This window comes from Perna viridis, chromosome 1 (assembly GCF_037379345.1).
Source record: "Perna viridis isolate PV_CMFRI_1.1 ecotype Kerala chromosome 1, ASM3737934v1, whole genome shotgun sequence".
Taxonomy (NCBI): domain Eukaryota; kingdom Metazoa; phylum Mollusca; class Bivalvia; order Mytilida; family Mytilidae; genus Perna; species Perna viridis.
The window spans coordinates 45341505-45485683 of record NC_142445.1 but is presented as its reverse complement, the minus strand read 5'-3'; the positions used below and the strand labels follow the sequence as shown (position 1 = coordinate 45485683).

General features: G+C 33.3%; 8 protein-coding genes and 3 long non-coding RNA genes across 13 annotated transcripts; 4 read left to right on the top strand and 7 right to left on the bottom strand.

Moving 5' to 3' along the window:
- The first annotated feature begins 3228 nt into the window (after nt 1–3228).
- Nucleotides 3229–7444, top strand: LOC148628975 (uncharacterized). The gene is made up of 2 exons (XR_015914651.1): nt 3229–3366; nt 6858–7444. It is a non-coding gene; the product is annotated as an uncharacterized LOC148628975 (long non-coding RNA).
- On the bottom strand, nt 7356–9882 carry LOC148628974 (growth arrest and DNA damage-inducible protein GADD45 beta-like). The gene is made up of 5 exons (XM_088541696.1): nt 9536–9882; nt 9004–9108; nt 8674–8797; nt 8125–8335; nt 7356–7725 (listed from the first exon to the last, which is right to left on the bottom strand). The coding sequence occupies exons 1-4, from the start codon at nt 9577–9579 to the stop codon at nt 8156–8158; spliced, it is 453 nt and encodes a 150-aa protein (XP_088397822.1). The 5' UTR covers nt 9580–9882; the 3' UTR covers nt 7356–7725; nt 8125–8155.
- A 12629-nt stretch (nt 9883–22511) lies between these two features.
- Nucleotides 22512–25632, bottom strand: LOC148628973 (growth arrest and DNA damage-inducible protein GADD45 beta-like). Its single transcript, XM_088541712.1, has 4 exons — nt 24210–25632; nt 23720–23939; nt 23251–23466; nt 22512–22983 (listed from the first exon to the last, which is right to left on the bottom strand). Exons 1-3 carry the CDS (start codon nt 24251–24253, stop codon nt 23284–23286), a joined length of 447 nt encoding a protein of 148 aa, XP_088397838.1. The 5' UTR covers nt 24254–25632; the 3' UTR covers nt 22512–22983; nt 23251–23283.
- Nucleotides 25633–27615: 1983 nt separating this feature from the next.
- LOC148628972 (growth arrest and DNA damage-inducible protein GADD45 beta-like) lies at nt 27616–29453 on the bottom strand. Its single transcript, XM_088541720.1, has 4 exons — nt 29294–29453; nt 28761–28980; nt 28320–28527; nt 27616–28113 (listed from the first exon to the last, which is right to left on the bottom strand). The coding sequence occupies exons 1-3, from the start codon at nt 29335–29337 to the stop codon at nt 28354–28356; spliced, it is 438 nt and encodes a 145-aa protein (XP_088397846.1). The 5' UTR covers nt 29338–29453; the 3' UTR covers nt 27616–28113; nt 28320–28353.
- Nucleotides 29454–48016: 18563 nt separating this feature from the next.
- Nucleotides 48017–52567, bottom strand: LOC148628971 (growth arrest and DNA damage-inducible protein GADD45 gamma-like). Of its 2 annotated transcripts, XR_015914633.1 has the most exons (6): nt 52398–52567; nt 51520–51624; nt 51191–51305; nt 50825–51020; nt 49407–49478; nt 48017–48515 (listed from the first exon to the last, which is right to left on the bottom strand). XR_015914633.1 is itself a non-coding variant. In XM_088541671.1 (5 exons), the coding sequence occupies exons 1-4, from the start codon at nt 52439–52441 to the stop codon at nt 50859–50861; spliced, it is 426 nt and encodes a 141-aa protein (XP_088397797.1). In that variant the 5' UTR covers nt 52442–52566; the 3' UTR covers nt 48017–48515; nt 50825–50858. The 2 variants fall into 2 exon arrangements, 1 of the variants encoding a protein (XP_088397797.1); XM_088541671.1 differs by lacking the exon at nt 49407–49478 and having other exon boundaries at nt 52398–52566.
- A 13956-nt stretch (nt 52568–66523) lies between these two features.
- LOC148628970 (uncharacterized) lies at nt 66524–67862 on the bottom strand. The gene is made up of 3 exons (XR_015914636.1): nt 67714–67862; nt 67316–67436; nt 66524–66730 (listed from the first exon to the last, which is right to left on the bottom strand). It is a non-coding gene; the product is annotated as an uncharacterized LOC148628970 (long non-coding RNA).
- An 18011-nt stretch (nt 67863–85873) lies between these two features.
- On the bottom strand, nt 85874–88180 carry LOC148628969 (growth arrest and DNA damage-inducible protein GADD45 alpha-like). Its single transcript, XM_088541649.1, has 5 exons — nt 88026–88180; nt 87643–87747; nt 87264–87378; nt 86942–87125; nt 85874–86644 (listed from the first exon to the last, which is right to left on the bottom strand). Exons 1-4 carry the CDS (start codon nt 88067–88069, stop codon nt 86979–86981), a joined length of 411 nt encoding a protein of 136 aa, XP_088397775.1. The 5' UTR covers nt 88070–88180; the 3' UTR covers nt 85874–86644; nt 86942–86978.
- A 2073-nt stretch (nt 88181–90253) lies between these two features.
- Nucleotides 90254–95295, top strand: LOC148628968 (uncharacterized). The gene is made up of 3 exons (XR_015914631.1): nt 90254–90485; nt 91496–91761; nt 93270–95295. It is a non-coding gene; the product is annotated as an uncharacterized LOC148628968 (long non-coding RNA).
- Nucleotides 95295–97142, bottom strand: LOC148628967 (growth arrest and DNA damage-inducible protein GADD45 gamma-like). The gene is made up of 4 exons (XM_088541638.1): nt 96990–97142; nt 96360–96464; nt 95857–96164; nt 95295–95648 (listed from the first exon to the last, which is right to left on the bottom strand). Exons 1-3 carry the CDS (start codon nt 97031–97033, stop codon nt 95891–95893), a joined length of 423 nt encoding a protein of 140 aa, XP_088397764.1. The 5' UTR covers nt 97034–97142; the 3' UTR covers nt 95295–95648; nt 95857–95890.
- A 13675-nt stretch (nt 97143–110817) lies between these two features.
- Nucleotides 110818–115520, top strand: LOC148628966 (growth arrest and DNA damage-inducible protein GADD45 beta-like). Of its 2 annotated transcripts, none has more exons than XM_088541617.1 (6): nt 110818–110979; nt 111852–111956; nt 112814–112937; nt 114398–114490; nt 114920–115067; nt 115286–115520. In XM_088541617.1, the coding sequence occupies exons 1-5, from the start codon at nt 110936–110938 to the stop codon at nt 115025–115027; spliced, it is 474 nt and encodes a 157-aa protein (XP_088397743.1). In that variant the 5' UTR covers nt 110818–110935; the 3' UTR covers nt 115028–115067; nt 115286–115520. The 2 variants fall into 2 exon arrangements, with proteins under 2 accessions (XP_088397743.1, XP_088397752.1); XM_088541626.1 differs by lacking the exon at nt 110818–110979 and adding an exon at nt 111570–111708.
- An 18701-nt stretch (nt 115521–134221) lies between these two features.
- Nucleotides 134222–136330, top strand: LOC148628965 (actin-2-like). The gene is made up of 2 exons (XM_088541607.1): nt 134222–134412; nt 135069–136330. The coding sequence occupies exons 1-2, from the start codon at nt 134287–134289 to the stop codon at nt 136071–136073; spliced, it is 1131 nt and encodes a 376-aa protein (XP_088397733.1). The 5' UTR covers nt 134222–134286; the 3' UTR covers nt 136074–136330.
- The last annotated feature ends 7849 nt before the right edge of the window (nt 136331–144179 follow it).

The window sequence follows — 144179 nt, the reverse complement described above, 5'->3', positions numbered from 1 at the left end:
AATAGAAACAAATTGAAATAAGATATTTCCATAATTGGGTTTTCAGAATCCAGTATAGAATTTTGAAAAGTTACAACTTAATCCTCTGCTAATTCTCCCAAAGTAGACCTATTGCTTTATCACGATAGGAGATAAAACTCCAGTTTTGGATTGTTTTAAATAACCATATTTAGATTTTCATTTTGAATATGCTGTAACTGATAAAAGAATCATTTGGATTTTACATCAGACATTAACAAAAACTCCCATGATTTTGCTTTTCAGGAAACAATATTTTTCTGTCTAGCTAAACAATAAATATCACAAAGTACTCCACTGTGATTAGAAAGTGTGGCCAGAATAAATACAGACAACAGTAAGTAAATTGCATACAAGACGATGCCTGGGGTATGTAAAAGCATGTAGGCATGGACGAATAATGGCAAGTAATTGACTGAAGTAGTTACAGGCCTGTAATATACATGGGTAAAATGTAGTTGGATGGAGTATGATGTAGGCCAACAGTTGACTGGAATAAATACAGGTCTGTAGTAGGCATGGGCGAATGTACCGTAGTACCGTAGGTACTAGAGTATGTTCATGCCTGTAGTAGTCATGAGCAAATATAGGCACGTATTTCACCGGAGTCAGGCGCGGATCCAAGGCGTACGCCCCTAAAATTTGGAAAAGTCTAAATCATTTTTTTTTTGCATGAAATCTTGATTTTTCACAAATCCTTCATCCAATTTTTCGTTTGCCTCACTTTGCTCGGTATTTAATTCTAATTACGCCCACAACCTGAATTCCTGGACCCGGCCCCGAACTCCATGTAAGGTATGTAGAAGACTTGCAAATGTAGACAAGAAGTTGAATGCAAGACGATGCCTGGGGTATGTAAAAGCATGTAGTAGACATGGACGAATGATGGCAAGTAATTGACTGAAGTATGTACAGGCCTGTGGTACACATGGGCAAATGTACATGTAAGCTGGTTGTTGAATGGAATTTGATATAGACCAGCAGTTGACTGGAATATATACAAACCTGTAGTAGGCATGGGCGAATGTACCGTAGTACCATAGGTCATTACTGGACTATGCTCATGCCTGTAGTAGGCATGAGCAAATGTAGGCACGTATTTCACCGGAGTCAGGCGCGGATCCAAGGACAGACGTGCTGGGCGTACGCCCCCCCCCCCCCCCCCGAGATAGGGAAAAATGAAAACCTTTTTTTTGCATGAAATCTTGATTTTTCACAAATCCTTAATCTAATTTTTTGCTTGCCTCACTTTGCTCGGTATTTAATTCATTTAATTCTAATAACGCCTCCAACCTAAAATCTTGGACCCTGCCTTGAGCTCCATGTAGGTCTGTAGAAAACATGGGTAAATGTAGGCAAGAAGTTGACAGGAGTATGTACTGACCAGAAGTAGGCATGGGCAACAGACCAGATACAGACATACGCAAATGTAGTCTAGTTTTCAGAACTAATACAAACCAACAGTAGACAAGTGATATACAGGAAAAAAGTTGAAATATTTATTCACTACATATACATGATTTTTTAAAAAGTATTCGATTGATTTTATTGGCTTCTCATGAAAGATGAATTGAACTTATTTATCATACAGATAGCAATGATTTATCGAATTTTAATTTCGATAATTCACACGTGAAATAAGTTCTGTAATTTCGTTCTCGGACTTTCTCCCGATAGAAACGTTACAATACGAATATCAATCGCCCGATCACAAAGTTAAAAGAAGTCATGTTGAAAATAACAGTAAATCATTGAGAAAATCTATATGATAAGTATGATTATTAATTGTTTATCGTGAATAGTCAAATTATAATTGCTCTTGCCAAAAACGCTTGAAGATTTAACTTTTTTCGCACACTCGTTAAATTTGGGCGTTGATCATAATTTAGTTATTAATTATTCTTTTAATGTATTTCTATTTGTTAACGTGGTTCTCTTGTTACACCTTGTATGGTATCGTTTATGTATGTCTATTATGTGAAAGATTTTCGGGCAAACGTGATCACATTCTGCAATGAGCCTCTGAAAATTAGAAAGCACTACTTTAATCACATATTACATCTGTTTTGTTTTGGTAAATCGGACGACGTTACCAATGTGCTGTATTCTTATTTGCAGAGAGAGTTCAAGAGACTTGATAGTGAATTAAAGGTACATGTTGTACATACATGTATCATTAACGAAATTCGGGGCAAAAAATACAGCCGTATACATGTAAAAAATCAAAGCCCCGTGTGCAATTTATATAAAATTTGTATTCGCCTGCGACCCACCTCAAGAGACTTCATATATTTCACTTTCAATGGTCAATCTTTAAGGTTAAGTATCTCTTTGAATATAAATGTGGATGTATTGCCATTGGAACACGACTACATTTGTCTGAGATACTCTTATATCTCGTACATGAATCCTTAGAAGCACATTTAAGTTTAGGTGAATTTCATTTTCAACCGGAGTAAACAGTTTTGTGAAGTTCCATCCAGTCTGGCACATTTTTTGATTTTTGGTTCCATAAGAAAATCCTTACACCAATGCGTTATCAATAAGGTTTTATTGGCTTTAAAGTTTGTTGTTACAAGGTCAAATGTTGATCCCCACCACCGGGTCTGTATTTAATACTAGTATTTGAAGAGCTTCATGCATTTTTTTTTTATTTTGATGTCCATGCACTTTCGAGCATGGCACAATTTCAGGCACTGAAACATGTACGATCACATGATCATGTATTTTATTTTGAAGGTGACCTATTAAACATATATTATAAGAATATTTGCACCAATATAGAATCATACATGTGTAAATATCGTTCTGATAGAACTTACGTACGAAAACTAATGGCAAAAGTTATGATCGACGCAATATTATGTGCATTGTACTAAATATTTTAATTGCTAAAATTTTCCCCGAACAAACTTGACTCCTACAGTTTTAAAATATGTTTAGCCAAAGTATATAATAACATGTCATTTGGGAAATTTTAAAAGCATTTCATCAGTTTTTTTATATTTTCTTGTCAAAAAGTGGTTTAATAGGTGATAGTTTTTAATGCTTGTTTCACATTCATATTGACGCCTTTCAAACCTTTATGAGATAAGGAAAAAGAAAAAAGGAAGCTATTTTAAACCTACGTCAACCCTTTTATAGAAGTAAATCCATAAATAGAACTACGTTACTATATATGGAGAAGTTATTAGCAGTATAGTACATAGAGAAAAACGAGGCCGTCTTGGTTATTAACCCACACATAAGTAGAAGTTGGCAAGTGAATTAATGAGTATTAGCACTAAAAGCCAATACAGACAATTTCAGAAGCTACATGATGCTTTGCACAGGGGACTGGCTATATTGGTAATGTAAATGTTTATCTATAAAATGTCATAACTAATCATAAAATGTACGTGTCGTACAAAAAGTCAAATACATTAAGCTGTCCTGGGTTCCAAATGACCAGATATTAAGCGTGTAAATGTTGATAGATGATCATGAACGCTAACCCAGTCGGTGTATCTGATATTTGATGTCGACATGAGTTAATAATCTAATTTTAGTTTTCTGTGCGTTTCTGTCTTCGTTTTCATTATGTGTTTCCCTTTGATATTCAAATTTTAACATCGTTTAACTTCCGATGAGACTATATCATTTCACCTCCTAACATGCATGCGTGATGTCTCATTCCCAGAAAATCCACTAGCATCATATACTTTGCCATAACTCATATGGATAGCAGGAGTACCTTCACCGTTTCTGCAACTTCCCCTAAACATCTGAATGGACAAGAAACTTTCAAGAATGATTATTAGCAATGCTTTTGTGCACCTTCAACAAAATGTATTTTGAGTTTTGATAATGTCAAATTAGTATAATATGGACTTGGCCTTTAACTTAAATGGATAGTAAGGGTACCTATTTTGTACCTACAACTACTCCCAAATTTGAATGAATGTGTTTTTTTTTGTAGTTATACTTCCATGTTGCCATTGGCTCGTCTGTTGTACATATTCTGTATCGAGCATTTATAATACCTTCGTGTATCTGATTTATCGAAGTTTTTAGCTTTCATTAAACCAAAGGGCACAATGGATATTCAGTAGAGTATACATGTACACGTATGTTATAGGGCGCGTAAGTAGCTTTTTGTGAGCAATGCTTACACTAATAATTCTTACACATGTTTACCCGACATGACATAGGTGCTGCTTTACCTTGCATATGTTTACAATATAATACCTGTACGATTCAGCGATCGATTAATTATGAACACGCTAGATATTTGTGTATCATATTATAATTTCATCGACATTAAGATTGACTGAGGACAATATTATCTTCATTGGAAATGTTTTCAGCAATGGTAGAATTTTTAGTTATTTTCTCCGTCCAATTAAGTTCATAAGTTCCGTGTACTCAAATCTTTATAGTCCAGAGTATAATCTGGTGACGACCGAGGTTCAAGTCTTATGCACCACCTTGAGCTAAGATTTATCTTAATAGGAAACATTCCTTTGTTCAGAATCTAGCACCGATCTTATCCAACAAGTTCAAATCAAGCATGTTATATTACCAACATTTTAGATGAATATCAACATTAAATTCTTGTTGACAACTGTATTGTCATAACAAAGAAGGTTCATACGTCATGAGTACCAAATTTAATCACAGAAAGACTGTCATATTTATACAAAAGACTTCCAAATATTTCAACAGGATATACGTGTGACGTCAGATACCCATCGACCCGATACATTGTCATGCAGTATTTTCACTCTATATCATTATGTTAGAATAAAAATGGTTAACCATCGATTTTAAAACCCCGGAACTGTCATAATTAGCATTAAATTCTTAATATAACAAATAAGAGATAAATTTGGATGTATTTATATGAAGCATGCTTGGTTACCTCGAAATCGGAAACCTTTAACCCGATAATCCTAGCTAAAAATTTGACAGTAATTATGCACTGAGACAATATATGCCTTTTTGGAATCCTTGAATTTCTACTTTGTGTTGCCACATGAAAAATTGAAATATCGTTTGAAAGGACTTAATCGTAAATCTTTTGCTATTTCGAAAAAACAAAATATGTTGTTCTTGGTTACATATTCACATATTTTTCCAAAACATCGCAAAGGGGCAAAGTGTGCCACACAGAAAAGCAGGTTTGTGATAAATTTGATTTCCTCATTGATAACATATTTGTCACATTTGGAGGAGCTATTTTTTTCAACAAGTTGGCATTCCGATGGGCACTAACTGTGCTCCTCTCCTAGACGATTTGTTTTTATATTCATACAAGACTGAATCATCTTTTGGTAAATGGTTACCTTCAGTATATATCCATCAGAGCTCGAGATAAAGGAGGTTACAGAAACAGTTTGTTCTGCATCTCGAATTTGACAACAGTAGGCATCTCAGCACTTAGATTTAAGATAAAAGAGACGACCTTAATTTCAGTATCATAAATTTTCCTTACCTGTACAGCAATATACCTTCATCTCTTGCATACGGTGTTTATATTTCACAATTGATTCGCTACGCTATAGCAAGTACTAACTACTCTGTTTTCCTTGAACGCCATAATTATATGTATAACAGACTCCTGAATCAGGGCTTTGGGGAAATGCGTCTCAAAAGGTCTATTACAAAATATTTTTTAGATATCAGTCATTGGTTGAAAAATACTCATTTTCTTTTAAAATAATGAATAATGGTTGTTTTTTTTTTTTGGTAAATTGTTCTTTGTGCTGATGGGACCGCTAATTCACCGATGATGACACAATAGCATGCAAATATGGTATAGTATATAGACCGATGTCAACTTTGTTATATGAAGTATCGTATGTCATTTGTCAACATTTTGTCGTTTTTAAAACTACTGTCGTTTGATTAATTATTAATGATGATAATAATTAATGCCATCAAAATCAATGTTTATATATTACAATCCTTTTTTACAAAGCATGATCAGGGACATAGGATATATCATAATAATGACAGAAATATTAATTAAATTCAAGAGAACGAGGCTTTGTTTTGTGTCGATTTTACATAATTAATATGCTTATGAAAGTCAACTTCACGAAAAAAAAAATGTCTTCTTAAAGTCTCATCAAATACTATCGAAATGAAGATATAATAACTTTTTTGGTCTTTCGCAATGAAAAAAAAAATACACTGACTGGATATCATACACTAAGTATATATGTACATTAGCTCACTGGCGATCAGTATACTGCTTTTTCAAGGACAACTCACCGGATATCCAGCATTGCATGGTGGCTTCTTTGTTTAGTCGTATACTTTCTAACTGAGAATTCAAAACCTGCACACACAAAAAATAGCCCATGGATGCACATGAACTTTTCAGTGCTTTAAAAAGTATTTTTGTGGTAGGTTGAAAAAAGACAAAAAACGTTTAACATTTAAAGAAGTACACAAATGCGTGGTCCTAGCACCCACGTCTGACTAGTGGCGTAGGAGACAGCCATGCGACGACAATTAATAACAGTTAGTGTGGGTATTGAGAATCTAATTGGCAGAACTTTTAAATTTGTCGGAATAAACCGTCTTGCATATATACCAATCTTCGTACCACAATCCAGCGAAATGATTGATGTACATCAAAACGCCACCATTCATTCGATATTCAATTAACAAAGAAAACTTCAATTTTTTTTGATAAGTAGCAAAAGTATAAGTATGATGGACTGTCCATGCGAGTTCACTTCAAACAGGATGTTGTTGTCACCAATTGCATTTACAACAACTTAAAGCAGGTCAACTACATCTGTAGAAATCTGGGTTATCGATCCTTGAAGGATCTGTCTGTTTATCTGCAGGTTTTCAGCTATTTAGTGTGACTGACCGCTGAAGTCAATGACTACACTCAAGACAAATCACAGCCATAGACACACAACTTTACATCAGCGGCAATTTACGAGATTCGAACCTTCTTTTTAACTGGATATCAGTCGTGGCATTCTACATTGATCATAAAGGCTTTAACGAATAAAGAAACGAAAGGGCCATTGGTTTCCTGAAGATGGACTGTTAATGGATTTCTATAAAATCAATTTTCGAGCATAAATGGTGTCCGGGCTCCCACCACCTTTTGAATCAGCTTATGCAAGGACACCTGCAACAACGCCCACTATGTACATGTTTTGCTGCTCCTGTTCTATACTTAATAATGCGAGACAAAATACTTCGGATTTTTTTTCCAATGTTCACACGATGATTTGTGTGGGTGCAAGTGTTTGTTTTCTTCTCACTTTCTTATAATAACAATACAAACAATAAATTTACTATTATCAAAAATGTGAAAAAGAACACAAATAGACGTTTAAATCATTTTATTTAAACATGAAATAATGAAAAGGTACAGTAATAAATATCGAGTGGTCTATGTATTTGCCATTCAATTGTCCATCCAGCTTCTTTTATTTATAACCATGTAGACCTCATTTTCACACCTGTATTGACACATTTTCTCCAGTAACCTTCCTTAGGAATACCATCTAAGGATAAAAATAACCTCCTAAGGTCTTATTCAACAGGATACCCCTGAGCTGAGCTGACTTTTAGTGGAGTGTGGAGCACTCCAACTGACGATATTTGGCCAACCATGGACCAAATAACTGGATACATTGTCCTCATGCAGCTTACTTACTAGAATGTAACCAAAATTGGTTTCCAGGCTTTTGATACCTGAAATGAAGTTAATACATTTAAATACTTGTGAATGGAGATAAAAAGATGATAATGAAAGCATTTTGCTGACATTTGAAATATATCAAAGCTAAACCAGGTATAAAATAAATGCAACAACATGCATTTGGCTTATTAATGTTGAATCATACTTTTCTATAACCATTCTACAACATGTAGATTGATGGCTGAAGGCAATGTTTCAATATCAAATGCTATATTGTTTTATGACTAAATAAGATTTGACTTCCTATGGTTTTTATATATTTGGTTGTTTAACATGTCTAGCAATATTTCTTTATTTATGAAATGAAACACCTAATTGGCAATACATTTTCAGTAGACATTTGATGACCTATATTTTTCACCAGGTGATGTTAAAATTGTCACTGATCTTACCTGGTAATGTAAAGGTGGTAATGCTCAATTATCAATCAGGTAAGGAGACAGCAGGTGTTTGGTTTGCTAACACAGAATAGTAGTTGTTTATGAACTCTGTTTCATTATTGTTTGTTTTCTCATTCTGAATCAAGACACAGCCAATGTCGGTAATATTGGTATCACATTTATCCATGGAGAATAATTTCCACATCTTTTGGATATTATTGACCTGAAAAAGATATTATGATAATTTAATTTGTGCATTGTACTATTAAAATTAAATATTATACAAAGTTAAATCTTTAACAAGTTCAGATACTACCATAACGATAGAATTTTGGCATATATTTCCCCATTTGTTAAGTCTTTCAGGAAAGTTTTAAAAATCCCCTTATGAGGATGTTTCTTGTAGATTGATCTAATAAGGAAGACATATTAAATATTTTGTGCAAACAAAGTTGAATGATTTTTGCAACTACTTAAACTACACAAGAAGCGGATTTTACACGCTAACATTCCTTCCTATTCCCCTTACCCCCATACTATTTATCATTTATATGTAATTACCTTAATGACTTCAATGTCATTTTCCCAACAGAATGCTTCGACCAGTTTATGCTGTATGTTAGCTGTAACATCATCACAATCAACCACATCAGGTAACAAACAAAGAGCCACGTCTTCTGGAATACTGTAAATATAACATACAAAAATTAGCTGATGCAACATTGGATAACAACATTTGATATGTTACAATGAAACTGCAGCATATATACTAATGTAAGTCGAATCTAAGCATGCATACTAGAAATTTCAATCTTTCTGGGGATAAACATGTAGAACAAGTTGTCTATTTATTTTATGGGGGTTATATAATACTCTAGAAAAAAAACTTACTTTTGAAGTTTAAGAGCACATTCGTATATTCCAAATACAAGTCTCCCTTCATCTTTAGCCTTCTGTATCAATGTTTTCAAAGCCATACCAATATTGTTGATGTTCCTAGAAAAAAAAACCATTGCCATATACATGATGAGGTTAATACCAGGAGTGGCAGTACGACGCCTACGTTACAGAGTATCTCTGCCAACATACAAAACTACACGTCCTACAGAAGTTGTTTGATGACGTTGAACGTAATATGATGCATTACTACTAATCTATGGACTGCTAATGAAATAGTATAAACTTTGGCTTTGTTATACACTTTCAGTCCATTGTTAAGTAATATCGATTTCTTTGTATTGTTTCCACCACTGTACAAATGCTGTATTCAAGCTGCATATTAAAATGCAAATATAAAGAAGTTAAGTTTTTTTTTAAACTAAGCATTTAATGAAGCTCTTTAAATAATGCATGTACTTGCATCATTGATAGTTTCGGGTAACCTCATTGTAATACAATATGAAAAAACATGCACACTGCTTACCTTTGTGCATCCACAATAATTCCAAAGTTTTCAAGAAAAGTCATCCTTCAAATGCTAATACTAAAACACAATAATATTATTCCTCAATTTATCCAACGTGCTTCTGCTGGGCGATATAACGTTAATATGAACAAAGAGGAACGAAGTCTTTATACGTATATGTATAGTAGGCGGAGCTTACGCCGACTAATCTTCTTTGGATTTTTCCAGGGGAATATGGACAGTTGAAAGCGTGTTCAGCTTGCCTTGAGGATGATTTTTGTATCCCTTATGTTGTCTATAGCGATTTTAAGCATTTACTGTTTTATATTCAATTCGATCAATTCAATTAAACTGATTAATTCTCTAGGTAGACTCCTCCCACTGCCAAATGATTAATTCGTACAAAACAGAAGCCATTCGATATCATCCGTTTAGAACATTTTATGTTCTATATATATATATATATATATATATATATATATAAGATCCTTCTTTATATTATAAAATAATAGAAACTTGTTAAAATTTCATTTTTCCAAACCATCTATTGATAATCTTTCCTCTTTTACTATAAGTACCAAATTCTCCCAAACTGTGTAGGAACCGAACCATTGGACATTGAACCAATAACCTTAACCTCATTTATAACATAATTAGAGCATTGAACATTCGTATTATTGGAAATTGAGGTTATTGTCCGTATAGTATGGCATATACTCAAAGAAGGAAATGTATCTTTATCTGACTAGAAACACCATATCAACATGCAGGAATGAATGAATCGTAAGACGTAATTCTCTCGATTTCACTTTCATTACTGAAAACGAGTTTTCCCGAATTTGCAAATTATTTTTCTGCAAATAACCCATTTTAGGATGTTGTGGTGTCTTAAGCTCCTATATATCCATTAAAAATGTAGAGGGGTTTCTTCACAGATCTGTATTTTCGTGAACTTTACTTTAAACGGGGGATAGCCGCAATATGAGATTAACCTTTTTTTGTTTACCCGGGGCGTAGCTGCCTATACGCAAATACGCATTTGCGTACTTTCGGAAAAAGTAACAAAAATAAAAACACACATTTTAAAGATGAAATAAAGGTTATTTATCACATATGCATACCATGAACGTAGTATAGGCTCTGAAAAACTGGCTCCAAAATCGTTAAAATTCAGGAGTTTCCCTCAGGGCTTTGCCTTGCCGGACTCACCGGGGGCCTTGAGCGCCCCCCCCCCCAAGACACCTCGCCATAATTTTCGTACAACTAAAATAGGCCTAGCTACGCCCCTGTTTACACTCCGGGAGACCACTGTAATGCTATAACAACCTTCCAAATTCTGATATCTTCAAAGTGTCCTTGTTTTCGTCAGACAATTCCTGGTACCTCCCTTAGCGATAATGATGAAAGTAATTGTCAGCGCAAAGACTCTGTTCATGGATATAATATGTCATTACAGTTGTATACAGGAAACAACGGTAGAAATAGAACGTTAACTTTTAACTTTTAATTTTAACAATGCATTACATAATTTTAATCTGCAAGATTTTCCTTATGTCCGTAACTGTACGCCAGATATTTTCTTAAAGAGTGTAAAAATCAAAACTTACAGGATTGCAAACAAGTTTCCAAGAGAGTTAAGTGGCGGATCCAGGGAAAGGGTTTGTTCGAATGGTAGGAGCGCCCTTTTGTTGAAAATTGTTAATTCAGTGCAAAAATACCTCAGGCCTGAACCCCCTTTTTATTTTTTTCTGGATTGAAACCCCCAATTTATGTCTGGATCAGCCTATCGCTCAGTTTAACCCGAAAGCGCGATTTTGTTTGACATTAAAGAAACGAACAATAAATAGGCCATATGATCAAGGATTGTATTCCAGTGGTCACCGATAACAGTAATTAAGGATCATGGTTGACTTCAGTTCAACCTGTCAACTGCTTCCTTATCGCTCTAGTAAAAACCAAAACAAATGTTTTAAATATACCTGTCCTGTGCTGACGGTCAGCGACCTTATAATTAATGTACAAAGATTGTCAATCCAACGGATCTTCCTTGCTCTAGGTTTACTTTGCGAGTTTCTTTGTTATCGAACGTTTTCATTGGTGTGTCGTATAATGGACATTGTTTCTGTTACAATGCCACTGTTATTCCACTCACATTGATGCTAATTGTTAATAATATCGGATAACATATATGCATATTTTCACCTTTTACCTTAAATAGTATCACTGAGAATGACTGGCTTAATACAAATTTTACCAGATTAAAAAACTCTTATTAAATGGCATGTATTGTTAAGGCGTTTTCTCGATAAGATCCTTTTTATAAGGATCGTATTATCTTTTCAAAGATCGTTTGTATTTTGTAAAACTGTCTCTTCAGCTAACAGTGGTCTACTTAACCAACGTTCACGTTTGATTTACCCGTCATGTGTAAGTGTAGACACACCCTTTATCGTATTGGGTAGCGAGGGTATCACTGCAACACTTAAAACACCTGCATCTGCATATCCGCGTCTTGATAAATTGAGCGTTCTTGAGTAACCATTTATGAAAGGTCTTTCGTATCTGTAATTTTGTTTTTGGTATTTGACATTGCACAAGATTACTAATTTATTTATTTGCTATTTGCTACAGCTTTCAAAAACTGAACACAATATTTAAAACAGAGAATGTCAGAGTTGGTAAATAGATAATATTTGTTCTCGACGATCGCCAAAGGTCAATCATAAAAATAGAAAATGTTACCGATTTTTATTTTATCGGGAAAGTAGCACCACTACTATGACAAAGTATTTCCAAGATGCTTCTCTAGGGGAAAATGGTTAGGGTGTTGAGGCCTGTAGCCTGACAGAGTAGTTTAAACAGTCCTTTCGCTGGTAATATGTTGGCAATTGGTCTTTGTTGATGACATTGTTGTCAGATATATCATGTTATGTTTTATGCCACCTTTGTTATTAAATCTTAATGACTATTCAATGCTATGTTAGTATAAAAGGCAACATATTGTTTCATCAGATTACATATATGTTCTTTTATCACATATTTTTGTTGAGGCGTTTTCAGGAAAAGATCCTCTTTAGTCTGAGATTGTGTGTAAAGATAATTAATTTTTTTGTTGAGCCTTTTATTTGTAAAAACACCATGTAGAACAAATTCTAACATTACAAAAGGACAGTTGATAGGTCCAACTACAAAAAAAATATTTCTGGAAATTATTCGCGTAAACAAAGATATCATGAAAAAAAAACACGCTAAAACAAAATACAGTGTAGGGGAAGATCCAGAGATTTTTTAAAAAGGAGCAATTTAATGCGTTCATTTGCTAATTTTTGCAAATATTTTGCACAAAGTAAACATAGATTTCCAACAAAAGAGGGGACAACCCCAGGGAATTCTCTTCCCAGATCCTCCACTAAGACTTTTATAGCATCCTTTCCCTTTTCTTTAAAAACATCCGAGTTGCTTTTTCAAGGTTTTTTCTTTTTTAACTTTTTTTGTGTTTGTATATCTTGATAAAACACAAATAAGAAAATATGAAAGTAACAGATATAGAAACTACTTGAAACAGATAGAAAGGTACTAATGCACCTACATGTACATGTAATATATCAAGTGAGTTAAATGGAAACGATGTTAATTTCTGTAAACAGACCTGATAAAAAATTGTTGCTGACATAATTCCTGCATGAAACTATACGTCGGTTGCTGTCTGTAGTATCGAAAACTGTTTCGATAAAGCTAGGTTGAACCTGTTTTTAGATGTTTATGGACAACATAAAGATTTGTTCACAACAACTTTTAACTGAAATTTCTCATTGTGACGTCTAGTTCTTTCAATAACCTCAATACACATAGAAAGTACCATACTATTTTTGTTCTATCATACAATGAAAGTACGGTCGATGCGACCCATTTCCTTAAATGAGAATGATTATGACAACGAATGGGGAAATTGTTGGGAAAACATATATTTTTTTTCAATTTCCATTGTAAGTGTTTGAATACTGTAAAAATTTAATTCTATCTCTATCTGAAAATGATGTGAACTTTCAATATGACAGTTTTAAAGTTGTCACATCTAGTTATTTTGTTTCGGTATTTTCATAATGTCTTTGCCATTTGGGGAAGCATTTTGATTGTCGTAATATAGAGATAACGCCAAGGTCTTTTTTACTTCAGATAGTTATCACCCTCAATTATTATGTAAAAGGAATTAGTTACTGGTCAACTGATAGTGTTAATATATGCATTAACGCTATTTAAAAGGATAGAAACGTATTCAATTTACCAATTGTGTGTTTTGTTGTACCCCCTACTTGAGGAGGTACATAGGTTACAGACCACCAATTCAACCAATGAGCATTTTGAACGTACGCAAAAATAGTCTTACACAGAAATTACCCCTGTTCCTCATAGTGCTGTGAAAAAAGTTATCATCTTATTTAAAAAAAATAAACAGTTTCTGAAAGGAAAAACATTTCTGTACATTCTATAGGTGCATTTTGTTTCTTGTGATGTGAAGCCTAATCTCCATAATGATTTCTAAATATACCCCTATCTTGTGAAAACACTGAGATTTTCCATGCTATTTATCTATAGACCCTTCACTTCCGGTGACCAGTACTGCACTGCAAGTCTGCTAACCCCATATGCCATTCTGAGGATTGTGAGCTGACATATGTAGAATAGAATCATGCTGATATATAGTCCTCTGTAGTTTAAAGTTAAGGTAAAGTCCAGAGAAGCCATTGAATATTGTGAAATTAGCATAAAGGCCTATGGGAAGTGGAATTAGTGGTTTCTAGCCTATCCTAGTTCTTGTTCGCAACTCCTCTAAAAAGACTGACTGGGGTTTGTTGAAACTTTCACACAGTTTTTTTTTCACATTATGCCATTGTGCATCTCTTATTTAGTTTTTCATCCGACTGATTGTTTTTTTTTATTTCAAATATGCTTTCTAGGGAGGAAGGCGGGAATATCACCAAGTGAGTTCTATTTCTATTTGTTTTTATTTCTGTTTGAATTCTGATTCAAAATTTTTTCAAGTTAAAAGCCTATTCTGTAGACAGAAAAAACAATGCTCTGTTGCAAGATGACTGTCGACTGTCGGCTGTTTATGAATTTAATACAATATTTCAAATATCAAAAATTACTATCTACACAAGGCAAGTTAGCTGAACATCCATACTTTCAATTTATTATGAAAATAAAAATAAGATGAGTGCCAAAGAACTACTTGGTATATTTCATAGTATTATTTTCGTATGGGCCTTTCAAATTAAGATATTTTATCTTTCGTGTCATTGCAATGATAGTTGATTTCTTTTCAAAATTCAATTTTACAAAACAGTTAATCCAAGTTGCAAATTAAAGGTTCGGATCGAGCTAGGATTAGAGTACCCGAAAATTGATTTTAAGACAGTTACGTGGCTTATTTTGTCTTTTTTTGTTTATTTTTCATTTTTATTTTTTCTATGCTTAACACTTTAGAAAAAACAAAACTAACAGGGCACCACAAACCGTATTTATAAACATTTTTTATTTTGTATCTTTAACATCGGTTGTACTCTATAATGCTAGAGCCAACTTGTTTCTATTTTCATATTTCTTCTGACCTACACGTAGAGACAAGCTGTTCATAATTGGCATACTAACACATATATTGAAGTAAAAAATTTCGGTCTTTCAGTACTATAAACACAATCAATACTCATGATCAACCACGTGGAGTAACTGCGCCGTTAGTTGTATCCTCTCCGTGGGAATGCACGTATTTGTTACAGCAAAACACTTGATCCATTTACATTACATAAGTCTAATAAGAAATCGAGCCAAAAATAATTTACATACATGTAACATGTCGAATACTTCACTTACTAGAAATACATGTTAAGTAGAACCTACATGTATCAATCTATTGAACCATTTGGATTTGTCCAATACTTAGTTTTATAGAAATATTTATGATTATTTATACATATATAACAAAATCTAAATTTAGTGCAAATCCGAATTACTTCTGAAATCTAACACTTATATTCCATATTTTTTTAATAAAGGGTAATAACAAAATTACTGAAATGATAGGAAAAAGGAATAGTCGAAAGAGAAAAGTCCGTGTAAATGCCGCAATGTTCTGGGCTTGGTATAGGCATATCCGATGGAAATTGTATAGGTAAAACCAGGTTTTATAACGCACCAAACTACCCATTTCCATTTATGATAAATGTTTCCGGTATATTGCAATTTAAACAGGCAGTACAAAACAAAAGAGCAAAGTTGGTAAAATAAGAGTTTAACTTAGATACAGACTTGTAAAATCGGCGATTAGAATAGTTGTTTTACAAGGTTTCACATCTTTACACCTTTCAGTAATGAAACGCGGGTAGTCGTACTGCTATAGACATACTTGCCTACGTATAACCAATGACATCGGAGCCTAACCAGGTTTACTCTGGGGACTAGTATAAACTATATTTAAAATGGTGTTCGATCATCTTTTCTGCAATGGAAATGTATATGAAATCTTATGTGTTAAATATCATGTTTATTGCGTTTTTAGAATTAAGACTGACGCATGTATAGAACCAAATCCCTGTAAATCTAAATAACATATTTGTGTTAATTTTATGTTTCCCGAGTGTTCAATTGAAGCTTCCTTGTCTTAGCCGTCATGAGGATAAATACCCTAGGCTTCAAACAAATGCTGTTCTAGAAATCTGAATCCTGTTCCTGTGCAACTCGTTGCCCCTATTTCTTAATTAAAAAGTCAAATTGAGTGTCGTTGATATATCTGTGAGATGTTTACTTAAAAAAAAAGGTTATCGCCTAATTTATCCAGATACTAGAATATACCAGAAGTACTATACAAGTAATTTGATTGCATTTTCAAAATTGTTGCTTTCAAATTATTTAAAGATCAAATCAAAACACTTCTCAAATAACGATAAGTTATTGAATAAATGCATGGTGCTTATATTCTGGAGCATCGCACCCAAAGTCATCTATTCATCGCGTGATACTGAATGTTTCGAAAACATATACATGTAGATTCAATTTCAGAACTTAGTTCCGTTCCTAAGTACGTGTTGCTTTCCACATGAACAACACTGTATAATCATTACGTTTTACAAATCGGCTTTGTAAATAGACACTTTCATTAGAAACTAAAGCACGTTGGGATACATGTTCTTATATTCCGTAATTCTTTTGTGTTTACTATATGTACATTTTCTGTTTACCAGGTAATAAAATCTTTTTGAATCCGATATGGCTAACTCCATCCCACGCTACAATTTTTGCAAAAATTACACGTTACATACATTACGCAAAGATGATTATACACTTACAACAAATACAAATTTGAATTTTTGAATTGCATACCACATATTTTTCAAAGCTACGATTTCAAGGCTTATTTGAAACGCGTTTAATGATAATTCTCTATGCCACGAAAAAAAAGTAATCTGGGCGCAAACTCGGTGAAACTTGTGGGATGCCCTACGATGAAATTTGAAATGAAAAGGTAGGACTGAATAAGAAGACACTGGCAAAATTCAACTTGAAAGGTGAATTTATACGTCAATGGATTCATCGTTCCAGATGTTTTGTTAAAATGGGATAGAAAATTCTCTGTGTGAATCAACAAATCATATCCTAGGTTGAAAAACATGCGTCATTATTGTTTAAAGGAGCAAAATATTAACCAATTATGACATTAAATGATGGCATTTGTTATTTATTTAATTGTAATTTTACATGTTTATGTAAAATGACCAAGGAATTCCGGTATCTTTGCATGAGAGTGTTTTTACTAACTCTTCCGGTATCTTTGCATGAGAGTGTTTTTACTAACTCTTCCGGTATCTTTGCATGAGAGTGTTTTATTAACTCGCAAAGAAATTATTAATTCTATTCTGATGATAGAATTTTTGGAGAACATTGGTTTTTACAGTAAAGTACGATTTGCATTATGTGTAAATCTCATAAACACATAATCTCCAAGAAATATTAAAAACAAAGCTCATTATGGCCTAATATGGAGCCTAATTATGGGTTAGTAAGCATTAAGGGTGAAGAGAAATTTTGGATGGGCATATCAATTCATTCTTAGCCGTTCCAATACAGATGAACCGTTTCCATAATACATAGATGTCACATCCTTTAGCATTCAAACAGATTCGCTTTGGATAAACAGGAAGTTGGTGCATGACAATAACGGATGTCACACACACGGCACAAACGGGCTTAAAGTTCTGACGTCTAATAGGGGAGCATGAGGAGTTGAAATTATAATCATAATAGCAAACAAACTTGAATTCATTTTATAACATGACGGACTTATACACACTACTGGGAATTTTCTATACCAGAAAAAAGTTCCAAGTTTTCACGAATTGTCACTTACAAGTCTTTAAACGCATGCAGAGATTAATCATGTTTTCCACTCTGATGACTTGCTTTCGTAAACAGAAACTGGATAGTGACATAACATCTTTTTTATATTCGAAGTCGTCGGAATGATTTTTAATCTTGCATTATATATCTTCTGTTTTACAATGTCAGTAAAGTGCTGATAGCTGACATATGTAAATGATGTCTTATGTCACGGTATTCATCTAATTATTTCCGTATCAAATCCATGTCACTTATGGGCCAGAATTAAGCCTCGATTATCACCTTTTTCGGAATGATACGATGCCTGCAAATGAGAAATACTTTGTAATAATATCTACTAGCATATCCTAGAAAAAATGAGGTTTTTGACAGTTACCTGCCATTGAAATGTTCATTTACAGTGCATTTCAATGAAATTGTAACTCAATTATCCAGCATGATATGGAAAATCTTGTCTGTTTTCCTTGATTCTGATGGTGCAAATAGTCAAATTACACAATCAAAATGATGGTTCTTTTCATACCATGTTTCACCCACTGCCTGATTCTTACAGGGACTGACAATTAATATGTCATTGACTCAAATATAAAAAAAAATTACCGAAAAAATACGGTTTCCACTTCCCATTAATAACCGGGCAACAATACCCCTGATGGGTATAATCGTTCTACATGTACTGTACTAGTTTCTGAATTCTGCAATTTTCTTGTGAACAAGAAATGAGGATTTTAGTTGTTATTGCTTCCAGTTTTTACGTAAATATCTATCAAGATTAAGCTGCGTTATTTGTCAAATTTCTAAAACATCCCAAAAAGAGCAATAACCCATAAGTACAATCAAAGTTACATGTCAAAGGGAAGAGTTTAACTACTACTGAACTCTTCAATAATAAAAACTGGAAATGCGTAAGAAATGTTGATAAATAATATTGAATTTTCAAAATTTTGAAAGTGCTTTTTTTTCGTGTCAAGTTTTGCAATGATAAAACATATTGCAGATTTTGGTTTGTTCACATCTGACACAGTTAGTAAACGATGTTATCTAAACAGTTACCATGTCCTATTGATTTCAGGTTGAATATGCAATTGTACAGTTATAGCCTCATTAAGTTCACTAACCTAAGTCATTGTAGATAGTAAGAAATACATATATCAATACCACGGCCTTGGAGTTTTTTTTTCTCCTACGATGCTGGATTACCGCCAGCGGTCAACAACAAACCTCCCAGGTACTCGTATTATTGGTTGTTTCTGTCTAATAAAACCATAGACCAATCTGTATAGTTTTAGTTTTAATTACTAAATTACACAAAACATCAATAATACAAAACAATACATCAGTGTACCGTTATTCTCCAAAAGCCACATCAGGTGCAGAGAAAATAATAACATGCGTTGACTTAGACACTGCACAGTTAAGCAATTTAATTGATTTGATCATTCACGTTGTACCATGGTACGAAGATACCAAGGCTGTATTTCTTGTTTGTATTTGAATAAGGGTTTTTGTAATACATAAAATTTTAATATTTTATGGGTTCTTTCATATGTATGAATTATCGGAAAAGAAAAATAATAGTTGATGCTATCACCATCAATTGATATGCACATGTTCAGATTCTCCCAACTTGTCAGAACTATAACCCTTAGTGCAAATTGCAGTTCCGACCGTTCTACCCCGAAACATTATCCTGGAAAAACATGTAGGAAAAAGTTTTGAATAATATTAACCGACCAAAATGCTAATTAAGTTATATTTGGTAGGTCGATCTCTTCTCATGATTCAGTTTTAAACGCATTCACCTTCTTCACGAAGGATCGACTACTGTTGGCTTTTTCAACTGCATTTTATTTCCGCACCATTAAATGGACAACTGCTGTTGTCATCAAAAGGAATATTTACTCGGTCTTTCAGTTCGATAGCAAATATATTTTTTTATAGTTCTTCGGTGCACGTTTGATGCTTTCTAAAGAATATTTGTTAGAATGACACAAGTGTTATTAACAATCTCCGACTGCACTTAATAAAGTTCAGTTCATAAAGAGCTAGGTTGGTTCACGCGATGAATGCACATACAAATTACAACTCTATAGCTTTTCTACACTTTACATAGGTCTAAGATGTCTACATAAAAAAGACTCAGTTCAATTTAGAATATGACTTCATCGAAACCAATTTAATAAACTTGACGCTTTTAACAGACTTCGGACTTTTGTCTTGAGATATCTGACGTCTCTGTGGTTTAAAGTTCTGAAAGAGTTGGTAGACTTTTGTCCGTATTTCTTGTTTGTGATCTTTTTCGTGTGACACCACTTCCTATGTTTAGTTTTCATGTCACTTGTCGTAGTCTATTTAAACAAAGATTATGATAATATGTACATTTAGTATCTAACAAATCGCGTGTTTCCGGTACGTCTCGTTTTCCGTGATTGTTCTTTTTTATGAATGAACTTTTTGTAAACCACATGTACTGATCATATGACACAGATAAATCAAAATCATATCTAATGGAGACACGAGAAAACAGAACAATAAACAAAAGTTATAAAACTACTGTTACTGCATGTATTTGTATTGCATAAGTTTTAACACGGAGAAACTTTTTCTTGAAGAAAAAGGTGTACATTAACAAACAAAACAAAAAATAAAATAAAATAAAATAAAACCCGCAGTTATACAACCGATCAATTTCCTAACTGGGTCTGTGTTTGCAAAAAAAAAGAAGCGTGATTTGGCGGTTCCGCTTGAGCATATTTCTTTTGAATGAAAAGAAAATCATCATTTCGTTATGATGTATATTTCATTTTGGTTTTATTAGTTCCATTAAATGTAATAGAAACATTAAAAAGCTTTCAATTTCAGAACTTGAAATCACACAGGCGACTTTTTCTCTCCACTACCTACAACATAAAATCGTGTACTTGACATGTCACGTGGGACGTGTATATGAAGACGTTTTACATATGAAAGCTAGGTATGGTTTAAAAGACCATAGCTTCACATAAGCATGATCTGAGATCTGCATGAAATTTTTTTCCTCTTAAATTTTCTTTGGTCTTCGTTAATCCCATGTAAATCCAGGTTGTATATATTACCAACGCTGCAAAAAGTCATATTTGGTTGCCTTTCTATACATGTATTGTGCGTATACATGTTTCATGGTAGTAATGGATTCATTCTTGGAAAGTTTAAACAGTTAATGATATCATTATGGCGCTATTATATCTTATTTTTCAATAACGTCAATAATATCTGTATTTGTTGCAAGAGATTCAACTATACAGTTTTGTTACCATTTACATGTTCATTGTAATTTTGTGCTTTGGGGTTTCCTTTGTCACTCTTAATCATATTTCGTGTCAAGTTTAGTCCTTGAGAATATTATTATGTAGAAGGATATATCATAACACTTCGTGTGTTTCCGGTATCTTTCGCCCATCAGTGATTTTCCTATTACTTACAACTGATCGTCTATTCCTTTCCTTATGTAGGTGTACTTGTTAGTTTTCTCCGAAACCACTAGTCGGTTCATGTCAGGGACAAAGTTTAAAATATCACCTCGAGATAAAAGGAGGCTGCAAAATGTAATTTGGCTTTTTATCTTAATAAGAGCTTGTTTATGCATACAGTCAGGATTTTTTTGTACTTTTTTTTACGTCGACGACATTAATGTGAATGTTTATTATATAGACCATTTGTTTTAATTGTCCCGTACGTATATTAATGTGCTACCTGTAATTGTGCGTCGTCTGGTACCTTTAGGTTGTTTCAGTGTGACACCCAACGTTTGTACCTTGGGGACTGATACATGCATCATTCGTCTGAAAGCAGTCACATCAGCCTAATACATGTATCTTATATTTAGCTTAAATATATACCTTCTTATATTTGTATTATAAGCGATTGTTTAAACCCTATATCACACCTCTAGACCTATATCGCATACCCTACATCGTACCCCTTCGCCAAAAATACTTTACGTATAGTTAAAATATATGATAAATGAACTTGACTTGTCAAAATCTGTATTACATGTGGTATCAACCCTCGACCTACATCACTCGCGGGCCGGTTGCCTTTGGTGTGATATAGGAGTCTCGGGTTGATACGGCATGTGATATTGATTTTGACATGTAATATTCACTATATATACCATATATTAAAGTAAAATAACTTACATTATATTTGTGCTGTTTCAGAATATAGAGTTTCTTGGCAATGCATTGTGATGTATATTTTGTGTTTGCGGAAGAAAATCTTTTTTCCCAAAGCATTCTATCATAAAAAGTTTATATTATGAAAACAAACACAAAAACGAAAAGACATACTCTTTGTAGAACCATATGAATTGACATGTTTAATAGTTTCATATACATACTTCGACTAGGGAGAACACAGTCAAAAAATAAGGAAACGTGCATAATTACAAACTAAGTTTCGTGAAATTTTGTTCAGTAGTCTGACTCGAGCTGAAATGACAAAAGAGGACAGACAGACGGGCAGATGGACTGAACGACGGACACATCAAAACATTAAACCCTGTGCAACTATGTTGCATGGGATGTAATTCACTAATATAATAATAATAATGTAGTCATACTTCAATTCTAAAATCATTTATTAACAAATAACCTTCAAATATCAATATCTGACCTAAGCCAAATTTTACACATTGTCAAATAAAATGCGAATTAAATGATTGACATTGATAACATGTTACACTTATAATTCAGCAAAAAACACAGGCGAAGTGCATCTTGCATTCATAATGTTCTTAATAATCAGTATTTCTACAATTCAGCTCTTTCCTAATACTGTAAACATGTTGAAGCAAAGTGCATGTAGATACTTCTACATATATAATTAGTCATTATGTCTCATAACTATGGTTAATCACCATTTAACTCCAGAAAGAACTTTTCTTTGTAATTGGTACCAAAGCCATCAGCAGTCTTCAAACTTTTGTTCCATAATGAAAGCCCTCGTTGAACCAGGGCATCCATGGTGAAAAGAAGAACTCCCTATTATGTTCTCTCAGTTAGATGTGAAGTATATTTCCAGGTCTGGGTTTCCTGAATTAAGAATTGCATAATTATACTTTGTAACATTTTCTTTAAAGCACAAATCAATATATTGTTTTTTTTTCGGTTAATGGATACATACATGATTAATGAATGAAGTAAGCCTGTTCATTATGCAGCATAATCTTCCTCCTATAAATCTTACATTATGAAACATTCATCATTAAGACTTAAATCTACATGTACTTTCAAGTTTTATCAAACATTTTTAAGCAATGATTATATATTAGATAAAGGAAGTTACTGCATCTCAATTACCTGGAAAGATCAATAGTATTCCAGGATATTCTGTCACTCTGGAAGGTCAATAATAGGACATTGTACGCCTGCTAACATGGAATTATAATTTTCCATGAACTCGTCAGTGCAATTGTCTGTCTCGGCAGTCTGTATCAACATGCATCCAATTTCGCCTATATTTTGATGAGTTCCCTTTCCAGACAATATTTGGTCCATTTTCTTGCTGTTCTCGACCTGAACAAAGAATAACAGAATAATCAGTGAATATATACCCCTTAGCAGAACATATTTTGTTAGTCTAGACTAAAGGCTAGGTCAATTCTCTTCATTTTGCATTTATCTGAGGAAACTCTTGGTAGCCATTATCTATTTCTATGATGTTTCGACTGTAGCCTATTTACAAGATTGTATTAAGGTCTTGGCATGTTCACAAAAAAGGAAATAAAAAACAAAAAAAAAGAGTGAATTGAATAGTACAAATATTTACCTTTATAACTACGATGTCGTTCTCCCAACAGAAGGCTTCTACCAGTTTGTGGTGTATCTGTGCTGTGACATCATCAGTTTCTGTCAGGATACAGAGATTAACCTCATCAGGCCTGTTATGAAGAATTTGTACACATTCCATGACACCCACAACCACTCTGTCCGTCTTGTCAGCTCTCTGAAGCAGCTCCTTCAGAGCAAAACCAACGTTATTGACGTTTCTGAAGCAAAAAAAAAAATGTATCATTAGAAACAAAGCTTTCTTTCTATTTGAAACGAAGCAGTTGCAGTTTTGTATAATAAAAAGGTAAAATGAAGTAATATGTGCTCTGTTAAAAAAAGAAAACGTGAAAAAAAAAAATCAAAGGCTAATTGAGAAAATTCTTAAGAATTCTTTAACAGCTCAGACTGAACTTTAGCAAGTATAAGGGTTTACAACATGTAATCAACTAGTGTTACGAGGGCAAGTGTGTGATGGTCATTGTTCTTACCTTTTAGTTGGCAGAAAAACAGTTATATCCTCCATGAAAGTCATTATTCCTTCTCTAAATTACAACTAATCAGACTATTAGATTAATTTTATGTCAAAAGTATATATCAACGTGTTTTAGATTAAGTTTAAGTCACAAGTGTATATCCACGTGTTTCACTCGACGTTTAAAATATGGTATTATTAAACGTCGAGTGATCGTTCACTATATACCAAGGCAGAGTATGGGCGGAGCTTAATGCATATTACAATTGTAGCATCGACAAAAGGCGAGTATTACTGAATTTACTTTTGAATGCCATCTTGAGAAAACTGTAAAAACAATTAAAACAGATTTGCGGTATTGAAAATGATTCTTGATTTATTGTCAGTCATTTTTTCTCATTAAGTTCTTTGTTTTTCTTTGTTTCATTTTGCAAAATTCTCCCAACCCGCTCGATACGTTAACCCTTCGTCGGTACATAATTTAAAGTACTAGCACTTTAATAAATGGTACGGTGAACCATAAGGTGTACTGATCTACCGGACCACTTTCGTTAAACGAATCGAAAGACATTAATCTGTAAGGGTGAATCAATAAACTATCAAACATTTATAAAGAATTTAAGAGTAAAGACACTTGAAACATGTAAATTCGTTAAAAAGAAAATCATTGGTGTACAAGTGGATGATCAGCATCCTTAGAATGAGTTAAATTATTTAAATGCATTTAAGAAATCGTTGCTAAAGGTACTTCCCAAAGAGTTTTACAGTCCCAGCTATGATTCTACAAATAAACGAGCTGAACGTATTTCCCTTTTGCTATAGAATGGGCAATTATTCAGACGCTCCTTGCAGCATTGGGACAAATGTTAAAGTCATCAAAAGATTTTTAAAAACTTTTATGCATTTTTGTTACAGGTTGAATGAGTTTAACACTGTTCATCAGTGCAGTTTCGGTGAAGTTAAAATAATTCAAGACCGATATACATTGGGTAAGCTACCGACTAAGATAAATCATTGTTAGCAATCAGCAGAACTCAAATATTAGAACCTTATTTTTAAATTGAATAATATAAGGAAAACGAAGAATTTAAGGTAATGTCAATTCAGGATAAAACGAATTGTTATATTCATTTACGTAAGAAAATAAGCTGTGGACTTATAAATATTTACATATATATGAAGAGTTAGCACTTGTAACTTTGTTAATTTTTAATGTTTTGTCACAGAAATGAAGCTTTTTATATGATAATAACTGAATTGGTGTGTATATAAGATTTCTTGAATTTTGATTCCGAATTTAGAATCCAAGGGTTTCAACCATACTGATACTATGTATTATTTTTAGTTCAGATTTATCTTGTACAAATTTTAAACAAGCTAGTGTACATGTAAACTGTTAAAATACCTATTTCTACTGTCAATGTATTAAACTGCAAACATAAAACATTTGTTGTTGACCTTTAGATAAAAATACGTAGCATTTTTCTGAATGGCATGTACAACGGATCTATACGTCCTAGTTTAAACCTTTTTCCAAATAAAGACACGATTAAAGGTAAAATCACATGACATAAAGGTAAATATACAGTATGTACAATCAGGAGTATACAACCGTGATCATGAAATGTGTCATTTACATAAATATAATTCAGTCTGAGCAATCATTCAAATTAAGGTATTACAACTAATGTCTTGGGCAAATATGGGTACGTGACTGCAATATTGCAGTCGAACTAAATTAGAATCTATCCGCTGACAGCAGGTACAAAATGTATATATAAACTGAAGTTTTCTGTTATTGGGTTACGCGAACTATTCGATCATTTAATGCGGCATCATTTTTATGACGTATAAACCAGTGGCTTCAATGACATAAACCGTTTATAACGTTCATAAATGCCCAGTGTTTAAAACTTCTTGAAATTTTGCAGACAAATAAGCGTTGTTGATGCATAACACAACACCCATTAAATGAGTGTCATATTAGCCCGAACATCTGCACCGAATTTGTTCCTGGGCGGAACAGTATAAAGTAGTGAATATTCACATTGCATAAATGAACAATGTTATCAAAATTTATAATTATCATTTAACTGTTAACGTGCTATATATAGCAGCAAGTTCCAAGAAGCAGAGTTTTCCGTTTCCCCATTCTAAATTACGTAATTCGTTTCTAATTCGTCTTAACTTTTTGTTAGACGAGTATTTTTTCCTGTCCCAAATAAAATACGTCGAATAGTATTTCTGGGAAAATCTAGTCTTATGTATTTTTGAATGACTCGTTAATATAAAATTTGGCAACTTAGCAGTTTTCGGTTTTGATTTTTATGTTCTGTTCAATATACCACATGCATGTCTTTGCCAAACGAGGTGTGTATAGATGTTTGATGCATGGATCACTACAATTTACACCAGTCCTGGAGGGGTTTTCGTTTACCGCATGCTCTATTAGTTAATTCAGTATACTTTTTATACTTTTGAAACATTGCTGTTAATGTACAATAGGTCATAAACATAAACTGTTGTTTAATTGCAACAGAACGACGTCAGAAATGTCGCATATAGCTGGTAAAGTTTTCTTTTTCACATCGTATATGAACAAGCTATTACATACAGATAAACTAATGCGTTGTAACTTTGATTAGGGGCAATGATATTTCCGTTAATGTCAATGTCAAATGATTTCTGGTTATGGTTGCTGCTATCTGGAAAGCGTTATCGAAGTATTACCCAATATAGATCGCAAATCTTTTATAAATATGTTAAGAATGTTCGCATTTCAAGGAATTAAATGCCCTTAATATCAACGTGCGTGCATGCACATTGCGTTTCGGTTTAAGATATTGTTTTCTGTCATTTTAAACCAGCGATTAAAAATACACGACTTCTATAACCATCGGTCAGTGAGAAAATTCCTGCCAGTTTGCATTTGCAGATTCCGAGGGAGAAACTGATTCTCCTTCAGCCTATTCTTGATTTAAACTATTTCTCCACTCTTTATGGTAAAATTCAGATTTTCAGTAAAAGTGTGCTTCCATATTAGCATTGTTTATAGAACGATAGAAACATGCAGCAACATTTTCCTTATAGAGACAATAGTTTTTGTCTTTAAGTTATTTGTTTTCTTGTTTACCGTTAACTGTCCCATGACGGATGCAGATTTCCCGGATATCGGATATTGTTTCGGAGTGACAGTAAACAAACAGAAAAAAGAGAACTTTATGGATTCTGACCTAATTTACCTTGCCATAACTAATTATTTAAAACCAATCTAATATTCTATCAGGAGAGTGAATTGAAAAAAAAAGTTTAAACCGATTTACCAACATTGAATCACTCTACACATAGTGTACTGTGATGTAGTTTATAATGTGCTATGATAAGTAAATTATATGCTATGATGTATTAAAGTCACAACTCCATAAATGTTGATACCTTTATTGCACTCTATCAAAACATGATATGAACATATACTGAGAGTTGAAACATGTCTGTAGGCACACACAAATTGAAATCATTTTGTCTCATGGTAATCAGTTACATCCTACAAGATGATGTCAATAATAAAATACGGGAAAACACTGCAACTACGCTTATATCTTAATGTCAAATGATGATTACTGCTTGCACAACAGATTATATAATATGGTACCACTCATCCAATAATTTTATGATCCCACACTATCACTTAATGTCTCCTAAAATGTTCACACAAGATACTTTGTATGCTGTATCCTTTGGGGTTTTGATACTGTGTAAATGTCTTTGTGTCTTTGTCGAATTTGACTGAAGCCAACGGAAGGCTTTTTTAGTCTTTGATATCCATAGCTTCCATTGGCAGGGTGACAATCCAATGTTGTCTTTTTTAAAATGATCAAGCCATCATTTCATCATGAGCTTTTGTTCCAGGTTTGGGTACCCTGTAAACAGAAATATGCATATGGTAAATATTGTGCAAAAACCTCTATGGTTAAATCATGACTACTTTATGTGTATAACAGTAGCAAGATAGTTCAAGAGCTATTAATATTCAAATTTACTGTTTATTTAATTATTTAAATACCATTTTAGTGCACCTATCTTAATAGATAACTTGCATTAAAATATTAATGTATCTTGCAATTACCTGGAAAGATCAATAGTTTTCTAGTGATATTATGTCACTCTGGAAGGTCAATAATAGGAGACTGTACGCCTGCTATCATGGAATAATAGTTTTCCATGAACTCGTTTGTAAAGTTGTCTGTCTCAGCATTCTGTATCAACACACATCCAATGTCACCAACATTTTCATTCCCAGACAAGACCTTCTCCAGTTTTGCATTCTTTTCGACCTGAAATTGAAAAGTAAATAATTACATTATAGAACTAAAAAAATCAACACCAAACATACATACAAAGAAACCCACTATAAAAGGCAGTCAAGTCAAAAGTTTGTCTCAAAAGTAAGCTACTTTTTGCATGTTCATAAAAACAAGTGTGATATTTAAATTAAATGCACTGAATAACTTAGTTATAAGAGTCTTAAGTCATTCAGTACATAGATGTGCAGACAATAACAAATTACCTTAATGACCTCGATATCGTTCTCCCAACAGAAAGCTTCCACCAGTTTGTGGTGTATCTGTGCTGTGACGTCACCAGTTTCTGTAAGGATACAAAGATTGACTTCATCTGGGTTGCTTTGAAGTATTTGTACACATTCCATGACACCAACAACCACCTTGTCTGACTTGTCAGCTCTCTGAAGCAGCTCCTTCAGAGCAAAACCAACGTTATTGACGCTTCTGAAAAATAGACAAATGTCCATACTATATATACAATACAAAAATACCAATCATTTATTTTACAAATTTCCATATGCTGTAATCGAACAGCTTGCATTATATAAACATAAGTTCTATATTTCACAGGAATTTTTACAAAAATGTTATAAAAAGTAATGCCAACTGTACAAATTCATTTTGATCGATGAACTATAGCTGTTCAGTTTCTTTGTTTTATACTCTACAACAAAGACCAAAGGTCGTCAATGAGATTTGAAAAGAAATATATTCGAAATAGTATAAATTAATAAAAAGAATAATAAAAAAGACTTACCGTTGAGCATCAAGCAGAACAGCAATATCTTCCGTGAAAGTCATATTTTACGACAACTGGATACTTAAATCACACTTAATCCAAATTTGCAACTAATAAAGTTTAATAAGTATTTCCACGTGTTCTCGTCGACGTAGTGTGAAGGATATGGCACAACATGTTACAATCGGTAGTTATATACTAAGTTAAGAAAGGGCGGAGCTACGGAATGTCATTGGCTTGTCGATATCAATTGTCAAAAAATGGTAACAATAAAATTGTCGCTTATTAAATAATTCTGTGGAGAATTTTAACTTCAAGTTGTTGAATTTAACTTGCATGTCATAATGAAAGAAATATTTGTGTCAATTGCAGAATAAAACACATATATTCTCTGCTTTATACTACGGTTTTTAACCAAATTCTCCCAACCTGTACTGTACGTTAACCCCATTTCAGTACGTTATAAAGGACATCGGTACATAAACGTTGAGTGCACTGAACTAACGAACTAACGAAACATAAAAGAGAGCAGCATCGGTCAATATACAATATTGACGAAATTTAAGATTATTTTGGTATCTTTTGATTACTGAGTAAGAATATAACTGATTAATATTTTCTTCGGAAGCGCCGAGGGTGCACTATTGAGCACAGTAAAATTGTAACAATAACAACACGTATATAACGTACCGTAACGATTCGCAAAGACTGGCGCTTACTTGTAATTCAGGTGGTACAGTACAGTTAGGTCATATCTGAAAATTTGGTCTTATTTTGTTGAAATAAAGCTGTGTGGGGCAGTCCGCATAGAAAGTTTAAGTGATTATCATAAAAAGTGCATATTTTTGAAATCCTTGGTGTGTGGAGGTTAAAGTCATTTATGAGTAATTTAGTGATTATTTTTATGAAATTCAGTAGCCATGGTAACGTACTGAAAATTATTTTACTGCGTTTTAGTACAAATCAGGGAAGCCTTTCCAAAACTAACAGCCAAATGCTATGTTTTATAAAATATCAGGCTCTTAGACACAACCACAGGATGAGAGCATGCATGGAGTAGGTGGAAAAGGGTAAAAATAATAGGACACTTTTCGATTCATTCTCTCGCAATTTTAGTTCCAAAAGTTCTTGTGGAATAAGATATATTGAAAATCAGTCATCTGATGCTGAGGAGAGAACTTAATACGGCAGGGGACTGAAAAGTTCTGAATACCATTCTTCATTTAAATTATACCTGTTTACCATTACATATATTACATTTGTTTATGTATACATGCTCGGCTACATTTAAACAATATTTCCACCAAATTTCAACCTTTAATTTTTTACAAAATTTGACAGGGGTAACTTGGTGTGCGAAACAGCACGCCTTAATGTAACTGTATATTGCACCCTCAAGCCAACATAGGCGAAAGCATTTTGTTCGTTTATGGTTTGTACACAGTGAGTTTGTATTATAGGACCGGTATTTCGACTTCGTATCTCTATATCAATGCCCATATTACATTTATAGTTCTAATTCATACAAAATGTGAAATATATATTGTCTTCAGACATTCAAAGAATGGACAGATACTTAATGACATATTACGTAGAATGCATACAAGATGTGCGCAAAAATGAAGAATTTAGACACTAAACTTAACAAACGACTCAAAAAGACTAGTCTGAGTGAATCATGTTTATTACTCTTATTATTCTTGTTTTTCATATAAATAGAGGCTATTTGTTTTCGCCATGACTAGACAGGATTTTTTGTCTAAGAAAAACGACATCAAGGTAAAATCTCGAGGAGTGAAAAGGTGAACTTATACTGTTAAATTTTATGCCATCAAGGATAAAATGTGTCATTGACATAATTATACAATTTAAACTTTAGAGTTTATCCGCCTGAAACATAATTTGTCTTGTCTATATATGGAGATATGTAGGTTGAACCCCCTTTTATGGACATATCAGTTATAGCAAGTCGGATCATGGTTAGGCCATTTAAATGATAACAATATTCCACATAATGCAACATACAATCACGGAGTATATCATATTTAAAACAGTAATTAAGAAAACTTACCGGAACGTTTATACTTAGGTTTAATTCATGACAATTGTTCCATGAGTGGATCCAGGATATGACTTAAAGAATAGCTGAGCGAAGTAAATATGAATTTCCCACTCATTGCCAGAATTAAGTAATGCTTAGCGTGTGCCATTCTTTTATGCTGACAAATCGTGATAAAATTGTATCACAAGAAGAAATGAATGATTTTCCAAAGTAAATTGAATTTTAGGACTTACTGATAATTGCCTTATTGCTTTAGCCTGTTTTTTTTTTTGTTCTACTGATTTCTGTGAAACGCCTGTAAGTGCGTTCTTTTGTCAACAATAGCATTCAGGAAAACTTCTTTACAAAAAACGCATCATAGCTGTATATGCAAATCGTTTAACTATATCCTCTGGTCTCAGTTTCCGCTATATTGATGACGTTTTGTCTTTAAATAATCCTAGATTCGTGGATTTGTTTACATCGCATCAACCCCTAAAGAAACCGAGATAAAGGATACTACAGACACTATGACGTCAACCTCATATCTTGACCCACGCTTAGTGAAACTTTATTACAAAACTATACGACAAACGCGATTTCGTATCGTCAATTTTTCTTTCATATTTCATCCTTTAGCACCTCAAGTACAACTCGTACGTTCTGCCAGAGGCTTTTTGTAATTGGGAGTCTGGAACAGGATTAAGTTGCTTCACTATTAAAGTTACAAATTAATACATGGAAAAGTTTTATGGTCCCCGCCATGAACTCGTTGACCCCGATTGTGTATCCACCTCACTATGAAAACCGATTTGTTCACTGTGTCATAGTTTTCCTTTCCTCTATCGTCTACCCCGGATCCGACATTTGATGGGCAATTTCTGTTAAGCAGAGGACGCTTACCCAACCGTTGCATGCTCCCAATTTTTTGTGAAGTAAATTTACTTTAGTTTCTATGTACGTGTTACATTGGCTATTTTACATTCTTTGTTGTGTGTGACTATTTTCTTCTCCTGGCCGTTGTCCCTGTGTTGAGTTCCCTTTGATTAATGTTCTTATCTCTTAATAATTTCCCTTTCTTAGCACTATATAATGCATTTCATAGGAATTATTGTTCATTTACATACAGGCAAGTTACATGGTTTTTCCAAGACTTTATTTAAGCCACAGATATCTCAAGTTGCAAGATTGTTTTGCCATTTATTTTGAGTAATCATGTATTCGAACTTCAAATAAAAAGCAAGTATCGAAATAGTGTCACGATGAACACACACTACTTTACCTAAAACCTTTTGCCTCTTTTAATTTTGATGTGTAGTTTGTAATTGTCCTTACTCATGTTATGACACCTTTCAAGTAAGTATTAAATATCATGTATGATCATCAGGTCGACATTTGTTTGAAAGCACACCACACAGAATTTCTTTTACTCTTACTTCACAATCATCCTCTACTTTCATATTTACCTTTATCTTTTGTCATCCAAAGCTGTTGCTGGCGGTCACCGTCAGTATAAAGAGCTGTTAAATTTCTTATAGCTAGAACAAATGATGAAGTAAACGTATATCATTGCAATAATTTATAGATAAAAGAAGATACTAAGTCTCAAACTGAACGCCTACACCCGTTTAATTTTATTTACCAGAAGTCAAACAACTGTTGATTGAATTTATTTCTTTCTGCATCTTTCTCGGAAACATGTTTACGATCACACTCAACCAGCATTTTATCAAGGTCAACATCGCATTTACTGTTATGTTTGTCACAATGACCCATATTTCTAATTTACACATCTTTGTAACACAGAACTGATACCGATATCGATTTACTTGAAAGTGCATGTTTCAAATTTCTTCCTGGGAATTTCCCTGTTTAAAATATTTGAAAAGATATCCTGGTCGAGCTTTATATAAGGAAAACCATGTTGAGGCATTGGAACAGACTTTAAATTTTGATACACCTCCACAAACAAGTACAGTATTTTTCCAATAGAATTACTTAATTCAAGTTGTTTTTAAAATGAAATTTAAGAACGTGTAAAATGCAAAAAAAATGATTTACTAGTATTCAATATATACACACATATAAAGGGTGACGCCTCTTGTCATCATATTTTTTTCCAAACCTGATGTCTTTATGGTTTTGCTTTACAGAGACTCCGAAAATCAATATTCCTTCATGGTGAAGTACAGTAAAACCAAGTTGCTCATTTATTCTTTTGAGATTAAGGTAGAAAGGTACTTAAATGTTTGTTATAATATTTTACCTACCATGGACATGAGTTTTCATGAGCAACTCAGCAGGTGTTTCTAGAAAATGTTCCTTGTGTCTGTTTTTCCTGTTTTGTCTTTGTACTAGCCTAAGGATTACATTCTTTTGATTTCCGCTATAATCTTGGTTCCCTTGATTAATCTTTCATGAATATATCACTCTTTCTGGGTCAATTTATTTATTTATATATGTATAGCGATGCCATCAGTTGTAAAACTTTGTATATTGCTTTGTAAATACATAACAAATGATGATAACAACGAGAGTTAAATATATCTACATGCTCCCATTTGAGTCCGAGTTGCTAATTTACTTTTGTTTCTTTGTACGTATTATTTTGATTATTTTACCTTCTTTATTGTGTGTCTGTTTCCCTGTCTGGTCTTTGTCCCTGGATTACATTTCTCAAAAATTTCTGCTAGATTCTTGGTCCTCTTGATTACTCTTACTTAATTCACATTTGGGGGGTATCACGATGTTTAAATGAACGTATAGGTCTGTAAACAGATTTTATTTTTTACGTTATTGGCTGTTACTGGCGTGTGTTATTGTTGATAAATGCTATATTGGGATAATTTACTTTTACTAGAGATGATGTATGATTTAAATGCAATATCCGACTAAAAAGATCTGAATGTATTATTGTTGACATCTGAAGTCGATCGTCATCACGGTCATCTCTAAATGACACAAAGACCATCTTGTATGATTGTAGAAATGACTTAATGGAACTAGGTTATTGGTCATTAAGACAAGACATCAAGGGGATTAATTTCCCCAAATAAAAATCTCCTATTCTACACCTAACTAGCCAATGCAATCTAAAAGGTCAATGTACATACAAGCTCTATGTGGTCTTCACATGGGGCTTTAGAAACAGAGATATGAACCAATGGAGAGTATTTACCTGGACCCCCATAGATTATAGAACTTCATTGTTTTGTGCCAGAAATGTTAGGTTTAATTCGTGTAAGTAATTCTCACTCGACTGTATTAAATACCGGGTGTACTTCAGGTGAAAGTATGTGTATGTAATAAAATTTAAAGAATTTTGGTAATGCACGTTTGATGGATTTTCCAAATACCATTACTGCAATAGCATTAAGTCTTGGGAATAATTAAGGAGATGCTTACAGTTACTACTTCATTCATTTTTATGAAGTTATACTCTCATGCTTTCCTGGAGTTAATTTCTGAAAAGATAATGGACAACTAAATATGCCAAAGCTAATAGTACAGAGCACAAGCTGATAATGAAGTTTGATGGCACCCCAACTGTCCACAAATATGGATCTAATGAGCCACCAATCAAAAACTAACAGCTGTAGAAAGTCGTTATCGTCTCATTGTGTGGTATATACATTGATTTTGGGAAGGTCTACAGGGAATTTGAATGGGGATATCGAATGGTATAAGGGGATAAAAAATATTGTTTTGGTGAGGAAGAAGTGTGTATTTGGGAATGAACTTGTGCACAGGGCTGTAAAATGGTGTATAAATGAGATGGATGGAAAATGATGTAACGAGGAATGTCGAATATGGATTTATGTACTGTGAATATGAATTGTTACAAGGAAAAGTGAAATTGTGTATGGGGTGGATAAGGAATGGTCAGTGGGGAATGTGGGTTGTGGAATGGTATATTGGGAATATGAAATATGCTACATAGGAAATTGTGTATATTATGGATAGGGAATGGTCATTTAGGAATGGGAAATGTGGAGTGTGGAATGGTGTATTGAGGATATGGATTGTTATAGGGGAAACATGAAATGAAGCATGGGGATGGAATATTAAGGATACTGGTGGGGAATGTTATACTGGGGCATCATTAATGATGTATAGGGATGTGGATGTAGAATGGTGTGTTTGGAAATGGAAATTATTTCAAGAGATATGGGATGGGGATTGGTGTTTCGAATTTAAGTTATTAGTTTTAAACTATCAACAGTTCTGATAATTTACACAAAATATTAATATTGATTTGTATAATATTTGTTATCTTATCAAATTTCTAAAATACGCTTTTGTAATGTTTATACATACATTATATTGCAATGATGTAAAGTGCGGTTTGATGAGGTTTTAGCGTACGTTATGCCAGAGCTTGCCGAAACTATGCAGACTCTTTGTATCGCGCTAGATCTCTAACAAATAGGCTTCTGGAACAGGGTTATGTTGCTACATGATTGAAGTCATCACTACAGAAGTTTTATGGTCGTCATCATGAACTAGTGGATCGTTATGGTGTATCCATCTGCACCATGAAAACTTATTTATTCAACGGGTCATAGTTTTCCTTTCCTCGTTCGTCTACCTTGGACTTGACTTTTTATGAGCAACTCGGCGGGTGTTTCTAGAAAAGCAGAGGACGCTTACCCTACCGGTGCACCTGGTCCATGCTCCCAGTTTTTTGTGGAGTCCGAGTTGCTCATTTGCTTTTGTTACTTTGTATGTATGTTTAGTTACTTTATGTTCTTTGTTGTGTATGTCTGTTTTCCATGTCTGGTCTTTGTCCCTGGATTGCATTCTTTTGATTACCGCTATAACCTTGGTTCCCTTGATTACTCTTTAAGCACTATGTATGGTGTGAATGGGTAATTGTACGATTGTTGAAACGTGTTATTTAAGTTTAGAATAATCAGGTTACCCAGACGTAAAGACTCATTAGACAAAATGTATCAGTTACGTCGTTGAGAACTATGAAAAGAAAGGAGTTAAATAATATTGCTCGGACAATAAAAATGCTAAATTATGACAGGGCCTTTAATGTCTTTGCAGGTTTATTTTAAACGATACTGTCCAAAACGTAAAAATGCAAGATTTATAATGTCTGCAGGTAAATTTTTGCCGCTTGTAGGGAATAAAATGAAGTATAATTTCATATGATATAGATATTATTACGACAATTTGATTTGACGAGTCCAATCGTGCTTTAATTTGCCCCTGTATTCCTTTTTATGTCGTACGTTTTTTGTATGTTGAAGACCATTCGTTGTGAATCTAATCGCATATCAATGTATTATGATTTTAACCACCAAAATGTTGGTGTTTTAGTATTAGTATAGGATAGTCCAGATTATATAGATATATTTGATGATTCAGAGAACATATAGTGCTAAATTTCTGTCTGTATTCGAATTGTGTATCTAGTGATTTTAAAGCAGTTAAATGATTCAATAACTGTGTGATATTTTTGTAAATGTTGTCTTGCCGTTTTCTTTAACCATAACTGTTTGAATCTTGATTGTAAAACATTACTTCTGTTACTTTACGGATATACATTATTTTAATTATACAGTATGACTTATATAAACCGAACCTCCTTTAGACTTTAAATCTATCCAGTTAAGTAGGTTTTTGTTTTACTAAGGTTCAAAATACATTTAAACTGATATGAAAAGGACTTTTAAAAGTGTTTGGTTTAGACAGGATTTCGAAATTTTCAGGGTTCGATTAGACAGGTTTCATTGTATTTTTTTTGTGCTAAAATTAAGGTAATACACAAAATATCTGTCTGAAAAAAAAACAAACTATAATTGTTTTTAATGTGATTAGCATTTTATTGAACCACCCACCAGTCAATGAATAACATTACTACAAGTTATGAAAGTATGTTGCATTCAACATGCAGTACTTAATTGGCATTTCTCGAAATATGATTGAAATAATATAATTGGTTTGAATAGATTATTCATCAAATCTTAAACTCTTCCGATCTATATCTTACTGAAGAGTCGTAAATGCAATTCAATAATACATACGTGACCACATCCACCGGAAAGACATGTAATAAAATTAAAACAGTTTAGGTGTGATAAACTAAGATCAAAGAATTAACGTAGATTACAAGACACCTGCATAGAAATATCTGAACTATAAAACGTGCATGTTGCTGACTTCCCAAAATCATTGCGCAGTTTTCATATCCACAAATAACCACAATTACAATCATTGTTTGATTTAAAGCCATATACGGGAAAATAATGGACATGATTATTTATATAATTGACAACCTAATGATCCTATTTTTACAGGTACACCTTCTCTAAGTTATGTCATGGCTTTATTTGTATAGGATATTGAAGATAATAAAGCCTTATATGGTGAACCGAGTTATAATTGTTATCAAGTTACTCGGTGTTTGCGAACAACTGAAAATGGTATTATCACTTACTGATGACTTTAAAAGTACACAAACATTGAATAGCGGGGAAACGAAAGCGTCATAATATAAAAAAAAACTTATAGAAAGAACATGTTTCATAATTTATGCGTTAACTAAATCTCAAATCTTATATTATAATAGACCACAAACAAGACTTCGTCGACCACGACAACCTTAGCGAATAATGATTCGGCAAGCATTACCAATGTAAACAATGTGCTTTTTGGTCAGCCGTAATGCAAGGGTCTATCATCCATGTCATGTGATTATACAGTAAAACATGCCTACCATAAAACCTTAATAAACCGGAAACCTGTGTAAACAAGTCACATTCTGAAGTACCTTTTAAAATATCAATTATATGTATGTATTTTACACATTGGTTAACATAACACCTGTTTTAACCTTCTGAAGTTCAAAAGGGATTCGGTTTAGACAGTTTTCAATGCATTATTCCTACTACGGATTGCTTAATTGTATTTTAGTATAAGAATAGACAATGTACAGTAGAAAGAATTAAATAAATCACCAGGAGGCTTTGTCTGCTTTTTTTTGGTATAGATATAAAGTATAAAGAGTTCAATAATTGATATATTGAAATGTAACGAAGTCCTGAACTGTCGATGTTCTATACCTTTCGAACTGTACGAAGGTTTTTTTTTTCGATGTACGGAAGGGTACATAGCATTTCACTGCATTGATTATTGTCAAGTAGACAACTGAATCATAAATGAAAAATCTTCCAATAACATGACCGACATCAAAAATATTGCTTAACAGCTTTGCTGTGTTATAACCTAAAAAATCCCATAGAGTCCTTGTCCGTTTTGTCTTAACAAGATTTTCTTATGGTCACAAGAACCAAGAGAAATCGATGGAAGAGTGAGTGATTGTCCTCAGAAGCTGTATCCTTGGAAAGTCTATACAATTGATAGATATTTAACGCAAATAAATCATTTATTTTTCTTTATAAATGCTTTAAATAAGTATTGTTTGAAGGGGTCGATAACCACTATTATCATACTTTAGAAGATGAATACTCTACGACGTTTACCAATTTAGGTATTACATGATGCCGATGATTTGTTAGAAAAGAATGTTTAAAGTTTGAAAACCTTACATACCATATGTCTTAGGATACCCTGCCACTAGTCAGCTTATTCTCATTGTTAATGTGCATCAGTTTATCTAAAAAAACCCTATCATCAAAAGCCTATCATATTGATTATTTCTTCAAAATAAAGGAACGCAACAGTAACTAATGCAATTGCGGGAAAATGTTTTGAGTACCAAATTTAACAACTGATTATAAGATATATTAAGTAGAATTCAGATATAGAATAAATACAAAAACTATGTTCCTACGACTCCTATGAACAGACAACCATGAAATTATATATATTTAATTGTACATGTTAACTTCATTATGAAAACAATAAGCCCATTTTTAAACTAAAAAACTGGAAAACTCCATAAACATTTAGAAAGTGAAATTGTCTGATTTAATAATAATAATAATAATAATAATAATAATAATAATAAACATAATAAACACTTTGACAGTTTTAACTTCATGAGGGGTATGATATAGACAATGCCAATATACGGTAGACTTTTTAAGCGCACCCCTAATATGATTTAAGGAAAACTTTTCAAGTATGACAATAACGATAAAGTACTCTCCGTTTTGATTTGTTTTTGTAAACAGTCGGATATTAGTTACATATTCTTCAAATGATGTAAATTAAGAACAACATTGCGAAAATTGCTCTCAAAGTTTCAGTTTTTTTTTTATAGCATGCAGACTTTTTAAGACTTTAACTTAAACAGTTAAGACAAGATTGCGTTTTTTACCGTATTACACATATTGTCTTTAGTCTGGCCTACTAATATATTTATATTTTGTTCATGCTATTCAAGACAGTTAGACGCAAAATCATGACAATTATATCAAGTTTTCATGTTAAAGCAAGTATACCACCATTCATGAATATCACTCAGCAAATTGCCCCCTGCAAGTCCTGGTGTCTAAAGAATAGGCCTGCAACAGCGCTAAGCTTGTCGTAGAAGGCGACTAAATATTGCTCAGAAACCTAGCCGGGGGTTAGGCGCTCTGCCCACAGAGCAACTGGGATGTGTGCCCCAGGAGGTGGAATGGGGTACCCCTGGCGTGTTACATGCTGGGGTTGTCAGGCTATAATACGGAAAACCTGACTGCAAACCATAGTGGTGCATCGTGTTGGAAAAGATGCCACATTCCTCGCACTTAAAGAACCCTGCTGTGGTATTCGATAGGAGTAGGAACCTTTGCGCTCCGCCACAGGAGGCTTAATTGCCCGATCCTACCGATTCCTCCCTTTTTCTTGCGGCAATCAAAATTTGTCGACCCTATTATCCGTGTGTCCCATCCCATTTTTTATTTCATCATCTTCATTTCATGTTCATTTTATCATACATATCATGTTCATCGTCTGAATATAGCTGAAATATTGCTGCTCGGACGTTTAACTCCAACAATCAATCAATCAATCACTCAGTAAATTTAAAAGTAGACTGGTGTTATTTTGTTGCATGTAACTATAACTCATGAAACGGGTTTTCTTTGTTTTTTTTAAGTAGGCGAATTTAACAAGAATAGACAATATCGTGCTATCTTCTTTCGCCTTCATAATTATTGGTACTCATTTACATATATGATATTCAAACCGGTGCTATATGGCAGGGAAATGTATTTGTGATGTATCAGTATATGTACCCAGTAACTTATATTAACTGAAATCTTACGCACTATTTGAATATTGCAGATTGACATGAATGTATCAACTTAATCAAGCATGTTAGTCATTTCTATCTATGATTCAGACGATACATGTTAAGCTATTGGAAGCTGCATTCATGTACTGTTTTGTGATAAATTTATTGATAACTGTACGCATTGTTGTAAGCAAGAGTATTTAGAGAAACATTAGAGGGGACGAGCTTACAGGAGGTGGTCACGGTGTTCTTGACCTAATTTTTATTACTTTATGATAATTGTACCTACGGAACCTTGGTATTAGAACAGTGTCCAAACTCAAATTTTAAACCCGAATTTTCTATGTTGTCTTTGATTATTAAACGTAAAACGCCTACTGATATGTTTTTTTTTGTCTTTGACGGAAAACATTAATTATAAATTTTCGTATTCGCAATTTTATTTTGTATGTTCAAAGCATAAGCAGACTTGTGCAATTTATGAAGTACTGTACTTATAAATGCTGTGCAAGCTACAAAAAGTGATCGATTAATTATATAGAAGCAGAGTCGAACAATAAAACTCATAAAACATATGATAAAATAATATTATATCTAAATTCTGTTTGAAATAAGGGTAACATCAAAATATCCGAACACTAATCCTATTCATAATCAAGTCAAGTCCAAAATAAATGTAGCTAAATAGATATTTCACCACCGGAGCAGCTGGTACCACAATGGTCCTGACTTGGTAGAGCCACTTTAAACGAAATGGTGGGTTATTAACAATCATTACTCATTGTTTTAGAAGAAACTGAGTAAGCAACTAAGCAAATTGCTACATGTGTGTACACTTTCGAACATTTATCGATGACGTGTCTATGTATATGATATATCCAGATATGTCGACGTGGATTTTTCTGATTAATTTGACTTAATGTACAGATAAATAGGTGATACGTATCTGTGATCTATACCGTTCTTCGTAAATTGTAATTCAACAACTCGTGTAAAACATTTACGTCTTTATGTTATTTTTCAATAGACAAAATTTTTATCATAGCTAATTCTTAATTAGTCAGAATTGTTCTTGTCTGTTCTTATTATTACCGGAATCATGTTATCCAATTATTTGATCTTCGTTTGTATAGTCGGCAATTCTACTTCTTCCTTTTATAGGCACATTTGCGCACAATATTTGTAAATGTACATAATTGTTATGTGTACTTGTATTAATGGACACATGTAGATTACCGTTCGTTTTCGTTTTATTTTGCATGTCCTGCTTATTATCAAAAGTACTAATTTCATCTGTAACTTAGATTTTGATTTTTCGTACTAATTAAGCATTGTTCTATAAGCTCGAAAAATTCCTTCGATATATCACTTCGAAATGAAAATGAAACGAACGTATCACACGTATGCGCCAAAATCATATATCTGTTTGAAATTTTGTTTGGAATTCATTTTGTACGTTACTCTTTTTACATTTGAATTCAGTACAGCTTATAGTCTGGCTAGGTAGCTTGTAAGTACATTAAAATCAATGACATATTGGAAATTGAATACAACAACTGTCTGGCAAGTCCATAACTAGTCAATTAATGTCAGGATTCGTAGAATTGGAGTTGATGACGAAATCATCAGCAGAGGCGTTTGTATCATTCCTGATAAAACATCTTTCCTGAAATCATCTTTTTAATTGTTTTGTATCAGTCATTCTTGAAGAAACAAAACGCCAACAGATAACTCAATTCTATCGAAATGGATGTCAAGAGATTGAGACTTAATTGTTTATTCATTGAAAACTTATGATGCTATAGATTGTTTTGAATTTATAACACATGGCATCTATATCATTGTATTGTTGCTTGATATTAAAATGAATAAAGAGCTGTTTTGTTTGTATATTTTTTCAAAGAAAACTTCTTTTATTTTATCAGCGCCGAAGCTACACGGATTTGTGTACCTCGCTAAATTTTGTCAAATTAAGTATTGGAAGAATGTTATGTTGCTAAATGACTAAAAGTTTTATATTTAACTTCATAATAATAATTCCATTTAGTATGTATTGCCAATTATCTATAAGTGTTTAAGCGTAAGTCCATAAGTATAATAGCATATATAGAGAATATAATTGTATACTGAATATTACAGCCCCGTGCAGGTCCGGGTGTCAAAAGAATAGGCAATCAAAGTTTCTCGACCCTATTGTCCTTGTGTCCCATCCTATTTTCTCATTTCATGTTCATTACATCATCCATTTCATGTTCATTTTCTGAATATAGCTGAAATATTGCTGCTCGGACGTTAAACCCCAACAAACAAACAAATGAATATTACATGTCAAAATTTGTATCGCATGCGATCTCCTCAGGAAATTCCTACATCATCGGGGGGGGGGGGGAGTGGGTGGTTATGGGACTGGCCCGTGGGGTATTATAGGTCGAGTGTTGATACGGCAGATTTTGGCGTCATATTCATGATATCATATATTTCGGCTTCCGAGTAGAGATGTGATATGCGGTAAGAGATATAGGCCTGGGGTATAATAAACGGTATGTGATATAGGGCAGACGATATGAGGTAAAACAATTACTTATAATGTATATGATCCAAACTCTGGAATCGATGCAAGGCAACATATTTACAATGCAAGTTAGGTCGCCCCCTCAGCGAGATTCGAACCCCTTCGAATTCTGTATTCTGATTTCTAGACCACTCGTCAAACTAGTGTTTTGAATTACATGTAATTGATATGTAGCTTAATTTTATTATTTAGATATGATATACAAAATCTTATAAATGCAGTTCGCTGGAGTCGCATAATGAATTCATTTAACTGATTCCCGAACGGTAATTAAATGAATTTTTTATGCAGTTGTAACATATTTACATATTGAGTTGTTATTCATCCTGTTAATTAACTTGTAGTCAACCAGTTGTTATTTAACCTAACGACGATGGCTATTTACCTATATGTACTTAAAACAAGAAGATAACAAAGCTTGTAGTGATGCTATTCGCATTCTGTCTGTAATGAATTGTTCGTGGTACAATGTTAACGGATAAGTTTGTTCCAGATACCGATTTCACTATCAACAGTGCACTTGGTGACAATATTTTATCTTTCAACGTGTGATGAATAACATAAAATAATCAGACAGAATTTTTTTAATGAACTAACTGTCACCAATCGACCCAATACAAAGTATTAAAATTCACATCTGTATATATTTATTCCAACAAAGAATCAAATAACAAATTCATCCCTGTTCACAGCATCCGACGGAAAGAATAATCTTGAATTAAAGAAAAGATCAAAGAAATTGTTACAAAAGACTATTTTATTTTCCTACCACCATGCAGCTCTATGTAATTCCTTTTTTGTGGTATTGTGACGTCGTTGTTATCCAAATTGTAAATGCTCATGCGGCTATATCCCAAGCATCTTATTGGTAATGAGCCATACAAAATAGGTGTGTGAATAAAAGGCAAAATCATAACATTTTATTCAAACATGCTTGCTTATATGATTAGATATAGCACTATACCTTGTTTTGAGCCACCAGTTTCATAAAAAAAATCCTGTACCAAGTCAGGAAAATTATCTTTGTTTCAATATGTCCGGTGTTTGCTATGGTATTACAGTTTGTTATATGGACTTTCATTACTTGACTATTCCTATGACTATTGCCTGGAATTTGCCTATCAATTCGATAGTTTTGTTATTACCTATAAGGTATGTTGGTAAAATTTCAAATTCATATTAGAATAAAAAATATTTCTGAATAATCTTCTGTACGTTTTCTTTTGTTGAACTAAAGAAGAAAACAAAGGATATAAGGATTCAAGAGTAGAGCTAATCAAATTTGTGTGTACACTAAATCCCGTAAAACATATTAAGGCATGTCACTGGTTTCGGAAGACTCTACTTTGATGCTTCGGTATTTCTATGCTGGTATTTATTTACAAAAAAATATAAGATGTATTTAACCTATATATCATAAAATAAACTTGTTTGCAATTAAAAAAAAATTTACGTAATCACCCGTTTTAGTGATTTCAGCAGTCACCAATAAGTACATTAGAGTGCACAGGATTTATAAATAAATTTAGGGAAATTGAATAACGGTGAACAATTTGGTCCATTGTAACCATTTTTCATGTAAGCACAATGCAATATTGTTTTATTATTGTAAAGTTGCTGTTTTGTTACACTGAACTATATAAGTGGATTAAATTTACCGTAACAAATGTCTCAGTCAACGTTTATAAAGTACTTTAGTATGGCGTTGCAGATTTTGATGTTGATCTGGTGCAAATACATCCTGTTGATACTAAGTCCCCTGTGTCTATGGTGTTGTTTTCACCACCAAGTATTCCTTTGTCGGCTGGGGATCTTTGTACAACTCAGCATTTTTTTAGGGATTCTTGACAACTGATGAGATAACTTTACATGATATGGGGGTGGTTTAATATTTTATGCCTCAAACTTAATCACAAAAGTTCCCATTTACATTGTATCGTGATAAGAAAATTGTTTAAATTTTTAAATTCTTAAAACATAGAACGTCATAGAACAACTGACGCAAAAGCGTAAACCAGGTGGTAATACCGATTGTTCTTCTGATATTTAATTTAACGTCATAATTCTAATGACGGTGTATAAATAAAATCATAAAATCTAGGTTGATGATATTGACTTAGGAAAATCTATCATTTATTGAAACCTTTGTTAAATCATAAAAATAAACCCATCTAAAAATGAAAAATTGTCAGTGTTGGCTTCTGTCAGTACCTACGATAGTCCGATTAGAACCCGAATGGATAATGTATAAGTACCTCTTTGAAAGTTATAATAGATTGAAAAGGGCGTTTTGACTAAAACGATATATAAATTGTGTTCCCTTAAACGATATGGGGAAACATTGTTTTTGTTTGAACATTTTTATTCTTCATTCCCGTATTGTTGTTAGGCTATCTTTTCAAGAACGCCGAACGGATTGAAATCAAACTTTGCTCAAAATTAGGTCACAATATGCTGATATGCAATCGGTGGAGACTTGATATTTGGTTTAAAAAGGTTATCAGGGGCTTCCAGTCGACCTTATTGAAATTGAAAAAAAATTGCCGGCATTCCAAGACTGCCGCCGGTCAAAAGTTTCGAAAAAAAATCAAGAAGCCGTAGAAACTGATTTTGGGGCCTCCTGTGACAATGAGAACGTTTTTGGGAAATATCTGTGTTGGTGTCCAACTCAATTAGTACTTGTTCTAAGAAATGCATACAAAAAAGTATACGCACCGCACACATTTTTCGGGCGTCATGTGTATTATAAACCGTTTCAATTTTTTGGTCATATTATAGGGCAGTAAAACTATTTATTCACAATACTTTACACCTTTCTTATAGGAAACAATCATCTTAATATAGCACTTGTTTATTGTGGACCATGTATCAGATTTTTTAGGAGTAACACTAAATATTTTTGTTAATTTCAAACATTCTAAACATATTTAAGTCTGTCGTCATTTATTTATTAAACATGAACAAATAATGATTAACAATAAAAAATATGATTAGTTTAATCCCTATAATACTTTTTACTCGTCCTTGACACTGCAGTTGGAATTACTAACTACTCACAGATTAAGACGGGAAAGTGCAAGTATAGTAATTTAGGCTTATGAATCACTTGAACACAAAACCGTAAGATTACTCCTGACGGCAAAGCGTATGATAAAAAAATTAACTCCAATCTAATCTTCTTTGAAATTGCTGTTCTATTACAGTCACCCTAAAAATACTTTTTTCACATCTTTTTGAGTGGAGAAAATTTTCAGTTAAAATATTTAAAATTTAAGATAAAATTTTGCAACAATTTAATTTCGATCATGCACAAGGTCACTGAATACTGAAGAAGTGAGTTATACCTTTTCTAGAACTATGAACAAAATGTTAAAAACCTTCACAAAATCAAACTGGTGGAAGTACAAATAAACGAAATTATTAATGATGTTTAAACTCCTTTGACTGTTTCTGCAAAAGGTCGTTTGTCCGAAATCAATGTTCTTATTGCGGTTGACAACGGTCATAAATTTTTTTGCGAAAGATAAAGAAAAATGTTGGGCAAGTAACTAGGTTATTGATCTTTATCACAGCAGTTTCATGCTAAAGGCCTTCTTGTTCATTGCAGATGATAGCAAAACAAAAATTTGATGATTTATAATGTTAATATTACATGCGCATTCTGATTGATTTGTGCTAAATTGCAGTAAATCGCTGCTCAAGTTTCTTCGTGTGCACAATACTTTTAAGACAAATAATCGATAATGTCATGTAATGGACAATGAAATATTTTCAAAAAGCGTTTTCATTATCCACACTTGATATTAATTTAATAAAGTAGACTTACACTATCGAAGAGTGCAAGTAAATTATTATTTGTTTTTGCAATGCACATGTAAGCGCAAAATATGTTTGTTAGAAGTTACCCTGAAATACTTAATCATCTGGGGAAAACCAGGAAGGTTCTTATTACGTCTGTACCATATTATAAACCATACCAGAAACAAGTAACTGCATACGTTTTTCACGCCTTGGCAACTACTCAACAATAGATAAATGTATTTTATGATGAAATTTCGAAATCAGCAGGTTTAAATCTAGCAAATATTTAAACACATGTCTATAGCAGATATATTATCATGAAAGATGTAGATGTCTTGAAGCAGGTAAAGACAAAGAGTAGATATTAAAGTACAAGATCATATTTACTCGTTCTTTCTTACTTTTTAATAAAAGTTTCATGCGACTGTTATGGACATTAAAAAAAGAGTTTACAATTTAATGTAATACACAAAAAACGAAATTTTTATGTTTTTATTTCTGCTTTAGATTTTAATATGTGATGAGGTCTTGTTCTTATTAACAAAATTAATGTTTGTATGTTATCAATGGATGAGTGGATTGAAAATGAAGATTTGTTTTGTATACCCTTTTTTTGTTTGGAGGAAAACGTATAAATAGTACAGGAAATAGATAAAACATTGTCATCCATTTTATCATTATTTTTTATCTGGCAAAACTCAGACGGGTCAATAATCTGCCGTAATGACTTCATATTTTTAAAGAGTGATAAATGAGTGTCATAGACAAATAACAAGCCTTTGGCATATGCAACAGTGGTTTAATATTCAGTCAATATCCTGAATGATTGAATTGCTTTTAGGTAAAATAAATTTGTATATTCTTTGTCTTTCTATGTATTGTTCTGTGTCGTTTTTAACTAAAAAAATAACTATCCATCAAACAGTTTTTCCAGTGTACCAACATTTTGGTTTTATAGGTTTCATCCAATTTAAAACATACATACAATTTCTCAAATTTTTAGGCAGCATTAACTGATTTATTTAAAAAGATTTTTGACAGTGCTCTTGGTTGACGTACATAGATGATTGTTCCAGTTGATATCCTGTAGTTAAATTATCTTTTTTTAAAAATAAATATAGTAAAAAGTAAACATTCTTTAAGCTTTGACATTTTATTCACATTTACAAATGACTGTTAACAATAAATCATGCTGACTTTTTTCTTCATATTTTCATCTTCATATGACCAATTACTATGATTATGAAGAATGATTACATGATGATTGCTTTGATGAATATGATACACAACAAAAGTTTGAAATATACATCATACAAAGCTGTTTTTCAGTCCATACATCTGATTCTTCCCTCATGACTGCAGGTTAGTATTCTTTCTTGTCTGTGTTCTTCCCTCATGACTGCAGGTTAGTATTCTTTCTTTTCTGTGCAGGTTAGTATACCTTCTTGTCTGTGGAAAGGTTTATCCAGCCTTTGATATATAACCTTGTTGCCATGACTGCAGGTTAGTATTCTTTCTTGTCTGTGGAAAGGTTTTACCTTTGATATATAAACTTGTTGCTAACAGTAAGCAACAGTTGTGTTGTTTTTGATTGAACCATGATTTAGATGCATGATGTATCAGGTTTGGTTTCCTGTAAAATAAAAATAACTCATTAGATAAAAGTAAAACGACATTTTAATAATGATCAACGAACAAAACAGAGTTAATGAATAGTTTACAATGCCATCCCTGTAGTTTCAAAGAAAAATCCATACCAATTATTTTATATTCCTATACTTCACCCATTGCATCCAAAATTTTCAATTATAAAAGGCTATTGCAGAACCTCGAGATTGAGGACTTCAAGGCTAAACCACTGTTCTTGCAAAAACTCTCCATCAAATGTGGCCCCTCTGATCAAGTCGGTACGGGAGATTAACCATCATCGAAAACGAATCTATGCGTAATATCCTAACGTCCCAAGTACCGGGAACCACGTTCCATAAATTGGAATTATAACCTTAAAGTTCTTATCGAGGACTATGCCAAAAAAATGGGTAAAACGAGAACAAGAAGACATTGATTCTCTGTCAGAGTGGTTAAAGGCCGTGAGGTCTTTAATTTTGAAACGAATAAAAATTTTAAGTAGGTCAATGATTGCCAAGGCTACATCGGTTTTCAAAGACCCCGATGTAGCAAAAACATTGTCTACTATACATGACAAATATGTTGTCATATCAGCAGACAAAGCCCAAAACAACATTGTTTTTGTCTGCAAAACGTTCTTTTACATCCAATGTTTATTATCAGAGGTAGACGTAGAAAATAATAGCAATGATAAGACCTATACTGCTACCACACTCTTCAAAAAGAGATTGTGGAAAACCATAAATATGTGCTATCCTCTTTTGGTCTCTCTACCAAGGACGATGATTGTGATTTACCATAAACTCCACAAAAATCCATACAAACAACGTTTCATAGCTCGATCTGCAAAATGTACCACCAAACCTCTTTCAAAACTTTGAACTTCTATACTCACAACTGTCAAAGAGGGTCTGCAGTCCTACCACAACACTTGTTACTCCGTAGTGGTATTAATTCAATGTGGATCCTGAAAAATTCGAAAGATCTTTTGGAGACAATCAGTTCAAGACTATTATCTGTCTGAATATAATAGCATTAAAACTTATGACTTTTCAACACTATACTTCTATTCCCCATACTCAGTTAAAATCCTGACTTTAAAACATTATACATTGTTGTTTTTTTCTAAAAAAAAATGATGGTACACCTAGATACAATTATATAGTTCTTGGTAGAGATTCCTCATACTTTGTAAGAAATAATTCCAAATCTTCTCCCAAATATAGAGGGAGATGTTTACAAAATGCTGGGTTTTTTAATCGACAGCATATTTGTACAGTATGGTGGACGTATTTTCAACAAACGGTCGGCATTCCAATGGGAACAAATTGTGCTCTTTTACTTGCTGACCTATTCCTTCACTCTTATGAGGCTGACTTTATAGCTGATCTGATCCGAAAGAAAGAATATCGTTTGGCTAGATCCTTTAATCTCAGTTTACGCCATATAGATGACGTATATCTTTAAACAATCCTATTTTCGGGGATTTGATACTTCGCATCTACCCCCCAAAGAACTTGAGATAAAGGATACTACAGACACTGTGAAGTCAGCCTCATATCTTGAACTACAATTAGCAATCGATGGTAAAGGAAAACTATTGACCGAACATTACGACAAACGTGATGACTTTTCATTCAAAATTGTCAACTTTCCTTTCATCTGTGGCAACATCCCTTCAGCACCTGCGTATGGAGTGTTCATATCACAACTACGTTATGTCAGAGCTTGCTGAACTAGAACTCTAAGAAATAGGCTTCTGGAACAGGGTTATGTTGTTTCAAGATTGAAGTCATCACTACAGAAGTTTTATGGTCGTCATCATGATCTCGTGGATCGTTATGGTGTATCCATCTGCACCATGAAAACTGATTTATTCAACGGGTCATACATATTTTCATGTCCTCATTTATCTACCACGGACTTGACTTTTTAGGAGCAATTATATGTTGCTAGAAAAGCAGAGGACGCTTACCCTACCGGTGCACCTGGTCCATGCTTCCAGCTTTTAGTGGAGTCCGAGTTGCTCATTTGCTTTTGTTACTTTGTATGTATTATTTTAGTTACTTTATGTTCTTTGTTGTGTATGTCTGTTTTCCATGTCTGGTCTTTGTCCCTGGATTACATTCATTTGATTACCGTTATAACCTTGGTTCCCTTGATTACTTTTTAACATTATAGTGCATGTATGCCTATAATTAATTCCTAATACAATTAGTTAAGATGCAATATATGGCAATGTTTCATGACCTGAAGTACATGGGTGCAGTTGACAAATATAACTTGAAAGTAACAATAGTTCATATAAATTACCTGAAAATTGCAGAAATCACATGTTGTGTGATTCTCATTCGGGTAAACATGCAACCAGATGCTGGTTGGCTCTTAATGTATAATAGTTCTGTATAAGTTCATTGGTATTACTTTGGTCTGATGTGTTAGATTGTATCAATAGGCACCCGAAGTCATTATCCGTGTTTCCATCTTCAGATTTCTTGTATTTGTCTACCTGCAAAAAATTTATATTCTTCAGATTAAATGACAATAAACAGAGATGTACGTATTAATAAGGTATCTTTTAACCCGTGAGTATTTCTATCTGAAAAAAGCGAATCGTAGTCCTATATTTACTAATAGAAGTGTGTTATTTCTATTTAGATGCATGACTTTAATTCTTACCTTTAAAACAGCAATGTCATTCTCCAAGCAGAATGCTTCTACAAGTTTATGGTGAATCTGTGCTGTGACATCATCTGTTTCACCCAGAATACAAAGATCTATTTGTTCAGGAGAACTACAAATGTAAAGCATTAAAGAAATTAATTCTGGTCCATTTTCTTTGGAGGATAATATTTCAATATTTCTATACTCGTAGACACTCAATTACTGATTGAAAACATTGCAAATTTATTAACTACTATGCTGTAATATGAAAATAACGCCTTGTCCCTATTGTTTATTGTTCAAATCGTTGTATTGAATATATTTTGATCTGACTTTAAGCTCACCTCTGAAGCACTTGAGCACATTCTATAACTCCAGTTACTACTTGTCCAGCGTCGTTGGCCCTGCTTAGCAAAACATCCAAAGCATACCCAACACCATGTTCACTCCTAAAATCAAAGAAGTTACTCAATCAAAAGGAGAAGTATGAATTTCAATAAGAATATCCCACCTTTCAATTTTTTTTTCAATGATTGGAATAATGTAATGTTCGAATAATTCCCATTTAATGTAGATTATACATATCACATGGAGCCTTCTTTTCTGTCATCTTGCAAAATCATACAGAATAATGCATTTTTAATAAGCAAATATTATTTGAAACGACGTAAAAGGTGTCTTTAAAATATTCAAAAAAGAATCTTTGGCATAAAACTATAAGGAGGAGATAATTGACAGTAAATGTTCGATAAAAATGTAATGAGATTTTAGGTTTTTTTTATATATATATTACCAGAAAAAAAGCTCGGTGAGCCCCTAACTTTCATTTTGAAATATAAAATATTGTCAGGTAAGTGTTCTATATTCATATTTTAATGACGTTTTTTATGAAAGTGTTTTATTCATTGGTGAAACGTTGAAAATTCTCCACAGAATGTAAAAAACGCCTATATTTAAGCTCAATTATCTCGAAATCAAGTAGGGTGACCTGAGTGTTTTATTTTAATTTGTTTACAGTTTGTTTGTGGAAGGTCATATATGAGAAACATTAAGGCAATCTATATACTAAACATATTATCTACCTTAAAAAATAAATGCGATACATTGCATAATTGTACCACACCATTATGTTTTGGTATTTCAATATATTTTATCTGCATAATAGAATAAAGAAGAATTAGAAAAGAGCGGTATACTTCTTGTCATCATTTTTGTTCCTTACCTTTTTGAGCTTATTGCAACTGTTGTATCTTCTGTAAAAGTCATAATCCACTATGTATTCAATTCAAATCACTATTTTATAATCTGAGCGTTTACAAAACAGGAAAAGTATCAAAATGAGCAAAATTAGTTGTTTCACAAAGATGTCGTGGGAACTGAGTGTGCAGAAATTTAAATGTGCTTTTATACAAAGGAATAGAGTGGGTGGGTCGATATTATTTCATTGGTTAACGAATTTGAATTGTCGTTCAAAATAATTCCGTGAGTTTTAATATGGCTTTGTTTTCAAAACCAAAATTATTTTTAAAATTGGTTAAGAACAATTACTAGGATTTCATGATTTGTTATCCACACACATACAATTAAACGTCTTCGTCGATGAATTCTTGGCATGTCAGATTCTCCTAACTTTCAAATAGTCTGAGTTCAATTGGTAAAAAAAACACGAATTTTCACTAAACACATATCGCAAATATATATAAAAAAACCACCAAAAAGCAACATTGGCCTTCGATGGGAGGACGATTGGAAATATCCCACTCTCAGAGTCTGTCTTTAGCTGGCCCCTAAATCAATAAATATACCAGTTCAGCAAAAAAGGCGTTCTGAGCTCTAGCCTCAAGATAAATTATATTGATTAGCCTTTGTTTTGATCTTCTCGTTAATGATGCAGAGCTTTGCTTATTTACAAGATTTATTTCCGTTTTGTAATAAAAATGGCAATGAATAAAACTGCAAATACTGTATTAATCTTTTAAACTGTGTTCAACCTAGCATTTGATGATTTTGTTTGAAATTTTTAACAAGACTTTCATATATATATATATATATATATATATATATATATATATAATGAATCCAGATCTTAGCACATTTATTGAAAATCATTATTCTTTTTTTTACTTTCTATTGTATGTATTTTTTAAATTCATATAGTTTGTTCTCCCACGTTTCTATTGCATTAAGTTGCTAGATAGCAAGAAACTATTTTTAATTGTTGGTATTTAAAGGTCATTGTCATTTTGATTACAGAGAAGTTTCCGGAATTAGAAAATACAACATAAAAGAAATATCTTCGGTGAAGGACACTTACCTTTTAACTAGTGATTCAATGTCCTGTTAGTCAACACGCCTTCGTGTAAAAGTAACAATATCGAAGATTCGAACAGGGGAAATTTGTGAAAAAAAACGCTGTTACAACAGAAAAGTATTCATCAGGCGGACCAATAGACTTGAAATTCCATCCAAAATGTATGTGCCAAGTCAGGACCACATGGATTTCCTTTTTAAACATTTCTTTTGACTTTGGCTGAAAGGTTATCAGTTATGTAATTTTGTGAGTACAGTCCGCTTACAGTCCAAGTTTATTTTGGGTTGTATTGCATAAAATTATGAGACAGAGGTTGATTTAGTGTAGTTAAACTGGGCATTAAGATATGAGGTTATCAAAATTAACAATCATGTCTTGTCTACCTGTTCCAAAATATAACACTACCATCTATATCTCGGCATCTTGTGTGCAACTACGTTTTTCTTATTTCACTATTACCTTTGCGAAGAAATATGCATTTGTCATGCAACAAAGTCAGCATAAACCAGTTGTTGATAAAAGTTTTATAAGACGCAATTGATAACCAGTTAGTTCTAGTTTTTTTTTAATGTACACAGTCATAATTAATTATTGGATTAGAAATAGAATATTTCGTCAGAAGAATACACGTCCTTGACACTAATTATCGTTTACTTCCTATTGAGCTTATAGAAGTAATTCACATATGCATACAATCATACAAAGCTTTCAGCTAATAGAGAATTTCATCAAATGCATGAAAGAGAGATTGAAAATTACAAATTTTCATATGTGAGTTCTCATGTAACAGCAATTTGAGTCCACAGACAAGAATTAATTTCAAAGGAGTTACAAATGTACTTACAAGCTTCACAAAAACATTGATTTTCTTGAAGATCATGAAAAGCGGATAAAGTATATGTTAATTGGATTATTGATCATAAGATCATCAATCGTTTACTTGGTAAATCAGTAGTCGCCTAATAGCCGGGTTTTACATAATTTCGAAAACAGATGAGTAATTCCGCCGCGAAAGCAATACACAAAACATCTAGTGTAAATAATGCTTTTATAAGCAGTCAACTCGTTGGTATGATTGGTGTTTTCCGGAAAGTTGCAAGATTCATTTCTTTGAAACATTTCAGGAACAACATTTTTTGTGAACTAATTAACTTCAAGCAAAGTTTTATATATTCTATGATTATCATTTAACAAAGTTGGGCAGTTTTCTATAAGTCAATAAGTCTATAAGTCAATTAACGACAGAGAGAGGGTTTAAAATAAATTATAAATGGAATGTCAAAATCATAATTCATGTCTAAAAGTCCTCCCAAATTCTTGATACCGATGCGCGGCTGCAAGTTTGGAATATAAATTTAATTTAGTCGTCCTTTAAGCGGGGTTCAATCCCCTCTACTGTCCTGATAAAATTCTTAACACCGCTTTTTAACTAACGCTCTAAGACCCTGTAAAATACGTCAGGACATGGTATAACTTGAGCCATTTTGGAAACCAATATGTATAAGTGTGTGTGTGTGTTTGAGTGTATGCTTAAATTATACAAAATGAATGACATAATTTAAACTTTCTGCGAATATCAAGTTCTCCCAACTAGTGGTAGATGTTGACCTACTTTCAGTACATTCATTATGCAACTGTTGTAGTATATGATCATCAGATCTATCTATCTATCATTCATTGAATGTTCACTACTATGTGTACAGGGAAACGTTGAATTTGTGTTAAACAATGGGTATTGTATTTTTGTTTGAGATGTCATTTTGAAATGTCATTTAATTGTTTGTATCTGAGTAATCAAAATATGCTGCTGAACACTAAATGCCTTGTTTCTGTGCAACATATCTGTGCAGTAATGTTACTTAATGATTACCAATTTTATACTATCTGTTGGAAAAGGATCGGTTTGTCCACATTCAACAAAATAGAAGTACATTGGCAGTATTTAATATTCAGTCACCAAATATCTAAAAAATAAACGCTGTCAAGTGGTTTTTGTACGAGTTGGATTACAAAACGGATACCTCTACAATATATCTGCTAACTTCATTTGATGCTGTTTGAAACCACTATTAATTAGGTCAAACATCAAATAGCTGGACAAAAAAAATCATTAAAAAATCAACCAGGTGTAAAAGTTTGACAGACGCAATGGTTTGGTGGTCGTATACCCTTACTACAGATATACGAACCTCACTTTTATTGTGGATGTTGATAAAGCGACACAAAGAACATCAACAAAAAGGAGGAAAAAACATTATGTGGGTTCTACAAAAAAGCTCTATCTAAATAGGAAATCGACGTTCTAACAGTAAGATATAAGTTCAATAACAAGTACAAAATGCATGTTCATCAAGAAGCACTTGTCGAATAAACAACATCACAACTTCATACCATATATAAGCATGATAACAGCACACGCAGCAGTTGTCACTGAGTACCATCGGCGGAAATCATCGACTGTATTACTTATTCGTGCATCACAATCATGTTTCAACATGGACTTTGGAAACAGAAAAACCTCTTAATCGACAAAAAGTTTTTTTTCTATATTTTTAAAGGTTTAAGCACCTCAGTATGTATTAGTTACTTATATTTTGCATTCGACATGATGATCGTTGACCTTTGGTTCCTGAGTAGACTTTTGTGTAAATATCCATTGATATTGTTTATGGACACCACAATAATAAGGGATGTGTATGGGTTCATAATTATCACTTAAAAAAACAAAGTCTAAAGACGAAGTCGCACTGTTTCATCTCTGAAATAAAAAAAAAATCCGCATAATTTTTAGCATACATTTGACAATTCTGCTCTATACGTTTTGCAAACATGCGCCTTATTTTCATATTTAGATAAATTAACCTTTACCACCGCATATTAAATTCAAAACAAACATCTCTTTATTATTACTTAACGTTTGTAGATATATGTTTTAAGTATACAAAACATACATTTACAAATACAAAAATGTTGAGTCTTTTGTTGACACATTAACTGAAGAAGCATACACTCATATGATGTTGGCTACAGTTTGAAGCTGATTTCCAAAAGTCAATATTGCAAGGATGCGATTAGGCTTTCTTGCATTTCAATTATAAGAAATTAAATCCTTAAAATAAAAGTACGTAAGTTCTGTGGGGCTATTTGTCATCCATTTTGAACGTTCAAGGAAAACAATGGCTTCAGTAGACTTGTTTACATGTTACAATTTACTGTAAACGTATTAATGTTCGTAGTTGTTTATTTTCGAGGATTCTGTGAAGTGAATATGTTCGCGGGTATCACTTTTCGCGGATTTAAAAAATGATTAGCGTTATATAGAGTTAAAAATCACTTTCGCGTATACTATTTTTCGTAGTTTTCTGTCCACCTCGAAATAGCGAAAATTAGTACGTTTATAGTATTTATTTATATATATACCTATTCAGGGATTTTTAATGGATTGGATTAGATACGGACCAAGTAGTTATTTACCTTATAGCCAAATACATTTCTATATACATCGGTGTTTACCTTTTTCTTATAGTAAGTATCATATAACAGACTTTGCATGCGCTTTCCCTTTCTTGTACCTTTTTTAATTGCATTCAAGAAATGAGTATCATTTCACTTCTTTGGGAGAATAATCTGTTTATCACTTTTCTTTTGCACTACAGTACTTTACGGTCAGCGATTACTGCACTTAATTTTTTTTAATAGAGACTGAAAATCGATAACTGTTATACAATTGTTATATTTCATTCGTACTTATTAAATGGTAAAGTCGTTAACTTCCTATCCCTCATAAATTCCGTAATTCTATCAATTAAAGTGGCAGTTTATGTGCACATCACATTTATAAATATGTTATAACTATACTGTAGACATTTAGGAAATCCCAATACTATATGTTGAAGAAAAATGACGTTACACGTTTAGGTGAATGCCACTTAGTTTATTTAATTAACAAAGAAGTTCGTCGTGTTACCTTGATAGTGTATTATTGACCACATCGTTGAAGTGATAAACAGCAACAAGGCAAAAATCTGGTGGGGGACCACAATGAAAGTGATATCAAAGTACGTTTTCGTATATCCATAATATTTGCCGATTTTTAATATAGTTGAAAACAGTATAAAATTGAGATTAGACGCAATCGTGCATTATTTGATATTTGATACGCAGTAGCAGATTAATGTTTCCCAACTAGTAATTAACTGAACCATATCATCTAAATTGTTATGTACTCGTGGTTAAAATAAACCAATAAGTAAATTATCTAGATGATATGTACAACGATATCTGGAATTTATACGTATTAAATTAGTTGAAATAATTTTCACACAAACAACCATGAAATGTAAAGATATATGAAAGTTTTTTTGTTTCGTATTTGCCCGGATATTACCATTTTATTTGATGTCTCAGGAACATTTCCCGATGCCTGTTATCTTATTATCATCTGAATTGTATCAGGTGCTGGATAAGATGTTTTACATAATTTTGTCTTTACTATTTTCATCGGTACCCTGGGTGTTCTATACAAAAATGCTACAATATACTCGAAAGTAAAGATTCCTGTTTTAAGATATTCTTAAACAATATTGCCATAAATGGATTTAACAAATTTATATAGCGTTATTATTCCCATGATTATACAACCACCCTTGACATTCCTGTGGTTGTCTAATGGCTTTATTCAGCTTCACATTTGAACGTGTTCATATATGGTATTGCTCATTTTATCACGTTTATCTTTCACTTTCGAAACGATTTGAAGCCAGATTTAAGAAGGGAAGTATCCGGGTTTTGAATCTCAATTTGAAAGAGTAATCAAGGGAATCAAGGTTATAACGGTAATCAAAAGAATGCAATCCCGTGACAAAGACCAGACATGGAAAACAGACATACACAAAAAAGAACATAAAGTAACTAAAATAATACATACAAAGTAACAAAAGCAAATGAGCAACTTGGACTCCACTAAAAACTGAGAGCATGGACCAGGTGCACCGGTAGGATAAGCGTCCTCTGCTTTTCCATAAACACCCGCCGAGTTGCTCATAAAAAGTCAAGTCCGGGGTAGACAATCGAAGAAAGAAAAACTATGACCCGTTGAATAAATCAATTTTCATGATGCTGATGGATACACAACGATCCACGAGTTCATGATGACGACCATAAAACTTCTGTAGTGATGACTTCAATCTTGTAGCAACACAACCCTGTTCCAGAAGCCTATTTGTTAGAGTTCTAACACGATACAAAACGTCTGCGTAGTTTCGGCAAAATCTGGCATAACGTATGAGTTGTGATATGAACACTCCATACGCAGGTGCTGAAGGGATGTTGCCACAGATGAAAGGAAAGTTGACAATTCTGAATGAAAAGTCATCACGTTTGTCGTAAAGTTTGGTCAATAGTTTTCCTTTACCATAGATTTCTAAGTGTAGGTCAAGATATGAGGCTGACTTCACAGTATCTGTAGTATCCTTTATCTCAAGTTCTTTGGAGTAGATGCGATGTATCAAATCCTCGAAATTAGGATTGTTTAAAGATAATAAGTCATCTACATAGCGGAAACTGAGATCAAAGGCTCTAGCCAAACGATATTCTTTCTTTCGGATCAATTCAGCTATAAAGTCAGCCTCATAAGAGTGAAGAAATAGGTCAGCAAGTAAAGGAGCACAATTTGTTCCCATTGGAATGCCGACCGTTAGTTGATAAACAGGTCCACCACACTGGACAAATATGTTGTTGATTAAAAATTCCAGCATTTTGTAAACTTCGTCCTCTGTATATTTGGAAGATGATTTGGAATTATTTCTTACAAAGTATGAGGAATCTCTACCAAGAACTATATATTTGTATCTAGGTGTAACATCTTTTTTGGAAAAACAACGATGTATAATGTTTTTAAGTCGGGAATTTAACTGAGTATATAGTGTTGAAAAATCATGTTTTAATGCTATTATATTCAGATAATAGTCTTGAACTGATTGTCTCCAAAAGATCTTTCGAATTTTTCAGGATCCACATTGAATTAATACCACTACTGGAGTAACAGGTGCTGTGGTAGGACTGTAGACCCTCTTTGACAGTTGTGAGTATAGAAGTTAAAAGTTTTGAAAGAGGTTTTGTGGTACATTTTGCAGATCCAGCTATGAAACGTTGTTTGTATGGATTCTTGTGGAGTTTAGGAATCCAGTAAATAGACGGTAAATCACAATCATCGTCCTTGGTAGAGAGACCAAAAGAGGATAGCACAGATTTATGGTTTTCCACCATTTCTCTTCTTTGGAGAATGTTGTAGCAGTATAGGTCTTATCACCGCTATTATTTTCTAGGTCTACCTCTGATAATAAACATGGGATGTAAAACGTTTAGCAGACAAAACAATGTTGTTTTGAGCTTTGTCTGCTGGTACGATAACATATTTTTCATGTATAGTAGACAATGTTTTTTCTACATCGGTGTATTTGAAAACTGATGTAGCTTTTGCACTCATTGACCTACTTAAAACTTTCAATCGTTTCAAAATTAAAGACCTCACGGCCTTTATCCACTCTGACAAAGAATCAATGTCTCCTTGTTCTCGTTTTATCCATTTTCTTGCATAGTCCTCGACGGCATCCATAAGAACTTTAAAGTTATAATTCCAATTTATGGAGCGTGGTTCACGGTACTTAGGACCTTTAGAAAGGATATCACTCATAGATTCGTTTTCGATGATGGTTAAATCTCATGTAACGACGTGACCAGAAGAACCATATTTGAATGGAGAGTTTTTGCAAGAACAGCCAGGTGGTTTAGCCTTGAAGTCCTCAATCTCGAGGTTCTGCAATAGCCTTTTATAATTGAAAATTTTGGATGCAATGGGTGAAGTATAGGAATATGAAATAATTGGTATGGATTTGTCTTTGAAATATGGGGGAATTTTGTTGGTGACGTTTTTGTGATGGAGGATGTTAGCCAAATTAATTGCATCTATACCTTTGTTGACAAACGGTAGTGGAAGAAATGATCGTTATTTCTTCATATTGACTTTTCATACAAACTGGTTTAAAGAGTCTGTGGAAACTAATATCCAAAATGATAGCAACAAGTCTGTATAATGATGAGGTTGGGTCAGAAACAGGAGTGTCAAGACTTGTTTTGTAAAGGGAGTGTAGTAGAGCGAGAGGTATAGAATAAAGTTTTGTTCTAATGTGATGAAGTCCAAGAGATTTTTGTATGAAAGGAAGGAGACCATCTATGGAGACATCATGTAACTTAGGTGACGTATAGTGGCGATGGCTATGACTCCTTTCCCGTCTTCGATTTTTGTCAAATAAATTCATCACATTTATGCTACTTTTATATTGACTTGAAAGGTTTCTTATACTTTTGATGTTGTCATTGCATCCGTAAGGTATTGCAGTACCTAGTCTGCGTATCCAGTACTCCTCTCTTTCCATACGATAGTTTTCTTTATACCATTAAAGCTCATTGTATCAAGTCGCCTGTTGACAAAATGTAGGTTTGTCGAAATATTTGGCAAATGTTTCTGGATAAAAACAAACACCACAAACGTATCGGTTATATGGAGAAAAATTTTAATTGAACAGAAAAAACAAAATGTTGACGTACATCTGTTTGGCACACATAATTTATGTTACTGCTCGAAAATTGTATATGACATAATTCAGACAAGCTTATATAAACGTATGTGCAGTGAAACCTGTATTAACGAAACCCTGAATAATCAGAAAACTTGCCGAAACCAGACCATTTTAAAACTCCATAATTGTCAATTAAAATGTATTTTGAACCTTGGTAAATCGAACACCTCTATCACCGAGCCAATGTCAAAATTAAAAAGGATCCAATTTAGACAGTTTTGCCTGTACCTCTTTTATTTTCCACGTAAGGAGTCTGCAATAAATATAAATCTACTGCTATGAAAAGACCCCCTGTAGGCAGTATAAAGTCACCGGTGCAGTTTAAATTTATTCATATTGAATGGAATCAACTAAGTTTTGAAGGTAATAACTAAACTATCTAACCCAAAAGAGAGAAATACTACTAGTACATGAACACGCAAAAGTATCAATCGAAGTAAATTCCTGTAACGAAACAAATTGAATTCTTTACCATATTTATTATTATTTTTTTTATTTGCAAGTCATCTATACTGTTGGATTTGTTTTAAGATCAGACCTATTGAAACAACAGGAAACCTATGAAACAAACAAAATAAGTATGAACTGGTGAAATAGAATATACCGATTTCAAAATTAATTAATTTCATTCACATAAGATTGTTACATATGTACACGTAAGCTTTCTATAAAACAGAACGATTATTGTAACCCAAGATTATGGTTTACCTGAGTGTCTAGGTCATGTTAAAGTAAAACTAGGCTAGGCCTTGACAAAGAGGATGAACCACATCCGCAGATAAGTTGTAAGGTTTGAAGATCAAAGGTTTTTATGCATAATTAAGACTTTGAAACTCACTGGCTACCTGTACAATTTTTATGTTACGTATTATATAAAAAAGAAGTCACAGCATTTCTTCCGTCTTATCATAAAAATAGTTGCAATGGTACTTTTCCTTTAACTAAAATTATTTACTTTTGAGAAATTTGTTCTAGTTTGTCAAATGTTAGCATATTCTGTGTGGAAATACAGTGGATGCTAAATCAGAAGGGCAACATCAATGTTGCATGGCATAAATGGGACACTTTACATTTAAGATATAAAAAAGACGCAGTATTTTGATACGAAGACGAGAAAACATTTATTACGTCAATGTGCTAATTAAAAAAAAACGACTAAATTGCAACATATGCTTAACTTTCGCAGTTGTGTCACTTATACGTAAAAAACATTAATAATATTGTTAGTCATGGCGTAAGACAGTCAATTGTTTAATGTAATCGAGACAAGCATTGACAACAATTTTATCGAGTTTATTTGATAAATATTAACAGTATTAAAGCTTTATGTGATGTTTGCATCACTGCTTTGAAAAAAACATCGTTATTTACCATGCTTATATACTAAAAAAAACTGTAGTGCAACATGTTTTGAATTGATTGGGTCCAAGTTTCGTGAAGTAAATACGAAGATTGAAGAATGATTATTTACCTCATATTATATGCCATTTGATAAACAGGGTGCAGATTTCCAAAGTATCATGTAATTTTCTTATTTTTGTCAAATTTATTAAGTATACAGGGTTTTTTTGCGTATTATAATTAAAGGTAATTTTTATTCATTAGAATTTGTTCATGTTTGCTGTGTCCATCTTTTTTCAGTACATTTTGTTTTGAAATGAAACAAGTACAGTATTATTATCTTCTGAAAATATATTCAAAATTAATGGTGAATATGGCAAAAGTGTCAAAATAATTTTATTTTCTTCCTCAGGACTTTATTGGCCTGACAACAGTCCTTCGTGGCAGCCCAAAGTGATAATACCAGATAATGATGTAAACTGCCTCAACAAAAATTATCTAGAAGAAAATGTCACTAATATTAAATAAAATCCACCTATAACTATTTTTACCAAATAAGTTTGCATTTACAATTAGATGGGCAATATTTCTCAAAGCGGTAAAACATCGCCATGGGCAAACACTAGCCCCACTGTATTGTCTAGTATAGAGAAACTTTTCTACCGTTGGAAATTGGGATTTGGTTACTTAATAATAACAAAAGAACATGGAAATTCCAATGTTGATCAAAGGAATATATTTTTTTTTATTTTCAAAAATATTTTACCTGCAATTTATATATAATAAAGTCGGTATGAGGTAGAAAGTAATTGATACGCCATTGTCACCTTTTCTTTATCAAACCAGTGGCTATGAACATCAACGAAACATGTTTTCGGTTACGACTATAACCATTTTCTCGTTTTCAAACTTGGAGTGTAATGGCATGTTTTTAATGGCAAAAACAGCATAAGACTATAATTTATTGACTATGTATCAATAGATTCATTGAATTAACATTTGCAAAAGACAAGAACTAAAGGCTAAGATCCAAAGTCCAATAGTGTCAACACATATGTGGAAATATACCTTGATAGTCCGATAAACTTTATGGAAAAATCAGAAATAAGAGATGCATATGGGTTCACAATTATCACATAGATATAAAACGATTAATGTCAAGGTCAGTAATTTCCATGTTTGTAACGAACGAATGCATGAATATCTGCTAAAATTTCGGGTTATTTTTTCATAACTAACTGCGAGCGCGTTTTATGTTAAGGATTTAACTTTTGTATCATGCTACCTAAACCCCTAAGTTTTGTAGTATATTATGACTTTTACTTGTGGTTGATCACATCCAATCGCCACATTTTAGACTGTTATTTTTGTATCATCCATTTTGATCGTTAAAAATGCTTCATTTTTACTTGAATAAAATGTAGACACATCACAATATTTACTTATTTCATATGTGTTGATAATGCTGTTTGTTGTTAATTGAATTGAATAACCTCTATATCTAAGAAAAAACCCAAATTCATCAGTACTTACTTATACAATGGTAATAAACAAGTCATTTTTGACGAGAAATACTATTACTGATGATGTTTACTTATCATTTCTTTCTGGTGAAACAAGATTAAGGAAGATTTTCTGAATCCTAGGGTTTGTTGTGTTCAACACGTCAAAATGCAACAACGTCCTCATCTGTTGTTAGATGCAATAACCGCCGAAAATGCTTCCTTAGACTTGTAATAGCATATACAAACATTTTTGAATTGAAAGAAAACCCAGAAAGCTATTTATCTCATCTTCACTAAATGCTCTTTTTAACCATAATTATATGTCGAATAGTAAGTGCCTTGAATCTGATTTTCCCCAGTACTAACACTAGTTTTTGCATTCAATCGAACATAGAAATTAAATCTTGGTTGACTGGTTGACCAATGTTATCAAGGAAAGGGCATTATTGTATTATATAAAGAAAAGAATAAGTGAAATAATAGTTTTTCATGCACCGGGATATCATACAGAATCTCGCTAATAACTGCAATTTAGCTTAATTTTATCGCAGAATGAAAAGTAATAACAGTTACATATTAATATTTTTCACTCGCAATGAATGGTAAAGTCGTTAATTTTCTATCCCCTACATGTAAGTAAGTTCAAACGACGTTGAAAAATGTTTCTGGATATTTTAAGTGTACATCGCGTACTTAGAAAATGTTTAAAGTCTGTACGGCGTGCATTGATGAAACAGTACAGGAAATTTGAAAAAAATGTCTTTACTTTCAGCTATTGTAAATTTTCATTGTATTTAACATTTTACTAAATATATCCTATGTTATATTCCAGGGACTGCTGATAATCTCTACTATAATGGTGAATTTGACTGCAGGCAACAACAGGCTACAGGAGATTATTCTATGTTGAATATTATGTGGCAGCATTAGACCATATCAAGCTAATAATTATGTTAATATCCATATGTTTATGACATATAAACAGTAATTAATACGTTCTACTTTATATTACGCATATCACATTTAAAAATCAATGACGATCTCCGGCTTTGTTTTGTTTTGTTTTGTTATTTGTGATTTGTGTTGTTTTGATTTGAAGTGTTGTGTTTGTATTGTTAACCCATTGTTGTAGTAAGTAGTCTGCAACTTATTTGGCAAAATATTGTCCATAGATTTTTTTTGTATTTACCTGGAGAAAACAAGTTTTGTTCATTGATACTCCGTCACTCAGGTAGGTCTGTAACATCAATTTGTACATCTGTTCTGATTGAAAAATAGTTTTTCATGCGCTCTTTTGTTATGTCTCTCCCAGCATTTTGTATTAATGCACAGCCGATTCCTTTTTACATTTTAATGAGTTTCGGAAAATGAAATGACTTTTGATTTCGTGTTGTCAACTTTCCTTTCATCTCTGGCAATATTTGTAAGGAGTGCATACGTTATGTTAGAGCTACGCATTTTGTACCGTACTAAACTTCTAACAATTAGGCTTCTGGAACAGGATTATGTTGCTACAAGATAAAGTCATCAATACAGAAGTTTAATGGTCGTTATCATGAACTCGTGGATCGTTGTGGTGTATCCATATGCACCATAAAAACCAATTTGTTCACCGTGTCATAGCTATCCCCTTTCGTCTACTCGATTGGTGTATTTAGAAAAAGCAGAATACGCTTACCCTGCTGGTGCAACTGGTCCATGCTCGTAGTTTTAGCGGACTCCGTGATATTCTTGTACTTTTGTTTCTTTTTACGTATTATTTTGGTTATTTCATGTTCTGAGATAAGTTTGTCTACTTTTCCTGTCTGGTCTGTATTATCATTTGAGTTTACTCTTTTGTTTGCCGCTCGAATCTTGGTTTCCTAGATTTACTTTTCTATTCTATTGTAGTTTATAACCTGAAATAAATTTATAGAATAACCATTATGAATGTGTTTGGCAGAGCATACTTTGTTAGTCTAGACTAAAGCTAGTTCAATATAACAATGTAGTCGCATTAATCAAACGAGATTTCCATTTACAAGAATGTGTTCATGAACTTGGCATTTTCTCGAAAATGACTGTTATAAAGGGTGAAAAAGAGTTTTATCATAAATTTCTTTCAAGGCAATAGTTATATATTAAGCAAAAGGAAGTTACTACATCGCAGTTACCAGGAAAAATCAATAATCCGTAGCTCTGGAAGATTAGATACGCCAACTAACATGGAATGACAATTTCCATGAGCTCGTTTGTATAGCTGTCGGTCTCAGCATTGTGAATCAACAAGCAACCGATGTCGCCTATATTTTGATGACTTCAATTTTTTAAAGAACCATATCTAGCTTCTTGCTTTTCTCAATCTCTAATTGAGTAATCAGGTTAACAGTTAATACCTGAAAGAATGCGAAAGTACGAGCAATGCTTAGAAATTTAATAACTCGTTGTTTATGGGTTGTAAAAACCACAAAAAAAAAAAACAAAAACAAGACGGATTGTTTTATAGTTTTTAAAAGTCTGAAGTTTACTTACTTGTTATCAACCTAATGCTCAATCAATATTGAATTGGTAATAAAAACATAACTTCTTTAATATCTTCAATATCACAACAGAAGGCGTCTATAAGTTTATGGTGTATCTGTGGTGTAACGGCATCGGTGTCAGAATGTAGAGGTTGATTTCAACTGGGTTGTTTTGTAGAATGTTTTATGACACCAATAGCCACTCTGTCAGCCTCTGAAGAAGTTCCTTCAGTACATAGCCAATGTTGTTGCCGCTTCTGCAATATAAAAAACCTTACAAACACATATATCTTTTATTGTATGAATACAAAATGTGTATAATAGCGAGTAACTTGTAATGACTTTAACGCTGCCGTCCTAAATTGAAAACAAATACTTAAAATTCTAAGAATATTAAATAAATATTTAATCTTATAAACAGAAGTCATGCTTTACTAGTGTACTTTCAATGTAATTGTAAACACTAAAGTATCAAATTTGACATAATTCATAGTAGGTATCAAGCATGAGAGTGAGTAATCAAGGGAAATTAGATTCTACGGGAAATCAAAAGGATGGACAAAACAATTAATTTAGATTTTTTAATGTTGCTTACAGCTTAAGATAAAGTTAATTGTATAAGCACAAGAAAAAAAAAGCTAAATCGGAATTTTTTTGTTAATCATGGTATATATGCCTGTCATCGACATAATTAAATGGAGAGTGAAATAGCCTGAAGCTATGCTAGGTTAGTCTACATATGATTCAACGGATATCGATAGATGTGTAAAATGAAATTTAAGAGTTGCAGTTATTTGTTTAGTTGTTTGTATCATACAGACTTTAACGTGACAGACATAGACCTGAAACCGTCTTATTTGTTGCACATTAATCTCCTCTTTAGAAATTCTTTTTATCCTCGTGACAAAGCCCCTTTCATTTATATATAGAGGATATACTGAATGAACATCGCGTCGATTTTTTCTGAAATAAAAAAAAAAACACTTTTTAATCACCGACCGTTTTAATACTCTGTCATATCGTCCTATTCAAAGATTTTGTTGAGGATATGGACATTTGAAGAAAAAAACCGTAATCTGTAAAGCTGTGCAGCAAGTTGAAGACACGGTTACTGAAAGAAGTGATTTCTTGGTCGATCCCTGACCAAATTCACAACCTAGTTATAAAACCATATTTTTAATTTGATTATTATTGTTGAAAGCTTTTGTATCATCATAAAAATCAACTGTTGACTACATACCTGACTGCATATTTATCAATAAACATGTTTACAACGTACTGCTATACTTATAAAGGTATCATTTGTATTGAATATGAGTTACAAAGCCCCACTTAATAAACATATTGACTGGTATAATTAAGGCATTGGTTCTCTGATAATAATATCGATTATATAAATAGGTTACTTAGAAGTGCAATTAATATTTTTTCTTCGGGGAATTCCCCCTTTTCAAAGATATCCTGGTTGACTTGAATGTCGTTTAAGAGGGGAGAGAGTAACAGGAAAACCAAATGAAACAACAAATTTACAGTTTTTTATCCCCCATAATTGTGAAAACAATTGTCGGTGTGTGAAATGAATAACCGAATTAACAAAAACCAACAAATATGTGTATCACAACATGAATTCGAAATAACCGATAACATATGAAGTACATAAATACATTTCAAATATTTTTTCCAACGCTGTTTTTTTCTCAGTTGTATGTATGCGTAATAATATTAAGAATCAACGAAATGTATTTATAAAAATTGGGAAAAATGAAACTGTGATTAGTCCGCAACCAATACGTTTTTATTTTACACGTACAATATCAAATTGCAAAGTATTCCCTCAAAGTACATACAAATGCTGCCTTTGCTTACCTTTTTATTGGCCAAAAATCCTCCCTCGAGAGGATCTATAGATGATTAATGTCATCACATGTATTTCATTCAGTGCTAATGCAAGACAATTTAAGGGTATAATCCAAATGAATAGTATTGTGAAAATAAGACATACTTTTCTTACGAATAAAAAATAGCAATACCTAAGATACAAACGAGAAAAATCCATACAAAGCAATGCTTTGAGTACATAAAAAAGATGAAAATATACAACGAATAAGCCGCCACGAAACAAAGTAACAGAGAAGTCCTCATAATGAAATGAACATCACGGAATAGATGATAACTTCGTATTTTTACAAAATTTTAGATTTTATCATCTCAATGTCCTAACTGAACGCAGCTATCATGTAACCATTTAATCTCATAACAAATAAGAAAGTACATATTGCAAAGGTCTTTTGAAAACACACTGTTTACTAGCTGGGAGACACTAATTATTCCACCAAAACAAATCACATTAGCTTTTTTATCCAAAGTAGCATTTTTCGAAGGTTACTAAATGCAAACACTTAGGTGGTCTTTGTTTTAATATATAGACAACAGATTAATGTACCTAGCGGAGAGTGATTACCTGGACCCCCATAGTTTATAGAACAATATTGGTTTGTATCAAATCTCATAATTTAACTTCGTGTAGGTAACTTTACCCGAATGTATTAAAGACCGGGTGTATTTCAGGTGAACGTTTGTATATATATTTTATAGTGCAAGGAAGTAAGTGCGTAAGGCGATACCGTACAGTACATCGTTCCTGGCAATGTTAGGGTCTTTTGGAGTATGAAAAGTTCTTTCTATCCAATGTTTAACAGCCTATCAAAGTTGAAAGCATATTTTTATTTTCGATAAAAGAAATTTCTTAATCTGTATGTTCCTTTACAATACATTGAAATCAGTAAAAAGTTTTTTTTTAATTTATACTTTGGTATATTGAAAGATATCTAATGACCTGATATTTGAAACATACAAAAAAATACCATTGATATTTGTATAAGGCGACCAGTAATATAAAGGTATTTAGTCTGGTAATTTTGCATTTATGTATTCAGGCTGATATTTTCCATTATCAAGTACATTGACAATCAAATGAGAGTGAGTTTTGTCATCTTTGAAATGCTGCGAAAATGAATCGTTCTCATAGAGTTGGCCAATGTCCGTGGAACCACATAGTAATGAACAATTCGGCGGGTGTTTCTAGAAAAGCAGAAGACGCTTACCCTACCGGTGCAACTGGTCCATGCTCCCAGTTTCAGTGGAGTCCAAGTTGCTCATTTACTTTTGTTACTTTCAATGTATCATTTATTCTATGTTTTCTTGTTGTGAGTGTCTGTTTTCTATGTCTGGTCTTTATCCCTGGATTACATTCTTTTGATATCCTCTAGAACATTGGTTCCCTTGAGTATTCTTTCTATTCTTGAGTATATATTCCTACACCATCATGAAAATGTAGTGCTTTCATGACCCTAAATATAATCTTAGCAGACCAAGAAGCAAGAGATTAACGTTTTTCAAATGCTTTCTGTGAGAAATCGGTATTATAAGTCATTATATTCTATTATACGTCTAAAAAGAAAGGTGGCTGCTTTTATTTTCAGCTATCAGTGCGTCGTGATCAAGGTCGAAGAAATCATTTTTACGATTTTAAAATTGAAAAAAGGCAGTGATATTCCACTGCGACCTGTAATTTGTCCGGTCAGGGCACTCGAGTTGTGATGCTTGTTTTATGGAATATTTCAGTAGAATGATATATGTTGTATAGTCTTTTCAATATATTAGTCAGTAGCGGATCAATACAGATATAAATCTCTCTGAGTCATTACTTTTGGTTATTACTCAGAATGTATAGAACAAAGAATATAGCTTTTAATTCATGGAATTATTTAATATTATATACTTAACATTATTTACATTTATAATTAAAAAAACCAAATAAACAAATGATCTTTTAATATTTTTGTTTTGGGGTTAGCTGCAGCATGACCTGTGGTCTAAAGATTCTCTCGTCATTCATTGACCATGGGTGTCCTTGAGCTGACATTTTTCACCCCGACGGTGATGTTATCTCTTTGAAATATTCACCATATCCATTCTCGTTATATCAAGTACCAATTCACATAGATTCTTTTTATAATTAGATAAAGATAAAGGAACTTTTTTCGTTTCATCATTACTAGTGTATAAAGTACCATAAGAGTAATCAAGGGAACCAAGGCTATAGCGGTAATCAAAAGAATATAATCCAGGGACATAGACCAGACATGGAAAACAGACCCACACAACAAAGAACATAAAGTAACTAAAATCATACATACAAAGTAACAAAAGTAAATGAGCAACTCGGACTCCACTAAAAACTGGGAGCATGGACCAGGTGCACCGGTAGGGTAAGCGTCCTCTGCTTTTCTAGAAACACCCGCCGAGTTGCTCATAAAAAGTCAAGTCCGGGGTAGACAAACGAGGAAAGGTAAACTATGACCCGTTGAATAAATCAATTTCCATGATGCTGATGGATACATCATAACGATCCACGAGTTCATGATGACGACCATAAAACTTCTGTAGTGATGACTTCAATCTTGTAGCAACATAACCCTGTTCCAGAAGCCTATTTGTTAGAGTTCTAGCGCGATACAAAAAGTCTGCGTAGTTTCGACAAGCTCTGGCATAACGTATGAGTTGTGATATGAACACTCCATACGCAGGAGCCGAAGGAATGTTGCCATAGATGAAAGGAAAGTTGACAATTTTGAATGAAAAGTCATCACGTTTGTCGTATAGTTTGATCAATAGTTTTCCTTTACCATCGATTTCTAAGTGTAGGTCAAGATATGAGGCTGACTTCACAGTGTCTGTAGTATCCTTTATCTCAAGTTCTTTTGGGTAGATGCGATGTACCTAAAGTGAGAGTCTTTAAATACGCAAATATCATTAAAATCATAATACTAAGATGCACAGAAAATGAAATGAAAGATGAATAAGAAATAAAAAATGGAAATCGCTGTACTACTGTCTGGTTAATATAATATGTATCTTATTTCACCTATTGAATACAAAAGTTCAACAGCATACACGTAACCATATCCATCTGGGGAAAACTTGACTTCTATCATTGCATGTGTGATAAGTGCAAGATAAGATCAAAGAATTCCTGCATGTCAGATGTTTTACTTATAACAATGATCATTTAACACCTGCACACAAAATTTCTGAACGACTACACGTATCTGTCTTCTTTTGGGAAATATTTTATCAACATATTACTGTGTTTCTGAATATTCTTGGTTAAACATCCTAATGAGGGGAAAGAATGGACACGGTTATGTATACGTTTTGTAGGTGTCAAATATATTATTTCCATATATGGAAATATATCGGAGTAGGTAATACCTTATATGTTTTAGATAGGCGGTGGTGCACAACTGAATCCTACATATGTTAATAATAATCTTGGTTAAAACTTGTCGGGTCGACGAAATATGACAATACATGGTAATTTGAAAAAAATATGGACTGAAAGTTTGGCAAAACTTCTTGTTCGACATAGACGAAGTAGACTTTAAAATACAGAAACGTCTTATTTTACAAAAAGTTTGATATCTGACTTTGTGAGCCTATTCGCGTTTTTTGTTTGTCTTGTCTTGTTTTTGTTTCGTTTGTTTGTTTGTTTTTTTATGTCACATTATATAACATTAGAAATGTTAGAATATATCAAAACAGCGAGGTCACGTCAACAAATTTCTAACAAATAGTGAGTAATGAACAATTTTATTTTAAGCAGCTATATGTTTTCAAAGGATTTATTCATATAAAAACCAGTCGTTCAGTTACTAACTGAATACGGGTAGAAAGTGACCACTAACACTACAAAACACTAAAAAGAAATTGGATATTTTTAGTTGATAGTTGTGCACGATGCAATTTAATAAATCACTCATAAATCTAGTATTTCCAAAGAAATGGACGGCTTAACGAGGTTATACAGCAAATGGCAAAAATAAATTTATCCACAATATTTAATGTAAAGAAAGTAGAACGAAATCTTCGTAACTCATGTTTTTCAATAATGTACACACGTGTTGCCGAAATGACTTATTGCAATTTTACATATGCAAACCTTTTACATGAGCTATGGTTTGTCCTGCTACGTTAATATTTTCATCGTGCCTATGAAGACATTCAATTGCAAAATCGTGACAACATCCTTAAGACTTATGTACAAAGAGGTTTATTTACAATGATGAATATCGCTCAGTATGTGAAAAGGTAGAATAGTGCAATTTTGTTTTTCAATGTAAATATCCATCATGAGATTTTTTCCACTTTATTATGTATTTAAATAAGCAAGAAACAAATCAAGAAATGTCTTGCAGTTTTCTATTGCCTCGTAATTATTAGTACTAAGTACCTGATGCAATGTTGTGCATTAATGTATCCGTTTGTACCCGGTAACTTCTTTTTACAGGTCATTTAGTAAACTTCTGTAAAGCAGTGGATTAACAAGATTGATCTACTTGTTTTATTATAACGGGAATGGAAATGGTGAATATGCCAAAGAGACAGCAACGCCAACGGGATGAAAAAATCAGCTCGAAGCTACCCATGGGTATTCAATGAATGACAAAGAAACTCTCAAATAACTGGCCAGACTGCAGCTAGCCCTCCATCCCCATCCCCCCCCAAAACAAAACAAAAACAAACAAAAACAAAAAACAACAACAAGAGTATACGCAGGTACAGCGGATAGTTGTCCCCATATACTCAAGCGACATAAAAGCAAATTGAAAGTGAAAACGAAACAATTCATACAGAGGCAAGAAATTACTGACTTGGGACATACGCGAAATATGCAGCGGAGTTAAAAGTACTTTTACGTGATCATAACCCCTCTTTTAAATCTGGTCACTATAGAAAAGCAAATACACAATCAAACAGACCCTAAAAATCAGTTCAAAAGGGTCTGAGTCCCTTGTTAAAGCAGAAATAAAGAAACATTACATAAATGCCAAAACAAAGGATTAGTCTCTTCCTATTTAGGATTCAGACCATATAGTATTGGTTCAGGACTATTTATTTTGCGAGATACATACATTCATATAAACCTTTTTTCAATCAATATGGTGACATAAGATCTTTCACAATGTATAAGTATTCTCATATTTTGTGTAATGTAAACACAAAACATCGTTTCCTGGTTACATTTGCTTTAAAATAGGTAGTTAGACGCTTTTTGATTGATGGCCTCTTTTGTGAATTTTAAAAATAATGCACAGTTTTTATGTTTAGATTAGATGTATACATTACTGCTATATTAAAGCACTTTATGAAAGATGTTTTCTATTCTTTATACTTCCATTCCCCATACTCAGTTATAATCCCGACTCAAAAACATTGAGCATTGGTGTTACTCCAAAAAAGACGGTACACCTAAATACAAATATGTAGTTCTTGGTCGAGATTCATCATACTTCGTAAAAAACAAATCCAAATCATGTTCCAAATAGACCGAAGGAGATGTTTTCAAAATACTGAATTTTTTTATCAACAACATATTTGGCAAGTGTGGTGGACGTGTTTTTAAACAAACGGTCGGCATACCAATGGGCACAAATTATGCGCCTCTACTTGCTGACCTATTCCTTCACTCTAATGAGGCTAACTTTGTAGCTGATCTGTAGAAGGAACATCGTTTTGCTAGATCCTTTATTCGCATTTTCCGCTATATAGATGACGTATTATCGTTAATCAAACCTAGTTTCGGGAATTTTATCCATCGCATCTACCCAAAGAACTTGAGATAAAGAATACTACAGACACTGTGAAGTCAGCCTCATATCTTGACCTATATTTAGGGATCGGTGGTAAAGGAAAAGTATTGACCAAACTAAATGATAAACGCTATGACTTCATTCCGAATTGTCAACTTTCCTTTTATCTGTGGCAACATTCCTTCAGCACTTGAGTATAGACTTTTCATATCACAGCTCATACGTATTGTCATAGCTTGCCGTTACTACGCACACTTTATGTATCGCTCTAAACTTCTTACAATTAGGCTTCTGGAGTAGGGTTATGTTGCTACACGATTGAAGTCATCACTACAGAAGTTTTATGGTCGTCATCATGAACTCGTCGACCGTTAGGGTGTATCCATCTGCACCATGAAAACTGGTTCCTTCAACGTGTCATAGTTTTCTGTTCCTCTTCCGTCGACCTTGACTTTTTTATAAGCAACTCGGTGGGTGTTTCTAGAAAATAAGAGGATGCACGCTTACCCAACCGGTACACCTAGTCCATGCTTCCAGTTTTTAGTGTCCGAGTTGCTCATTTACTTTTGTTGCTTTGTATGTATTGTTTTTGTTATTGTGTGTTCTTGGTTGTGTGTGTCTGAATACAATGTGTGGTCTTTGTCCCTGGATTACAATTCTTTTGATTTCCACTAGAATCTCGGTTCCCTTGATTACTCTTCTATAGTTAATACTAAAAAAGTTTTACTTCATTTGTAAAAACATTTAAGTAATTCTAAAAGATACGCACTTGATGCACTTTTATTTAGTTATTCGATAATCGACACATATTTGTCCTACATTTTTCCAAAATGTGCAAATTTACTGCTGAATCGTTAAGATAAAAAAAAAACTGGGATCAAGCAGACATTAATACAAACATGATAACAGACCAAAAACGGCAAAAAGTCATTACTAGTCGATCAATATATATAAAGAGAAATACGTGTCTAATGTAGAATTTTAGAAAAAAAACATTTTTGGACGTGGATTTTCCCTATATATTTCAAAACGTCATTTCACATGATCTGCCATATTATACGTTGATGAACAGTACGTGTCTATAAGTTATACGTTACCTTTTTTTTCCCGTTTATTTATACTACTAGTTGTGGTCTTCAAAACATGATACACATGTGACATAATATTTTTTGCATAAACAATAAACTCGCACGATTTAACTTGATGCACGTTTTATTATTAAAGATTTAAATTAAGGTTTAAATCAAAGTTTAACGATGAAAGGTTACATTATTAGGGTGTGTTGGTATTTGGCTGTTTTGTATTTTTGTAGTCCGTTTTATTGTTTTTATTATTTATTGATCTTGTGTTGTAGTTTAATGTACCCTATTTAGTAGAGAGTAGTTTTTGCCCTGTCCGTGTGTTTCTCCGGCACACATTTGTAAGCGCAACTGGACACTACTGCTCCAAATTTTAATGACGCTTCATAGGTAGTTGGGACATGCCTTGCACCTTTTTCAAAGCTAAAACATACTTTTTTTAACCCTTAAGCGACGTATTCTTAACTTCAGTCAGATCTGCATGATGTTTCTAATGTCGTTGTAAATCGTGTTTATGGTTTTTGTCTCTTTTTTTCTTGTATCTCATTTGATTCTGAGTGTTAGAATTCGCTTTACCGAGTAAAACTAACCAAGATTCTAGCAAATTTCAAAAATGTAATCCAGACATGGAAAACAGACACACACAACAAAGAGCATAAAATAACCAAAATAACATGTAAACAAAGCAACAAAAGTAAATGAGCAAAAAAGTCAAGTCCGGGGTAGACGAAAGAAGAAAGGAAAACTATGACACGTTAAACAAATAGATTCTCATGGTGCAGATGGATACATCGTAACGATCCACGAAATAATGGTGACGATCATAAAACTTCTGTAGTGATGACTTCAATCGTGTAGCAACATAAACCTCTACCAGAAGCCTAATTGTAAGAAGTTTAGCGCGATACATAATGTGTGCGTAGTAACGGCAAGCTCTGGTATAACGTACGAGGCGTAATTTGAAACTGTATATACAAGTGCTGAAGGGATGTTGCAACAGATGAAGGGAAGTTGACAGTACGGAATGAAAAGTCATCGCGTTTGTCGTATAGTTTGGTCAATACTTTTCCTTTACCATCGATCTTTAAGTGTAGGTCAAGATATGAGGTTGACTTCACAGTATCTGTAGTATCCATTATCTCAAGTTCTTTCGTGTAGATGTGAATTTGTAAGGTGTTCTTTGTTTATTTTGACAAAATTTAAAATGTAGACAATTCAAATTCAAGAGAGCTTCAAAATAATTTCGCCAATTAAAATGATCTTCATGTCGAAATTGACCAAAATGAAAAACAATTCAACTAAAATCTATGACAAATGCAAGATAATAGGGAAGAGTAGTCAAGGGAGCCAAGAATCGAGCGCAAATAAAAAGGCTATTATCCAAGGATAAAGAAAGACTAGACAGGCAAGTCAGAATCACACAACAAAGAACATAAAATAACCAAAACAACACGTCCAAAGAAACAAAAATAAATGAACAACTCGGACTCAAATGGGAGCATGTAGATGTATTTAACTCTCGTTGTTATCATCATTTGTTATGTATTTACAAAGCAATATACAAAGTTTTACAACTGATGGCATCGCTATACAAATATAAATAAATAAATTGACCCAGAAAGAGTGACATATTCATGAAAGATTAATCAAGGGAACCAAGATTATAGCGGAAATCAAAAGAATGTAATCCTAGTACACAGACAAAACAGGAAAAACAGACACAAGGAACATAAATTAACCAATAATACGTACAAAGCAACAAAAATAAATAAGCAACTCCACTAAAACTGGGAAAATGGACCAAGTGCACCGATAGGGTAAGCGTCCTGTGGTTTGTTTTAGAAACGCCCGCCCAGCTGTGCATAAAAAGCCAAGTTCGGGTTAGAATTCTGCATATAATGTGTGTGCATTCAACTTTTTTACATTCGATCAACTACTTCTTTTACAGTTTTTATACAGCATCTTACTTTGTAATCAATGACATGATATAAGGTGAATACAGCAAAAATCTGACAGATCAATACAATGACACTTGTTGTCTAGCCCTGGTAATTAATCAAATCATTTGCAGAGGCGGTTCTGTCTGCAACTGCCAACATCAAATACGTCGTAAACACCTTTACTGACAAACATCCATTTTACCGCGTTGTATCTATTAACCTTGAAATTACAGGGAAAACAATAAGCGTTCATACAGAATATATTACATTTCAATTGCATTGTCAATTTCCTTAGAACCAAATATTTCATCGATTCATTTGTTTAAATGAATCAATCTTTGCATCTATTTGGTCGCATAGAACGGAAGAAGTATCGATGAATTAAGTGATTATTTGTTACATTATATATTGTAAACTCCTTTATTTCACTCCTATATTTTACTGGCTTTTTTACTACTGTTAGTCCATCCTCCCGACGCCTTCACATGTTTATGATAAATCTTAGTTGTTACATAATCTGTTCCAGATAACATACAAAATCATACTTTGTATGTTGGACAATTGCAACGATAGTAGATTGGAACTATCGCTTTCTCAAACTACGAATGAATTGCACTTATTTCTAGCAAGAATAATTATGTATCAAATCCATAACATTACATTCTACCAGAAATATGGCCATTAATAGATTTTATGGATAGGGCTTAGTGGTTTTGACCTGAGTATATCTTGGTTTATAAGAGGTTCGTGCTGCATGTAATTATGCGTAATTTTTAGCTTCTTAGTCCATGATTTATTTGCCAACTAGGTACTGTTTCTTTTTTTTATGAAATATGAAGAAAAAGGTTGATATGTATCCAAAACTTTCATTCTAAACAGAACCATCGATAAACTACATTTCGACATAATTAATTAAGAAATAAATCATGGAAACATTATTTCATTTTGTTTTATCAAAGGCTGACAATTTATGCCGCATTATTTTAAAATATCGGCATAAATGGTTAGCCCCTGGTAAAAAAATGATACACTGGAGTTTCCGTAATTTATTTTGAATCTGATAGAACAATTACCGTACTTTTTTACATTTTCCTGACCTGTTACTGTAACCTTAGACCCGCCATATGTGTCCATACACTTTATTTTCCCAGGTTTACACTGGATTTTAAACTGTTTTTTTTTTTTATTTTGGAGTGTACTTTTTAGCTCACCTCGCCAAAGGCCATGTAAGCTATTGCCATCACTTGGCGGTCGTCGTCGTCCGTCGTCGTCGTTAACAATTATACAAAACTCTTCTCCTCTAAAACTACTTTACTAATTAGAACCAAACTTGGTATGAATATTCCTTGGGGTATCCTGCATAGAACTGATGTGGGGATTTTTGATTCGTCGAAAAACATGGCCGCCGTTACTAATAGAACATAGGGGTCAGACAGTAGTTTTTCACATATATCTCCTAAACCGTTAGGTTTACCTGAATTCTGACATAAGTAAGAGTGTTCAGCATGATGAGATCTATCTCTGGTCAAATTTTGGTTTTAATCCGTTTAGCCATGTTGGAGTTATTGCACTTTTTCAACGATTTTTGCTATTTTTAATGTTATTTCTTTCAAAAATCTTCTCCTCTGACACTACTTGACCAATTGAAACCAAACTTGATATGAATGCTCCTTGGTTTATACTGCATAGAACTGATGTGGGGATTTTTTACTCCGTTGAATAACATGGCCGTCGCTACTAAAAATAGAACATAGGGGTCAGACAGTAGTTTTTTACATATATCCCCAAAACCATTAGGTATATCCAAATTCATTCAATAGCTGAAATGATCCATATTATTAGGACTACAAAAGTCTTCAGACTCCTTGTTAGAGTTATTGCCCTTGAGAGGGGCAAATGACTTTTTTAATAGTTTTCAGTCAATACCTTGAAAACTATGATAGATTAAAAGAAACTTTCAATTGTTGAAAAGATCTTGTGATAAGTTCTACCAAAGACTTCTTGAGTCAAAATGGTTGGACAACTTCTTGTTCAATTTATTGCCTTTGAAAGGCAAAATTCAACAAGGTGAGCGATTCAGGCTCCTGGAGCCTCTTGTTTTAATTCGTATCTGTTGTACGATTTTGTCCGTCGGTTGGTTTCGCTATTTTTCTTCCTTGTGTAGATTTATGCATGGATTTTCCTCGTTTGTACATTCGGTAACATGGTAATGATTCTTCTTTTTAACTGATCGTTAAGGTGAAAACGGTCTAATATATATATCCGGTTAAAAATAGATATCGAATTATGAATAATTTGCTGATTCATAACTTGAACGCAAATGCAACTATCCTTGATATGAAATAAAAGAAACTGATAAATTAATTGTCAACAGGTTGATACTTCACATTATGGCAATGAGCCTGTACTAATGATAAACTATTCCTTCTGTAACTTATTCTTCCCGGTACAAAATATCAGCAGATAAGTTCGTTCCAGTTAACAATGTCACTATCTATGTGTATGTAGTGATAAGCTGAGTGTGTTAAAATGGGATTCTCTGAAAATTAACAATACTCTGCAAGTCGAAACATTTTTACCCTAAACCTCGAAATACAAAAATGGTGTCCTGTGGTGAGCTTACTTAAATAGCCAACTCAACTCTAGACCTTAAATTATAGGACCCAAAATGTATTGCAGCTTAATATATATGTCCTTCATAAAAATGTATATGTGTCTTTAAAAATAGTAGCCGAAGTTTTGATGTGCGAAAAACTGTTCTAATTTTTATTGTGTTGATATTTCGAACAATCACTCGTACAATTCAATAAGCAGGGGTGGATTTATGCGAGGGCGTGACGGGCATGTGCCCAACTAAAATTTGCAAAGCATGGGTGTCCAGGGGGCATATTTGGGCGGTTTTAGGTTGAAACTTTAATTCCTCGCTAATTTTACCACAAAAGATATCTACATTGCATCCACTCTAGAAGAATATTTCAAAAATTTAACCTCAATATTTTTAACTGTGCGCCCCCCCCCCCTTCATATAAAATCTTGGATCCGCCCCTGATAGGGTTACTTGCACAAAATGAACTGGGGGAATAACTTAGGAGAACGTCTTTTCGGGGTAAAAAGTTTTATTTGTATCGAGGTTAAGAATTCATTTTCCGAGTTAACATTATATTAAAGTCTAGTATATCTACCGCTTTACCAGACAAAATATGTTATTTCAATGCAACAAAAACTAGAATTATTATTCAAATATCCAATACATTTCAGACTTAATTACACTACTTTCCTTAATTAAAAATGATAATAAATGATTCAAATATTATTTTTTCACAGACTCAACACAAAAGGAATAAAGATTAAGATCAAAGAGTTAGCTTCCCTTTGCACTATTTAAGATTATTCTTTTCAATTAATATCAAAATTTCATTTTATACATGTAAATACGAAAATATTGCACCCTTCGTAATTATCATGTACCTTTATTATAAATTTTATTTTATTTCTTAATGGAATGAGCAAAAAAGGTAGCCGAATACATTGGGGATAAAATACTGAACATTTTTGTGCACACATCTATCTATAAAACGCAAGACGTCATTGGAAACAAGACCAGGTATTAGTTTCATTAAAAAATGTATACTCAATTTCCTGAGTAATACTGCAAATATTACAGTTCCATAATTTGTTAACCGGAAAATGTTATTTCATGTTATAATTTCAACCAACACACAAAAGGAAGGCTAAAAGAAATTAAAAAGAAAAGGTAAGGTTTCATTTCTATACATCATTTTAAGTTCCAAAGCGGCAGTGGCCATTTACTTTTCTTAAAGAGCGTTTAAAGTAAATCATGAAAGATTATTTATTCTATTTGGACAGGACTGTGTGTATTTCTCCTGTACAGTACATTGCACTATTATGTAGGCTTTTATATTGTTTTATACATTTTATAGGTTTATCTGCATGGTGTACAAAAATCCCGAAGAGACTAAAACCCTCTGTGCCGTGTAGGGCTTTGTTTTTAGTAAAACAAATAATTCTCATGTCTGCTGGGAATATGATGCACGACTCATAGAGTATTTTAAAATGTTTTATTATGGTAAACAATAAATAATAAATGAGGGAGTGGCTTTAAACTAAATCGAAAAATCTTTCATTTAGAAGATTGTAATGGAAAAATTCTCATTTCAATTTTTCATTTTTTTTTTAAATATTTATCGAGAAATCACACTTGACGTCATAGCAAAAGTAGATGATTTTGCATTCAATCTATACGTCAGACTGTTTATACTGAGGGTGTCGTTATATGTGAAAGATGTCGCTGGTCGGCCAGAGCGTTAACACAGCAACCCTTTCTCTAGAAGGACGGACATAATCTAACCGAGTATTCCAAAGGCTGGGCTCGGCCACCCACATCTGTTGGTCATAATATATCAGCTACAGATACTTACTAAAACCCCCTAAAGGGCAGTCGTGCAAGACTCGAATGGATAGTCAGACATTTAAAAGATCAAATCATCATCTTTGAGAAATATATAAGAATAGCAGTGTTAAGCGTATAGTGTATGGAACTAATCGGTGAATATTTGCAATATAAAAGCTTTTGACCATACTAGTTAGCATATTTTGTGCTCAAACGTCTTGCTTCATAAAATGTGTTTTATATTTTTTTTTTCTTTGCATTGTGAAACTTGCTATAGATCTTTGACAGATAAAGACCAATAATTATGATAGATAAAAGGAATTATGAGTAATATATAGTATTGCTTCATTTCAAACAGTTCATATGATTTTATGCGCCATAAAATCTTTTTGTCATGAATTATGCTGCAAATATAACATTCTGTAATAAAACTAGTTTAGTGTATTTGTTTACATTAGAATATACTATGTGTGAAATAAATCAGTTGCCACAAAAATGTTTGAAATGTTATATATATAATGAACATATAAGTGCTAATATGGTGTCGATAAGTGTTCATACATGTTCTATACAGTTTGATATTTTGTGGGTTTAACATGTTAACATATCTAAGTTTCTAGTCATTAATTTCACACGGAAATGCAATGATGAATAGCAAATTACTTGATGAATATGATTAAACGGTGTCCCTAACCATTTCTGTATCTCTTCGTCCTTGACATTGACCTTCCATTTTCATTCTACTCACGCAGAATTTCGTGATTGTGTTCACTTTCAGGTGCAATAAAATAAGATCTATGGCTATACAAATGTGAATCATTTACACGTGAGATCATTCGATGTTTTAATTTTACTAGAGCAAAACCATGTGATACGTTAAAAAACAATTTTTTAAAAACTAATAGTATACATCGTTTGATAGAGCTGTGAAGTTACGATTTATACATTTGATGATATTCATCCCATGATTAATTATTCGTAATGCATATTTGGGTCTTATGATTAAAATCAAAATCATTGCACTTTAATTTGGAGGAAGCTTTGATTAAATTTTAAACCCGAAACAAACGTGTGCTCCGTGATTATGTGTAGATAGCTTAGTCCAGAACCATCATATAGTAATTAGAATTTTACGTACAGATACTGTTATTGCAATAAATTTTGTTCGGCTCTGTCAGCGATTGGTAAAACAAAATGAAATATCATTGTCGGTGAAATTCTTTACAAGGCATGGATTGTAAATATTCAAAGAAAACAGAAAATAAGTAATAAGTTCGAAATAAAAATGATCTAAATTCACAGATTAAAAGCAGAGTATAATTAAAAAGCAAAAACAACTTTTGTATTTATTGAAACTAATCGTATATAAACTATTACTATACATTTGATTTTTTCTTGGTGGAAACCGTTCATTAACACATTTATCCTAGCTAAATTACAAGGAAACAATCTACTGACTTGTTGGTTTATATTTTACCCAAAACAGTTTCCTAAATATTTGCTACCAATTGAGTAGCTGGTCCATCTCCATACAGCGCTATGCATTCTTTATTATTGTATAGCTTCCTGGTGTGTTTGCAAACAAAATATGTATCATAATTCATAACAGTATAACTATATACTACCTACAATAAATAAATGTAGGCTATAATGTTTACCTTGATTATTTAGCAATAACGAATGGTTTGATAACAGGTTACATTTTCTTTCTTTTGCATTACGAAATTTATTATTGTGTTATTAATTCACACTTCCACTTCATTAGATTGCCAGTTGCGAAATCATCAATCAAACATGACTTAATCACAAGGGAAAGCAGACTATTTCTTATCACTTCTGTACCATTTAATACAAAAGTATACGCCATCTCATAAACAACCATTGCGTATTTTCTTCATATTTTGGCAGGTGCTCTGCAAAACTAAGCGAATGTGGCGTTATTTTTTAATATTAGCTATAATTAACCTTGACCAATCTATACATATTTATCCACAACCGAGTTTTCTTGAAGAATAATAACATATAACTTAGAGATCTACTTAACATTCATTGTATTTTTGCCCTCTGAAGAAATTTGTACAATAGTCATCCTAGTCATAGATTGGCAAGCCTCTTTCATTTGCATTAAATTTTGCTCATTTTTAATGCATTTCAATAATATCAAAACCATGAAAATAAACAAAGAACGTTTTAAGTCAGAAAATAGAAGGTTACAAAAAAGAGAACGTTCTACCTTTTACTCGAGTTCATGTGTTTGAATCGACCCACTGATTTAAACTAGACAATGAACACAACATATTGCAGGTAGCGACTAATGACTTTTTGATAGAGAAAATACCGATTTTTTTTTATTACGCTCTTTTCTCGCATCCATACAAATGTCCACATTTAGCAAGGTCAGAATAAGTTATAAGTTTGTTTAAAGTAATACAATACCTTAAGGTCATTGACAATTTGAGGAGTAGCTCTATGAATAGTTATAAAACACATGTTGACGATTTAACAATAATCATTATTTTATAATTTAGCATAAAAGTCTTAATATTGTTTGTTATACCTTAAAAAGGAGGTATGTAGTGATCGCGTTGTCCGTCCCCAGTACACATCTACAAATCTTCATAAAGAGTGTTCATGGAAACTAAGATTCTAGCGGAAATCAAAAGAATGTAATCCAGGGACAAAGACCAGACATTGAAAATCTTCGGAATGTAATTGATATGCGATGAAGAATGTATGTACATCGCATATCAATTATCAAATATGCCTTGCCGCCTCATATTTTGAAGATTCATCTGAATGACTTTTTGGGTCTTGTGATACAAAAATGTATGTTGTCATTCGTTCACCAAAGGGTGTGGGGAATCTCTGTAACATTTGATATCTAAACCGAAAGATTCTATTTTCTATGTTATAAATTATTATAAACTTCGATATCAGACTCAAACGACATCAAGGTTTCCGTTTGACCATTTGTTTCTATTTTAATCATATGGTTTGTGCGAGAGGAGCGGGTATTCCGCAGAGAGCTTTGCTCTTAGTTTCTTTACTAACTTATCATGTATTAATGACAAAAGTGGAATGATCTTTACTAATAGGCAAAAGATCAATGTCATTTGAATTTCCATAATCATAAAAATAGAAAACAACGGGAAGGAAGTCAGAACTCATACTGCGTGAGTAAAGGACAACAATATACAAAAGGGCAAAAATCTATAAGTAGATGGTATGATTATGCTACTTCAATCTTACAACAAATATCCATAAATAAAAAAATGGCATTTAAAGAATGTTAATATTTATTTAACATTTGTTACCCGCAAAGGACAAGAAAAGATCGCGATCCCAAATAATCCTTTTGTCAACACGTTGGTGTGGTATACTTGACCATCGTAACAGAACAAATAAGAGCAATGGTAAATAAGGATACATAACTTCCTACGTATTGATACGATCAGAGGATAAGTTCATATCTACATTTTTGCCCTCAGGACGTTTCTTAGCCATTGCTTTCGTTCCCTCTAATTCAATATTATTACTTGAACATCCTAATACTTAAAAGTGGTTGTAATGCTGCTGGTGAGGGGTTAGTCCTTGAAATTAAGATATTTAAATGATTGGTATTTTTGTATTTGAACGTGCATTTGAGCATTGGGTGATGGAAAGTTTAAATACGAATTCCAGTTCAGTACAGGTGGCAGATACCGTTCTTAGTACCTGTGTTACAATGTACTCAAAGAATGATACATTTGTTGGAAGGATATGATTTTTTTTTCTAAATTGTCAATGACTGGATTTGCTCAATAAAGGGGAAAGGCGGTTGGTAAAAGAAATAACAAAAAATACAAGCTTAAAATTGACAAAAATAATTGTGACTTTTCCGTTAACATGGATATTACAAGAAAAATTAAGAGTGGTATTGATTTATTTCAAAAATTTGCAAATTCAAGAATATTACATTTTTATACTTCTCAATCCTATTGCAAGTATTTTTTGTTTTGTCGTGCGAACCAGATTGTTTTATAAAGTAAAAATAAATTGTCCCTTTTCTCTAAAAATATAAGAGAAAGCCACAACTTTTCTTTAAAAAAAAGTGACTACACCTTCTAAACGGCTAAAAGGCATTTGACCCTGCATCAAAATGAACAAATATTCAGTGTTCTGATATTTCTTGGATATATATATATAGATATATTTTCCAAAATAACATTTACAAGGTAGATATTAAGTTAAAGTATACCATGTTATTGATCTTCATTGAACAAGTACTTCTTCGCTTTTGTTGTTGATAAATCAATTGTGCTAAGCAAGAAACCGACAATTCTATCAATTATGTTTTATTCCACAAAAAACTTTGACATTTGAAGCATTGTCCCGGAAATTGATTTCTGTCAAATCGATGCCTCATATAAATGAAAATGAAATAGTAAAGTTCATATTAATATCATTATGTCTATTTTTCATAGCTATATTTTTGATTTGATGTATTTGGTGTTCTTTTCATAACCACTTCACTTGTGATCTGATGCAGTCTGAATGTTCCTTGGTACAATACTATTTCATTTGTGACCTAATGAAGTCTTGTGCTCCTTTATACAACACCATGTCAATTATGGTATGAGATTCTTATGTTCCTTGATACATTGCCACATCACATTGATCTGAGAGTCTTATGTTCCTTGATACAATACCACGTCACTTGTGATCTGAAAGTCTTGTATCTGTTAGTTAAATTATCATTTAACTTGTGAATTAATCGAGTCCTAAGTACTTTGTCGGAATACTGCTTCACTTGGAATTTGATGAAGCTATTCTTACTTCCATTGTGACTCGGTCTAATATTCTTTGATGCATATATAAAATGATAAATTCACCATGCACATTGCTAGTTACATAAGGAAAGCTGGGTATGTCTTCCCGTATTTTTCGTAAAATATCCCAGTCATGCATCAACAGCCTGAAGACGTATCAGTCAACTCTTGTCTTTTATCACTCGGCAAGAACTAGAAAGTTATGGTATATCTGACTTTTTGCTAATGATCAGCAGTGATTTTTGGTGGTGTAGAACCAAAATATACCCAGTGATGGACTCCTTTAAAATAAGCAAAATGTATAATTATACAATTAAAACAAGACTTTGGTAAATAATGACAAGAATGATAGAAAAAAAATTGTGTGAAATCTAATTATAGACAATTTATCGCTTAGTTCCTGATACCAAAATCGAATTCTTTAAAGGTGCATGTTTTAGTACCTTCCAGTAAGCTCTTGTTCCAAGAAACAATGACAGATATTTTATCGGTATTCCTGAAATGAACTTGTGCAGATGACAAGTGGTTCTAGGAATTAAAACAAGATTGTGTTTGTAACAATTTCAAATCGTATTTACCTGGACATTTCCGATGCAGAAGAACATGGCGAGTGTCTCACTTAGGAGGACAAATAGATAGATGATGGTCAGCCCTCAAGTTATGATAGTCATTAGTATCCGTGTCAGATGTAGAACAACGTACCAATAAACATCCGAGGGCATCATCTATCTGGTAATCAACTGTCCCTTTGTAACTGCTTATCTAAAAGTGAAAACAATAAAGTTAACACGAGGAAAGAATATTCAACCGGCTAAAAAGCAATAAAAATATACTTGGTGTTAACAAACTATTATATAATTATTTGAGGTTTCATGCCAAAGAAGGACTTGCAAGCCTTACCTTTAAAACAGCAATGTCATTCTCCCAGCAGAAGGCTTCTACTAGTTTGTGGTGAATCTGTGCTGTGACATCGTCTGTTTCTATCAGAATGCAAAGTCCTACTTCCTCTGGTGAACTGCAAAAAAAACATGTTCTTTATTGAGTGCAATGTATCCACGTCGTTTACGAACAAACAGTTGCTCTACTACCGTAAAGCAATACAGTTGGGTATACAGTTAATCGATATCACCATTGAAACCATATGAGTATTAGTTAAATATCGCGATTTAGCCCAAAATACTTTCAGATGAAATAAATCATATGACTTCACAATATTTGAATTTGTTATATTTGAGAATTCGAGTTTAAACTGAATTCCACTTATTTCATTAAACCTCACCTCTGAAGGACATGCACACATTCAATCACTCCAGTAACTACGTGGCCAGTCTGTCCAGCCTTGTTTAAGAAGACGTTTAAGTAATACCCAACATCATCTATATTCCTGAACCGAAAAAAAAAAGAAAAAAGTTAGAATACAGAATAATGAAAAGGAAAGAACACCATGATTTTTGGTTTAGGAGATCTTGTGAAGACTAAGCAATTTGATCTTAAGCATGTGATCTTCAACTTAGGAAATTATGAAATATGTGGAGGTCCTCAAACACATATAATGTAATATATTTTTCATCGTTCTTTATAAACTCTATTTTGAAACAATTGTGGTTTTTTTTCTAAACAAATAAATGTTTCTTACTCATTATTTTAGATATTTCCCCTTACCTTAATAGGACCATAACATCTAGTATATCTTCAGTGAATGTCATATATTGCTTCAATGTATTTTTTGTAAAATCCTCACAAAATTATATTCAGAACAGTAACGTGTTTCCCTCGCAAACCGTGTGGGAATTCTTACAAACAGCAAACGTTTTTATCTTATACATGGGGTGTTAATGGGCGTGGCAATGTATGATTTCATTGGCTTAACTTATTTAGAGAGTCGGTCAACAATGAACATTTTATATCATATTAATTCTTAAGTGCTACATTTTTTATCAAAATAATCATTTTAATTCCTTAAATTGCATAACACAAGGCTTAACTCTCTTTTAATGATATTTGTTTGTCTTATTTCTAAGGCATAAAGCCAAATTATTGTGTCTTCGCTAAATATTCTATACTTATTAAATTCTCCCAACTTAACTTAGTTGTTGACCTATTTTCAGTACTATTATCGTGGGTTTATTAAGTGCAAGAGTCATACAAGAAATCGTGTTGTTTTCTTAATCACTGAACATTTATTTAATCTTTGCATTAAAGACATGTCCTCTATTCAAGAGCGAATAAGAATCTTGAATTATTTCATTGTGTGAATTGTAATTTATGTTTTTTTATTTGCAGGCAGTTTATATATTGTTATGGTTCAAGCGCAACACAGATAAAATGTGATTACCCATAATTTTTCTGATAATAGCATTTTTGCATTACACGTGTATTAATATATATTTTCTGACAACAAATGATTAGAAGCCATGATTAGAGCAGTATTCAAGACTTGACTGTCATTCGCAATTATATCTCAAAGACAAATAAATGTACTTGGTATTGAGTATTTAGTTTCTAATTTTCCTTGAAAGTTGTAGACACTTCCATCTTTTTTACATTTTTTTTTCAATTTTTAAGGATCAAATGTGGAATGTTAAAAGTTAACCATATAAGGAAACATAATGACGTGTTTTAAATAATTTACCAATATGAAAAATAGGCATATGATTTCAAAGTGAGAGGTGAGGTGCATAGAAAAAAATGCAGTTGGTCACCTTTGCCGAGCATTACCTTTCACAAAGAAAATATTACCTAGGAATTTTTATTAGTCAAAGAATTAGTAGCGTTTCTCACTTTAATCCTTATAAGATTAGTAAATACTTTGGATATGTATAAACATACACGAGCATGTTTTATTTAAAAAAAAACTATGTTTGTGGTTTTATTGGCTTTAAATATATTGAAATTACTCATTACATTGATAAATTAAAATCCTCTTTTTTCTCCTTTGTTTGGTTCCAGGGTGCGCTCAATGCATGCTCAACATAATACGATAGATCAGTACATGTTACTAAGTTGTCTGTGTTAAAATACAATCGTGTTTACACGACCAATTAGCATTGGGATACTTATGAAACCTAGAACTCTTCTTTTAATTTGATAATGTATTAAATGAAACCGTGTTACTTTGATACATACACATACATGCGATCTAATACTTTTTATCTTAAAATAATCAAAACCATTCAGTAGACATAAAATTAATCATTAGTTAAGGACACCTACTTGTGGACGGGATAAAGACTTTGAAGTCAATGTGTATTTTTTGGCAAAATACATCATTTTATAAAAACAATACATTACTCTAATAATTTATTAGCACAGTAATTATCATTTTGATAATGACAAGGTCACAAATTAAAATAGTATAGTATTGAAGTATTATTTCCAAACTCATATAAATCTGCAAAGTATCTACATTATCTCTGTGTTATGGATCATGTGACTGTCTGTAGTGTTTACTTCAAATATATATTCAATTGTATTTTAAACTGTTATGGTTATTTGTTGACAAATAATCTAGAACAGCTTCACCGATTAAAAAAAAACAAACATCTGAATCACTAAAGCTTGTATTACAAATGCCAGTGGTAATCGTTAATAGACTCAGTAACTTTGATACTGTAATACAGCGGCTCAGTATCTAATTGCATAATAATCAACATTTCACTGATGACGAGCATTAAATTTTGTTTATTTATCAGTCAGTTCGGTCACGGAAGTATAAAGTGTAGATATTATATTTCCATGGTTCGATCATAACTTAATTTTGTAATAAACTACAGGTAGTCTGAATGTGAGCAGTTTGTAACTTTCAGAAATGCACTAAGTGTAAAGCAATTGTATTAACAGGTAATTAAACTATGTTCTGCACCAATTGTGTTCTGAACAATTGTCAGTGAAACTGCAAACATTTAGTAGTACACAGTTTAATCTTTGTTGATAGGCAATCTCATCTCATCAGCATTTTGTATTGCTTTCAATCAGTTCTGTAATCTCTACCTGGTCATGTGATGACGGTTTGTTGGCAGTACTGTCCGTACGTACTTCCTTAGTAATTTGTAATTATAAGTTGTATTCATATATATTTTTACGGCGGAGCAGGACATGCCTGCCTTTTCGAACCACCTAAAGGTAATGACCTGTTTTTACTCCCAGTTTTTATAAGTAATTATATTTTATTTTGTTTGCTAGATCATGGGCGGATTCTGGCGGGGGCGTAGCGGGCGTGCGCCCCCCTAAAATTTGCAAAGCATGGGTTGTCAGGGGTAGATTTAGGCGGTTTTTGGTTGAAACTTTTATTTCTCGCTAATTTTACCACAAAGGATATCTGCATTCCACTCCTCTAGACGAATATTTAAAAAATTTAACCTAAAAAAATTTTAACTGTGCGCCAAACCTAATCTAAAATCAGCCCCTACACTAGATTGTAGACCGTCTCCGTTATCTGTTTTCACGTATTTTTTAAGCTGTGATATTTTTGCCGTTATTATATTTTAGGAGACAAGACAAACAATTCAATTGCATAATGGTTAAGCATATTTTCCTTTGTCCTCGTTTTTTCCCACTCTACATACTACGATACACAATTATATCCATTTACCTGCCTAAAACGAAAACCTATTGGTTGCAAAGTTACACAACACAAATTAAATTCATCATAAATGAATAGACAAAAGGTATTCCAGCAACTAAATCGTTAGTGATTCTAAAACATCTTATCAATTAGGATTTCTCCTAACATACAATGGTTATAAAAATGTGTTCAACGGTCAAGGGTATCCATCAACATATAATTGTTTACATTAGATTTCGGTTTCTGTTTACTTTACTTACATGACAACATCTCACATGGTTGGGAGTTTGAAAGTTGGTCAAGGTTAATGTTCATAATATTTGTAAGGATAGTCAAACAAATAATCACACCAAGGTCTTCCATAGCAGGACGTTTTAAACAATACACAAACATCAAGTACCATTACCAAAAAAGTTTTATTTCTTAAACTTTTATCTTCATTTATTTTAGAAACATTTTCAAAAGCATTACCTAAAAAGGCTAATTAATGTGCACATATATTTTACAATAGAGTACGGTCATATAAATCACAAAACTTCATAAATGTTAATCAACCTTGTCTTTGAAGGAATGATGCACATCATAAAATGCCATGCAGGTAATAGCATTGCATGGAACACTATTTGTCTGGTTACCTCCAAGACGGTTAGAGTAAAGACACGTACGGTTTGGGAGTAGGCCAGAGCGTAAACGCAGCTGCCCAATAGCTAGAAGGACATACCCTGACAGGGTTCTTCTGTCAGGGATCGTGAAAAGGCTGGGCTCCAACCGTTTGTAAATTACTAACTGCAACTACTAGCAGAATCCCAACGAGGGGCGTTCGTGGGAGACCCGGTAGGGTAGTAATGACAACAACAAAAAACATTTTATGATAAAAAAAAAACAAGCACTATCGCAAACAAGTTATATCTACAAAAGTGAACTTGTTTCACCGCAGGTTTTTTTGGACTTTTTATAATTTTGTTAAGGTTTCAAATATCTATTAACTTTAAATATCCTTCGAATATTAAGGTCATACTACTTTGTAATAAGTAAATACTAACATCAATTAACATGGTTATACCATGTGAAAAAGTCATAGCAGCAGTATCAAGGAATCTAAACTTTTCTTCGTCCACGACAGAGTGAAAAAAAACTTAGAACACAATAGTTTGTCAAGCAACCTTATCTTCAATGTCAAATGACAAATGGTCATACACCAAAAGGATGGAACCAGAACAAAGTTGATACAATTCAACGATATTTCACATACAAAACAATTTGTTGTCAAAAGTAAAAACTGTACCTTTGTTGTGTCGTTTGCAACTTACATTTTTTTTTACATTATATCATGAAAGCGAACTCTCAGTGTGCGAGAAAAGATCACTACAATATACTATGAATTCCAATGAATTTGGAAAATTGAAGAGCTAAATGAAGTTATTGACTATTTCTAAAATGTTACATACTTACTTACTTAGCCATTACTTAAGTCCGTCAGTGATTCTGTCTGAAATTTCAAGAGTAAGAAAAATTGACTATTATGACCTTTGTAGAAAGAGTAATCAAGGGAACCAAAATTCTAGCGGAAACCAAAAGAAAGTAATTCACGGACAAAGATCAGACATGGAAAACTGACCAACACAACAAAGAACATAAAGTAATTAAAATAATACATACGAAGTAACAAAAGTAGATGAGCAACTCGTAGAACATTGTAGAACATTGGAAAACAAAAAAAAGTACATAGTTATAATAATATCAATGAGCAGTTGTTGAAGAACAAAGATTGAAATGCAAATGACAAAATAACGAATTAAATTAAATAGATAAAAAATGATATGTGATGGCATACAAAAAAAAGAATTTGAAATTAGATATGAAAGGGTAAAAATAAGGATGACGGCTAAATGGCAAAATGAGATCATTCATTTTCTTTTTAAAATTATTTTATTGATTAACATTATTCATTTTGAATATAGCAACATTCTTAAAATTTCTACGAGGGTCATATTGAGCGAGTATAAGTCTTTTAATCCAAATATCCCAATAATCAGGAGATGCAAAACTCATGATTAATGCTCATGGGAATGGGTGCATTCTTGGTAAGTTTTACTATGTTATATTAGTTGTACATTTTTTTATAATTTTTTTTTATTATCATAATTATTTTTTTTTGGCTTCGTACTACCAAACAACTCACTATTGTCATTGAATTGATGACAGATATTTTTGGAGTTTAAGCATATTTGTTATCAGTTCATTAATTATATAATTTGAACATATTAACTAGACACGAGATTCCTTCTAACTTTACTAGGGTTTGTTATTTTTTGTATATATTTTTGTGTTTTATGTTTCAGGGTTCTGCGAAACAAATTTTATACCTGGAGTAAATTATGTCCGAAAGTAAAGACACTGCTGAATATTGTCTCCTTTACTTAAATGTCGAAGATGACTCGTCGAACACTATGACCATGTATGGATAAGTTAACAAGTGAACGAAGAGTTGAACTTACACATTCATCCTTGACATTCTTGTGGTTTCTCTTGCCTTTATTTAACTGTACATTACAAGAGGCCGGTTTATATTTATAAAAAAATTAAGGAAATTACTCTTTTAATCATGATCATACAAAACTATTTGAAGCAAGATTCTCACAGGAAGTGGAATTAACATATTTTCAATATTAGTATTGTACTTGTAGTTTTACGGTCTGGCTGTTACATTAAACACATATACTAAGTACCCATTCACCACACAGGGTGTACCATGACGTAGTTCATGTTGATCTAACTCCGTTAGGGGTCTACCATATATATAAATATGCAGTCATAAAAAGACCCCCTGTACACCGGATCAACTCACTGGTAGCAGGTGGGGTTTTTAAATGTAATTATTCCAACAACAAAAAACACCCATCAACTTTAAATCATTCGTGTTGAAATATATGGCTAGCTCAGCAATCGGCATTCAGTTGTGTATTGAACTTATAGAACAAAAAAAAAAAACAGAGGGCGAATGTGAATAGACCCGTACAAAGGCATAACAGCTTATCTTTAACTAAACTGTTATCGTAACCTTTGATTAAGGTTTAACTGAATGCGAAGAATAGAGTTCATGTTGATGTTAATCTAGGCCTGGACGGAAAGAAAAAACCACATCCGCAGATTATTTGTCTGTTTCAAAGATCAAAGGTTTTCTAGTATTTAATACGTTGATACATTTACAACTACATGTTGGTTTGAATGATACGATTATTATAAAAAGGAAGACGTAGCTTAAGACTAATATTTAGTTTAATTTAACTTCCGATACCTGAAAAGATCCTTTAATTAGGATTGTAATTATTGAACATATCTATAAATATTAATGTGGACTTTCTACAGTGACTAAATTTAAGCAAATTTCGAGTGTATATGACAGAATTTCGCCAAACCGATGTTCACCGTTTTTTTCAAAACAATTGTTGTGATGTCAACCTATCTTTTTGTACGAATCGACAGGATTTAATTAAAATCAAGAAATAGATGACGGAAATTTCATTTAATATCATTGTTTTACCACGGACTGGCCATTTATGTCGCATTGTTTACCCCGAGCGACAACGATGGGTTAAATAACGACATGCATGTCCAGCTCGTGGTAAAACAATGATAAAATAGAGGACTATTTTTCTTCATATTTTTGAATAGACGCAGCCTATGTGTTGTTCGAAATCTTGGTGATATGTTCATAACTGTTTTACCATAGTTGTGATCTTAAGACCTTGAAGCACATCATATTAGAATAAACTGAGTAAGAATGGAGACAACAATTACATTAAAATAGTACTATAGCTTGAGTATTTTTACACTTGTATATGCGTAAAACATTCTGTAATTGTACAATGAAGTGAGGACTTTCTTGAATTTGTCGCATATGTTGTAAATTATTGAAACAAATAGCATTAAATCCTTCCGTGATGTTTGCATCAAAACAACTGTATCTACAGTTTATGTGATATTCATATTTTTATTTAACAGATCTCTAAATGGTTTCGTGGGTAGAGTCTATAAGTATGCGCGGTCATCGTGACATAGAAAAACATTGCAACAAAACCGCAAGCTATGCTCAGGGCACCAGTCGGCATTTAATACTTAGACACTGAAGCAGCACCTTGGATAGTTGATTGAGTGTAGGGGTTTAACGCCCGAGCAGCAATATCTCAGCTATATTCAGGCGCGCACCTTGTATAGGAAGGTATCATTGATAAATAAAACTGAATCGCATAAAAGATTCAAAAAGTATATGATGGGTATAAAATCAATTTGGTTAGGTGCACAGTATGATTTCAAGGAATTATTTTACTTGACTTTGTATATTTAGAAATAAAACGACATTAGAATGGTTTTCTTGATATTTATTTCACTACCAACATTCAACGAAACTGTCATAATATCAGTGTTCTTTTCAATTCTAAATTGCACTGTGACGAGGCCTGATTGTCAGTGTTTCTTTTGCAACAGATTTTGATGACAGATCAAGGATCAACTACTCGTTAAAAATCATCAACGAAATTGTCCAAATCCTTAAATTCGAATCCACCTATGACCAGACGAAACCAGTCAAGTTCTCCTTTCACTACAGGTGTTTGACAGTAATCCTATTTTTGTGATAATCTGTCGTTCACAGTAAACAACAGCTTCTCTGCAATGTTTGCGTCAGCTGATTTTTTTCATCGTAACCAGGGGTGAGTTACCTAAAGAATAAAAACAGAACAATGAATCTTACCAAGTTCTATCAAGATTGAATAAAATTAAAATTCGTATTATTTTTATCTTTAAAAGAATTACAACTTTGATTTATAACAGTTATAGTAATTGTATCACAGTCACCCCAAATGACCATATATTTACCTCATAAAACGGTAGTATACTTAACATAAAACGCGTTTACATTGTTATTACCTGGATATTATGGTAGGCATGTATTCACAATCCCTCAATCTGGAAGATGGACAACTGGATGGTGTTTTGTTATCATGGCATAATAGTGTTCAATGAACTCCTCAGTGTATTTGTCATTTGTTGAACTTTGTATCAGAATACATCCTATATCGATATCGTCTTCACCTGTAACCATTTTTCTGTAACTGTCCACCATAATGATCGGTATGTCATTTTCCCAGCAGAAAGCCTCTACTAGTTTCTGATGGATTTGTGCTGTGACATCATTTGTTTCCGTCAATATACAAAGTCGAACTTGGTCAGAGGAACTGCAAAAGAAAAACAGCAGATATATTAAATAGCCTAAGGATAAATACTTGAACTCTCTACTAAATAGAAGATATCGTATTCAAAATGAAAGCATAAAGAGGAAGAACACAATACAATATAACAAGTTTTAGCTTCAGCATCAATACTTTGTGATCAAATAAAAGATTTAGTATTGCCAACATGAACAAACTTACTTTTGAAATATCTGAGCACAATCCATGACTCCAGTAACAACTTGTTTGGCTTCTTCAGCTCTATTCAACAAAGACACCAAGGCATGGCCAACATTGTTTATATTTCTGAAAAAAAGTACAAATATTTCGCAAGATCTTTGTTAAATATTGTGCAAGTCGGTTAAGTATAACCATTTAATCTATATTTAGCTAGTATACAAATCTAGGAATTTCAAATGCAATCGTGACTGAGGCAATAATCAGAACGTTCCACCTTTTCCAGTAGTAATACTTCTAGAACGTCCTACATACTGTGGTAATCATTAGGCATTCCTCGTACAATTATGCAAATCATACCATAGGAGAGTTATACAGGTATACCAATGTTTTTTCATGTTTATTTAGCACCAAAGTCACGAGCAGATCCAGGGATTATAAATAGGAGGGGGTTCCAGGGAAAAAAATGGTTCCGTGCTTTAAAATTTGCTCATCTTAACCCAAATTACGCGAAATCAACACAATTTTCCAACAAAACAAGAGGCAAATATCCCGTCTCCCCTCTCCTCCACAACTTTGCATCCGCCACCAGTAATGCTAGAAGCGCATATTTAACTGGTTATGCTTAAAATTTTAAAAGAATTGTTCTCTTACCTTTGAGGTTCTATTGCTGTTGAAATATCGTCCATGTAAGTCATGATTAAATCTAAACAATATGTAAACAAGTGTGGTAAATATAAAATATCCTATAGATATATCTGTGTGCTTTTCACAAAATACGTCTCAGAAGAATAAAGTGACTAACAGTTTGGTATTTGCTTATATACGTTTACTAAGAATAGGCGGGATGGAATGATTTCATTGGCTGTTAATATTTCAAACATTCGATGTTAGATTCTCTAAATGAACTGCTTTTTTTTAACAAAACAGGTCATAATTATATAATTAAATCTTGATCCATTGGAGAATGGAAGTCTACATTTCTTATTTCAAACAATCAAAATGGTTTTGAATGCTTATAATCAATGAAACTGCAAAAGTTTTTCTCGCATCAAATTCTCCCAACTTCGCTAGACGTTTGACCCTGGTTTCGGTGCAAAGGCTAATGAATCAGGGAAACATTTTTAACCAATGTTGTTGTAGGTAGCATCAGGTGCAGATTCTATCGTCGAAAAGTACATATATACCTTACATTCTTTTTGTTTCTTATCACATGACTTCATTATGCTGCTTTATCGTTTTCCGTTGTGTTGTTACGTGCGTTTTGTTTGATTTTTGCAGATTTAAAATCTCTTAAATTGAGAGCTGAACAAAATGTATATTCATTTGCCTAACGCCTTTGCAGTTACAAAATATAACAACTTCTGGAGTAACCCTTTCCAAACTTAAAGGTATTATAATTCATTGGTAATTATGAGATTAAACGAATTTTATTACATGTACTACAAAGCAATGTCAGGAATGTAATGAACACATTCCATGGAGAGATTTTTGTGGTTTAAATGATTCGTCGAACGGTTAAATATTCCTAATTTAACTTGTTTGGTATAATAAGTAAAGTATTTTTGTATTTACCTGTAGTTTTTTTTAATGTGTTGTATATATATATGTCACTTTTTAAACTCTATTATTAAAAAAACAGACTACAGAATAGAAATTTTACCTGAAATTCCAACAACAGATACAAAAAATGTTCAGCAAAACTTGCACTCCCCACAAATTGATTTTAGATTGATTGGTTGATTATCTTTGCCGTTCAATGATAGGTCTTTCGTGTATCTCAGGACGAGCGAATAGATCGAACTGTTTTGTATTGGTCCGACACACCGAGTCAGATCTTTATTGTGCTCCCTCATAGAAAACAACAGTGCTCAGGTAGGCATGCATGTTGCTCCACTCGGAGCCAACCAGTCGTCACTCTACCCACCACTATCCATGACCTCCTGCGTTCGAAGCGTGTACTGATCTCAAAGACCTTCGAGGCATGATGCTATGTTGAATAAAGCTTGAGTTTTCACGAAGCTCACAATGATACATACGAATTTTTTTTGTTTTTTTGTTTTTGTTTTTTTTGTTAAGAATGAAAATGACAGTGTTTTTTTTTCTTTTCAATTGTTTTTCTTTTTTTTTCTTTGGTGGTTGTCTTTTTTGTTCATGCGACGTATCAATATGACCTTTGTATAAAGTACAACTAATTCTTTAGTGTTCAGTTCAAGATAATATTACGGATATCGGATATATTTCCCGTATTTGTCCGGTCAATCCGGCATAGATTAGGAAGAATCTATTTATACAATAGTATAGAATTCGCTTGCAGCCAGGATTGGGTTACCGATAGAAAATATGATCAAATGTTCTTTTTAATGGTATGTTTTAAAATCATGTGACTAAATTGATTAGCAATGGACTTATATAATAGGTCATTTGGTTTCACATAAAGAACTTAAACGAATTTATAACTCATTTTAATCATCAGCACAGCATCCTTCGAAGCGACAACAACTTGTGTTTCATATTTGGAACAAGAAGAATACTACATTTTTTTCACATCGATTTTTGTGTAACCATAATGTGCTATGCGATTTTGTCAACATCATGTAAATCAGTCTTTAATAAAACGATACCAGTCTTTGTTTTTTTTTCTATATCAAAATACAAATGTAATTATATTTTCTTGCATCGGTGTCAACTACGTAAACTAGACCATTCTTCATTGCGTAATTATGTTTCAAATACTTTGATTTCTATTGCTTACGACAATCTTGACGTGGTTCGAGAGAATCTTACAAAATAGTTAACCTAGATGTTACACTGTGGAGAGAAAATGATATTGGAGGATACACAACATCTGTTTTTGGGAATATATTAATGTTCCACACATCTAATATTTTGGAGTAATGTAAAATAAAAAAATAATAATTGTGTAAATGTCTGCACTCGACATAAACTACCAAACATATCAATATTGCAAATTTCGATACCAGAATTCAAAGAGCTACAAAAGATAACAGAAATATGAGTGTCTCCTTCATCTGATCAAATATGTAAAATGTCAAAATTAACCTTGATAGTCTGAATTTTGGTACTACCCAGTAAACGAGAACTTCTTCCTCCTAAACTGATTTAAAGCTAATATGGATAGAATTGAAATGTAGTAGCCAATAGTAAATGGAGTCAAACTCAAACGTCTAAACAACAATAACACTTTTAAAAGTTATTATTGACATTCATTGCAATCAGTTTGATAATTAACCCTCTTGTCCTTAAGAACATATAACATTAAAATAAAACTGTCATCTGCTTCATTAGCAAGTTGGATATTTGTCCCTTTTTTCCCATTTGAAAATTTAGTAAAGACTGTGTAGGTAGAATAATTGTTGAAAAAGGAGAGTGCATTAACGTTTTAGCAGGTGTCGTGTAAATGGCGTTAAAATTGACGTTAGAGAACCATTTTGATAATTATATCAGATTTGTTTTTCTTTTTATAAAAACTGAACCACAAAATAATGCCTTCACTCAATCTTGTATATGACCCTGTTTTATAAATCATATCCGTTTGTATTTTTGTTCTTCGTGGTTCTTTAATAATAATTTCTTTCGTTTAAACTTGCTTTTGCATGCTATTGCGTTTCATTTGCGCCAGTTTTCATCTGTAAAACCTCATAAAACGACAAAGAGTTACGAAAGTTGGTGTACCAGAGAGACCGTCATATCATTTGATACTGCAAGTTCACCATTAAGACATGAATAAATAAAAGTATATACATGTATGTACTTAGCGAACTTTAGGTATTGTCCTTTTCGTTTCATTCTTGTACCGTACCCACTTCAATTTCTCGACTTTAACAGTATCCCGTAAACCCTTTATTCATTCGTTAACGACCATAACAGTGATTTCTTGCAGAATAGTCATTCCAATCAAAGACAGCAGTCCTACCCGTATTTATTCTCTATAACGATTGTTCACTCCTTGATGATCAATCATACGATCTTGTGTCTATTCATTCTCATTGATACAAGACCTTCACTCCTTGTAATCTTTTTTAATAGGCATTTTATGCATGATCACATTTACATCTAATAAACGAGTCCGTTGAGTAAAAAAAAATTTGCTGTCGAACATCCCGTAAGCTGTTCATTGATTACAAATCAGGAAATGGTATTAACAGGCAAAATCAATGATTACCCAGAAAAATGAAATTTACCACTAAATGTTCCTGAATTGGTACAAGCATTCCAAGGTGGATTTGGTATCAACATTTTGTGAATCTTTAATAGTAGTAAACGTTATATGCATACTTATAATGAAATTAATAATTGAAAGTACATCCCACTTAAAGCGTTGCATTTTATCCTAGCCCCCTCCCCCTTTTAATAAAAATCAAATAGTTGCTCCTTAAGCGTTTTGCGGCAACCGTTTATCATGTGTCCAGAAAGATCAAACGTGCTGCATATTTCTTACAACACATCAACGGATTACTTTGCAAACAGACTTTTAAAATGTAACACAATCAAGTATTCCCGTTTTTTTCCTAACTGTAGGCCATTCGAAATCAAATCAACCTTATTATTTTAAACAGGACGGGATTTACGTCAAAAATGTGTGTCGATCTTAAGTTTTATGTACGATCATCTAATTATGTAGCTACAGATTGCGTAAAATGAGGCAATTTTGTTTTAATGATTTAGATATGTAAGTCAGTGAGATCAATTACGACATGTGAATATTTTGTCGTCATATCGACCTCATATCGGCTGTGTAACGATAAAATTGCATTTTTACTGTTATATAATGCAAAAACAAAAGAATGTCAACGTTCTGGAAATGCCAATAAGACAAAAATATAGCTTTTTGTTGGTTTGTTATTCAATACTAGGTCTGCCTACTTATACACTTATTTGTCAGATATTTAAGAAATTTACATGGTACAAAAAGGTCAAATCCATTACAGAATTCGAAGTTACGTCTTGCATTGCATGCAATATCTGCATGTATATTTGTTAGTATTGCATTTTCACATTGTTCTGGTGATTGATTTTTATTTGCTACGTGTATGTAAAATTTCTTTCTGATGTTTTGATGTACGAAATAAGGAGATCGAGTCATCCATTTCTATTATATAGTAAAAAGGCAACTTTCGCATTCACCATTTACGTCGAATCTGGTGGAAACTGGTTTACATGGTTTACTGGCTGTTATCATGAACTCGTGGATCGTTATGGTGTTTCCATCAGCACCATGAAAACTGATTTATTCAACGGGTCATAGTTTTCCTTCCCTCGTTTGTCTACCAAGGACTTGACTTTTTATGAGCAACTCGGCGGGTGTTTCTAGAAAAGCAGAGGACGCTTACCCTACCGGTGCACCTGGTCCATGCTTCCAGTTTTTAGTGGAGTCCGAGTTGCTCATTTACTTTTGTTACTTTGTATGTATGATTTTAGTTACTTTATGTTCTTTGTTGTGTATGTCTGTTTTCCATGTCTGGTCTTTGTCCCTGGATTACATTCTTTTGATTACCGCTATAACCTTGGTTCCCTTGATTACTCTTTTACGGTTTTATACTACTAGACAAAGAAAGGATATCGGATTTGGAGGCTACAAGAGCAGTAATAGTTATGTGGAAATACGTCTTTGAACATTAAAATATCGATAATGCTTCTTTAATACATGTAACATTTTAAAAATTCCTGACAGTAATCGAATCAAGTTTCTGTTCCCTTGACTCCTATTTCAATATCACCCAATTTTGCGCCTGCTGGCCCAAGCTGACCTCGATATAATTGAAGAACTTTTCCGAAATGGAAGTGAAAGTTAAAGTCATCTATGTTATATCCTATTCAAGAGTACAAAATATCACGTCAAGAGTGTATGTTACGTTCACAGCAATGCTTATACAGACACTGAAATTGTCCATAGTTCTTTGAATACCCCTAAGCACTTTAGCAATAATTTGCCAGCATAACAGTTGATGTGACAATTTCATGGAATTTCAAGAAAGACGAATGTATCAAATATATTAATTAGTGCTGAATCAGAATGTCAGTGTGTACTAGCTTTAGCTATAAAGTCTGTAAGGTTTGCCATATGAATGAACTTGAAACCTGTATTCGTCATGACTCTAACGGACGCATGCATCACAGCTGGTTAGATGCCTTTTGTGCTAAGTGTATGATAATCTCAAAATATTATTTTCTCAATGCATTTACTACGTGACATGTAAAGGAATAAATAGTGGCACTACAGTGGTATTGTAGGTTGTAAAGGAATAACAAAATGGAATATTTAATGCCCATACTTAAAAAAATTATTAATTAAATCTTTTATAAGTATGGTATAAGCAATGTACAATTTCTCGCATCAACTGAACTACGACTCTGTTAACCGTAACGGGATCGCAATATACCGATTCGAGCTCTGTGTCTTACCAAGTTGGGTACTTGACTAAATACGACCTATCGTGTCGAAGCTATGTTGCTATTGGTAATTGTAAATACTTGCAACTTAATTAAGTTAATGAACGTCAACATTTTCTTTCCAGCATTTGAGTTATATATATATAATAAACAAGACATTATCGCGGCTACATTTTTATGACATTTGTTATTGTCTTCTCATTTATTTAACACTTTTAAAGCCTAAATAATAATTCCCAGCAGTATGCTTTGAAAACTAACTTCGTTATTTTTTGTCATTTTAGTTCGGGTGTATTATAATAGTGTGTGCATACGCACTTGTGCTTTATTGGTTCTATACGTATGGCACAGAAACATTTGCACCAATGTTGAAAAAAATCAACCATTATATTATTTACCAAAATATTAAAAATAAATTTGCGTCAGACTATCTAAAAACGTTACGCATGGTTTAACATGCATGGTAGCTGAATGGTTTTGTATCTTTTTTTGCACTATTCTATACAGTTGCTAGTTTTACATCCTATTTTGTTGCTTGTTTGAATATTGTATAACCTAACTAGTTCGCATGTCTCGGCTTTCGTATACTTTGACTTTTGTAAATTTTACAATTAAAATTTTTTGGTTCGATTATTTTATCCTTATAATTTATGTGTAATAAATATTGTAATACAGATGTTGATTCCTTCACCAGTGGTGTAAAGTAAGAAAAGTCATGTTTGGCGGCCATAATATGTCTTTGCTCACTGTTTACGGATGGTGAATATGTACAACTTCCGATACAGGTGGTTGACCCAGAGGGAGAATATATTTCGTACAGATAAAATACACAAATGTGACAACAAAGAGTACTACTGTGGTTTGTAAACATTCTCACAGCATATTTATTTATCGACAACATTGATAAACATGTAGTTATACAAATGAGCTCCAGTAAAATCCGTCAATTGTTGTGTATGTTATGGACCTGTCTTGTCCCTTTCTTTCACCCTTGCATGAAGCGTTCGTAAAAAATGCAGTTTATCTATATAGCGTACTTTAAACTTCATATGATTTTCATTTACAACAGTGTGAACATTTGTTTATTTCAAGAAATATCAACATCATTTACATATGCATTTACTCAGAAACCATCAATGAGTTTTATATTCATATCTACATTTCACTCCAGGTTGATTTCAATCAAAATCTAAGAAAGAAAGTAAATAGGCAGCAAAAAATTTATAACGGTGAGCAAGCTATTTATAATTTAGGAAGCTCATTCTTGTATTACTTAAATTTCTTCTCTTACTTATTATATTTTAAAAGGATCTTTAAACAGCCGGAGATACTACTAATTTGTAATACAGAATACGAAACAAGATATTCATGATCCAGTGACAAAGAAAAAAATAATACAGACAAAAAAAAACACAAATAGAAACTTAAGAATAATTGAACAATTATCGGACTCCACTTATTAAAATTTGGGAGCATGGACCAGGTGCACCGGTAGGGTAGAAGACGCTTGTTTTCTATAAACACCTGCCTATTTCCTTATAACTTGCCGTTTTAGGCTTCAAAGAAAGAGTGATGTAAACTTATACATGGTGCACAAATCTGTTTAAGTTGTTGAGTTGTCCACACAATAAAGACCAACGAGTCTATACATGTATGATGTGCCACCTTTTCTTAAGCATTTTTCCTGTTTCAGTTGTAATGTTCATTTTATCAAGGGTAGATAGCAGAAAACCTTACAGCTAGCATTTTGTGTTAAACAAAATCGGAAACATATTTTGCTTAAGCCATAAGAGAGACGTACGTAACTAATCAACACATGAATCGGCAAATTTTAGGTCAGTGTGGTATCCTTTAGTATAAATAATCAGCTTGTAAAGTGTATCGAACCAGCATCTGTAAGATGATAGTATAAAACAATAGCATAGGACCAGCATTCAAGAAGGCGGGTATAAATCATCAACCAGATTGACAAATATGCCACAAGCATCCAAAACAAACATAAGAAATAACAAATTTAAATCTTGGATCCGCCATAATACATATTAAACCAGTATCCAAAGATGACAGGTAGAAAACCAACATCTATAAAAAAAATATGACAGGTATAAAACATGAATCCAAGACGGCAGGTATATTAAGCCAACATCCACAACGCAGATATAAAAAAACACGTATCCAAAATGGCAAGAATGATATTACCACACAAAATTACAGACAAAACGCATTAACCAAGATAGTAGGTCAAAAATATAGTGTTATCCTAGTCTTGAAAACTTATATAAACTAACATCTTGTCGCGATGAACTTCGTCTTCGAAATGAATTTTGGCATCAATCAGACGAATGTCAAAACTTAAGCACTAATATACTCTAGAGTATCATATATATATATATATATAGGAATGGTACTTTAAATTTTATCGTTTCATGAATAGGATATTACTACTTGATATTATAGCATCTAATAACAGACTAATTACGTTCTTATACGTGAGCAAGGCATTGTAATTGGTTATTAGCTCACCTCGTGTGTATGGCGCACATTGGCATTGAACACCAACGCTTCCATTGTATAATATAGACCAGCTTAAAAAGTGTGGGGTATAACATTTACAGGCGGGGATTCAAATTAGAAGTCGACCCTAGGAAAATAATGTTTGTACATATATGTCTAACATGTTTTAAAAGGAGTGTCAGAACTCTAGCACCAATAACAGCAATTCTCTGCTCTGATATCTATAAAACTGTCGCCTGACCTAATCCCAACGATCTAAACCAACCTGCCATCTAGGCTTTAAAAGATAGTTATATTATAGCTATAGGTTCAGGAACTAGGCATTACCCGCTGGAACACAGACATTTGATTTAGCACATTATTATAAAATGCTTCATAATAAGTGCACTTAACGAATTAATTCAATAATTGATACAACTAAAAGCTACAAACTAGTACGGCACTAGTACGGCACTAGTACATTTCCAGTTGTTGTCATCAAGCGATTGTTTACATCTATTTATGAAAGTAGAAGTACAATTCCCCGAGGAGAATTATGAAAATAATTCAAATTATTGTTGTTTTTCAATTATGACTTTCGTTCGTGTCTATGTAGGAGGTTTATCTGAAAACCATCGACAGTTTAAATTTAATTTCTTAACGCCAGATTTTAACATATGTTACAGCACAATATTATAAACATATCTCTTATTTGAGACAAATACGACACCATAGAGAATAATGCAGCATTTCTGCTATTACTAGCACCCTGTAGACAATAAAGAACAAGTGAAAACATTTATTTTTATGCACAATGTTGGTAAGAATAGCGGTTTCTGAAAAGCTTAAGGTTGGCTATATGTATTCTGCCAGGAGTTCCTTAAACAAAAGTAAATCGATGAAAAGGCAACAATCTCGCCATACACATGTCACCGTACACATGTCGCAGTTTCTATAAAGACCCATATCTTATTTCGTGAGACTGTTGGACTATAGTAACATAATTAAAGTGATTTAAATATAAAAATAAACATCTTTGTAACTATAAAGAAGTGCTTCACTAGAATTCATTACCCCCCCCCCACACACACACACACACTTTTTCCATGCGAGTAGGGACAACGATGACGACGGTGGTGGTTGCTCTATTAACGAGACTAGCACGGACTGGGTAGGGGCGAGTGTCTCGAAAGTCACATTTCATCATACTTATTTAGGATTATATGGACTTACAAGAATAACAATGAACTATTGAGATCAAAAACTGGATGCGAATACAATTAATGGTAGATAGCTTTTGTATGTAGCTGTGCCTGCAAGCTATAGCCGAACCGCAATTCATTCTAATTATAAATATTGGGAAATAGTTGATGGCAGATGGTAGAATGATGAATATGGGCATGCATTCCCCCAGAGCAACCCTCATCTGCCACAATTTCAAACTGGTGGGCCAAAGGTTTTATCCGAGGATATAACCAGCCCATCAAAAGTCTGACTTATCAGATCCGATTTATATGATATATTATTCACCGAACCTTGCAGTATTTCTAAGTTTAATGCGCTGAGTCTTCGTTTTTGCATTGCACTTAGGTAAATTTCTCGGTGCTGGATTTGGCTTACTATTTATATTTTTCCCCTCTTTTTTTGGCATATAAATATTCCTTTGTATTTGTTTCCAGTTATATATATACTGCTGATGAGAGGTTACTCCTTGAAACACATAGCATACCGAACTAAGCAATTAATGTGAGTGCATTGTTTGTCAATGTATCGCTATCAAGTGCTTTTGATTAACTTTGTTGTAACAATAGGTAACTAAATCTTTACTCCTTTAATAAATCTGCTCACATCTACTTGAATTAAAAATACTTATATAGCCAAAATAATTACTACATGTAAGTAAGAATGTGGCTGTGTGACCTGAAAGATTGTTCGGCTGTTGGGTTTTCCTCTCTTCGACCAAATAACACTTCATTTATATGATATTTATTGTGTCGATCCTCAAAGAAATATTTCGTCACTTTTATTCTGGAAAAAAATGAAAATGGAGTAAATGTTGTATAGCAAGGTCATTATAAACCAATTTACTTCGGCATATTAGAGGACCAGCTTAGGAAATCCCCGTGTAAGATAACAGTTAATTTACTATTATTATTTTGTAAAAGGAGTGTCGTTTTTTAGGTTTGAAACAGGACTTAGCAAAACAATCTTATCATATTATTTTAAAAAAAACTGTACACAATGGCGCTTATTTCAAGACATTCAGGCTGACGTTACATTTTAGGATCGTCTGAATATAGCTGAAATATTGCTGCTCGGACGTTAAACCCCAACAAACACACAAAGATTTTAGGAAGGCTGGTTTCTATAGGTCTTTCATGGACGCCTTTTAAAGCATACCAAAATGAGCTATATGCAAAATTAAAAAGTTTGTTAATAGCATGTTTACGTAAATGTACTTTGTTTTGATAAATATCACAATATAAATGCTTCAAATGAAATCACATAGGCATTCAACGTTAATCCAGGGTTACAGTTTCTGTGCGTGTGTTCCAACATACAAATAAAATCTTAGCTTAGGGAAAGCATTTTGGTATTAACATTGATTCGCTCGTAGGGTCTTTACATAGAAACTAACACACTATATTTCTAAGTATAGTCTCGGCATAACATGGGTTGTGTTCATCGTGTGACTTATGATGTACTGTGGTTCTCAACCCCGCATTGGAAGAATTGAGATTGATATTAAATATGATGAGGACGTTTTGTAGGTCTAAACTGGTCTAGAGCTAAAAATCCATTGTTTTGGCATTTGTATGTCTTAAAATCTTTTCTTTTTTGTTTTGTTTTGTTTTTTTGTTTTCCATTTCTGTTTGAACAAGGAACTCGGAACATTTTGAACTGATTTTTAGGTATATTTTACTATGTAATATTTTTTCTACAGTGACAAGTCTTAAAAGGGAGAGGGCTGTGATAACAACAAAGTACTCTAGCCCCACCGCATTTATTGGGCTTGTCCGAGGTCAGGGACTTCTGGCCTCTATATGCTTCGTTTTCAATTTCAGTTTACTGTATGTCGCTGGAGTATTCCGTTGTACCTGTGTATAATGTTTTGGACTAGCTGCAACCTGCCTAGTGTTGTGAGGATTTCCTCGTTGTTCATTTAAGAGCCATGGGTGGCTTTTTCCATCCAAGTGATGTTGTCTCTTTTACATCACCACATTCATTCTACTTATATATAGAACTACGTTTATTATCATACATGTATCAAAGTAGGTCATCGTAATAGTTTCTATTCATGGCTTTTCCTTTCTCGGTATCGGAATGAATCAACTGTAAACAAGAGGCGTATTGTGCGATTTTTCAGTAAAACTTAATAATTTGATTTTGATACAAATATTTTATCTTGTTGTGAAAAGGTATACTCAAAACCGATCCATATCCAGATCGCCAAAATATCAAAGTGCTATAAGTTCCCTTGCACCTGTTAATCATGGTTGAAACTAATGATGCCTACAATGAATTATCGTACCATAATTCAAGAATATGAAAACAAAACCGAAAAATGGTTGTTACGGGACAAACCTCTGCTATGATAACGACCAAACTTCTTTTCCAGACAACAACAAAGGCCTGTAATACTTCAATTACTTATTCCGAAACAAGCATTTAAAAGTTATCCCGGGGTTCATTCACCCAAAAAGATATCTAATCTTAAGTCTGCTTTCTTTTTCAGAAACGAAACAACTGCACCCAGTAAACCTTTCTTTACCTAAGTTGTTGACTTGGAATCTAATCAACCTATTTTCATGTTATTTGTGTATTGATCCACTGTAATTGGCACTGCAGTCTGGTCAGATTTATCGATATTCTGTGATTCAGCAGTTAGTCAATGTCAGCTGATTCTGATCATGAGTAAATGTACCATGGTCTTACCGTGGAACAAGGTGACTCAATTCACTTACAACTCCGTAAGCAACAAATATATATGTACGTTTTCTTGAACATTGGTTATTATTGGTATGGTAAACAACTTTTGTATAAGTCGAGATCTGAAATTTCCATTATTGTTTTAAAAAGTGTTTACAAAATCACAATATGCCAGACTTTTAATAAAAAAATTTGAAACCATTAAAACCCACGACTCACAACTCTTGGAAAACTGTGTCAGATTATAGGTATGTAGGTTGTCTTATATACAAAGCTACATTTAACTATCTGTTTACATCGATATGCCTTAACTATTGCTGTCATTGATCTTCCGAGCATGTATTATTTTACAATTGAAATAGTAAGACACCGTTTGCGTAAATTCATAGCTTATATTAGGAACAAACTGCTAAGTATCCATTAACACCAGTGGTCTGCATGGTAGCAAGATGGAAATTTGTTGGAAAATAACCGGTGTATCAAGATCTCGTTGATCGTTATGGTGTATCCATCTGCACCAAGAGAACCGATTTGTTCACTGTGTCATAGCTTTCCTTTCCTCTTACTTCTAACCCGGACTTGACATTTTATTAGCAACTATACGGCTGTTTCTGGGAAAGCAGAGGACGCTTATCCTACTGGTGCACCTGGTCCATTATACTCATAGCTTATGGTGGAGTCCGGGTCGCTCATTTATTTTTGTTTCTTTGTACGTCTTATTTTGGTTATTTCATGTTCTTTATTGTGTGTGTCTGTTTTATCTGCTTTATCCTGATCTACGTAAAGTCACAAACCACATTTGAAATCAATCCATCCTGTAGTAGCCGCGATTTTTGTGACGAAAACTTGATCATTCCATACAAAGCAAATTGAAAGAAGTCCACCGAACATAAAGTTGATATCGGATAGCAACCAAAATTGATTGCACCGTATGCCTCATCTACATAAAGCCACATGCCAAATATAAAATCAATCCCTTCTTTTGGAGCCGAGATAACTGCAACGAAATTCGGACGGACATGGTTATTCCAATGTACCAACAACTCTTTGAGTTGGTGTATTAATTTATGATTGCTTGTGTTTATCAATTTGTCTTGGCAAAGTTAGTGATGAAATCATATCGTAATTTCTCCTATTTCTTCTCATATAGGAAATCCACTATCAAGCGAGTATAGTAGAGAAAATAACAATGTGAGAGCATAGTTTGAACACTGAGTTCGAACATATTTTATTTGCTAAAACAAAAAGGACTGTAACAATAGTAAATCATACTTATTCAGTGCTTTCCTATATAAATATTCAAGTGTAAATATCAAGTGCGGGCATGCATTAGCGCAATATAATGAACATCACTATCTACCATGCATAACGACAGATAGATAATCGGCATTACAAGCGGGATCACCGGTAGTGTCAGACTCACAGTTTATCTCGATTAAACATTTTTAACATGGCTTTTAGTAAACTTGAATTTAACTCAATACTAACAAAGATCCTGATTTTTGATGCAATGTAAATAAGTTTAATACTTAGTTTTATATAAACAACCGTCGACAAGAAGCAGCTGCTGCCCAGTCGTAACCACGGAAGCCACGATAAATTTACCGACCAATCAACAAGAAGAGATTAGACACGATCAATGACTAGCTCCGCCTCTAACGGAACAAAGAACAAACAAACACATTTCCAATACACGTTTACTTTGTTTTGCACAACGCATATTAACAAAACTTAAGATACTTTGTGCATTTTTAGTCTGGATTATGACGTTTCCGGAAAAATTAAACATGTCTGGAAATGATCAACTGTAAGTACTGGTACTAATTTTTTGTTTTAATTGCGCAATGTCGGGACCATATGCTTTAATTTTTCAGGGTAAGCACTGATGTGAAGTTAAACAAACAAGAACAAAAACACTTTTATATGTTCAGATCTTGATTTTATATCTACATATTCAATAAATGCACTTTCCATGCAACATCCGAGTTGCTTCAGTGAAAATTAACGCAGGCAAGGGTGTGTTTATATTCACGTACAGTTAGCTGTACTTCGCTTTCAATTAATGGTTTAAATTTGCTCTGTATCCACTGTAAGAATATACATGCATTCTTTCGATATGAACATTATTTCATCATTATTAAACAATGAAACGTTGTTTTATAATGAATTACACATATGTATTTGTCTGTTGGTCGATCTGGCAAGGTCTTTGTTCCGCCACGTTTTGGTCGTTAACCCTATAAGGTCAAAGTTAAAACGCTCATGGAGGATCCACGATCAATATCAAATGAACTTATGCATCATTGCCGTGACTATATTATTAGAATGTCTCCAAATGTCATGTAATGTGACGGTAGCTTCTGTGGTAGCTGCATATTTCAGATTTATTATTTCAGAATTTTCTTCAGACGGTAAACAGCTGTTGAAATGAATATTCAAATTAGGTTCGATATGCATATTCATACAGCTATCTGTTGACGTCAGGAAAGACATCACGGCTCGGTTGTCCTACGCATTGATGTGATTTTACTTTTCAGTAAATATCTATTGATTTATGTTTACGACATTCTCGAAAGTCTCGAAATTATTAATTTTATATAAACATGTTAAAGCGATATACTTACTCCATTGCATTATTTAGCATACTCGGAACTTACTTGATATATATTTTACTTCTAGACAACCGATGAATATTAGCAGTGCTATAGAACAGACACTTGTAAAAGCCAAGTCAGAAGATAGAATTGTCAGTGGGATTTATTCATCAGTAAAAAACCTCCAAATGTAAGTTAAATATTTTTTTTTTATTACGAGATCCATGCATATGAAATTTTCTTTTACTACATGTTTATAGCCGTATATATACCCCAGACCAGACAGCGCAGTTCACAATTGAGTTTCTTTCCAAATCTGAAGAAATATCGTGCCATTGAAGGGATTATTGTCAATGTCTTGATAAGGTTAATGATATTAGTCATTATATTATCAACAAAGACCTGTAAAAGTGTGTCATTTAAACTGGCAATAACTACATGTGACTAATTCTACGGTTTAGTCATATACAACTGTAGCATGTGTGGACTATGGCCAAGTTCATGATACATGTACATGATTTTTTTACAATAAAGTTTTAATTAGTTAATTTACTGCAACTGTTTCCATTTGTGTTATTTTTGGGGATGTTTATACAACTAGTGTAATGGGGCATTGACGTGACAGGTTCCAGCTGAATATAAATCAACATCAGTTTACAGTGTATACAATAACAATGTAATACACACTCTTTACTTCCAATTTTGGACCCTCAAGATGCAGAGTTCTACCAATGACAATGGCACAGCTTGCATTTTACCATATAGACAAAAGTGTGTCAAAGTCACAGTCCTGGTCATTCATGTTTTCTAAATGTACTATACTTAGTATTTGTTTTCTACTTTGTTATTATGAATCAATCAATCAAAGTTAAGCTAGCAATTTTCACACACATTTCCTTGATAACAACAACGCATCGATGTCAAGAAAAAGCTTCTGAGTCAAAATATATATATATTTAAAGCAAATATTTCACAATAAAAACGGTTCAGTTCAGAGTGGTGTGGAGGTCGATGCTGCTGACTAATTATGGACATATTTGTTACCAGAAATCCCGAGTTGGTGATGCTGTGCCTGATCATGGAGGCAGACCCGTCAGAAGATGTATCAGTTCACATACAACACACTCTGATAGAAGCATACTGTCTAGAACAGGATATACACTTTTTGAAGGTAAGACGGATGAATACTTTGTAGATACATGTAAGATCGGTGAATACCATGATGGTAAGACGGGTTAATGCGTTGGAGGAAAGACAGATGAATATACCTTAAAGGTAAGTCACGTGGATTCCCTGAGTATAAGATAGGTGAATACCTTGGAGGAAAGACAGATGAATGCCTTGAAGGTAAGTCACGTGGATACTCTGAGTGTAAGATAGATGAATACCTTGGAGGAAAGATACTAGGTGAATACCATGATGACACGACAGGTGAATACCTTGGAGGAAAGACAGGCGAATACCTTGAAGGCAGGACAGGTGAATACCTTGGAGGAAAGATAAGTGAATACCATGAGGACTAGGCTGGTGAATACCTTAGAGGAAAGACAGGTGAATACCTTAAAGGTAAGTCACGTGAATACCCTGAGGGTAAGATATGTGAATACCTTGGAGGAAAGATAGGTGAATACCACGAGGGCAAGGCAAGTGTTTATCTTGAAGGTAAAGAATTATAAAAGATGTTAAAAGGGAGATCTGCCGAATAGACGCGTCTTTATCATGTGCTGCTAACACTTTTAAAATCTATATACTTACTTTTTGAGTTTTTATGTCTTTAAGGTAAGCTTGGGGGATTTTATAGAACACATGGCGCATAAATAAGGCCACATTTTTTTATTGACCGATTTGAGGGAATGTTGAGTTTTTGATTATTCTTTTGCCAAATGAATGGTGAAAAATGCAGAATTAATAAATAGGGAACTTGTACATTAGCAGTGATGTACATAAAAGAAAGCCCTATTATTTGCCGTAATAGAATGCACATGGGTCAGCCAAAGAATAGTTAAGAAGCAGTCTATATAACAATCAGACAGGAGGTGATTCATGCATGTCAAAAATCCACCGAATTAGTTTAATTTCTTTTTTAGAAAAAGTTACTGATCACACAACAAGTCTTAGTTTTTCATTCGGTTGTTGCTCTTTTGAGAAAAATTGTATATATTGTGCATGAAATTGGCCCTTTGCAATAGTTACCGTTCTTCATTTTGTTTGATTTGGTAGATTTTAGTGGGAGATAAATGTATGATGCGGAGATCTGAATACAGAAATAATTATCGTTATGTGAAAATATAGCATATTTAGACTGAAAAAAAAACATCGGTTTTTTTTGTGGTTTTTTTCTACACCATGAATCACTTTGCCATTGGCGGTGTCTGAACTTTAGGTGGGCTGGTACTTAAAACATATCATATGTTCCTAAATTGTGCAGAGCTAGGATTGAAACACCTTTGATGTAAGCGTTCACGTTGATTGGCATGAATGAATTGTGATATATATTTTTGTACATGCAAAGGCGTAAACATGTATATAGTGATTGCATGGATATAGATGAGATTATGACAACGCCTTTATAATCAGCTAAGAATACAATATTTTTAGATTACCGTATGACAAGTCCTTGATTTTCTATAGGTATCTAACCTAGACAAAATGGTTGAGGTGTTGGCACTCCCAACTGGTGATACAAGAAACTCTAACATAGATTTTGGATGCATCCTGGTACAGGTGAGTACAAGATGTGTACTGGGATTGAATAATGTAATATTCTTTTCTAACACTATAACAGATGCAAAGTATGCTACTGTAAAAACACAAAAATGTTTTGTTAAATTTAATAAAATCAAGATTTTATATGTACATTTTTATGAAGTGGTCTGTTCCCATGGAAACGAATTATATTCCAGTGGATACTTCAACTTTGATCCCAATTAATGCTTTTATTGAACAAACATTTCATCTTTTGTTTGGCTACTTAAGTGCTTCATTGTAGGCTTAAAAATCTTTCTGTGCTTTTCCTTAAGCATGTTGAATTTGCCATTTCCGGAATGCAGATTTATGGTAAGACAGTTTATTCATAGATCAAATACTAGTACATAAAACTATTTATGAACTAGAAGTATTTTTAATAGGTTTGCATTCTTTTAATATTATTAGTTCCCTAAGGTCAGAAGTGAAATTGATGATTTCATAACAGACTATTGTGATAAGATGGTACTAGCAGATGATGTATTCAGTCGACCTGTAATAGATCTGCCAGTATGAGGGATAGTTACATACCTCCTGTAATCTGATGCCAAGTCAGGTGGGTCAATGTTGACATATTTACATTTTTGTTGAAATCAGGACTTCTATTTTGTAATCACTTCAGTTTTAATCTTAAGCATGTCTCAAAGAAAATAGAAAAAAGAAATATGTTTCTAAAGGGTAAAGTGACGATGTTTTTTGTTTATTTGAAAATAAAATGGTTGAATTTTCAAACTATTTCAAAAACTACAACTTTTTGTTTTCTGTTATTTATAGGTTCTGTGTACCTGCTGATAGTAGACATCGTACTAGTTCCACTATGTTATTACATATGATTACCGTCCTGAACTATGGAGAGAGCATTAATTTGATTAGATTAATCAGAGCCCTCAAGGAGAAGTGCGTCTACAAGACCTTTGCAACCTGGCAATGCAATCGGTCAGTCGTCTGTACATCTTTATGTACAATTATTGTCATCATGTGTCAAAAATAAAAAAAATAAATCGACCAACTTTTTTTTCTTTAATTTACATGACTCGGGGTTACACTCCTATGGTTTTATCATCCTGCACCTTTCTACATATCTACAAAAATTTTCTTTTTCCGACGCAGTCGGTGTAGCTTCGCTTTTTACCCTTTGGCCTGAAGGACGCTCTTCTATGGAAACGCAAGTCATTTGATCGCAGTTCTTTTTCCCGATTGGCCAAATACTGATAACTTAGTGGAGTTCGAAAAATCTGTATCGAAAATTTGGAATTACCTTTGAAAAAAAACTTTATCGGAACCTTAAAAATTGCGTGCGATGTGTTATTTTCTTGAAAGAAATGTAGAAACTTAGAAGTAAAAAAAGAACAAAATTTTACTGCGTCGGCTGTCTTTTTTTAAAGATAGTACTTGTTTTATTGCCTTTTGATTTGTTGTTGTAATAAGTTAAAAAAAAATTGGCAACATACATACATACATACATACATACATACATACATACATACAGTTCATAATCTTGCAAAATTGTTAAACTGATGATTTCGATATAGAAAGGTTTCTGGTATAATCTTTATATATCAATAAAGCTGTAAAACACAGCTCCACGGCATTAATTTTGAAATTACCATGCTACCGTTCTTTGTCTTGGGTAAACAGGTGTTAACATATTGTGTAATTTTTTGAAGGGATAGTATTCTAGATTATCACTTTCTTCCATCATTTTCGTATTTTTTTTTTTTCAAAACAAACTGTCAGTATGGTTAACCACTGGATGTACCAAAATAGTATACTTGGTCAAAACTCGAATTTTTATTTCAAAAATGGATAACAAAAATAGGGACCAAATGCCAAAGATACAGCAACTAAATGACAAAAACAAAGACGGAAACATCTAATTTAGCACGGAGGAAGCTCGCAGGAAATTAACAAAATAGTAGAAAACCAGATCATTTATTAAACAATTCAATTACTAAAAAAATCTTTAAAAAGGAGTACAAAAAGGTAACAAAACAAGTTCCTGTTTAGTGACAGGAATGTGAAATAAACCGATTGAGCAAACCTAGACCTATCAAACTAAAATCTACCCCTAAAAGACCCCTACACCGGTATTTTGTTACAACATGTAGGTGGCGTGACAATTGACAAAACATGACACCACAGGTCATCAAAGAAGACTAGAACTAAAATTTAATGTTAAAATATAGAGAAATACTACTACCCATAGTTTGTAAATACACAAATACACGTAAATGTTCGAAATAGGATAACTATATATGCTTGTACTACCTTTACACTTTTTCGGACTGCCATGTTCTTGATATGAAGCTTCCAGTAATGCGCATTAGAATGCGACTTCTACAAGCATGGTCCAAATCAAAATATTTGATAGAGTGCATACTTTCTTGTTTAAATTGAACGAATCTGCAAATTAGTCCTCATCATTTAAGGAAGTGACAACCTAAAAATAAAACTAATGGTCCAATAGGTGATATCATGTATAAATATACGTATATGTACTAAATAAGACAAATATATATAGCCTACCATTGCAATCCACAGAACAGAACAATTTTATTTGAGTACACTTCGAAATATGTATCACTAATAGTAACGTTATCAAAAGTGCTATGACAATCAGAAGATACCATTATTAAAGGAACTAACAGAGGCGGTAATTAAACCAAGAATTGAATAAAAGTCAACATTTAATACAGTGAATTGTTTTTCTTTATATATTTAAATGTTATGGGAGATAAATATAACGTCCTTCTTGAGAATAAGTATAAAATGTTAATACAACATATGAAGAAAGACAACTCACGTTTTTTCGCTTGTACCATGCAAGCTTAAAAAACAGCTATCAATTTATAAATCTGATCTTAGTTTATATCCTTTTTATGACTAAAACGTAGGGATTGACTAATTGCTTAACTCTCTAAAATGCTTGAAATGTCTGGATATTACTGCTTAATTTGGTACAACATTGGGAAACGGTCACTATTTATCAGATGATGGAATTGCGTTTTTTTTTATCTAGGTGGTATGGTGCCCTTTTTCAGGGGAGGGGGATAGCTAGTCTGCCCTTGAATGTTTACAGGTCTCTTAATAATTGTTTCTGTAATGAACTACAGTTCTTATCATAGAAAGAAATTATGATCGCTAAGCTAGCCTGATTATATATACAATATTCATCTTAGTAGATCATATGCATCTTCTCCACAAAACCCATTATCGTAATTATATTATTAAACTGCACTGTTCTACTGGTTATGTTTTCAAACAGATCGAATGCTATCAAATTCGCTACCCAAGGGTAAGAGTCCTGCTCACAAGGGGACTTGACCGTAACTCTTGGCTAGCAAAGATGGGGCACCAGTTTTCCCAGTCTGTCAAAGATCTATCATCTTCATTGAATTTTAACCAGTATTGCATAGACCTTTTTCAAACTATTGTTGGACACATGTGTGGTACAGCAACACACACTGTGTGATATGTTGTGCACACAAGTTCACACCAGTAGTCATGATCCCGAACAAGCTCCTATATACACGCAATGTAATTGGCAGAATACAACTGGAAGTATAATACTATCTAATTTTGTAACAAAAAAAATCATTAAATAAAAGTTCATATCTTCATAACCACACCTAGTTATATTACTTAAAGAAGTTCTTAATCCCAAATCTTATTAAGTACTCCAGGTAAATTAACATCTGCACGCAAACGTACAAGGGCAGACAACTCTGACAAAGCTTATGAGCGGCTACGGAGAAAGCGTTCTCTGTGAGAATAAAATGATGGCTCAAGTAAAACAAATAGACTTGAAAATATGATAATTTTAAAAGCATCAGAAGTATACCATCTGCATATAAATAACTGTAAACGTAAAAAGAAAGTTTCAAGGACGCTTGCCCTGCCGGTGTACCTGGTCCATGCTCCCAGTTTTCAGTGGAGTCCGAGTTGTTCATTTACTTTTGTTACTTTGTATGTAGTATTTTAGTTACTTTATGTTCTTTGTTGTGTATGTCTGTTTTCCATGTCTGGTCTTTGTCCCAGTATTACATTCTTTTGATTTCCGCTAGAATCTCGGTTCCCTTGATTGGTGTATTAAACCATATTCGTAACAACTGTTCTCGCTGAGCCCTTTTTATGCACACATAACTTACTTATTAATAAGTATATTTTGTCGATGCAAATATATATTCATTTAAACTGTAGAATATTAACCAATCAGAACTACTCGGACTTTTCCCATTACACAGGAGAAAAACTTTTTTTTGTCTTTTGTTTGTTTGGTTTGTTTTCTTTTGTTTTTTAAGTGTAGCGGAAATGGCCGAGTAGTTTCGGTTGAGAGTATAACCTACACACCACAGGCACTTGGGACCAGGATTTTTTTTTTAATTTTCATCAAAAATGTCATCAAATCATTTTGTTTCCGTATTTGAGTTATTATGCGTGTTCTCTGACATGTCTGCTTGCTATTTATTACTGTTTATACTATGCCTAGTTTTCATCTATATATTTAGATGAAAACTAGGCATAGTATAAACAGCGAGTGCCTGTGCTGCACACACAACTTTTTCTATCTTTTTTTTCAGATTACTTTTGAAATTAAGTGTTGATGTGATAATTTTTTTCAATCATGATAATTTTATGATTTGACATCACGGGTTAATGATTTTAATCAACATTTTTTAATTTTATCGTAGTTTTTTTTCTTTTCTACTAATCTACATAAAGCAATAAATCACATAATTATCTAGTTTGTTTTAAACATATGTTATTCATACATTATGAATAGGATTGGATAGCAGGCTAGGCCTATATATATCCTCTCCATTGGATTGGATAGCAGGCTAGGCCTATATATATATATCCTCTCCATCGGATTGGATAGCAGTCTAGGCCTATATATATATATTTATGGAGAGGATATATATATATATATATAGATATATATATATATATATATATATATATATATATATCCTCTCCATCGGATTGGATAGCAGGCTAGGCCTATATATATCCTCTCCATCGGATAGGATAGCAGGCTAGGCCTATATATATCCTCTCCATACAAGGTATTTACATGATGCCATAATGTATAACATATTAGACATTTAGAAAAGAATACATAGAAAGAAAGACAACTCTGTTTCTCTTGAAAGACTAATAATTTTATCATCTGTTATGGTACGTACTATTAGCATTCTTCTACAATAAATAATTAATTACTTTAAGTTACAATTTTAAATTGTGTTAATCGCATAAATTATAAGAATAAGAATTTAGTGAAAATATGTGTGCCAAATTGATTTATCTTTGAAACTTTAAATTTTACACTTTGTCTAGCGCGTTACGTACATCCTCTTCTTCTCTTTATTAGTTCCCAAACAGTGTCGGAAGCCATCGGCAGAAAATTGGCGAAATACAAACTGATGTTTCTTTTTCATTTCACAGGAACTGCATAAACAAAACAAGTGTAAAATTTTGTATTATGCATGGGGATCCTAGAGATTGTTTATAAGCATAAAATGATTCTTCATTCTGATCGTAGTCTCGTTCAATGTCACCGGGAAAACAAAATAAAAAGAAATTATATTTATACTAGGTACCTTCAAACTCCCTTGTTAAGCAATCTTCGGAGCTCTATCGTCTTTAAAAAAATTATAGATTAACAAAAAGAATGATAAAAACAAGATTCAGGCAGCTTTAAAACGGTACTGAATGAGCACATTACGTTGTTGATTTGATTTGCATTCATTTTACTACCAAGCCAAAAAGAATGAAAATTTCGTCGGATTTTAAATACGACATCTTTATCAGTAATTCGCTCAAATCATAAATGAAATACACAACGAAAGATAACTCTAGAATTTTGTACAGCTAATTAATAAACTTCATTTCTGAATCTAACAATCAGGATATTAAACTTATTTTTTTATATATATATAAATCTCGAAAGTTGTCAGATCAGTTTTCAATTGCGCGATACAATGACTGCAGCATCGTGTTCACCTGCTCTGTTTAGAAGACAGCCTGGTTCTATAATTAAACGCCGAGGTACAATAGGTGTATATGGCAGGATTTAAAAGGGGGAGGGTTGAGATCACTCCAAAGTTCTTTAATCTCGCCTCATTTTTGCACCTGTCCCGTCAGGAATTCTGGCCTCTGTATGTATCGTTTTGTTTTCACTTTCAGTTTATGTTTAGGATGCTAGGTATATAGGGGTAACTACTTCGCTTTACTTGTGAATAAAATTGTTTTGGGGCCATCTGCAGCCTACTTTGTCGTGTAAAGGTTTTCTGGCCTTGAGCTGACATTTCTCATCCATGTGGATTTGTTGTCTTTTTGACATATTCACCATTTGCATTCGCGTTATAAGTGTCTCGAGTTAACGGTAAAACAGTATTTCCTGCTACACTTGCTTCGTACGAAATGTGATAAGCACGTGACTTTATAGCCCAGAGTTCACACCTGCACGTAGTTCATTCTTAAAAATATTTCACACCTACACGGAGTTCATTCTTAAAAATGGTTCTCTGAGTTTATAGTCACGACTTCAGAGTTCATACTTCCTGAACACATAGTTTCCATACTTTGTTTAATCTGTTAAAATGGATTCCATGGTTGAAATGAGTTACGGCACCCATTGTCCTGCTAAATTTTCAACTTGTTCGTATTTCGACATTATTTGGCTCACTTATTTTACCCACAGTTGAATGATGGTAATGAAATTAGAAATTTGTTACACCTATATATAGCTGTAGCAAAAATATCATCTAGCATCCTATGCGTTGTCAATGTGCTGCCTAGAACTGTATTCTTGAGTTAGGGTTAAGGTTGGAGATAAATTCAGACTGATATTATGGATGGGTCCCTAAAAGTGAATACTTTGAAAGTACAATTGTCGTGGTTTTCGTGGATAGGCCAAACCACAAAATTCGGTTCCCAATGAAAATTCCATTGATGTGTATTCTGAAAACATCAAAACCACAATTACAAGAATCCACGAACTTGTGTTTCTTCCCTAATCCACGAAAATTGGTATCCCCAAATTAAAGTACTTTCACACTTATACATTCATAGTCATGAAACATAGAGAATTATATTTACAAGAACAAAACTGCAAGTCGTTGGCATTCAGTAAAAAAATGGGTCTTCTTAATTTGCATCATTTAAACCTCTTTGTGTAATACTGCAATGACTGTTATGTCCAGTTGCCATCATTGCATGAAAATAAGCATTGTGGGTTGGAAAGATCTACTCTGAGTCATTGCGCCAAATATAAAAATAGGAGATGTGGTATGGGTTTATTCCTGTTTGTCCCACTTTTGAAATGTTCATAGTTCTGATATTCTTTCATGTGTAATTCAGAGTAGAAGATTGCTAAACAAACATATTTGTTATTGTTTATTTATAGGATTAGGAGAAGTATTGTTAATCTGAACATTTAATGTATTCTCTCCATAAAAATACAAAAGGGCTGCATTGATTAATTATCACTTGTTGAATGATGTAGTTCCGAATTCAGAAAAAAAATGAATTATTTGAATATTTGATATTCATATTATCTTTGCTTTTTCTATGTAAATACCATGCATTTGACTTAAGAGATGAAAATTGCTCTTCAAAACCTATTTATGTTCAATACATTACCTTTTAAGGACATTTTTGCCATATCAAATTACTTTCCGAGTTGTCGAACCACAATAGAAAAAAATACGAAAGACCATTTGAGCTCATTTTCGTAGACTAAATAAAAAATAACGCGAAACTTTCGCAAAATAATTCGAAACGTTTGTTTTGTAAGTATATATAAAAGAAGAAGAAAACGCGCGATTTGTCCGCCTGAATTTTTATACTAGAACTTTCTATGCTTTTTTCTAGAATTTTCAATTTTCCTTCTTTTGTGTTGGAGGTCAGAATGGAAGGATTTAAAACTGTTTTGTTCTTTAAATAAAGTAGTACTTATGTTTTGTTTGGTCAAACAAAGTCATTTATGAAACCAAAATAACATCAAACAAAAAACAAAAAACAAAAACGAAAACAGAATATAGGAGTAACAATCATCTTTGGTGTAAAGGTCATGATCCCTAAAATACTAAGACAACAGAAAAATATTTCATTCGTTTTATTAATGTCGGTAAGTGCTAGCTACCAAATATGTTTTAAGCAGGGTCGTACAAATTACCTAGCTCCCCCATTGATTATATAGCGATCACAATGAAGCTTTGATATAAAAAAAAAATAGCAGCCGTTATTGCTGCATCAATTCAATAAGCTTCGTGTTATAACGCGAACAATTGTTTTAGTCTATGAAAATGAGCTCAATGGTTTTTAATGGCTTTTAAGAAAACCAAGACAGCCTACACTCTACGTCAGATTCGGTAACAACCAAATCCTTTATCGACTACGTAGCTACTGCCATTACACAGAAACACCATTGCTATTTTCTCTTCAGTCAATTTATGTGGGGTTCGTTGAACAGCGGTACTTCCACTAGGTCCACAGGCATCAGTAGAGGACGTATGGTTAAATGTACTAATTCTAACCCAAAAGTCAATACTTAACCACTCACAGACTAAGATTTTACTTAATAGGTCAAGACAAACATACAACTATGAAGGACCCAGAACGGTAATTAACAACTTGAAAGAGGGCACCGGCTGCTTCAAGAACATGACCCAGCACCCACATACAAACATCTACACCCTACTCAAGTACCGCACAGAAAAGCAAATAGCCAATGAAGTTACCATGAGCCAGTACCAAGCCGGAGGTATCAGACCAGCCAAACCCCGAAAGTACACAGTGATCAACACCAGATTCCAACAATACAGAATGACGAAGTTGCAGTGACCATGCAAATAAACAGACATGGCTATGTGTTGCATTAGACAGGACATATACACTATTTGTGCTATTGGTATGCTCTTTAACTGAGTGTTTTATGTGTTGTGCTATTGGTATGCTCTTTAACTGAGTGTTTTATGTGTTTGACTTAAGTAGTGTTATAAATGTGAATTGTCATTATGAATTCAAAATAAAAGTATTAAATATTGACAGTGTTGTATTAATTGGTCATTGCTATCAATAATTAATAAACATGTATACACAGCAAAACTACAATCAAAACAATTCATGGTTATCCATCATTTGAAATTCCCGATTTTCCCACATACCTATACCTCATTGTCCCACAAAAAAATTCTTACCTGTTATACTTGTCATTTTCAAATGTGGGACAATCAGAAATAGCCAATGAGACAGACATCCACAAAAAGCCAAGCAACGAACAATTATAAACTAGATATACTGTGAGCAAGCTCGCAAAGAGAATACCCCCGTTATAAATGTACTTAAATGAATTGGATTGACTCATTTTGGTCTCATCTAACAGTATATTCCATCATGCATATCTGCACATGATACTCAACCTTCCTATAAAATTTCTTCAAAATCCTTTGAACGGTATAGGATGAGTTGCGCTTACAAGGTTTTAACATGTAAAAACCCTTAATTTGGATTATCTTTCCACGGAGTCCTCCGACAATTATTATATTCCTCCATGCACACCTATATATGATATCCAAACTTCCTATAAAATTTTATCAAAATACCTTGAGCGGTTAAGGAGGAGTTGCGCTTACGTGAAATGTGGACAGACGGACGTACAGACAGACCTGGTGATTCCTATATACCCCAAACTTTGTTTGCGGAGGTATAATAAACTTCTACAGGTCACCACTAGGACTTCAATGATGGACAAAACCCATACCATAAAGCGAGCAGTATAAGGGCCAAAAAATAAATGAAGTAAACCTATTCACAAAAGACGAAAATCGACCAAATCTTAAGGGGAAAAAGGTAAAACAAATAACAATGAACATAAAGACAACGAAAACCACTGGACTACAGGTTCTAAGGTTGGTAACGACAACCACTGGACTACAGGTTCTAAGGTTGTTAACGACAACCACTGGACTACAGGTTCTAAGGTTGGTAACGACAACCACTGGACTACAGGTTCTAAGGTGGGTTTGTTGGAGTCTTATGTCAGTTTCAGCAACATTCATTTCTAAAACAGACAGTGAACGAACAGTTCAATTTTATTTATCCTATTCAATATAATTTACATTCCGTAAAGTAAGTTTTTAACATGTTTATCGAACTTCTAAAGCTTATACACATCAACAGAATGGGATTTATAGTGTGAATCCTTTTGAAAATAGTGCATTTTAACTTATTTTTCTACTATTGTATTTCCATTTAGATATTCCTGAATGGAAAATCTGTTTGTTTGTTTGGTTGGTTTTTTTTTAGCTTGGAAAGGAAAAACTAAACTTCGAAGCCTTCAAATGAGAAGCTCTCACTTTCCGTGATTATGTCGGAATGTTTCATATTCAACTGTAATGAGATAAAATTGACCTTCCATTGTCATTTACACCTGTAAATAACAGGATTGTAATTTATGGTTATCCAAATAAAAGATACGGTGAAAGTTAAAGGACGCAACAATGCGAGAGCAAGAGGTTGAAGCTTGTTGATTCTATCTCTTAATGACATCATTTTCTTTTACCTACACACATTTAGTACCCGATTCGTATAATAATCGTAACGATACTGTACATATGATAGTTATATGATAGTCATTTGATAATCATATGACAATCATGGAAGATAATCATTTGACAATCATTTCAGAGACGCATATGACAATCATGGAAGATAATCATAAAAAAGATTACCTAAACTGAAGCATATGATTATCAGATCATGCTCGATTCATATGATAATCATATGTTGCAAATGTGTGGCTTTGTTGGCTGTGTAGTTCCAACTTGGCATAAAATATACCGGTAATATACAATGTTATAAATTAGTTTATATAAAAGTTTTCCCGTAGCATGAATGGGATACAAGTACCGTCTTCATAGAATACTGTATATTATAGTACCAACCCAGAGTAATCCGGAAATAATTGATTATCAAATAACTAGAATGTATAAAAAAAAGGTTATTCAAAACCAGCATATGGACTATCCAAAGTTATACACAATCCTTGGTACTGGCAAATAAAGCGACTGTTTACTCCAGGTCAGAAATAACCTGCCTGACAACTCTAGTATTGCAAGAGTAAGCGACTGTCGTGTAAGTGCAAAGTTCTGTATTTTAAAAGGGAATGGAAGACTAAGATACCATCTTACGACGCCCATGACCATCAGTTGTTAGGAGATTGATTTCATCACTACCGAAGTTTTATGGACTCGCGGATCGTTATGGTATATCCATCTGTACTGATTTGTTCAACGTCAGAGTTCCCCCTTCCTCTTTCGTCTACCCTGGCGGATTTTCAAGAAAATCAGAGGAAGCTTACCTTATTGGTGCACCTGGTCCATATTCCAAGTTTTAGTGGAGTCCGAGTAGCTCATTTACTTATTTATTTTGTGATAATTGTTGTGTGTGTCTGTTTTCCCAGTCTGGCCTTTGTTCCTGGATTTCATTCTTTTGATTTCCGCTAGAATCTTGGTTCTCTTGATTACTCTTTAGAAAGGAAATACTTTAAGGTTAACAAAACAACTAGTAACTCTAACGATATTAATTTTATATCAATGATGACCAGATTCCTGTCTGAACACCTGACCACTATAAACTTCAGAATATAAGAAGTTTTTCATGCCTTGATTTAAGCTCATACTGCACACTCCAATAAAATTGTGGTTATCTTCTACGTAAGGATATTAAGGACATACGAATATTATTTCAAAGCCCAAAATACAAGTTTTCAAGAAATCCATATTTTGACTAAAATTCTCGAATTTTTTATGAGTTTATAAAAGTCGAAATTTCAAGTTATTAACAAGTCAAAATTTACTTTAAAAATCTCGTTTCGAGTTAGAACTTCAAATTTCGATTTGTTTAAAGTTTCGACTTAATATAATATATGTATTTTCTGCAATTGTACCTATAATTATATATTTTTTAATATAGTAAGTGCTTATGAAAATAAACACTGCATTTCTACAATCGAATGGTTTTCAGAAGCATTAAATGTATTTTCTCGATCTTCTGGAAATACACAATTCCTCTGAGTTCTTGAAATAATAAAACCTAAAAAATGCACACAGGATTAATAACACAATATATTCAATAAAGGTCCAAAGATAACTTAGATTTCTTATATAGCAATCCGACACGGGAACTTGTCTCCTATACACTGTGGGTCTGTCTTGTATTCTTTGCCCCATAGGCTTCTATAGTAAACCTTAAATTTTCATGATTTTTTTTAAATAGACAAGGAGTTTCAATCTAACTTTTGATCATGTTTTTTTTCATAAAAGAAATGTTGAAAATCATTTGAGGTGCATTCAAGAAAAAAAAGCACGAGAACAGGTCGGCTTTTTCTAATTTCACTTTTATTTTGAGTTCATAAGACCCCTTTTCTGAAGCATTATTTTTCATGAAAATACTGTTTTACCTAAAAAACAAGCTTATAGTGTCATAGCATGATATTCACTCTGTACTTCTGATGAAAAATGATAATCATTTGTTAAAAAAAAAACAAAAAAAAAAAAAAAATAAAAAAAAAAAAAAAATAGAAAAATAGAAAAAGCAAAAAGAAAGCGCACGTACTATATTTTTAGCCTCCATGTTTTGACATATACCCGCTCAGGAATATAATATTATAGCGTAAGGTTTTCCATAATGGGTGAGTTACTGGTCCGAGGCTAGCCATATTGGCTACGCCTCAGTCCGATATTTCTAGCCGAGGACCAATAATTCAGCCAATATGGAAAATCTTACACAATTATACCTTTATTGACTAACTTGTCCAATATGCTAGGTCGAAATGGATTTTAACCAGTCCAATAAGACGTATTGGAGGGGTAAAAGTTGTATTGGACGTCTCAATCCCGTATTAGCGCACTTTTATAGTTTGTATTGTATTGGCAGTTTTGATCATATTTGCGCTAATATTCGAACGTTAGTCAATAATGAGCAATACAAGACTGATACCTGTGCAATCCGACTATCGACAAACTTCGGTCGAGTAGGTAATCATATATATTGCAAATGTGGATATGCTGAAAACGTGTTTCAATGAGTAACCTCTCATCAGAAACAGTAGAATCAAATACATAGAAAGATCTAAATCTAAAGATTAATTGTCCTGGACGGATCCAGATACTTTGAAAAGAAGGGTGGCCAGTCAGGGTTCCTCAGGAAAACAGAAAAAGGGGGATGCTAGGGCATTATTCACATTTGTTTAATTTTCGACATAAAAAACGACAAATTTCAAATAAAAAAGGGGGGCCAATTCCCTGCACCCCAGCCCCTGGATCCGCCACTGTTGTATACAACCAAAACCAAAACTCCCGAAATAGGAAACAAAATCCATCAACTAGGGGTGCTACCATGTGCAATACAAAGAATGAAGCCTCGGTGTTATAGGTATTTTTAAATTTTGTAATACTATAAAATATCATATAATTTGGGTACAGACAAGTCTGACCACTGGAATGGTGAATACCCTCGGGGGTTCTTTGATCCACCAGGAGTGGCATCGAACTATTTGTACAATACGGCAGAACTGAGATGTATAACAGATTCGTTTTAACTTTGGGTATAAAAGTTAAAAAAGTAGTTTCATTCAAATACACAGCAAATCACAGAGTATTCATTAATAAAAAAAATCACAATATCCCAATATTGATACCAATTCTTGTTATTTTGTAGAGATCAAATAGTGTTAGGCTGGGTATTAGGTTATTTTGTTTTAGAGGTGAATTCACAATTTTTTTATATATATATATGCCACAATATTAAGAAAGTTTGTACTGAAGAGATAACGATGAGGTAAACTAGGATTATTTTTGTTCACGATCAGGAAGTCGACGGTCTAGGATTTACATACTAGTATCCCATAAAAATATCAATTCGAATTTGGATTTTTTTTGCGAGTGTATGTTTGTGTGTGTTAAACTCAGTCATAATTTAAGCATCACTCGAGATATAATAAATTATTTAATCTAGTGTTATGTACAAGTCTGGTTCAAATATCAACTGACGTATATTTAACCAAATACATGTTTTTTTTTCTCAATGTGGGAAGAACGTGGTAGAATATTGTTTGTGACAACGCACTTAGATATCATACCAAATACTCTAACCTTCAACTTTTCCTTATTCAATCATGCAGTTTTTATGCAAGAAAAATATTTGTCAGATCCCTGTATCGTTGTTTTGTACCGATTTATTCACTAAGTGCATGATTTACCATCAAGTAACTTTTAAGACCGCTGAATTTGCGGGTTTCATTTTTTCTTTTTTATATATATTTGGGTTTTGTTTTTCTTGGTTTTGATTACTTATTTATTTATGTATGTTTATTGTACTCTTTAGAGAATAAATATATAGTTATCGTTTTAAACATTTTTCTTTCATCAATCGCCCTTTTTCTTTTCTTTTTTTCAAAATTTTCTAAAATATGCAAGGTTAAAAAATCTAAAACCTAAAAGTGATATCGACTTCTGATATAAGGATAACTCGTGTTTAAATATCAAATTGAGTCTACTACGTTCATCATTATTTTCAAGTTACAGGTTTTGAAAGGTCAACACAATAACCCAAAGAGCAACCGAAAAGGAAATCATTATGACACAATTCTTTCATGTATTATCAAAATTAGAAGTTCGTTTTCAAGGACAGATGTGCATTGCATCCTTTTTGTATTGTTAATTCTGTCTTCAATATAACACCACAATATCGTCAGGGATCCAGGATTTCGTGTTAGGGTGGATGGTATTGAATTAAAGGCCGAATGCAACGAGGCAAGAAAATGGGGTGAATTTATGAAAAAATCTACATTTCATGCTAACCAAAATCATTTTTCCCCAGTTTTACGGTCCTGTCCCTACGTTTCCTCACCTGGACGCCACAGAGTAAAACAGTAAACGAAAGAGGTTGTGTCAGTATAAATGTAGACAGTCAAAAATATCAAAATTACTTTGGATAAAAGTACTTGTTGCAAAAGTGTTAGTATCTGGTTATCCAAAATTTGCCAATCTACTGAAAGTCTTGCACATATAGATCACGATATAGATTACTTAAGATATATACAACCAACAATAATTCAATTAGACATAATGAATTTCCCGCACTCTACATGGAAGCTTACGTTTTACAAAAAAGACTCGCATTAGAGAACTGCTTTAAAAACTTTTATGTGTAGGAAAAACAGATGATACCCCGCATATAAAGTGTTTCTAAACAATGCACAAAGGAGTTGAGTGCAACGAAGGGGAAACGAACAAAGATCTGAAATTTCTTAATAGCCGCAGGACTCGTGTAATCTACAAAGCTTGTATCTGTAACAATTATATTACTATTCGGCTTGTCGATGCAATGTTTATTAATCTAGTGTAGGACATAAATTGGATATGGAATTGTAAAAATAAAGAAAAACACGGCTAAAACGATGATTATTCTGGAAGTGTAAGGCTAAAACGATGAAGTAATATAGTTCAACTATCAAATGCAACAATAGAGAAAAATGTTAATAAAAAAATCAAAACCCTGATAATTATAATATGCACAGTTTCAATACATGAACACATCCCAGCAAAGTGAATGCTTCCAAGGACTAAAACTGTGGTAGGAATGATCCGAGTAACCAGCAAACCTACTATAGGTATATGGGGCGGACGAACAATTACAGGGGTACTAAGAATATGCCAAAAATTTGTTGTAAGGTGCATAAAAGTAGTTTTTATGCTTATCCGATTACTGGTCATCTGCGGATCAATTCGAAGATTTGTACGAATGATACTCTATAATGATATGTATGTAAAAATGCAAGAGAGAGGACAAAATATTCTTCATTTCATGAGCCCACTGATAAAATTCTATGATGTAATTTCCTAAAATTGTACCAGGTTGAACGATCTATCAAATAAAAGCACTACAACTTCGTACTTTATATGGTCTTATATATGCAACTGTCAAAAGATAGGTGAAAGGCTGTTTAATACACAGTACATGTCTATGAATGAAATACCTTAAGAGGGAGTTCTTTATATATCACTTATGTCAGTGTATAATCTGTTGAGTAGATATGAAATCTACACCTTAAAACTAGCGGTTTTAAAATGTCAATGGTCTGACGTTTTAAACTCTAATAAATTTCCAAATATGGACATGTTTTTGGTGATTTCGTTAAAAGGCTAAGTCGGGATTTATTGTATGGTCAGGTACACAGTTTAAACTTGATATCGACAAGATAGCATGGCCGGCTAGTTAACAGTTCAGCATTTTACAGTTGGGACGCTAGGGGGTGTTTTGGGGTGGGAAAACCCCAGTTTATGTGGAATTTTTTTGTTATTCCATGCAAATTTTGGCAAAACAGCAAATAATAGCCTGGAACCCCTTTTTAAAATTTCGGGACCTGCCCTGCATTTTACACTTACACATATGTAGGCTAAATGAAGTTGGTTACTACTCACTACTGCACAATAATCATGCAATGCAAATGTAGTTCATGTATTTTCTCATTTGTAATTAGGTGTATTTAATATATACGGTAATACATACATGTATTATTACCATCTTTTCAAGTAGGCTTTACAGTTAAAGAGATGGGTAAAATGCGACTGTCGATTGACTTCCGCCTAGTGAGGTCATTGCATATAGCTTGGTCCAAAATAGCATAAATGATATTTAAAAAAAAATGTGTTCATTAGATTAAAACATTAATTGTGATCCGTAGAAGGCTTGAATACAAAAGTAACAGTAAAAATGGGAGAAATTTATACTAAGGCTGACTGTGGCAATTATTTGAATTTAATAATAGTACCAAAATCTTGTTTAATAGAAACTAATTTCTTGATTTAAAAAAAACTATGTTTGTAAATTGGTACAAACAGTAAAAATCGCCTGCACTTAAACCAAATTAAGATGACCCTATTATGTGTTTCAATAAACTTCCTCTTTAGTTGCTTCTAGCCCACAGCTTCAATTTTATATCTACTTAGAAGCTTCCTGGATAAGCTTCCTCATTCAAAGGCTTATTAAACACTAACATTACTGTAATGATTATGATAATTAAAATTAGAGATTTTGTACAGATTACAGTGTCTGGGCTCCTGTGGTCCCTCGTGCATAGACGACCTGATACTTTGAGAAAGACACTAACGAAGTCAGATACGCTCTTGTTATCCCTTTCAACAGTAAATTCCATGAAAACAAAAAATAAATACGACTGAACGAGTGGACTGGACAAATATGCACAAGCGATATCTATACATCCGTGCAGACGTTCAACTATAGACCGCGTGAATCACTCTCCCAATACAATGTTTTCTTACTCGCCGACAAAGATTCATTGTCCGTGGTGACATGATCGATTATTGAGTCATTGCCATCTGCTGAATCAATCTATCAACGCATGTCTAAGACTTAGTAATTGACGTACCATTCATTTTGTCATATATTTCGACATGGTCATCAAAACGTGTACGTATTATATAAGATACACCAGTCGAAATGGTTGATGATTGTTATTAACTGAGAACTTATTTGCGCTGGATCTTAAATAGTTTTTTTTTCATTTCCTTAGCTTTTGGCTTTTTCTAAAGCCAATTTGTATGCTAAATTATTTTAACGTACACAACCACCCGGTGTTTAGCTAAATGTCCAAATTGTTACAAATTCAGTCAACGCATTTTACAATACCTTAATAAATGTGCTATCAAAAAGTTTTTTACCCTCTAATTTTTGCTGGTGCTCTAACCAGTGTGAATTGTGCATATATTATCAGTTTTGTTTGTTTGTTGTTTGTTGGGGTTTAACGTCCGAGCAGCAATATTTCAGCTATATTCAGACGATGAACATGATATTGATAATAAAATGAACATGAAATGGTGATGAAATGAAAAAGGGATGGGACACAGGGACAATGGGGTCGACAAATTTAGATTGCCACCGAAAATAGGGAGAGGTGGGTAGGGTCGGGCAATTTAGCCTCCTGTGGCGGAGCCCTATGGTTCCTACTCCGGGAGAATACCACAGTAGGGTTCTTTAACGTGCGAGGAACGTGGCATCTTTCCCAACACGATGCACCACTATGGTTTGCGGTCAGGTTTTCCGTACTATAGCCTGACAACCCCAGCATGCAACACGCCAGGGGTACCCCATTCCACCACCTGGGGCACACATCCCAGTAGCTCTGTGGGCAGAGCGCCCCAGCCCCGGCTAGGGTTCTGAGCACTATTTAGTCGCCTTTTACGACAAGCCTAGCGGTGCTGCAGGCCTATTCTTTTAACACCCGGACCTGCACGGGGCTATATTATCAGTAATATACTTATCATTTGTATCTGATTGCAAGAAAATTTGATATTAAATTGGTCCTTAATTGGAAATATAGGGGAAAAATATTCATACACTACCCAGTTCCCTTTACATAGTTGCCACTTGGGTTAAAACTAGCCTTAAAATACCATCCTCTGTAAGCTTTTTCTGAACTTTGTTTGACTTATAGAAAACAATACCTATTTATCGCCTGAACTATTACAAAGAATCATTTTGTAAATATTTAATCGATTATTGTACATGACATATTCATGAGAAAATATCTGTAGGGGGTGTTGATGTCAATCATTAGTTATGTATTATTATATGTGTATATTTTAAAAATGCGATTACTGTCATCCGTGTCTGAAAAATTAATTAAGAGTCTGCCTTCTATTTTAGAAAAAGTGCAAGGAGTCTGTAAGCTACATGTATATACGGGCGTGAAAACGACAAATTATATTCATCCTCCTCTAAACCCCAGATGAAAATAAATATGTGACGTGTCAAGCAATAAAAATCCCAAATCAAACATCCATGTATGAACTTGAACAAAAGCCCACCATTTCTATTCTCCGTACGCGTCCACGTTCTCTTGAACCACGATTAGCATATAACACGTATAATATTAATAATCCAGTAGAACTGTATTAAAAAATATATTTCCTGGGAAATGCTTGTGTGATACAACTTTTGTTAAACGTGATATTTTTGGAGATAAATCCTCCAAAAAAAAAATGGGATGCCAATCTTAAATATCCATACAAATATTTGTCATACAGAAAATCCAATTCGTTTCTTTTAAATATATTTAATAACAAAATTAATTGGCGTTAATAAGGTAGTTGACAGTTCCATATATATTAAATATTTAAAATTGTTGTAATAATGAAGAAATTGTCATTAAATTGAATCACATCCGTTTTTTTTTTTTTTCATAACTTATTCCATCGATAGGAAAACATATGCCTCGAATTGATACGCATTCCAAACAGTACACAAACATGTTTTCTTATTTGTGACAATACGCAAATAATGACAGTTACTTATCATCGTAATTCTTTCCATAACGGAACAATCAAATTTTATCACACCTGTATGATTAACCTGAAATGCCACACTAACGAGTTGTAAATACCTGTGTGGACTACACCTTTAGGCTGAAATTTTTAATGAATATTCAGTAGCTTGGTCAATCAATAAACAGAACGTTTACCATAAACAGTCATGAACGTTGGTTATTTCAGTAGTTTTTCCGAGAATCGTATGCAAATGAGTCACAGTGGATTGCCTTATAAGGCAATTTTTGTCCTCACTCATAGAGTGCAAAGGTGACAAAACCCAGCGAATAAAACTAGCGTGGATTTCAAATTCTTCACAGTTGATCGTTGCGAACGGAACAGTAAGGTTGTAACTTAAGCCAAATAAAACAAAAATTCAAAATGTCTGATGACGATGTAGCCGCTTTGGTCATTGACAATGGATCTGGAATGTGTAAAGCAGGATTCGCTGGAGATGATGCTCCAAGAGCTGTTTTCCCTTCCATTGTCGGAAGACCTAGACATCAGGTAAGAAAATTAGAAATTTTATGATTTTTTTTTTATTTTGCTCTGTTTGGATTTTACATATGTTTTTTGTTAGAAATTATCTAAGCATGATTTTGTTTAACTGCTGTAATTTCCAATTCATTCTTCAACTTGAGACATTCGTGAATGAATATTTCCCTCGATCTTTTCTTTACTTTAGTTCATATTTAGCCTTATTAATTTGAGTAATTATAAATGTCGAAGGTAATAAGTCATTTGTGTTTAAGAACATGAAGTTCATGACATTCAAATGGACGCTAAGGGTATGCACATGTGTATCGAAATGCCGGTTTCCTTATAAGGCACCATCTGGGGCGTGGTCAATATTGACCCTCGAAGCGCATTTAAAAACTGTTTTATTTTCTTGTTGACTTTCTTCAAACTTGCATAGTTAAAAGAATTATATTCAGTATGCTATTGTTGTGAACACTCTTTCCAATTCTTTTTATTTCGAAAACCACACCTAATATGGTCAAGCCACATGGTATTCGCGTCTGCGCAGTTACTTGACAGGTGTGTCATGAATGGGCGTGGTTGTTCAAAATGATAAGTTTCGCCGAGTATTAGGCCAGCACTAGATATTTTAAAAGAAATTGAAATGCGTGCAATTCAGTTACCCTCTTCTTTAATAATTTCAGGGTGTAATGGTTGGTATGGGTCAGAAGGACAGCTATGTTGGAGATGAAGCCCAGAGCAAGAGAGGTATCCTCACACTCAAATACCCAATTGAACACGGAATCGTCACAAATTGGGACGATATGGAAAAGATCTGGCATCACACTTTCTACAACGAACTCCGTGTTGCACCAGAAGAACATCCAGTTTTACTGACAGAAGCCCCACTTAACCCAAAAGCCAACAGAGAAAAGATGACACAGATCATGTTTGAAACCTTCAATTCACCAGCTATGTACGTTGCTATCCAGGCCGTACTGTCTCTGTACGCTTCTGGTCGTACAACCGGTATTGTGTTGGACTCTGGTGATGGTGTGACCCACACTGTCCCCATTTATGAAGGTTATGCCCTTCCTCACGCTATTATGAGATTGGATCTCGCCGGACGTGACCTTACAGACTACCTTATGAAAATTCTTACCGAGCGTGGTTATTCATTCACAACCACAGCCGAGAGAGAAATTGTCAGAGACATTAAAGAAAAATTGTGTTATGTAGCTTTAGACTTTGAACAAGAAATGGCCACGGCCGCTTCTTCATCCTCATTGGAGAAGAGCTACGAACTTCCCGATGGTCAAGTTATCACCATTGGAAACGAAAGATTCCGTTGTCCAGAAGCCATGTTCCAACCATCTTTCTTGGGAATGGAATCCGCTGGTATTCACGAAACAACATACAACAGCATTATGAAATGTGATGTCGATATCCGTAAAGACTTGTATGCCAACACTGTACTTTCTGGTGGTTCTACAATGTATCCAGGAATTGCAGACAGAATGCAGAAAGAAATCACCGCACTTGCACCTAGCACAATGAAGATTAAAATCATTGCTCCACCAGAAAGGAAATACTCCGTCTGGATTGGTGGTTCCATCTTAGCCTCACTTTCAACATTCCAACAGATGTGGATTAGCAAACAAGAATACGACGAGTCTGGTCCATCCATCGTACACAGGAAGTGCTTCTAAACTACAAACTGACATTATTAACTTGCAATTGTTATCGTTATATTCTATGGTGCAGAAAGCAACACTTTAAGCTAGAATTGTTAATATAAAGATCTGATTTTTAACTGAGATCTGAAGAATAGATCTGCACCGTTCGGTACGGTCCCGTGTAATGGAGAACTCCAGCCTAGGGGAAGGCATTTCATTAAGAACTATATTTTGTACCATTTTTATAGAGTTCTTCGTTGTACACAAATAAAACTGTCAAAAGCCCTAAATAGTTATACGTGTATTAAGGCATGAACTTGTGATTGTCATTCCGTTGACTGGCAAAAGGAAAGCTTAGAGATATTGTCAGTTATTTAGTAGTGATTGGTCAAAGAATATTGAAATTAGACCGTCCAGTCCTGCTGTATATATTCGGCATGTTCGACATGCTAGGATTTCAACCAGCTTCATTTGAAAGTTATAGACCCCCTCCTCCCTTTAGAACTAGGGTTCCGAGCTTGCTCTCATGAAAACAGTTGACCTTGACAAAATCCATCAATCGCCCCATGTAATGGTGATTCAGAAGAAAAACGAACGTACCGGTATTCAATACAGTAAAAAATGCACAAGAAACAATCATTATGGTCATTACAGATCCAAAAATGTTTGCATTGAACAAAGACGGATTTCAATTTCCCAATAAATAAATCGAATATTACTGGATTCAAAATATACGAAATTTAATAACCGATCGGCTATTTAGATATTTACTTTTTTATCCTGTCAATCATGGGCCCTTGTCAGGCAAGATACATGTAACAGAAATCATAATACATTTGTTATTAACAACATGCATGTTCTTGGTTACAAGACCAAAAAAATGTATATGTAACTTGTGAACAAATTAAAGAACAAAATCTCATTTGCAGTAGTTCCTCTCATGATCTTATGAAAAATTGAACAGACCCCGTGCGGACGCATCATGTGTTCGTATCTTACAACGTCCCAGCTTCACCTTTAAATTAGAAAAAATGTTAATTTACCGTAACGTTTTTTTTTTGGCAAAACTAAAGAAAAACAAGGTCATGTATTTTTTAACATAACAACTAAAAATCATATACATCCCAAAACAACCTCCAAAGCTCTGAGAATGATAAGTAATTCCATGATGTTGAGGATTTTTTTATCCAAATTACTTAATCACTTATCGTTAATATTAAAAGGGTATTTGCAGACGTGCAGCTGGAATGTGTTAACCTTTTAACCACTTAATGATATGGTCATTATTTTAAGTTTCTAATAAAAAAAAACAAACAACTTTCTTGTATTGAGATATTCCTCTCCCCAGAGCTTGCCGAAACTACGCAGACTTTTTGTATCGCGCTAGAACTCTTTAACAAATAGGCTTCTTGAACAGGGTTATGTTGCTACAAGATTGAAGTCATCACTACAGAAGTTGTATGGTCGTCATCCTGAACTCGTGGATCGTTATGGTGTATCCATCAGCACCATGAAAACTGATTTATTCAATGAGTTATAGTTTTCCTTTCCTCGTTTGTCTACCCCGGACTTGACTTTTTTATGAGCAATACGGCGGGTGTTTCTAGAAAAGCAGAAGACGCTTACCCTACCGGTGCACCTGGTCCATGCTCCCAGTTTCTAGTGGAGTCCGAGTTGCTCATTTACCTTTGTTACTTTGTATGTATGATTTTAGTTACTTTATGTTCTTTGTTGTGTATGTTTTCCATGTCTGGTCTTTGTCCCTGGATTACATTCTTTTGATTACTGCTATACCCTTGGTTCCCTTGATTACTCTCCCACTATCCACCCTGTTGTACATGCTAGAAATGAATATTGTATGTTATATAACTCCTCCAATGACTTAAAAATTAGTTCAAACAACAATATACGAAAGTATTGTCTATCAAACTACCATATTAACTTCAGTCCTTGTGTGGTTGATTATTACTGTACTTATAGCCCCCTCCACGGGTAATAGTAAACCTGTGTATTCTTTGTTTCATTTGGTCTCAGCGCATTTTTTTTCTAATAATAAAACTCACGGGAAATAGACAAACTGAAAAGGTAAGTACTCTATAGGCTCTATAAAAGGAATTTCTTTCGAATGTGGAATTTGGGAAAAAAACAATGCAAGTCATTTTTATTGCGATCTCGGGTAGCATGAGGTAACGTATAGAAAAAAAAATATTGCTAATAATTATAAGTAGTCCTACAACAAACATCATATATCATAAAGGAGTCGTACGATTGGTTTTTTTTTAGAATAGTAAGATAACACAAGTATGGGTTGTCTTTAATAAATTTACCACCAGCAGAACCTTATAACCGGTATTTCTGAAAAAAAAAGAATTGCGGAATGCCTTGAAGAAAGTAACTAGGATATCTGGTTCGTCTGAAATAGATGGCTAGTTTTAAATATTTGCAGGTCGCCAACATGTTTAAAAATTTAATTTTTAGTCCGAAAAAATGACAACCCTAGCACGAATCCAGTATTTAGGATGGATAAAAACAAACTGTAATTCTAAGCGATTGTGGTAAATTGCTATATTTATTAATGAAATTGTAACTCAATGGTCCAGCATGATATGGAAAAAATCCTTGATTCTTATGGTGCAAATAAATTAAATTATATTAGAAAGGACTCCTATATAAATCGGCCCGTGGATGAATCACTGGGACTGGTCCCCACTAACAACTGGCACGGGGTGTGGACTTGCGCTTCCCTATTAAAATGGGGGGGGTGCATGAAATCTTAATTTTTACCAAATTCTATTTCCAAAATTTCACTCGATGAATTTCATTAACGCCCCCAACATGAAACCAAACCTGAAAATACTGAATCCACTCCTGCTGACTATGAAATTTATGACGAGACACAAGTTTTAGCAACAGAAAGTTAATTCGTAAGTGCAAACAACACCCATGAAACAGAGATCTTACAATACAATTATGAAATAGTCATTTTTTTTATTTATTAACTACCTTATATACTGTGCGTACGAGGGTTACTTCTGGTTCAAAGAGGGACAACTCAGTTTTTTTCTTGATGATACACGTACGGATGTGTCAGAAATACAATTATAAATGGTTACTGTAAGTATGAAACCAGTGGCGGATTCGGGATGGGGGTGAAAGGCTACGTTCGCCCCCTTAAAATGGAGCAAATGTATATTTTTTCATGATTTTAAAATTGCAGGTTATTTTAAAGTGTACATCCTTGTAAGTACCAAAATTCAACGAGTAAAAAAATGTTTGATGAGATGATAAACAAAATTTTTGATCCAATCAGCCTAAATATGATCAAAAATTGCCAAGACAATAAAGATAAAAATGTGTGCCCATACGGGATTTAGCCACCCATTACGGGATTAATTCGCTTAACACGGGACTTAGTCGTCCAATACGTCATGTTGGCCTGGTTAAAATCCATATCGACCTAGGTCGATATAAGGCTAGAAACCACTAATTCCACTTCCCATAGGCTTCTATGCTAATTTCACAATATTCAATGGCTTCTCTGGACTTTACCTTAACTTTAACCTACAGAGGTCTATATATCAGCATGATTCTACATATGTCAACTCACAATCCTCAGAATGGCATGTGGGGTTAGCAGACTTGCAGTGCAGTACTGGTCACCGGAAGTGATGGGTCTATAAATAGCAAGGGAAATCCCAGTGTTTTCACAAGATAGGGGTATATTTAGAAATCATTATGGAGATTAGGCTTCACATCACAAGGAGCAAAATGCACCTATAAAATGTACAGACATGTTTTTCCTTTCAGAAACTGTTTAAATTTTTTAAATAAGATGATAACTTTTTTCACAGCACTATGAGGAACAGGGGTAATGTCTGCGTAGGACTATTTTTGCGTACGTTCCAAATGCTCATTGGTTGAATTGGCGGTCTGTAACCTATAATGTATTTGACTAGTTAATCAATAAAGGTATAATTGCGTAAGGTTTTCCATATTGTCTAAGTTATAGGTCCAAGGCTAGCAATATTGTAGTGAGGCCTCGGACCAATAACTCCGCCAATATGGAAAACCTTTACGCAATAATACTATAATTATGACAAATCAAAGCATGCAATAGCATGTGGAACACGAAAAAAAAGAGTTATTTGCCGAGTGTTCCATAAAACATATCATTAACTTACTACAATATGTACAGAAATGTCCATCCTTTATGAACCGAAAATTTTGACAACTGGTCATTACGAACCGGAAATCCCAACGGCCGGTCATTACGAAATCACAGCCAATCATTACGAATTCGGAAACGGGGCATCAATACGGGACCATTATGGACTAAATCAAAATGGCGTACATTTCTTACAATAAGTGTCAACTTAAATTAAGAGTGAACTAATGATTCAATTCATTAGATTAGGACATTTAAAGTTGCTGAAAGATTGTACTAGGACTGAGTATATTGAATTGTTTAATCTTCTATACTATACTACTATAAATTTACGATTTTTTGGGGGGGAAAGGGGTATTATTGGAAAAGACAAAAAACCTTCATGATGATTTATATTCATAAATATTTGATTATCGATTTATGAACTTATTTAAATTTATGGTGATTACAGAAATCATATGTATTAATAGTAGATTCTGACTATGTCCTGAAATAAAGTTGGTTAATAAAAGTATCTATGCATGGCCTTTTCCATAGTGGTCCTGTAAAATGCCCTTGGTATTAATATAATGGTCTCGGATGGCTGTAATGACCCTCGGCGTTGCCCCGGGCCATTATAACATTCCGAAGCCATTATTAAAACCTCAGGCATGTTACAGGACCAGTATGGAAAAGGCCATACACTACATGCACTGAGCCTTCATAATTGTTTCAGAACATTTCTTATTTAATTTCTCGCACATTTAGTCACTCTTCATTTTTATTTTTATAACACATATATTTTAGTGTTACCAGTTTTTAATTTCAGTACTTTACATTGGCATATAATTTGCATAATCATATACTACTACTCCACATTAAGTTACTGATCGGTGCCGTGTTTACTGTCATAACGTCATAGTTCTAGCTTTTTACATGTGTTCTATGTGTTTTTTGTTTTTATTTTTATTTTTCTTTGTATGAGAACGGGAAGTTTACATTAAAAGATGAAATGATCGGTAAGCATTAAACACTGCCCAGTTTCCGGTTCAGACACAGGAGCTTGTTAGATTTGACTATATACTAGTATAGTCATTGCCTGTTGTTTAATCTGGTTCCCTGGTCAATATCTACAAATTTTCGTAAAATTACAGGTTACTATCAAATTTTTAGCAACCCAAAGATCGCATTTGAGAGTACCTTGTGGAGCGAAAACATTATCCGCACTTCCTGGTAACCAGTTGTTTTGATTGAAAAACATTCGGGTACTATACTGGCATGGTGATGTTAGACCTTCAGAAGGCGTTCGACACGGTCGACCATAGCATAATTTGAAAAAAAAATGAAACTTATGGGCATTGATTCTATAAAATGGTATGAATCTTATCTTCATTTTGTCACAATGATTAGCTCTAATATCGTGATATTGGTAAAAAGCTATCGCAAAAATATATATGTCGAAGCTACATATTGGCATGACTCTCTATAAGTCGTGATAATTAACTCGAACGGTCGACATAATTATCCTTACTATCACGAAAAATTATCGCGACTTTTTGAGATAAAATTGTCATTTATGTCGACAAAATACACCAATTATCACGACTTTTCGAGATAATCTTTCGCGACTTTTATTTATCACGATGACAGAAATAGACTTCCATAGTCTTCTTTTCTGCAATTTTAATTCTTTGTTCAGTCGAATTCTTTCCGCTGATGATAACGTCCTGCTTGCCTGTTGAAAATTTAATTTGTGAACGTAAATTCCATGCATCACGCCAATTTTTTCCCCAGAAAACAAACGCATAACAAGACTTTGGACATTTATTTTATCACATATCTTTTAACTTAATTGTTCAACTGATTTCTTTTTATAGTACAAAATAGTACAACATATGTTCGTTCGTTCGTTCGTTCGTTTGTTTGTTTGTTTGTTTTGTTTTTTGTTTTTTGTTTTTGGTTTGGTTTGATTTGGTTTTGTTTTTTTGTTTTGTTTTTTTCCATTCAGAGGGACATGGGATAAGAATGTATGTGACCATAAAAAACAGAAGTTAACCTTTCAGTAATTTTTATAAATGTTGCTATTCTGAAATAAATGAAACACTGGCGGACATATTAGGATGTTTTCGAGGTTTAAGGCATTTTTTGTTTATAAGTATATGTAGAAGTTAGCCCAAATAAAATGAGCAAAAAGAGACTGGAACCCATTTCTTTATCGGCATCATTGCCCCCCTTTTTTGTAAATATTTGAACCCTCCCCAGCATATAATGTTGAGACAGCTCTTTTGAGTGGTACTCAGCATCGCTTTGTATATTTTCCTTTCTATGATCGATAACTACAATCGTATGTCCTTCCTGACTAAAATATGAGTCTAATAACTTGAACATCGACATAGTTTATTCGGTAAAATGCTTTGAAATGAATAGAGGTTAAACGTAAACTACTATAATATAAATATGTATATATTCGACAGTTCTAACATCGTTGGGAATTTTTCAGACCCTTCTATAGTTTACATTATCTTTCCTGTATCGATTTGATCCGATAGTGCAGTGAAGCAAATAGAGTCGTCACATTCTGAGACGTATATATATATATAGAGAGAGAGAGAGAGGGGGGGGTCTGAACAATTCCAAACTATGTTAAAACTGTCAAATTTGCGATGCAAATTTATGGTCGTTCCCTCCGCGAGACTCGAACTCGTACCGCTGTGTCATCTATGGTAACACCACTTGCACAAAGTCCAGCGCCCTAGACCACTCGGCCAGCTAGGCTATATAAAAATATAGCTTTCGCTGGCCGGGTGATTCCTCCTCGTAGGATTAATCTAGGCCTGTAACTTAGTACACGATGTATGGTAGTACGCGACAGTTCATTTAGATGTTATTTTATAGGATAGAGGATCAAATTAATGATGCATGTCACAACAAATCAATATTATACAAACGTCTCAGAATGTGGCGACTCTATTTGCTACACTGCACCATCGGACAGTTCTAACATCGTTGGGAATTTTGCAGACCTTTCTATACGTTTACATATCTTCCCTGTATCAATTTGATCCGATGGAGCAGTGTAGCGAATAGAGTGGTCACATTCTGAGACGTTAAATATATATATATACATATCTGTATACTGTTACAGATCATCTATTGTCGGCTAAAAACCACTAATTCCACTTCCCATAGGCTTCTATGCTAATTTCACAATATTCAATGGCTTCTCTGGACTTTACCTTAACTGTAACCTGCAGATGACTATATATCAGCATGATTCTACATATGTCAGCTCACAATCCTCAGAATGGCATGTGGGGTTAGCAGACTTGCAGTGCAGTACTGGTCACCGGAAGTGAAGGGTCTATAAATAGCATGGGAAATCCCAGTGTTTTCACAAGATAGGGGTATATTTAAAAATCATTATGGAGATTAGGCTTCACATCACAAGAAGCAAAATGCACCTATAAAATGTACAGAAATGTTTTTCCTTTCAGAAACTGTTTAAATCTTTTAAATAAGATGAGAACTTTTTTTCACAGCACTATGAGGAACAGGGGTAATTTCTGCGTAGGACTATTTTTGCGTACGTTCCAAATGCTCATTGGTTGAATTGGTGGTCTGTAACCTGTCTTACTCGATACCATCAGATGTTGTCCTGTTCAGTTACATCATGTGCTACTGTTCGCGCTCTAGATTTCCTTAGCTAGCTAGGCTATAAATAAATATAGCTTCCGCTGGTCGGGTCATTCCTCAAAAAAATGTAATGAAAAGGAAATTGATTGTTAAAATAATAATTTGTTTTATCTTCTTTAATTTTCTATGGCCATGATTTTGTTTAGTAAAATCCTACAAGTAAACAGAAATTTAAAGTTTTTAGGGCTTCAACCTGTGTTGTTAACAGTCCATCCTCTAAAATTTTGTCAAGTTTTGAAGAAAAAAGGACCCCTCTACGCTGAAATGTTATAGAGGGTTGTAAAAAATATCACTGGAAATCA

Coding starts and splice junctions, on each gene's coding strand:
- LOC148628966 (XM_088541617.1), top strand. CDS start 110,936: ATGACGTTTCCGGAAAAATTAAACATGTCTGGAAATGATCAACT. Junction 111,957..112,813: donor TCAGTAAAAAACCTCCAAAT/GTAAGTTAAATA, acceptor ATTTGTTACCAG/AAATCCCGAGTTGGTGATGC. Junction 114,491..114,919: donor TTGGATGCATCCTGGTACAG/GTGAGTACAAGA, acceptor TAATATTATTAG/TTCCCTAAGGTCAGAAGTGA.
- LOC148628969 (XM_088541649.1), bottom strand. CDS start 88,069: ATGACATTCACTGAAGATATACTAGATGTTATGGTCCTATTAAG. Junction 87,748..88,025: donor GATGTTATGGTCCTATTAAG/GTAAGGGGAAAT, acceptor TTTTCGGTTCAG/GAATATAGATGATGTTGGGT. Junction 87,126..87,263: donor ATGACATTGCTGTTTTAAAG/GTAAGGCTTGCA, acceptor TTTCACTTTTAG/ATAAGCAGTTACAAAGGGAC.
- LOC148628972 (XM_088541720.1), bottom strand. CDS start 29,337: ATGACTTTCACGGAAGATATTGCTGTTCTGCTTGATGCTCAACG. Junction 28,981..29,293: donor GTTCTGCTTGATGCTCAACG/GTAAGTCTTTTT, acceptor TCTATTTTTCAG/AAGCGTCAATAACGTTGGTT. Junction 28,528..28,760: donor ACGATATCGAGGTCATTAAG/GTAATTTGTTAT, acceptor TTTCAATTTCAG/GTCGAAAAGAATGCAAAACT.
- LOC148628973 (XM_088541712.1), bottom strand. CDS start 24,253: ATGACTTTCATGGAGGATATAACTGTTTTTCTGCCAACTAAAAG. Junction 23,940..24,209: donor GTTTTTCTGCCAACTAAAAG/GTAAGAACAATG, acceptor TTTTTGCTTCAG/AAACGTCAATAACGTTGGTT. Junction 23,467..23,719: donor ACGACATCGTAGTTATAAAG/GTAAATATTTGT, acceptor TTCTTTGTTCAG/GTCGAGAACAGCAAGAAAAT.
- LOC148628965 (XM_088541607.1), top strand. CDS start 134,287: ATGTCTGATGACGATGTAGCCGCTTTGGTCATTGACAATGGATCTGGA. Junction 134,413..135,068: donor TCGGAAGACCTAGACATCAG/GTAAGAAAATTA, acceptor TAATAATTTCAG/GGTGTAATGGTTGGTATGGG.
- LOC148628974 (XM_088541696.1), bottom strand. CDS start 9,579: ATGACTTTTCTTGAAAACTTTGGAATTATTGTGGATGCACAAAG. Junction 8,798..9,003: donor TGTGCTCTTAAACTTCAAAA/GTAAGTTTTTTT, acceptor TTATATTTACAG/TATTCCAGAAGACGTGGCTC. Junction 8,336..8,673: donor ATGACATTGAAGTCATTAAG/GTAATTACATAT, acceptor TATCTTTTTCAG/GTCAATAATATCCAAAAGAT.
- LOC148628971 (XM_088541671.1), bottom strand. CDS start 52,441: ATGACTTTTACAGAAGATACAACAGTTGCAATAAGCTCAAAAAG. Junction 51,625..52,397: donor GTTGCAATAAGCTCAAAAAG/GTAAGGAACAAA, acceptor CTTTGATTTTAG/GAGTGAACATGGTGTTGGGT. Junction 51,021..51,190: donor ATGACATTGCTGTTTTAAAG/GTAAGAATTAAA, acceptor AATTTTTTGCAG/GTAGACAAATACAAGAAATC.
- LOC148628967 (XM_088541638.1), bottom strand. CDS start 97,033: ATGACTTACATGGACGATATTTCAACAGCAATAGAACCTCAAAG. Junction 96,465..96,989: donor ACAGCAATAGAACCTCAAAG/GTAAGAGAACAA, acceptor ACTTTTTTTCAG/AAATATAAACAATGTTGGCC. Junction 96,165..96,359: donor TGTGCTCAGATATTTCAAAA/GTAAGTTTGTTC, acceptor TTTCTTTTGCAG/TTCCTCTGACCAAGTTCGAC.